General features: G+C 39.5%; 1 protein-coding gene across 3 annotated transcripts; it reads left to right on the top strand.

Annotated features, from left to right (window-relative positions):
- The first annotated feature begins 26,571 nt into the window (after positions 1-26,571).
- On the top strand, positions 26,572-88,171 carry TRIQK (triple QxxK/R motif containing). Of its 3 annotated transcripts, XM_030499542.1 has the most exons (6): positions 26,606-26,661; positions 28,312-28,361; positions 28,974-29,059; positions 44,674-44,754; positions 72,686-72,771; positions 82,675-88,171. In XM_030499542.1, the coding sequence occupies exons 4-6, from the start codon at positions 44,694-44,696 to the stop codon at positions 82,786-82,788; spliced, it is 261 nt and encodes an 86-aa protein (XP_030355402.1). In that variant the 5' UTR covers positions 26,606-26,661; positions 28,312-28,361; positions 28,974-29,059; positions 44,674-44,693; the 3' UTR covers positions 82,789-88,171. The 3 variants fall into 3 exon arrangements, with proteins under 3 accessions (XP_030355394.1, XP_030355402.1, XP_030355411.1); XM_030499534.1 differs by lacking the exon at positions 28,312-28,361 and having other exon boundaries at positions 26,572-26,661; XM_030499551.1 differs by lacking the exons at positions 26,606-26,661; positions 28,312-28,361; positions 28,974-29,059 and adding an exon at positions 44,066-44,162.
- The last annotated feature ends 56,008 nt before the right edge of the window (positions 88,172-144,179 follow it).

The following is a 144,179-nucleotide window of genomic DNA, read 5'->3' on the forward strand; positions in this document are numbered from 1 at the left end:
AAATCCACAGGGAAAGAACAAACAATCCACCTCACTGAAAAGATGTTTCCAGCACACTGCCTAGGAGAGAGAGAAGGTATGAGAAGCCCCACGATGCTGGTACGCAAACCTGCATCTTGTGGAAGGGCTTTCCTTAGAGCTGCAGTGGTGCTAATGAATGGAGCCACAGATTTGTCATTCTGAGCACTCAGGAGCTGTGTCAGCTCCACACAAACACAAGCACAGCACAAAGCCCACTGGATCCTCTGCTGAAGCCAGTGGAGTTGTACAAATATATAATTTATTAAAATCTTTACCTAGACACATGGTTTCTGTTGTAGTGAGGATGCCAGAAGCATTGTTAACTTCTCCCCTCTCTGATGAAGTAAAAGGACTGATCAAATTTATCACATGCAGGGGTTCACATCCTATACTGCATGGCTGCAAAAGAAAGAAAAGATAATGTTGTTGGAGAGTTTGCTCTTCCTCTGTGGACAGAAAATTATTCCTCATCAATTCTAAAATAATTGAACTGATAATTAACATTAGAGCTGCATGTGTAAAATAATCTTTGAACGCAATTTGATTGAGTAGCAGCAAATATTAATGCTAACATTTCTTGCTGCAAACGAAACAGAAAACCTTTGTACATGAACAAATATGTGGACATTGAGATTAATCAAGTGGAGAAATCTTTCTTTCCTATTTGCTGTTTTGGTTGGGAACAGGGAAAGCTGAGGAAGGTGTCTATGAAACCCAAACTGCAATTTAAAATCCACAGGCTTTTCAATTGCTGAATTTTGACTGAAAGAAAGCAAGCTGGTGATAGGGCAGCCTTTCAAAATCATGAGTATTTGCAAAGAACTGGAAAAGTGCAGGGTTACTAAGGCTCCTGTAAATTATAGTTTTCTGAATTAACTAGAATTTCATAAAATGGAAAAAAATAACAAAGTATTTGTAGTATAGTCAAAAAAGATAATTGATTTAGGCTAGATATTTTGGCAAAGACTTCACTCTATACAAAAATATGGCAAAATTTGAATAACATAGTGTACCTCTGTACCTATGGTGCTGTTGTTAAGGAAAATCCAGTTTGCTCAGCATCTTTCACTGATTACAGAATCCTTCAGTTTGACTGTAACTTCATGAAACTCTGGGAGTTATCCTACAGGGTGCTTAATACTTCCCCAATGCATTCCTGAGGTCTTCTCAAATGTAAAATATTTCATGAAGGGCCAGGCTATTCTAATCAGGCTGATTCTGCTTTCCAGTTTATCTAAAAGACACATTATTGAAAACCTTTTCCTTTCACAGGAATTTTGTCTATTGTTTATATAGGTATCACAGAGAGATATGTTTGATACAAACTGTTTCAGTTGGAAAGAGCTCTGCCAAAGAAAACAGACAGGCAGCTGTTTGTATTGCATATAAAAATTTTGTTAAATATGGCTGCACCTGTGTAAACACAAATTTATTTCCAAGAAGTACCCCTGCAGCTGCAAAAGCTTTCAGACATTGCCAGACAAGTTATTTTTATTAAACCATGTAACATACTAAATAGCTCTTTCGATGGTTATCATGCCTTAAGAACATGTAAGATAAAAAATCTTTTCTGTTTTTAGGGGAGATATTTTTTTGTTTTTGTTTTTCAAAAGCTAACAGAGTGATGGGCCAACTTTACAATTTAGCATTATTAGCATGAAAGTTTAAAGCAATGCATAGATGTATATACATTATGTGTGTGTGCGCACACATATGAGAGTTTTAGATATTGTTAGTGCCTCAGTATCTGCCTGATGCAGAATCTATCAGAGGTGATAGAGAGATTTTTACTGCCTGCATCAAACTATGAATCAGAGTTAACTTGAAATGGCTGGACCTGGTCTGGTATTATTGTATTTTCCCTGCTCCACCACCAGAAAGCATAAACAAACAAGACTGTGTTTAAAGACTCGGAGATGCTGGGAAAAATCTGGGGCAGTGCACTGCTTCTTCACTAAGCAGAAGCTCTTTGTTTCCTCCCGGCCCACATGGATACAGAGCAGACGCTGCATGTCCACCGCCATCCTCTTCCCCAGGCAGGCAGAGGGGGAAGGCACAAGGTCCCTCTTTCCTGGCATCTGCCAACATGCTTATGCTAACACTTCAGGGAGAAGGGAGCAGCGGGTAACAAGTCTTCTGGGTGCACTGGAAACCTGCTTGGACTGCTAAGAATCTGTAACCAAAATAAATGGCCAAGTAAAGCACATCCATGCAGCTGACAAGCAAGACAGATCCAAGCTGGTACTTTCTGTCTGTAAGGCAGAATTTCTTCCCTGCTCCAGTCACCCTCAAAGACATGAAAACACCTTGCCAAGGCAGGTGTAAACGGGTCTCCAGGGACTGCCTATGTGACCAAGGAATGCAGTCCACATTTATGAGTACACATTCTCCAACTTTTAGGGATCTCGGGCGTAGGATTAATTGACACGGTGCGCCTGGGCTCCAGGTTTCCCTATGCAGAAGAACATTATGTAATGTGTCCAGTATATTTGAGCTCACTCTGAGGTCCATTTTGCTGCTGTGCCAGACTTGGACTGAAAATACATGTATCATTATTCAAATCTACACATATACACATTCAGTCTATGTGCAACGCATCAAGAGGTCTACCTCTGCTTAATAACTTCACAGATCTCCCACTGACATTTGTTTTAGTTATTTATATTAAATCATTTTAAAGGAGAATAGAAGCTCTTTTATAAACTGTAGGCTGTATGAATGGCTTCTCTAAAGAGCTGAAATCAATAGTGCTTAGTGATTCAACCAGTGTTAGGTGCAGCTCTGATTCAAGGGTTAGGGAGCCCATATGAATGGGGTAAAATGGTGCCAACGAGCCTATCTGAGCTTCTGTCTCTCCATGAGGATGCAGAGGGAAAGGTGCTAGGCACACTGCTTGAATTACGAGTATAAGCTGAAGTAATAAATGTGGTTTAATTTGGAAAGTGATCTAGCCATACATAATTCTTTTCTAAGGTATATTTCTGGTGACTAATGTGCAAATGCAAGCACACACAGACACATATATAAACATATTTTTTGAAGACATTTCTCAGCCATGTATCCCCTGACCCGTGTCTCTGTGCTTCCAATTCAAGCACAGGGATCTTCAGTAAATGTCACAGTAACTTTTCTCAGCAGCCTCAATCCCCACTTCCCTATGAAGGTCTCTAAGGCAAAACTAATTGGTATGTAGGATATCATGGAGCTGCCACAGCAGCTTTCAATGAGAAATGTAAGCATCAGAGCAGATTCTTACTCACTTTAACATGACTGCAACGTGAATCAACAGCACTATTCTTCATCTTTGCAGGAGGAACAAGCCTGAAATACTGAGAATCAGTCTAGATATAGCTGGCATGTACCTGCTTGACATAAAGCAGCCAGATTTCACATGCTGCTTCAGGTTTGACCTGCAACTTTGAAATTGTGGGGATGAGAGCAAGCCTAGTTAGGAGAGGGGAAAAAGTAAAGCCTGCAGATGTAAGAAAGTGAAAAAGAGCAAAGCGAGTGTAATATAAAGGGATCACCAATGTTTGCTTGAATTCCAAAGGGATGCTGTTTCTGTTCTTCAGAAGCAAGTTGCCTTTGGCTCCCACAAACCTTTGGAGAATGTTTTCTTTGAATGTGTCAGCAGTGACAAACGTTTGGATCTGCCATGCTAGATCAGACAGCTGCTGGCACATAGCTTGCACCCGATACATGGGAAAAATGTACATGGAGCTTACAGGAGGCAAAGTTAGAAACAATTTGACCTTCAGAAGATCTCAGCCAAGTCAAAAAGTAGGGACTCTCATAATTCTGTAAGCTGAATTTTGGGGTCCCTGCAAGAATGAAGTATTGAAGTACTGCGATTCTGGAGAATCTTGCTAATAAAGTGAGTTGCACATATGCATAAGAACAAATGAAATTTCACTACTGAGGAATTTTTTATTACTGTTTCATAATTTCAACAAAGAGTTGGTCAAAGAGAAGAAATTGTCTGAAACAAGTTCTAAGAACAATTTTCAAGCAAATAAATGTTGAAATATGTTTATGAATTCAGTCACAATTGAAAAATTAATATATAAAAGTGGTGAATCATACACACACACACACATACAAATCAAAACACAAAAGCAGTAGGGGAGTGGGGAAGGGAGAAAAAAAACTTACCCAAAGAAACACCCTCACACATTCACATTTCTGCTGGTGGGGGAAGAATATGGACCTGTATGGATTGTATGTGCTACTTTCCTGCCTTGTAAAAGATGAGTTTATGCAGTAAGTGTCCATCCCAGAATCAGATTGTAAATAAACAAGCACAAGGCTGAATTATATTGTGTCCAGATCCTGTGACCACGATGAATGAAGAGTAACTGCTTTCTCTGCCATTCGTATATGAATGAAACTTTCCATGGTCTGGAAGTGGTTTACTCCACACCTGTGCTGATGGCTATAATTTGTTATAGAATCATAGAATAATAGAATAGTAAGGGTTGGAAAGGACCTTAAGATCATCTAGTTCCAACCCCCCTGCCATGGGCAGGGACACCTCGCACTAAACCATGTGGCCCAAGGCTCTGTCCAACCCGGCCTTGAACATGTGTGGATGTGGCTTTTCTTTGAAGCATATTCTTTATAAGTTTGCATGAGAACTCACTAGTTGGAGAAAAAAACCCAAAACCAAACAAATGAACAAACCCCAGAAAAATTAAAAGACAAGGTCAGTATGTCTCCAGTGTCCTTGGTAAGTAAGGCTTTCATATTCATAAAGAGGGAAGCTTGTCTCCACTCAGTGGCAAAACATTCTCCTTCGGCAATAAGGATGCAATCCCATGTTAGGAGGCAGCAGTAGGGTACAATGGGGGACGTACAGTTTCCACAGTGGGAGGCTTGTTGGCATCTGTGATCGAAAAAACATGGCCATCAGTCTTCCTGCTGAATGGCTAACGAAACTGATGACAGTGATCAATTCATGTTTTTTCCATCCAGACAAGCAGGATCATTTTCCTAACTGTCTGCTGTGTCCAGAATGTATGAGAGTAATTTTGGGTTCCTTATTCCTAGGAGAAAGTGCAGTATGACTACACAGCCAGCACTGTGCAGAACAATCATGAAATGCATTGTCCATGTTATAATTCATATTTTATTGAAGAAAGCCCTAAAATATAAAGTGTTGGTTGATTGTGGGTAACCAAATCATGTTAGATGTCCATAAGCAATTATAATAAAATATTAAAAGGGTTTTATAGTCTAGCAAAAAAAAGATAAAAATATAGAGCCACATACTTTTGATTTAGTTGCTTCAATTTCCCTTTTTGTACATTAAAAATGTATAGAGGAGCTGTCACCTCAGTTGCATAGGGTATCAAGCCACTTTATTTTTCAAGAAACACCAACCTCAGTACAGCTGATTTGCCAAGTCACAAAGATTCGCCCCCACTAAGCTGCATGTAACTGAGTCACACTCACTATCCCTCCTTAAATAATAAATTTAGAATCCTTATTAGAAAAAAGTGTTGCTGTCTAGCACTTGGAGATAAACTATATTGTAGAAGTCTCTCGAAAAAGATAGAAATAAGTCACTTAATAAAGTCTAAATCATTCCTTAGGTTAGCTAATAGAAGCACCCGTGGTTATAAAATTAATCAGTCTCTGCTATTACAGCAAATTGGTGAAGATTGTATTGACACATCTTCATCCGCATGTCTCATCAGAGGTGTCCGTGCCATTTAGCTACAAAACCCTGGAGGCTTTACTCTGCACAGAATCTTATAATACTTCAATTAAGGGACACCAAGCTGCCAGCCAGACAGCAAAGCATTTATTTCTTGATGACTCCTTAAGTTGTGCCACAGGCCTATCATTAAGAGAATATTTTTCACAGCATGTTGCAAAGATCCTCATGCCATTAAAAGGAATTGAAAAAGCATCAATTTGTTGTTTCCACCTAACACAGACATTTTTCATTGCTGGAACAGCCATTAAAAACAATCTGTTTTATTGCATTCTGAAAAGATCACAGGAAGTACACATTGTGATTTATTTTAAGTATGACATTAGTATTAAAAGCATGGTGAATCTGAAGTATTTGAAATAAATACTTCAGAAAACAAGTATGAAATATACTATCTTAAAAAACTTGCTGAAAAATCCTTTGCCATATTTTCGTTAGACCTTCAGAGATTCTTAAAAGCCCTTGAGGAGAACTTTCCTTTTTGAGAGAGAAAAAGGCCCTTTTTGGCCGCATGATATTCAGAATCAATAAACAACCCCATATAATGGATGCAAACTGAAAAGTGAATTTTTGTCTTCATATTACTCCTATGGCTGTGGCCTTTCCTCAAGGTGGGATAATATAACCTCTATGCCAGGGCATAGGAAGCTTTACATGGAATATAATATGTATAGTGAATAAATTATGCTCTCTCTAGCAATTTATGACTAATCTGCAAAGGGACTCATGCATTGCTTAGCTACTTAGCTACTTCAATAGTAGGAAAAAATAAGGTCCTCAAAGGCAGCAAAGTCTCCAAGTGCTTACATTTCCTTAGACACCAAGGAATTGCTAATATGTCTGCCAATATGACACTCTAAACTAATCTTACTGCCCTGTTGTGTGCCTAACCCCTGGGTAATGTGGAGATCAGCAAGCCCACACTGATCACTCCTGCAAACCCTCATCTAGGGCTTATTTCCAGACCTGCCTCCTCACTGGACATGACTCAAGATGTTAGGGTCTAGCTGAGTGATGTGTAGTGCATCCAGCTGTGGGGCCCCCAACATGAGAAGTGCGTGGACCTGTTGGAGTGAGTCCAGAGGAGAGTGATGAAGATGATCAGAGGGTTGGAGCACCTCTGCTGTGAAGACAGGCTGAGAGAGTTGGGGTTGTTCAGCCTGGAGAAGAGAAGGCTCTGCTGATGCCTTATAGCAGCCTTCCAGTACTCAAAGGGGGCCTACGAGAAATATGGAGAGGGATTTTTGACAAGGGTATGTAGGGATAAGACAAGGGGGAATGTAGAAAGAGGGTAGATTTAGATTAAATACTAGGAAGAAATTCTTTACTGTGATGTTGCCCAGAGAAGTTGTGGATGCCCCATCCCTGGAAGTGTTCAAGGCCAGGTTGGATGGGGCCTTGATCAACTTGGTCTAGTGGAAGGTGTCCCTGACCACGACAGGGGGGTTGGAACTAGATGATCTTTAAGGTCCCTTCCAATCCAAACATTCTATGATTCTATATGCTCAGTCTTACTGAATTGTTAAGTGAAAGGGGCTCTCTTTTCTCATCATGGACATCAGCAGGGCAAGTAGTAGAGGTTAAAGCAAACCTGGCCAAAAAAATAATTGGTTACTTTTCAGCCAGATCAGTCCTCTACATGATCAATGTAAGGCTCCACAACTGCGTGGGCTGACATAGACCAGGGCAGCCTGAGAAGGCAGGAACAAGCAACGTGGAGCAGAGCAGAACAGGAATCTTTTCACCAGGAATGGTGCCAAATTGAATTATTTTCTTATGGAATTTTACTGCTGGCATGTTGTTGAGTTAGAGATGGTTAAGTAAAAAATAGCATATCCTGACTCTTGCAAAAAGTTTGCTTCCTGAGCATCTCTAACGTACAGAAAGGAAAAGTAGCACTGAAAAGTGTTTGTCTCCCAAATGATTCCTCGAGTGAATATTTCAGTGTAAAATGGTTATTTAATGTAGACCAAAAGGCAATCAATTATATTAGCCACTGGTTTATCTGGCCTTAATCTTGATCCTGGAATCATGACTCATGTGAGTAATCCCACTGAATAAAATAAGATTCTTAACATGATTAAAATCTGCTTTGTTAAGCAAAAATTTCTAGTGTTAAGCCCCTTATTTGTAGTAAGTTGTTTTGGGATGAGCCATTAACAAGAGACATCATTTTAAACCAGCACTAAACTACCATGATAATTTATGAGGGAGAGAGAGAGATATTAAATTATTTGGCCTCCTACTCTTATTCATAAATGTGAATTTCCAAAAATACATTGAAAGGAGCAGCGTTTGCAATTTCATCTCCTCTACAATTAATTTATTTAAAACTAATATGTATGATGAGTGTCAATTTTGTGGAGAAAAAATACCTTATAGAACAAGAGCCTGATTCTATAGCCCTAATTCATGTGAATAGTCTTGCTTGTATGAATGGTCCCATCGTTTTCAATGGACTATTCACACCAGTTCATTGGGATTATTCACATACATAATACCCTATGGCATTTGCGATGAAAGGCACTATATAAATGTAAACTATTATAAAAATATTAATAATATGTATTTTTAGCTACAGCAAAATACGCATTTATCCTGGTAGTCATTAGAACCGATAAGGTAAATCATGCTTGAGAGAAGAAACTCCCATTATACATCCAAAACACTTATTTAACTGTGCCACTAATAAGTAGGTTTTTTGTAAAAATACAAATACACATTTACATGAACATAAATACAACATGTATTTATGAAAAAGTTTTTGAGATCTTTCAGGTAAATACTAGTTATGTTTTCTTATTCCATAAAGGCAATCTATTTTCTTTTTTCTTTTTACAATAAACAAAATACAAAGGTCCAAATTCATCTCTGCAGTAGACCTATTGACTTCAGTAGGGTTTTACCAAAACCAGGAAGGCAATTTCACACAAAGGGTATAACACAAAACTTTACTGCTAACCATTGAAAAGGCCAATTTGCAATGTGTTGTGTGCAAGCAATCCTTGCAAACCAGCATGCAACCCTTCAGCAGCTTCAGAGGTGCTCAATTGCGCACTAGGCAATATTCATGTTTCTAATGCCAAAACTCAGAAATCCATAGTTGCGGTAGATCCACAGAAATTCATGGATATCATTCATAGATTTCAGTAATAATAATAATTAGACAAAAATTGACAGACATGTTACATCTGAAGAACCTTTTCCCAGTAAAATAGCATGTTAAAAAAACTCTGTGGGGGTTCATCCACAGCTACTGTGACTCTGCAGTCTTCAATTCAAAGTCAGCCAACTCTTGAAGAATAAAAACGGGGAGAGAGCATGTGAGTGATGTACAGTTTTGTGCCTCCCAAACCAATAGCTGTGCAGTGAATTAACACATAGTCTAGGAAATCAGTCACTGTCAGGGAAACAGTCTGCTAATTTATTAGTTTGTTATTACTCTATTTTCTTATTTATTTATTTATTGTCAATTCTTCAAGATGCTGAGTAATGCAGTGAGTATAATGCAAATCCCAGTGGTGCCCCTTTGGGCTGAGAAGCAGGCCTTTTTAGGTAACCAGCATGACCACCTAGCATAATGAAATCCTGCGTTTGTGCTAGATGGGGCACCTTTTCAGCTCTTCTGCCTCTCCTCCCACTTCTTGTTCACACTGCACAGGAGACAAAACTGGTCATTGATGATGGGGGTGGTGGCTCAATCTTCAAACCTGTCTGTCATACAGACAGAGAGCTGTGCACTGTCACATCCATTGGTGATCTCTTGGGCTTAACATCTAAGTGTATTCTATCAGTGTATTTCTATCAGTGTATTTCACGGATGTGTTTTTAATGTCCCTCTGTGTTGTGTTTTGACCAATGCGGATTTGCAAAGACAAGAAAAGAAAGGATATGAAGGATAGGTCTACATTACCATACAAAGAAGGCAGGACAGAGGTTTGATTGTCCAAGGCCTTCTATGACTCCCACATGTAAGTCCACGATATGGCTTCAATGGTGAGGAGGTCTGGAAGAGGTACCAGTCCCAGGTATACACAATCTGTGCACAAAGGACAAACTGGTGGAGGAACCTGCAGCCACACTGTACGTGGACCACCTAGATTGGTGTCTGAGTGTGTATCTTCAACTTTGCTTCCAGTAAGAGGGAAACTTCAAGTACAATGGTGTGTCCAAATGCATGCTGCATTAGTCCATGTATAGGCATAAGGCAAATTTGCACCCAAAAGAAGCCCTCCTATTCACTGTATTGACATACTCAATGAAGACCTTAACCTTCTCCCTTCTTTGTTTCTACTCCCACTGCTGGTGCTGGTATGGTGATGGCACCAGATGATTTTCACATTGTGATGCTCTACTTCTTTCTTAAATACTCTATCCCATGTGTCAGACTTGAGAAGACAGAAGCAATGCACAAGGGTGAGAAGGGAAAAGCAAAAACTTATCCCTGACAGATGCCCTGCCATGTACCCCAGCTCCTGTCACATACCTCTCTGCATTTTTCAGTTACTGGGCTCTCCAAAGTGAATAATAAATGTTGACATGAATCAGAGCTACACTGGAATGACTTCAGTCAGAGCTGAACTTGTACCAGAAGCATGCTGATTCACATCCCTTGATTTGTCTCCTTTTCTTGGCTTGCCTTTGCTTTCTCCTTCCTCAGGTGAATTTCTTCATCTCATCTCTACACATTTTCTTTCACTTCTTCCTCTCAGAAGAAAACACCAAAGAAGTGCACTTTTCTAATAAGTATTCCACAATAAAATTTACTGGTCCCCAGGACTCTTTTTTCTTCCCCTTCTGCATTTTGCAGTGTGGCCTGAAAAGGACAAAATTAACAGGAGGGCCAAAAATGAATGGAGATGACAATAAATTGCTGCACAGCCTAGAGACGAGAAAGCAAATGTAATCTAGTGGTTTGGATCTCACACAGTTTCAGCTTGGGACATAGTAATCAGGAAAAGGCAGCTGGATGCCTGAGGCCCATCAGGCCATGGGAAGATATGAGAGGTAAAATAGAAACTGTACTTTTGTACTGTCAGACCCAACTTAAAGTCCAGGCAGGCTTCAGTCTCTCAGAAAGATCAGGCAGATCTATTTCAGTGGTTTCAAAAGGGCCCACAAAAGTCTGGTACTTTCATCAGCATCATATAAAGACTGGTATGGTCATCATCTTTAGCGTCTCTGCACAGGACTTAGTGTCTTATATCTGAAAGCGAAGTAATTAAGCAGGGGATAAGAAAATAAAATCCACCATTGTTTAGTGGCTTCTTGAGCCAAAGGTTTCTTTGGGTCAGTCACGTTTTAATAACCTATCTTATATAAAAGTCTAACTTCTTTAGGAAAAAAACCAACCAAAACCCAAACACTTTTTATCTCCATAGTCTTGTAGCACTGAACTCCACAGTTTAAATATGTATTATAAGCTTGCTGCCTGATCTCCTCTGAGCCCCCTCAAGACAGTGACTGGAGAGTTACTCTTTGCTTTTGTTTAATCTCATCTTGATCCTTCATCTCATTATAAAACCAAATATTTTTCCCATCTTAAAAAAGATTGCTCTTCAATTGCCTCCCTATTTCTTTCTTGTCTCTTTCATTTCAAAAATCTGGAGATTTTTCTGTTCAGAAATTATTTGGCATCCTGTTCAACGTGACTTCCACATCACTAGGGCTGGCAAATTGCACTGGAGTCTCCCACGAGGCCATTCTGACCACTGAGGCAGTGTATAAAACAGAAGCAGTGGCAGTAATTCCTCTTCCAGATGTGTTTTCTCTGGGAACAGCAAATTTTCACAAAGCTGCACCTTATTATTCTCTTCACAGCCAGCCTAGAATTCTCCTTTTCTGCAAAACCTACAGCAAACAATGCTGAGACTGCTGCTTGCTTTAATGTTCCCTTTAACGTCCTTACATCCATCTGCCATATCTTCTTTTATCCTTTGAAACTTACTGAAACATGTCTTTTTGTCCTGTGCTTGTGCCTCCCCTTGTACACAGAACTCTGCTGTGCAGCTGAGATTCCAGATGCTACCAAGCTGCAAGCAGTACTTATTCCACATCCTGCACCCATATTTTTGAATGTGGAACATGTACAGATTTCCTCTTCATATGCAATGTGAATAAAATTTTGTCTCAGGTAGAATGACACACTTCAAAAAACCCACAGGTACCTACTGGTAGGATGCCAGGTATAAATGTCAGCATTTTATGCCATTTAATTACTTGTTTTCACAGTATTTTGGCACTCTGTTCATGAAAGGGGCAAAGCTAAGATTTTTTTTCCCCCTCTAATAGTTTTGGTGAGATGTAAACCTATTTTTCATTCTCACTGCAAGTTAAGGGCATGGACATTGTGATTGCTTGACTAGAGTTACCACCAACAAAGAGACTGAGTTTGTGCATGTTGAGATGTTTGTCATTCAACTACTTGCTGCCCCTCCATCACAGAACTGTTGTCCCTTACCATGTGCCATTTCTACTCCAGTGTGACTGAAGAAAAATGAAGGTGCTTAATACAATAGTGGGTCTCCAGTCCTTCAGCAACTTTTTTCCACTGTTCTGTGAAAAATAAATGTCTTAGTCTCTAGAATGTCTCAGTTTCTTTTTTTTTTTCTGATGCCTAGTTTTGAGACAAAGGGATATCTGCCTATATATCCATGTCAGTTGTGATTATGACAAGCCTTTCTACTTTTTTTAGTTTTCTACGAATTTGGGAAAGATGATACAAACACAACAGCAATGATGACCTTTGCCCCCAATCATAGAAATACATTTTAAAAATTATTAAGTATTAGAACAACATTATTTACATACACAAAATGAAATACATATGTTACTCTCTGAAGCTCAAATTCTACCTAAGCACAGAACAAGAGTAATAAAATTATACGGTTAATACACTAGGGAAAAGTAAGATGTAAATACTGGTGAATGCGTGGGAATTTTTGACACCAAAAGGAAAAAAACTATAAAGACTGACCCTGGTCTTGCAGACATTAATTTGAGTAACTTAGGTCCTCTGTGCAGAGATTTGTTTCATCATCAGAGGTTCTGAAACCAGAAAAGTGAATTTTCAGCTGGTTCTTTCCCTTTAAGAAGCCACCATAACTGAGTTATGAAAACTTTCTAATGTCTGCAAAAATGTGCTTCCAAGTAGAGTAATACCATAAACATAGATGAATGCTCATTCATGCTGGACCTTCAGTAATAGACTTGCAAGTCACTGTCAGATGATTTGTTTCCATAAAATGCCTCATTTTTCTTACATAATTTAGGCAGCTCAAGGCATGAACATTATCTTGACCTAAAAGAAAAAAAAATCTCCATATACAGAGTTTTGTCTTACTCTGGCAAAACTCCCCCATGAAAGAACTGATGTTCTTGAAATACCCCACTAATAGTACAGTAAATTACATTTTCTCATTTGGAACATTGTAATAGATTTCTCTACAGCGTGATTTATCATGCAACAATTAGGAACCCTAGGGAATTAGATGACCATTTTAAATTTTATCAGCTTGTTTCAATAAACTGTTAATGTGACCCTAATGTTTGGGAAGCACTTTAATATAATCAGATTTCAGTTGTTCAATCTACTGACATTAATGGCTACCTCATTAATCATAGGATTCTCACTGAGACCTCAGAGGCTGTGCTAAGTTCAGTGGACCAGTTCTTACAATAATAAAAACAACAGGCAATTTTCAAAAGGGAAAAATTCTCACTTTAACTGCAAAACATTGGTTTTTGTTATCCTCCAGAAGACAAGGTCATTTAATAGTCCCCCAAAGATTGGAAAAACAACATCTTTTGTGTAGTTCAGCTTTATTCATAAAGTGGTCAATTAAAAATGATACAGTCATAAGGACTGAAATCTTGTGCTGTAAACAAAGAGTGGCAGCCTAAGATGTAAAATATCGGAGGAAGACTATGTAACAGCTCATGTCTGATTGGGTGTTATGGATCAGAATATCTACCCAATGTCCCTAGGGACAGTGATGTTTCCTCCCTGAAAGCACTAGTATTCCATGGTGATGGGTCTCACCTTGCTGAATGCACCACTAATTGCTAATAAAGCTTACCAATCTGTAAGGCATTACAAGGATACGGCAGTGGCTTTTCTGCTATCACCATCAAAATATCTTCTTGTCCTGAGGAGTTTAATAGAAGACCATATAAGTAATACCGAAAGCTTTGTAGCAGATAGGGTGTTAGAATTTGTGTCTCAAGGTCTAGGGAAACTTTTATGACTGTCCTTATGAAGGTCTTGACCTTAGGTGACCTTGAGGAATAAATTAGGAAATACATTGTCCTATTTCAGCGGAAATCTTGAAGAAGTTTAGGCATGGTTTGAAGGAAAGTTGAGTCCTTTGCATGAACAGTTAAACAACCAACCACTTGAATATTTCTTTTCTTTCATTCACAAAGTTAGTGAGAAGAGACTTGTGACAAGGGATGTGAGGAGATACTAAAACAATTTCTGAGAAATTAAAACAGCTGCAAAAATCACTAGTATCATAAAAAGCTGTAAACTGAATTCAGCAGAGAAAGGAGCTTCATGAACTGGTTCAGCAGCTGAGGACCTGCTTGTCAGCCTTTGATGGACACCATATGGTGGAAACTTCCATTACCTCCAAAAGAAAGCACTACTGCTAATAAAGTATTGCCTGGAATAGGAAAAGCCAATAATTTCTCATAGCTTAAACACAGTCTGAGAATGCCAAACGGCAGTAAGTACTGACACAGTTAATTTTAAAAAGTTGATTTTAATAGGTCTTGGTTTCTTTATTGATAATGCAATCTAACTGAGGAATATATAATTGATAAGTTATTCACCTGACAGTCAATACGGTTAATGTGTACTTAGTTTATTTGCTGAGTTAATCTATCTGAAACAGGAAAATGGTACCAAGCCAAAGAGGATATGTACAGTATTGACATATTTATCCAATTGGTTGTTGAGACTTCAACAAAATTAGGTTTACCAAGTTAGAGAGTGGGTTCCTTAAGACATTAGCAAGTATCATGCATTTTGGTTCCTATTTTGTTTAGTCATGAAGACAACAAAGATCATTAAATTAAGTTTATATTGCTAATAGATTTAAAATGGAAAAAAATGACTTTGATCTTATCAGATAGATGTGTTCAGAGGAGGAAACGGTAGCAGCATTTTGGAAAGACTGAAAGGCAGCAACATAAAGCCAAACAGCAGAGATGACTGTTTATGTAGTACCCAAGAAAGGGATATGGCATTCCCAGATATATTTTCAAGGTCAGTGAAAAAAACCAAGGAACATTAAAAACCTCTGCATCATTAAGTCTATATCCTGGCTATCACAAGCACCACACTAGGCACCCTTTTTAGTGTCTGTCTTAAAAAGGGTTGGATTTCTTGCTACAAATACTTCTACTGAAAGCTACTCCAGTCCTGCTCTCAAATGGTTAGAAATCTTAATAATCAAATACAAATCATCCATGGTGAGTTTTGTCATTGTATCACTCTTTTATAAAAGTATTACCATATTCTTTGTTATTTGACTAGCATTATTATCTCGCTTAAATATTTTCCTACCAGGCATCCCTATTCCCTTGGCATACATCCCACCGAACTCCAGGCTTCTAATTCACTGCCATATGAAATACTTTTTATTTACCTGAGAATTCAAAGCTTTTTACTATCTGTTCCAGATTCATCTAACTCTTCGGGAATATGGCTGATGAGTCTTGCAAAGGGATGTCTTCAGAAGAGAACCTAACATTGGGGTGCAGAGAGCTGTAACAAACACATAATAGAGTAGTGGATTTATAATTAGTATAGAAAAGAGGACTGTCATATTAAAAGATTGAGAGCTGGTGTTCTGAGCTAGCCAGATTCACGTATATGTAGCTATAGCAGAAATTGTAAGAGAAGGGCAATTAGAGAATATAAACTCACAAGGTAAACTATCATATGAAAAATTTTCAAAAGCTTATCTTCTAGTTCTGTATAGATTTTTTACTTACCAGAAAAAAATCCTATGGAAAAAAACCCCTCATATAATTTAAAAGGGCCAATGTGAGGGAGTCTGGATTAGCAAAACAGCAGAAGTACTGTAGTGACAGCTATCACTAGAAGTTAACTAAAAAGCTTGAAAGGTTCTGTAATACAGGACCTTTCTATAATATGCAAGTGCAGGAACAAAAGGGAGCGAAAGAGCTTCATGGAGAGGACTGAGGTGGGGAAAAAAGAACTAGCAGAGAACATAGCACAACTGGAGGCACAGGAGATCAGAAAAAAGATACAGGAAAATGAACAGCACTACAAGATTTGGAGAGAAAGTCATTTTCATTTTGACTAAAATCCTTAAGAAAAATTTCAAGCCATAATCTGTTAGTGATTATGTATGTGGCCTTGGCTGGCAGTCCAGTGCAGAAGTTACCTGATATATGGCTTCATTGTGAAATGTGACATTTTTAGTACATGTTATCAGCAGTGATCCATCACGGCATAATATGTAAGATTACCCACCAGAACCCAGTCTTTTTGCTTCAGGTGATTTTATTTATCATTTGTGCAGGCGCAGATGAGGCAGTGAATCTAGGCTAGCATGGGAAGAGTCAAAAAAATGAAGCATCTTCCTTCTGAATTGTACTTTGAGACAGAGGGGGAATTGTTAGTTGAGCATCTCATGCTGAAAACCTATGGCAGGCTTTAAGGGGACACTTAACTCCAGGACACAGGTCTGGCTGTTTGCTCTCAGGTTTTAGTGGGAGGGAGAATAGTAAGGGTTGGTGTTTCAAGGGAGGATGGTGTTGTTTGGATTTCATTTATTTTGTTCTTTCTGATTGCCGTTTAGGAAGGAATGGCTTTGAACTCCTAATTGTATATTTTGTTTTTATCAGAGCGCAGACCCATCCTGTCCTTTCTCACTCCCCTCCCTTTCTCCCACAGTCCTTACTTTACTGCTTTCTTCCTTCTCTCTTTCCTTTCATCTTCCACCCTGACAATAAACAGTCTGGAGCTGAATCCAGAGAGCAGAAACAGCTCTGATTCCCCCTCACCCCACCTAATAACGATCCCAATAAAACTTTAAAATGGCATCCAGATCTTAGCCGCATGGTATAGAGTCTGTCTCTAGTGAAGAAGAAAGCAACACAGCATGATTAGTCAAAGAGGAGAATTTTCCTCAAGCAATCTTCCACACTAAGGAAGGTGATCCCACATTAGCAGAAATGTTTTTGTACAAGGAAATGAGCACTAGGAATGGAAGCAGCAGCAGCCTGGGAAAAGGTGGAGCCTGTGCTGAAAGGATGATGAAGATGCTATGGATTAAGAGCCTGGTTGCCTCTTGATGCACCAGGTATTTATGTCAGTAATTCTCATTAGGTTTAATGTGAATAACAGTCACAAATCCCCTGGGGTCTGAAAGAAGAACAGATTCCTTAATGTTTCCATGAGGAATACTTAGAAACCTTCATGAAACATTCATATTTGATGGAAAGGAAAACCTACTTTAATAAAACATGTTTACCACTATAATATAATCATCGCTTAGTATTTTACCTACTTAAGTATCATGCATAACGTACTTGCATTGCCACTATATATTATAAGGCTAAGATCATTTTACCTCATATGGTTGGTTTATCTAAGATTAACAGTTCATTTTACTGTAACATCAAAATGGAGTATTTTAACTAAGTAAGGCAGAATGAACCCAAGTTTACAGATGAGGTTTTTTTTCTCTAAGACCCTATTTCTGAATGTGGCTTCAAAGGCAGACATCCGTACCATGAAACTGCTGAGTTTGAAGTGGTTGTTATTTAAGGTTTATTTTACTGCCTTAAAGAAGGTCATGGTTAGGTTGGGGTCTCTTGTTCTGGGCACTGCATAGATGCAGCAGACTTTCAGAGTCTATAGTTGACTACAAAGGGGTGTCATGAGACACCTAATGTGCTCTAAGGTATTTCAGCTGGCTGCTTCAGGAGGCCAAAATGTCCTGCAGGCTGTGTTACTTATATGCCAGTCCTTTGTGGAGGCTCTTTGCACACCACGGCACACAAAATGGCATTAGATGTCTATGTTGAGACAACTTCAGGCCATCTTTAAAATGTCTGCTGCTTCCAGAATACATCCAGGGACATTTTGCTTGTGACTGCACACCCTTAATATCCTTTGACTACAGAATGGCACAGGACATTCACAAAACAAAGCAGACAGCTACTGAAGATACTCAGGGTTGCATATACACCGGTACTGAAATAGATACAAACAACTCAGAAGAGAGCAAGACGAGCAATCTCTGCTCCATAAGCAATCTCTGCTCTTTCTCTGTCCTAGTGTAATTATCTTCATATAATAAGAATATTCCAAGGCAAACTAATGAGTATCTACTGTTGATGAAATTTTACTTATTGTAAGTTATTTTTCACACATGTGCTTACATTTTAGAAATCAAGGGCAAAATCTGTCCAAGTTCCAATGCAGCTGGATAAGTACAGGTGTGTGATCTCCAGTGTTTTATATACCTTTTAATGGTTGCTGGCATTTCAACCATTATGGAACTAAGTAGTACACACTTAAAGCTCACATATCATGAGTAAAAGCTGCCACACTTCTTGAGGAAATGTTAAAATGTTCAACATCCATGTTCTCAACAAGTAAATAACACATTATAGGGCTACATTATGACCAGATTATATCTATTAGTTACTGCTGTGCACCATGTAAATCTCCAGATTCCCCTGGGAAATGAGAAAATCATTTCAGACTTCAATAACTAACAATCAGTTATTGCTCTGGGCAATAATAAAGCTGAATGCAATTACCTAAAGTGAAGTTAGCAGTGTAACAAATGAAATACAGATTTCTTTCTCTCCTAAAATAAATGTACCATCTCCTCATCACACACTACTGCATGGTATAATAGGGTCTTCTAAACACTGTATTGTCTGAACAGCCTATTTGAGATTTGAAATATATGTGATTAAAACTTATAAAAGTTACTTTTTATGACATCACTTGCATGATTAGTGCTGGAAAAAAACTAACGGCTATGAAACTGCAAAAGTAAAACACTCATTCTAGGAAAACAGATTTCAAAACAAGATTCTCTGCGCCCAGTAGTACTCCTCTTCACACAGTAAAGACAATTTACCCCAAAAGGGAAATAGAAAATTTCTGATCATAAAATGCCTTTGATCAGATTTTTCTCAAAACACGTTAGAGTTGTAAATGCAGCATTTCAGTGTTCTTACTTATCTTACCTCCTGTCACATTAATTTATTATTTATTCTGCTAACATGAAAATGTGCAGGCTGTTAAGGAAGAAAAAAAGTGTTTTTATTTTAAGCTGATTTTTAAACGAAGTGTTTGAGAACTGAAGTCCCTAGAAGCTGGAACTTTTCTTAACTTAGCACTGGATTGTATAATACAAACCATATACATAAATGTTTGCAGGATGAGGATTTTTGCATATAACTCTAGAATGAATAATATTTTCAGTAAGAATGAAGAGATTAGATACTGGGTGAAAGAAAAATACGTGAAAAAATATTCATAACTAAGAATAATATAGTTTTTCAGCTATGCTACCTTTTGTGTTCATATGCAGGTTAAGTATTAATTGTACATGCTGAAATATTGCAGGCTTGAGAGATGGGCCCATGGGAACCTCATGAAGCTCAACAAGGCCAAGTGCAAGGTCCTGCACCTGGGTCAGGGCAATCCCAAGCACAAGGCCAGGCTGGATGGGGCTTTGAGCAACCTGGTCTAGTGGAAGGTGTTCCTGCTCATGTCACAGGGATTGGAACTAGGTGATCTTTAAGGTCCTTTCCAAACCAAACAATATATGTTGTTGAATATTTATATGATGCATAGTTCAACATATCACTAGTATTACCAGTTCTAGTAACAATATATTTACAAAATGTGTTGAAACAATTCCAGTCATACGTGGCTGCCCTTCTGTCCTAGTTTCAGCTGTATCAATTATTTTTCTTCTTAGTAGCTGGTGTAGTGCTGCGTCTTGGCTTCAGTCTGAGAATACCCCTTTGGCTAGTTTGGGTCAGGTGTCCTGTCTCTGCTTCCTCCTAGCTTCTTGTGCCCCTCCTCACTGGCAGAGCATGAGACTGAAAAGTCCTCAATCAGGGTAAGCATTACTTAGCAACAACTAAAACATTGGTGTGTTATCAATCAGCATTGTTCTCAGACTGAATCCATGCAGCCATTAAAGCAGGGCAGTATCAAGAAGAGCCATGATATGCAGCAGCTAGGATAAAACATTACAGAGCAAAGCGGCATCATTCCAGTTCAGTATTTTCTCAGTTAACTGGAGCAGTACTCGGCAATTATCTGTAAGGTTTGAGGAGTTCCAGCTTATTACTGCTCTACTCTTATTCTACCCCTGCAAAGCAGAGAGAACAGAGATGCTCACCATGAATACTGTCCATCATTATGAGCTTAATTGCCCAGACTCTGCAACTGACAACATTTAGATACCATTTTTATAGGAGAGAATGAAACTCACAGAGCTGTATTGCAGCCAAGGGGAATTAAGGAACTAATTATGTTACATCTTTGGACTCATGGCTAGCCAGGAAATATGGGTTATGTCTGTACTTAGGTGCTCTGAAGTGCTGACAGAGAAAGCACCCACGTTTTCCTTGAATTCAGGCTGTGTAAGAATCCCATCTGCTCTTCCTAGCAGGTGATGCCAGGATCTTTCTAGGAAGGATCCTGCTGCCTTGTGTCAATCACTACCAAAGGGAAAAGGTGTTTGGGGGGGCAGTCTTGTCAGGCGCAGCATGCCAGCCGGTTGGTGAGAGAGCTGGTGCCCGTGTGGCTGCAGAGCACTTGCCACCACTGCTGCCATCTTCCTGCCTGACAGCTAAAAAGGACCAGCAGCAAACATGGCACAGAGGACAGCCTTGAGTTTGGTCCTGCACTTCAGTGGCCTGTGTACACAGTGCATCCCATCAATTACGTAAAGTCTGTCAAACTACTGAGGTTTTGCAGGGAATGACAGCAGACCACACATGCTTTAAGATTTTTGCCAAAACTCCAGCTAAAAATACAAATTCATTTTGATAAAAAATGAGAACAAAAAGGTTGGCAGGTAGTAAGTAACACTGAGGATGGAATTAAAATAGTGATAAGAATCTGTTGCTAATCTGGAACATGAAACCATTTTTAAATTAAGCCAAAGAATTACAATTGATACCTACAAAGATGGGAGTCTCTATCCTAAAAACAATGATTTGAAACTACTATAGTTTCTGATTCCAAATGATTCAATGCAGTTTGTCAAAACAAAGCTTTCTCAAAGCACATACTCAGTTGTTGGACATAAAATCACGCAATAAAATAATGGTCAGGGTTAATTACATGCTTTAATTCTGAATTTGTCACTGATTAGACCATTTTTTTAATAACTTCTACACTTCTATCACCTGTATTTTTAAAAGCATTTTGAAAAATGCAATAGACAGCTGTAAAAATTATGTGAGAGCTGAAGGAAATACTTAACAGTAAGAAATCTTAGTAAGACTTCCCAAATGTCAGTAAGTACAGTCTATCAAAAGGAGGGTTAGACACTAGACTCGCAAAGAGTTGCTGCATCAAGTTGCACTGGCATGGTAACATTTGGTCTGGTGGCACTTCTCAGATCATAACTTACACAAGTTTTCCCAATATTAAATGCATCATTGTAATTACCTAATTAAATCAGTAAATATGAGAATCTGCTTCCACAACACAGATGACAGTTGTTCAGGTGTAAGGACTGTATGCATTACATAGACTGTCTTAGAAAAAACCATCGTATATTATATTGTTAATCTTCAGTCGGAATTGGGACATGAGCATATATATATACACAACATTTATTATTGAGGTGTGTGGGGATGTCAGAATGTCCAAATTCAGTTCATAAGAACAGATAGTCTTTATCATATAGGAAATCTGTTAATATTGTAGAACATAAATAAGGAAGTGTTTTTATTCTGTAAGGTTCCTACACAAATTGCAGCTTACCTCTGTCTTGTAATAGTGTCCGTTCTAAAAACCTTTGAAGTTTCCAATTGACTCAAAAGGCTTTGGATCTGGCCCTAAAGTAGTAAAACCTTTGTTGAAGGTTTACAGATAACCACTTAGTCAGTGCTGGCTTAAGAAAAGAAAAAGGAAATAAATTAAATGCATCTTCCAGTGACATAAGCCTCATGAAGAATTAACTAGGATAAGCACTTATTCTAGTTGGTGCACTGTCGATCTGAACAATGCAGACAAAAATAATAATTAAAACATAGCTTCATGCTGAGATGAAACTTTCAAGAGTGTCTACTGTGTTAAGCTTAAGACTTCTCTGGTTTTGTATCTGCAAGCATAATTATGTGCCAGAGGCAACAGGAGCTAGTGCTTGTCAGTCCCCATTTCCCCCTCCAATAGGCGATTAATTTCTTTACACAGAAATCCAAAAGTTGATGCCAGAGCAATAATAATAATGTAAACAAGTCTTCTATTCTTTTAATCTGGAATGCATAATTTAATGGCATATTTGTATAAATAATGAAAATACCACATCTACTTTAGACAATTAAGGCTAAACTGAAGGTAACATTTAATGTAGTATTGATTGACTATATCAACAAAATGACAGCAGACATCTATATGGATGATAGCAGCTAGGAAAATGCTACCAAATCTATCAATACAGATTAAGTAGCGGTGGGATGGAGCAGACTTGATGGCTCAGAGTCCTGGTAATGGAATATGGAGCCTTTCACCTCCAGCACACTGACTTGAGCCAGCCTAGGTCAGCCTGTGTCTGAAAGTCATTACCATCAGATGGTTCTTCAGTGAAATAAGCTTGTCCTAACGGCAGGCTGTCTGTGTCACAAAATGTACCATTTATCATGGCTGACACCGTGTTGAGATTTTCAGCGGGAAGGCTGGAAGCAAAAAAGACAGTCATCTGGGGCTGCTCTGCTATGAGCTGTGCTGAAGAAGTTTTAGGAACCTTAGTGCTTCTAAATACTAACCAAGCAAAGAGCAAGAGGAAGGTACCTGTGCTAAAGAAATTGCAACTGAAATGTAAGATAAGACATGAACTAACAGGCAGAAATAGTAAATATGGGAGAAGCATGATAGCAGTAGGCTCAGCACACCAGAAGCATCAAGTTACAGTGGCTATCCTGCAGTACTTGTCGTTTGGATGGATTTGAGAGTAACACTGTCACATGGGGAAACCAAAACAGGGTTTGTTAAAAGAAATCAAAACCAAACATGAAGGACAATGGAAACCAGTATCCTAGGTTAGTCAGAGGCAAGGAGTAACATATTAAAGCTAAGTGAAAACAAGACGGGATAGGAATAAAGGATTTCAAAATGAAGGCATAAGGCATACAGAACCGGTGTAAGAGATGGGAGATGCTGGAGTGATGCAAAGTGAGGAACGACATGGACAAAGGGATGAGCTAAGGGGGTTATTTGTTTCAGCAGCAGTTGTGGTTGGATATTATCAGAGCAAGACTGTATCTGTTAAAGCCACCAGAAATGACATTGTTAAGAAGTGACAGGAGCATAAGAGAGTTGTAGTTGGATGGGGAATACAGTACTTTTTACAACTTCGTGAGTAAGGTATTACCCAAAAGATTTAATGACTGCCTGAATAGTAGCCCAAATCAAATAACTGTCTTATTTGCAACATTCAGGCTACAGTTCTGGGTGAGAGATGGGGCAAAACTCTTATTCATAGTGATGGCAAAATGAATAGAACAAAAATAATTATGAACATTCTTTCACGTCTTTGAGCTTAACCTGGTGGTTAGACATACATGAGGAGACATCAGGTTAGACAGCAGACAAGTTGTTGCATTTTGGGGAGTTAGTCTTCTGTATGTTAATTTAATCTGTGTTGTCAACTTGGAACAAGGATGTTGAGCATCATTTTCCAACCTTTTATCTACTGAACTCTAAAAGCTCATAGATTACTTCTACGAGCTCTGCAAAAGATAAATAAAAAAAGGAAGCCTATTTTCAGCAGGCTTAATTTCTATTAAAAATTTTTTCACAAATTGTAAAGTTGAAAACCAGCGCATAGAAGGAGAACAAGAAGGAGAACAAAAAGGAGAACGAAAAGAACAAAAAGATTCTTGTCAAATTGTCAAGAATATGTTGAAGATCTTGTGAAGAAATGAAAAACAGGACAAAACCAGGAAAAAACAGTCACTGAAAACAAAGGCTGATATATTTTCTTGAAAATTATGTGAGATAAAACCATGTTAGTTTAAAAAACATTTTTGGATTTTTAAATTCATCTGCTCAAGGGATATTGCAACAAACTGATGGGTGTGACAAGATCAATAAAATATTCCTCTCTGATTGATATACATTTCAGTTGTAGTTACATACTTAGTAATCATATCCCTTGTGGATTCATACCTGTAACAGACAGATTATAAATATCTTATGACACATATACTCTACCCAGGCTGCTTCTTATCCTACAAAACACAGCAAGCTGGTCAGTAGTACTTTCTATCATATAAATGTCAACCACTCTTCTGACCGTTCCACCAGTATGCATGCCTTCTCTGCAGAAGAAACCTCACGATGGGAAACAAATATTTTTCCCATAAAATGAGAATGAGGAATGAAGAAATTAAAACCAGTGAAAATTTCCCAGTGGTTGTAGAGCTCCTTTTCGTGAAGCTGTAATTCCTTATGACTTCTTTATGGATTTGGTATGGAAGCTGCTGGGCATACACAAGCTTGTTACTTAAAGGAATAACTTGGTGATGAAATGAATAGTGTAATTAGGTGAAATTAGGTGAAACTGAACTAGAACTACGTGTATTTTGCTACAAGGACTCACAAGGACAAACTCCTCAGCAGTGGTTCAGATAACGCAAAATCGTGTAGCCATGTGATTCTGATATTCGTTCATGTTTATTTATTGTCATTGTGATTACACAGTCAAAAATCATGTGGACCAGCTATTTGAATGTGATTGCCGTTTTGCACATAACACTATATTCAAATATCTATGAGCATAATCATGACTTGGTTTTTACTGAATCATACTAAAACAATCAAGGAATCAAAATAAAGTATTAAAATATTTTACATGTATATGGTACTTGGCTTAACATTAGGAGTATGAATGAAATAAAATATAGTTGAAAATCTTGAACACGTAGAAGTCAGAAAAAAAACAGGGGAAGCCCACAGTGGCTATGACAGCCCCTGTCCCACATGGGATAAGATACCCTGGGAAGAAAACATGAGGTTGTGTCCAGTGAGCTGCCATGTTCAAAGCAGCTGCCATGTTCAAATAACCTTAGTGTGAGATTTCTTGGCAGAAAAGGTACAAAAAAACCTTTGTGTCTCATCAGTCAGGATCAGGACAGGCTGTATTCCTAAGCAAGCTGTTTCATTTCAGCCATCCATTAAGCTTGCTAGAGAAACAACTAGAGAAAACTGTGGTTTGGTATGCATGCCAGACAGACACTCTGATTAATCAACTCTTCTGTAGGCTCATTCTCCACTCTGTATGCGTGTCACCTAGAAAGATGGGAAAGTTCAGCTGGGTATGGCTTTCACTTCCAAAGTTGAAGAGGTAAACAAATGCAAATTTTTTTATCTTTCCTTATAAGGGAGTGTTACACTTGGCTATCGACTGCCATTTTGCAGGAAGTAAAGTGTGCACTTGCAATACTAATCAGTAAACTGCTCCAAGAGTCGGTGGCTTACTTATTGCACTGAAGTAAATGGATTATTTGTTGCAAAAGACCTAGCATCATCTCAAGGTGGTGAAAAATTACCTGACAGGCTTAATAATTTCCCAAATGTTATGTTTTTAGGACCTTAAATGTAAGTTTAACCATATCCTGGGCTGCAACAACAGGAGTGTGACCAGCTGGTTGAAGGAGGTGATCCTGCCCCTCTGCTCTGCTCTCAGGAAACCTCACTTGGAGTATTGTGTAACAGTTCTGGTGTCCTCAACATAAGAAAGACATGGAGCTGCTGGAGCAAGTCCAGAGAAGGGTCCTCCTATGGGATGATCAGAGGGCTTGAGCACCTCCTGCATGGAGACAGCCTGAGAAAACTGGGGCTGTTCAGCGTGGAGAAGAGAAGGCTGCGTGGAGACCTCATAACAGCCTTCCAGTACCTGAGAGGGGCCTACAAGGATGCTGGAGAGGAACTCTTCCTTAGAGACTGTAGCGATAGGGCAAGGGGCAATGGGTTTAAATTTAAACAGAGGGGACTCAGGTTAGATATAAGGAAGAAATTCTTTATTGTGAGGGTGGTGAGGCGCTGGAACAGGTTGCCCAAGGAATCTGTGGATGCCACATCCCTGGCAGTGTTTAAAGCCAGGTTGGATGGGGCCTTGGTCAACCTGGTCTAGCGTGAGGTGTCTCTGTCCACAGCAGGGGGGTTGGAACTGGATGATCTAAAGGTCCTTTCCAACCCAAACCATTCTATGATTCTATGAAGTTCTCACTGAATGGGACTTGTGATAGTGATGATGTGAAGGTGACCAGTTGCTTTTCATTCCACGTCTGGAACAACAATTCTAATACAAGTTGGCAATAGAGTGGTAAAAACTAAGCGGGTGTGAAGGGGGGATGCTGAAATACTCCACCGCTGAACTTCCAGCCTCTGCCAAAGCATCTCTCCCGGGACACCCAGCGAGACAGGTGGGTGCGAGGCCTCCTGCGGGCAGGCCCTGCGGGGCCGAGGCCGCCACTGCCCGACGACCTTCCCCGACCCACCTGCGGGCGCAGCTGCTGGGCCCAGCGCCCCTGCCCCTCGCAGCTGATGCCCGGCAGGGCGGGCGGGGCCGGGAGGCGGGGACGCTCGGGCGGGAGGCGGTGGCAGCCCCGCCAGCACAGGAAGTCGCCCCGCCGCGAGAGGAGGCAGGAGGCGGAGCTGTGCTGCTCGGCCTGAGGTACCGCGCGCTTCCCGGGGTGGGCGAGGGGCCGCGGGCGCCAGGGCCGGCCGCACCGCCAGGCCTGCGGTTGCCACGGCAACCGCTCCCCACCGTGGGTGGCGGGGGCGCGCTACCCGCCGCTGCTCCGGCGCCGCCATTGGTCTTGCGGGCAGGGAGCGTCCGGCGCGCGCGGCCGGCCCGCTGTCCGTGCCGGGCCGCCGCTGCCATTGGCCGGCAGAAAGCGCTCGCCTCCGCGATTGGCCGGAGAGCGCTGCCAATCGGGGCGGCGCTGCGGGCGCCCGGGTGCCGCCCTCGGAATGGGGGCTGAGGGGCCGGGAGAGGTCAGCGGCCGCGGCCGCCGCGGCCATGTTGGGTGCGGGCGGGCAGAGTCCCTTCCCCTCTACCCCGGCGGCGTGCGCCCTGCCCGGGAGGCGGGCACGGGCTGCTCCCCTCACGGCTGCGGCTGGTGCTGCGGCCTCACGCCGCTCCGGGCGCTCCTGGGCTGCCTGGCCCGCCTCCAGCGTGCGCGCGGGTGGTGCCAGGCTGGGTCCCTCCGCAGGGTGCGACTGGGCAATGCGGAGGGAAATAAACCCCTTAGCACGGGTCTCCTGGGTGAGGCCTGCGGTCGAGGCCTGCCGGGTTAGCTGAGCTGAGCTGACAGGAGCCTGCGATGCTTTGTGAGGCTAGTCCACGGCTTTCCCTCATGGGCTCTTCGTGTACTGCCTGCCAGTGCAGTGCGGTTTGGTGTCTATATACGTGTGTGTGGAACCCATTTGTGTGGCGTTTCTGTGTGTCTGGGAGCTCGACAAACAGGTGCTCACAGGCATGGGCTGGCCACCCCAGTGCAGGGAGGCCAGGGCGTGTTGGATGGAGCCGCCACACGTGCAGTGTGTGACGGGGCTGTATGTGGTCGGCGGGCTGTGGATATGCAGTAAATCTGATACAACCTGGGCGTGTTGAGTTGGCTGTGTTCGCCTCGCAGGTGTGATGTGTTCCCGGTACATTGCACTGCTTTGTGTTCTGTGCAGAGTGCACTGGTCATGCTTATGGTCAGAAAATCCTAGACAGAAGTGCGGGAGCCGCGGCTTCTGTAAATGTGAAGTGTTGGCAGAAATCCCTGCCAATGCATTTTCGTGTGGCTCTCAAACTGCTCTGCCTTACATCAGCCTACATAGTTATGAGGACAGAGCATAGTACCAAAAAGGCCCTTTAAGAGCTTATGGTATAACTGGGCTGTATGCACAGCACACACATTCGCACACAGTAACTCAATTACATGTCACATAGGGCTTGAGTTCTTTGCTTTTGGGGATCAGGCTTGTTCTTAAAGAGCTAATCAGAATGGAAGGGTACTGTTTCTAAAGGCATGTTGACTGTCTTCCAGGCTTTGCTACTGATATGTGATTTCCATAGTGGCAAACCGTAGAAAGTGATGTTTAAGGAATACACAAAAATCTGGAAGTATGGGGAAAATTGATCCGTTTCTTAAGTAGTGCTGCTTGGCATGTCTTCCTTGGCTGAATCACTTCACCTCTTGGTACAAAATGGGCTAGGGATAACCACTGTTGTTCAGAAAATAGCTTGTCTGCTCACTAAGGAAAAATTTAGCAGATGCTTTTGTTGGCATGGTTATCTTTGATCATGAATTAGTACAATTTACCCTTCTAGGACTTAATTTCTGTCTTCATGGAAGCTGTGAAGATGTAAGCCTACTTCAGGTCAGTACTGTAAGCGTGAGCATAGTGAAAACAGAGAAGTGCTGACTTTGAAATAAATTTATCACACCAATACAAATAGTTGCCACATTTTTTTGTTTATTTTTTCTTTTTTTTTTTTTTTTTTAAGGAAAGGGCAATTGCTCACATTTTCTGTTATTCTTGCTTCAATATGTAAATTTTTTTGTAATTTAGTTTATAACTTACAATTCTGTAACTTGTAGTCTTCTAGCTGAGCCTGTTTGAGCAGGAGTAGATGAGCCCAACAGATGACCTCAAGAGGTCTCTTCCAACACCATCCATTCTGTAATTCTGTGAATTTGATTTATTAATTTAACTGTGTAGAGATTACAATAATGTTTTACAACTGACTTTGTCTAAAATAGTATTTTGTATCTGCAAAAGCAATATAGAAGATACTCAGTTTCAGCACAGATGTGAGAGCTCTTCAAATAGCTAAGTTTTTATTTAAAATCAACTAACTGAAACGGATTCCTGTTAGCACTGGCAAAACTCCTCTTATAATTTACTTCGAATCTTGTATCAATATCCATAGAACATATATATGTGTTTCTATTAAGTTCTATAAAAACAAGACTACCCCTTCCATTTCAGATGCAAGCAGCTGAGTTCCTGAATTCAATTACTGCATCACATTGAATGAACAGGATTTTGTCCATAAAAACAGACTTCAGCAAAAGGTAATATGCACCAAGATATGTACTTATCACTATAAAAATCAGGAATAAAGGCAGTGCGTTTATTTCTGGTTTGTTGGGGTTTTTTTAATTACCATTATTTTATTTTCATGAATTTGAACTATACAGGGTAAGTTTGTATGCATTGGAAGATTTCATGTGACTTCTGCAAGTTCCCCTAAGTTCATAGCTCTTGCTGTTACTTTCTGCAGCCTCCTCAGGAAAGGAAGCCAGTTTGTGTGCCAGTTTTACAGCAGGTACTGGAAAATCTTGCAACTTGCTATAAGTCACAAATACAGAATGAAGACTAGTAATGTAAACTAATATATTAACCTGTGACACTGCCCAGTGCATATCTAGGATTTTATTCAAATACTTAAGCCAAACCTTGCAGCCCAGTCTTCAAGGATGACTTAAGTTCAGTGTACTTTATGGAAGTAGCAAGTATACTTTATGGTAATAGGAAACATAAAATTTTAGTAGAATCTACATAGAAAATGATTCGAGGGTTTTGGTTTGTGTGTTTTGTTTTTGTTTGGGGTTTTTTGTGTGTGTGTTTTTGTTTGTGGGTTTGTTTTTTTTTTTGTTGTTGTTTGGGGTGTTTTTTCAGTACAATGAAGACATTTTCTTTGGATTTTTTGTGAAATTTGTTTCTTGAGACCATTACTTAGTTTTTGTTTCTTACATAGTTTTAACAATCTTTCAAAAGAAGCTGAATACCATTGAGATTAGTTACAGTTTGTCGCAGTTGGAATTTTAAGAGTTTCTGTGGGATTTTTTCTCACAACTAGGAAGTTCTTGGTTTTGTTTTCCCTTGGGATATTTCCATATTAATCTAGATTTTTCATTAGGGAAGACAAGCTGTGAATTATAGACAAGAACAGGATAATTTGGAAAGTCCTTATGTGTTGCTAAAGGCTGATGTTATAAAATTGGGCTGTATGTTAAAAAAAGACCAAAAAAACCCCCGAAACCCCAAGTTTAATATCACCTTGGAGACTCAAGTTGCTCTAGTAAGAACTATGCTTCATAAGTAAATTATGTTTACGTGTTATGAGGTAGGTAAAGATTAGAATGGAACATAGATGGTTGTAAGGTGTAGACAAAGAAGCTAACGATTTCCGTTTATGGTAGAAGTCTCACTCAATGCTCCAAGTCTCTTATAGTACTGTTGTAATACAGTTACTCCTGGGAAACAGGAGTGCAAAAGTCCTTTGACACAAACTCTGCTTTAAGATTTCTGCTCCTGTAGACTTTTTCATTTGCTTGCAGGTTTACTTTTTATTGAGGAAAAAAATGTGAAGTGATTATGTACTAGCTGATCATTTTTTAAACTAAAAAATGAAGTGCTTTTCAGTGAATGGCTATCCTCATTTCAAATGAAGTCTGCAATGATTAAATATTAAAATGATCAATGGTTTAAATTAATATAAAAACTTTTCAGGAGATTATTACAAAGATTAACATTTTAAATGTTTTAATACTTCCATAGTTTATCAATCACAGGCGCAGTGAAACTGTTTTTAGTTACCAAGCTGATGATCTCATACATCATTGCAGCATTATGCACAACATAAACATCATGGTGGTGTTGGTAGAGATGAAAAACTCTGTGTGCTGTGGCTCTTTGATAATCAGGTTTTGTCTTGAAGTATTTTTTGACACACAGAATAAGAATAAGCAGGTAAGGTTTGGGTTTGTTGGTTGTTTTTTTTTTTCTTCTTTATGATGGGAAGGAAAAAGAGTTGCAGAAAAACTGTGGTGTTTGCCATTTAGGAAGGAACTCTGTTTCATGTAATGACAAACATAGATAGTCACTGGTACTTACACGGAAGAAGAAAAAGCACTTGCATTAATGCAGTTTTAACATCCCCAAACTGTCTGCAACAGCCTTATGATTCCTGATACATTTTTATTCATCAGAATTGTGTTTGAAGGTCATGGGAAAATGTCAGGGCATCCCAGGTGCATTTGTATCACTAGCTGTGCATAGATACCCCTCTAATTCAGTGGCCTGAGTAAACACACTCCAGGCATTCTTGACATGGACAGTGCTAATCCCTTTATTTCCCATTTCTTCTGCATTTTTTTTAGCAGGAAGGCTAAAAATTTTTAAGTTTGATTTTGCCTCTGTAACCACATACTGCAGTGATACAGTAGAGATTTATACAATGCAGTTTCTTGTGTTCCAGGACTTTTTGTAGTGTTAATATGATAATTGTTACGTCAGCAAAATACTGTTTATTCATGTGTTGTGATTGGTTTTGGCATAATCCTTCATCCAGTGTGTTTTATGATCAAAACCAAGACAGAATTGGAAAGACCTGGTATGATGAATTAGCCAATGTAAACCCAATAGCAAGTGTAAAGAAGGATGGGAGGGTGACACAGAAATCCAGGAATAGCTGTTGAGGTCGTGAAGTGAATAAATGGGCAAAGACTGTTCTGAAAGCATAAGCTTATGGTGGTGAAGTCACTTACACCAGAAGGGGCAAGTGTGAGAGAGGGAAAAAGAAAAGGTTAATAGTAGGTTAATGTTGAGAATGGTATTGGGAAGTTAAAATCCAGAGGGCAGAGGGAAACACGCCGTTTTGTACACAAGTTTGTTGTCACTTACTAATGCTGTTATTTCTGTTGTTAAGTAAGACAACAAAATAAAAGATGGGGTTACATTGCCTGTAGTTGGTTGCCTCTAGCCAGAAAGCCAAATTTATCCTCGTGAATTTCCATTGAAATAAAATAAAATAATGGAACAAAATAACCTTTTATGTTATGAACTGGTTTTTATAGTGGGAAAACAGATTGGGTTGGAAATGCAGTAGATTTCAAAGTTTCAATTGTTTTCTCTCCGGCTGTGCCGTGTGGTATAAATGAAGAAAAGGTTAAGTTTACCCATGATAATTCCCTCTCACATCTACATTATCAATCAGGCTTTGTAGCTTTTTGTGCTTTTATCTATTGTGTTTTCATTGTAATCTTTACATACGAAGTTCTCAATTCTACAAACTCTTATGCTCAAATTTATTCATGAATGGCTCTGACAGATGTGCTCTGGAAGCCTTAGATGCTGCGGTTTAAGATGCTGCCAGCTGGTCGCCTTCTCCCCACCCCTCAGATTGCAGTCTGTACAGAAGAGCCAGCAATACCTGCACCCTCAGTTCGCTTCCATCACCTTAACTGATGCCTCTTTTTGGGTGGCTTGTGCTAAGCATAGTCTGGGAATGGCGTCCTGGGGGCAGAATGTACGCCTTGTTACCCTTTCTTACAGACTGCTCACCCCTGGTAGAGAGGCAGTTAGTTGGGGTCAGCTACATCTTAAAGCTTCTCAGATACTAAAAGCTTATTTATAAGACTCTCCTGTGTTTTCAAGTTGAACATGTTTTTAAATTTCTATTTCAAATTACCTATGTGTTCAACTTGTACTGTACTAAGTCAGTATGGAGGACATTTCAGTACTTGGCTTTACCATATCACCATCTCAACTGAAAGTCTCTCATATTAAAAATCATAATCTTTCTTTTATGTAACGTGTAAGCTATAGAAATTGTCCAGTAGGTGGTTTTAGTGTTGCACTCGTGTGTGGAGGTAATTATGCTGCCTGCAATTAAGATTATGTCACTTATTTTACTGCTAGACCAGTTTTGTATTACTTACGTTCTTGCCAAAAGGAAACAGTTAACCTGAAGCAGTGTATTACTTGTTTTGTTTTTGTGTCTTGGCTGTCAAACAGAAAGTACACTCTGTATAGCTAACATTTAAATTTGATTAGGTCCTTGATTTACTGTTATTCGACTAAAATTAATTTAAAAATTAGGACTGTACAGTAACAATAAAATGCATAAAGAGCTGGTGAGCTGCCAGCACTTGGAAGTGATGGCTGGAGGCCACTGTCAATGGATGTGAGCTTGTGGACACTTTCCCCAGTGTTTGTGTCAGGTGTGATGCTTTTTGCTGTTTTAGTCAATTGTGTATGAATGTAAAAGCAATAGTGGCAAAGAATAGATGGGTCAGTGGAGTTTAAAGCGTAGCTGAGATCATGGTAATACGGCTCTGTTAAAATGCAGTTTGCCTGCATGTGTCGAGGAAGAAGGAATGCTGGATGTGCATGCAGAGTGGAATATCTTTTTCTTGTAAATCTGTGACTGTGGGAAGGCTTGGGGGTTGTGAGGAAGCTCCTGTAGCCAAAGGGAATTCAAGTGCAGGGCAGTTAAAGAAGGGCTGGTGCTGCCTAGTAGAGGTGGGGGGAGAGGTAAGAGGGTGGTTTAAATCACTTTAGTAAGACCAGTGCTGGAATGTTGCCTCTAGTTCTGTTTCTATGAAAAACACTTCCTGAAAAATTTGAAAGCGTGATGAAGTCCTGGAAGACACAGACGTACTTCTGTTAATGATACTGCCTTTCATGTTTGCTGTGATGTTTCTGACCGCACATCTGCCTTAACCTCAACCATGTTGAACCTCAACAAGTTCTATTAGCTACCTATCCCACCTGTCTGCTGCAAAGGCCCTCCTGCATACAGTGTGGCGTGCCCTAGGCAAGGCTGTGCTGCATCTGTGTGAATTTGTCATTTATTCCTGTTACAGAGGGTGCAGAAAGTGTTGTTTCTTTTGTTGTATGTGTGCATCATGGAAAGCTGTTATAAGTTCTTCTTTCATCTTTAGACTTTGGTGTGATTAAATTTAAGTATGATTTTTAATGGAAACACAAAGAATTGCAGCAGCTAATAATTTTGGGGTTTTTTGATTCGCAGTTGAAAAATGGTCCAAGCAAGGATGGATGTTGCTTCCTTTGAAACTTTCCGTAATTTGGAGTGAAAAAGTTAACAAAGCATTCCTAGATTGCTGTTTGCTGCATTGTTCTGAAAGATAGGATAATATGAAAGCCTGGATAATTTCGGTGCTTTCTGGGTATAGAGAAAGCAGCAGACCATCAAGCTAAATAGGAAGAGGCTACTCTGGAAAAATGATTATTATAGAGACAAACCTGTTCAAAAAGCTTCAAACAGTTTTCATTGTAAGTACACCAGTGGGGTTAAATAAGATTAGTAACTTCTGTTAGAGTAGTGGATCATCATAATTCAAAAGGTCCCAGCGCACTTGCTAATATCCTTTATGGCTTCAGTAAAATACATCTGAAATGATTTACAAAGCAAAGCTTCTGGATGAATTCTTCCAGTTCTACATGGGAAGAGAGTCTGTTTATCTTCATGCATGTTTATATAGATCCATGGAAATTATGATCTAAATGTGGGTACCATACTAAAACATAGCCATATATGCAGAGTAAAGAATTCAGAGTACTTGTATTCTGTCATTTATTGCACACAAGTAATGTATATTGTATAGGCTTCGTGTAGTTCTCTATCCTGACCATAGAAGGACTCTATAATCGTGTATTGTACCATGAGGAGACCTTCAAGGGGACAGAATGGTGTGTGTAGGAAAAAGCTCAGGGCTGTGGTTCTCTGACCAGACTTGTCCCTTGTCTGATTTTGAACCTTCAGACTTCTTAAGACTGTCCATGGTGGAAATAGTGAAGAGCTGGAAGGATGTTTCCGCTGTACTGTATTGGTATACATTTTCATTAACTCACCTTACTTAAAACAAAATGAAAAGTAAATGAGTATGGAAACAACTGGGATGGCTTGTAAAGGTGAGTGCATGGGATAGGGTATTTCGAAAGTTAAAAGCAGAAGCAGCTCCTTTTCAGAATTGGCCCAGCTCTCCTTAAACTTCTTTAGCTTGGTTACAGGGTTCAGCTTTTGGTACAGTTGTAGTCAGGCTGAGTAGTTGTAGCAGGAAGAGAGCAGACCTGCAGTTTCTTGTGATGTTGGTATTGAATCTGTTTGTTATTATGAAAACCGGCCTGAACTCGTTTCATTGTATGCTCCAGCAGGTTTTGGGTTTTGTTTTTGGTTGTATGCAGTCTACAAGGCTAGATTTCAGGCATATCCCCTCCTCCTTATAAAACTTTGTGGCAGTGCTGAAGCATGCATTCTCCTTTGACTCTAGCCAAGGGCATGTGCAAGCCCCTAGTGCTTAGAGAGACACACGCAGGAAATCAGAGCGAATGGAGTGGATTCTCTGCTGTTTTAGCTCAGACTAGGGTTTCTGAAGAAATGCTTGCAAGCTGATAGCTACTCATTTAATGATCTCTTTTAGGAGTCTCGTAACTATTCAGTTCCTGTCTAGCTTGATGTGTAGGAACCTCTCATCAGAGGTATCTTTTAGGCTGGAAAAGGCCAACCTTTCACATGTTAGAACCCAGGATCTTGAAAATGTGCCATCTCTAAAAGCAGAAACCCGTGAAAAAGTGCTCAATTTTGTATTTCAGTAGTATTTTTACATTAAATAGATTTTTGTGTGTACTGTGAGACTTGAAACAGAGTACTTTTTTCCAATGTGTTAGTCTCAGCTGGTGCCATCCTTTCCTTTGGCATTCACCTTGACAATGAACCTGCAGCAAAATTTCTTCCTTTTGAAACATACATGCTGTTCAGGGGCAGTGGGAATAGATGGGACACAGTCTTCTTCCATCCTGTGGTATGGGAAAAGCTGTGAAAAGAGCCCAAGCAGACCTTGCACAAATGGTTGCATACGGGACCCTCAGGCATCTACATGACTTTCTGATATTTCAACTGACACTTTTCTCTTGATTGATGGTTTTTATTTTTGCTACCTATTCTTTCCAGCTGCATTCCACACTTGCCTCCTCTGCCTTAAAATGAGGCAAATAAACACATTTTCTGATGGCTGTCAAAGCTTGTTTTAAAATTTGGCCATATAAAGATTTTAACCTGATTTCGATCCATTCCTTTAATTTAGTTTTTGTTCAAGATTCAGATTTTTTATAGATACTAATGATCTGGTATTCCATTTTTGCCCAAATAGAACATAAAGCTCCTCAAGAGATGGTATCATGTACACTATTACTTAATTCTTTATCTTAAAAATCATTGCCTTTAATGGAATTTCTAGGTAGGTTTCAGGAGAGCCAAGTCTTGAGCAATTTAGATATAATCTGCCGAGTGTGCTTGGCCTATTGTTTTGAACTACTTTAGAAACAACTGAGCTGGTGTTGTTTAAGCCATATTAAACTCTTCACCCAATTATGGCCTAATCCTTCAAAACCAATAGAGCAGGACTTGATTTTGAAAATGCTGCTGCTACCATCTATGTGTCTGTTCACTAAGCCTGTCTATTAAGCTCATTATTAAGTGCTGTAGGGCTGAACTTTGCATTTGATCTGTTAACGCTAAGTTATCTGCTGGTTTATCTACTGGGTTTTGTCTTGGACAATATTAAAGAAAAAAAAACCAGAAAAATGATGTGTTAAGGCTGAGGAAATGCATGTCAGCTTTATCTTCTCATTTTATGAGAAAGATTAACAGGTTATTCTTTTCATCAGTTATTGAAAAATAGAGGAAAACACAAATGCAAAACCCACCAAATTAAAACTCTTTACACTTAATGTTTCTTTTGCTTCATGTTTAGAATAGATTTTTATTTTTTTTTAGCTGAGTTGCTTTTCTGAATGCCTAATATAGCATTTGAGACAATAAAAGTTGCACAAAACTGTTTTTCTTCATTCATAGATTAGTCTGTTTAATACTTACCAAGCTACAGTACTTTCAGAGAAAGGAAAAAAAACCCACATTTGTTCTGAACCGTGGATGGAAAGATTACCTTTTAAGTTCTTTAGGTCACCAGGTTTAGTAATAGAACTAATAATTCAGTTTTGCTGAAGTGTCGAGGTTAGGTCTACATATACTGACATGTTATTTGTTGCTGTCATTTGTAGCCTGCTTTCAACTTTTGCATGCTTGCTCAAGGTAAGAAGTGAGCCAATCATTAGGGTACAAATGTGGTCACCAGTGTTAGCGATTCCTATGGCTTGGAGTCGTGTGAAGGGACATTGTATTATGCTACAGTGAAAGGTATAACAGAAGGGCACATTTGTCTGCCTTCCGGCTTTGTGCCTGTGTGGCTTATTTGTGGCTCTTTTCTCTGCTGGTTTTCAGTTATTATGTTGATGTCAAGCATGAACAGACTGTTTGCTGAATGTATTTGCTTTTCTCGAATGGTAGAGCAATTTCAGTGAAAATGGAGTCAAAATAGATATAGGGATATCACTATTAGAATTAATGGGGAAAAATTAAGCTGAAACTTAGCCTAGCATACTTTAAAAAGCATATTTTTTAAACAGGGTGAGAGAAAAGGAAAAATTCCAGCAGTTTCAAATTGTCTTGTTTTGATACACTGCTCCAAAGAAGCTATTTTAATTTTTAAATACATTTTTAAATAAAAATTTAAACTTTTAAATAATTCACTCAGAAATTTTGTATTTTTAATGGTCCAAGATAATGCAAGCACAAAAAAAAAAGCACAATAGAAGCAAACAAAAAAGAATCAATATGGAATTGTGTGAAAAATTGAGTGTGAAGTGTGAACAACTTCAAAAGTTACAAGCTTTATTCTCGCTGAAGGTCATTATCCCATTTTGCAATATTGAAAACGTGAAAGAGACTTTCTGTCCTTTGGATGGTTGTGAACTGTAGTTTAAGATGGATATGCTAAAGGGAAGTAGAATTACTCCCCAAATATTTCTTCTCACTTAAGGAAGAAATAGGAATCTCATTTCCATCAGAAATGAGTGTGAGCTTAAAATCTGAAAATGAGGAATGAACAAGTGTCTAAAGCAGCCAGGCTTACAGCAAGCTGTGACTTGTGGCAGTACCAGGAAAGGAGTAACATCTGGAAAAAATTGAATTTTCTTCACTTCTAAAATTGAAGAGATGGGCAAGTAAAGAGGTTATTTTCTGTTTTAAAGAAAGGAAAGAAGGTGCTCTTCCTCTGCTGTAACACCTAGCAGGGCAAAACAGTGTTTCTGAGCTTTTGGAATAAGACCTCAGTGAAATCACGTGATGCTCTGTTAAATTCAGGAATTGTAACTTCATAACATATTAGAAGTCAAGTGCTTAGGCAGACTTAGCTGATTCTGAAATTTAAGGTCTATGACCTCTAGCTTTATACCTGTTATTTAAATTATTCCCTACTTCATCAAAGGAAATGAGAGCTGAAGGTGTGTCTGTTGGGTATCAAAGAAGGAATAAAACTGCCTGGATTTATCTGAACTGCAAAATGTTCATTGCTGATGCTTCAGTTACTTAGAGCAAATAATTGTTTCTCGTCATTGCTCTTGACTTGCTGAACTTTTAACTCATGAGGCAGAGAGAACGTGGCTGTACAGCATGTGCGTTTGCTCCCATGGAGGCCATATCCATCCTTGGTGATGTGCCTCTGGGCATCAGGGTGCCCATTCTCTTCCTACCCTTTTTTGCTCTGACTTTTACCGTCGTTCCCGTTCCTCCCCCAAAAACAAAGTTTAAACGTATTCTGTTATTCTGAAATACTGCATATGGTGTCATTTGTCATGTAGTTTTCCCTGTAGCACAGATTACTCTTTCTCCGGGGAAATACTACTTTTTGAACTGTCTGGCAAGGCAGAATCAAACCACATATGTGCTTTTTTTCCTTCATGAACTTCTTTAAGGATATTTTCTTGATGCACCAGTGCAGTCATATTCATAAAAATGAAGAAAAAAAAAAAAGGTTCATCTTTGAACGTTTGCAATTTTAAATTTGTTCAGATGAAGATCTGTCTTCATATTAAAATGAATATGTTTCACAGATGGTATAACTCTACTCGGCTCTGACATGAGTAAGGGAATTCAGTTCTGAAGACAAGTAAGAAACTCTAATAATGAAAAGTAAATGTAAAGTGCATAGAATAGCTATAAATACAATATTCTTCTGCAAAATGTCATACTGCTGTTATAACAAATATAACACAAATTGCTAAATAGATATCTTCTGTGTCAGTAATGTTTTTATAAGTGAGTTTTGGCCTAGTACATTTTGATTCTTCTTGCCATACAAGTTGTGACAAACTGTACTCTACTGGGAATGGAAGGAACCTTTGACATTTTTAATATCCTCTTTTTGCTTAGAAAACCTAAATTATGTAAGTATGACGTCTTTTAAGAAAATCTTGGTCAGGTTTTGCAGTCCTTGAAATTTTCACTCTTTCCAGGCTATGATGAATATGTTTAATGATAATCTTTTCAACTCTTCAGATATTTAGACATTTAACATCTAACAAAAGTAAGTAGTCTTTTTGCTAGAGAAGCAAATGCAAATATTTGGGCCTAAATAGTCCTACCACATTTTAGGTACTTAGAGGAGGTTTAGGAACATAGCAAGCAGGATTGCCGGAGGCAATTTGGATTCCTTACCATTGCATCTCTTTCTTCATTTACTGCAAAGGGAGTGGAGGTGACCTCCTGCATAACTGGGGTGTCTCACTTACCTTCCTGAAATTATGTGGAACTAATCTGGGTTGTTGATAAAATTTACATTTCATAGTATATATTGCCTCAGGATTTTGAAACATACAGGAGAATATGTTGAGTATTCATATAGACTATTACCTGTGTACTACTTCTGTAAGTAAATTTAGAGCTGATTTCATGGGTTCTCTAGGCAGTGTAAAACTTAACAAACAACAGAGCAGCTCCTTTCCCTAGAGTGCAAAGGGCGCTTACTGGAAGTAACAATGTGCGTTTTGTTCCTAGTGCTTACATGAAGCTATGAAACAGCCTGATACACGTCAGAGTAAAAGTTGTAATTCCTAGATGGTTTGAATCTTGGGATATGGTACAGTGTTTGTTGTCCTTGTGCAGAAAGATAAGATTATTGCAGCAATACTTGTTCCAACTAGAGTTATGGATCCTGGGGTTTTTTTAATTTATTTCCCCAAATTTAACTGAATTTCAGTCACCTCTGCTACTTTCAAGGTTAAATTAAGTAAAGAAATGTTAAATTCCTTTCATTAAAAGAGAATGAAATACATCCTCAAAGAAAGTAAAGCTAGATTCTCAAGAAGCACAGTGGACTCTCCTTTGAAATAATAGTCTCATCCTTTGAGAGAGATTTTCCAGAGGAATAGTGAAGACTTACAAGTAGAACATGAACGTTTTTGGTTGGTTCTTTCAATTATTTTGTTTGTTTCTAAGTTTGTTGTGTTTGGGATTTTTTTAAGTAGTAGCAGTAAAGTTTTTTAAATTCTCTCTTTTGGTTAAAGTGTGGTTTAAAAATTCAGCTGCATTGTTCTTGCAATTCTGGCTGTGGGTTAATTCCACTGCATTTCTTCCACTGCTGTACAGACAGACCTTAGTTTCTGTACTTCAGCAGTGCACCAGAAAAGCTAATTAAAATAACCAACAGCAGTGATTTCCAAAATACCTACATGCAGACAGCTTCCCACTTTAAATGCAGTGCTAGCAGTTCTTTGGAATAACTTGGTGTTCACAGAGGATCTGATGTGCTCCTTGGATTTTACTCAAGGAGGATAGAAGGCTATTTTTGATCTCTTGTAACCTGTAGGTGTTTTAATATCCTTTATTAAACTATGAATTGTGGAATTGACTGGTAAAAGATCAATTCTTTCACTGACATCAATAGCTTTGAATCATATTAAAAAATGATTTGGGTTGTGAGTTCAGATTATCAACCGGCATTGTATCCAACAAAAAAAACCAAAAAAAAAACCAACAAAAAAAAGATTTTTAAGTTATTCATTTGCAATTAAGGATAAGATACTTCCGCATATATACACATGTTCAGTGTGCATTCACCTTCATGTTCAATTACAGCTGAAGACTTGGTCCAGTACCTTTACATTCTGTAGTGGTTCTTTTCTGTCTAATCTATCAACTGTATTTTCAGCTACAAAACTGATCATTTCATTATTTCTTTAACATACTCTCTATGAATATTTAGGCAGCTTATTGTTGAAGAATACAGACATACTGTCAAATATCACCCCTGAGAAAGTTTGCACACGTGCACGTACCTGGATCTTTCGGTTCATACTGTAAGCCTTATCACTGTTATTAATCATTTGTATTGCACCATAAATTCACAAAGTGCAATCTCTGTGCTATATAGTCCCTGTACTCGTTGGTATTTCTAAAGTCATTCATGGTACGTTTCTATTTCATTTAAGTAATAATTTTCCTTTTTTTTTTTTCTTTTTGGTTGATACAAGCTTTATATGCATCAGTAACAGTGAGTTGGGATTTAAACACTCCTGTGGTCAGATCTTGAATGGACAATCAGAACTGTTTTTTATCTCACAAAATGCTATTGACAGTTGAACGTGATAATAGGCAATTTATTGTGTTTTTTTAATTATCAGTCACTGCTTATGAATAAAAGAAGAGGAAGGAAGAATCGTGTTCTTCTGAGGCTATAAGCCTTCAAAGCTGAATTACTAGAGGCTGAAAGAAAGAGTGAAAAAACAGTGAAGGGTACCACAAAAGGATGTATTTTGACCTTGTAGTATCTCTGTAACGGCAGTAAACATAAAACCATTCCTTTGGGCCTTGCTTCATTTTCTTAAAACCATCTTATGGAAATGCTTGGAAGTTAAGGAGGGCTCATGTTGCCTTCAAATAATTACTCTTGAAGTATTTTTAGTAGCCTGTAAAGAAAAGCAGTGACAACTCCTTTACATGTTTTTTTATACAGTTACGTAGTCATTAGAATTCCAGGGACCTGAGTGCTCCTGGGGTGCACACAGCATGATGAACTCCCTATCCATTTGGTTTGGCAAAGAAATACAGCAAAAGCCAGATCTTCCACTTGCTGACATCGGAGGCAGCGGAGCTGCCAGTTAAGAAAGACTTGAGCGCTAATTTTGCTTACGCTAAAATTAGGATGACCAATTATTCTAGGGTGACCACGTTATTTTAAATGCAGAAAAGGTGCTTTTCAAATTGTTTCATGGTTCATTAAGGTTCCAGGATTTTCTTTTATGAAAATCTGATCAGAAGGTTACATTGGAGAGCACTCCTGCAGCAAGGTTCATAAATAATAAATATTATCTCTTATTAATCCATATTTTAGTTTAACTCTGGCTCATGGCAAGTTGCTTCCTTGGGGAATGCAGGATTCTTTACAAGAGAAGGTGATGAGCCACAGTCCCTGAGGGATTAAATTGTGAAAACAATCTCTTGTTTCGTACATGCTAATATAGATCTGTTATTCCCTTTCCACATCTCTCACAACACATTCTAAATTGTGGCTGATCTTTTATGCAAATAACTGTCTTATTAGACATTGCGGCTGTATGTGCTAATGTCTCCATGGGTTTCTTGGGCCTTTGCTATCTAACCATCAAAGTGCTGGAAATGAATGATGATTACTGCATCCCTTTGAAGAACAAAGAGGAGTCTGGGTTCTAGATGCAGCGGTTGGTGACACTGAGCCACGTGGGCAATTGTGAGCATCTCTGTGGCTCCTGTTAAATCGGGAAATAAGTTTTTGTCTGTGTTTCCTTCTTACGTCTTACTGGCACTGCTAAAATTGCAAACATCTTTCACAGCTGATGTTTTGTTACAAAACATTAGTAGGCTATTGAAATTGCAAAAGGCAAGTCAAAAGAGTCTCTAAAAGTGATATAAAAAAGCCAAGAAGTAGTTTTGCAGTGTGAAAATATATGTTATCTCCTCAACTAGCCAAAAGTTCAAATGGTACTTTTATTTTCCACTCTTGCTATTATGATGTGAATGTTACTGAGAAATAAAACTCAGTCGAGAGGATAGCTAGGAAGCATATTAGAGGGAAAAAACACCAGTGGATTACAGTTCACTGTTATGTGTTTTACATAAGATAGGGGTATGCTCTGAATTAAACAAAAGTAATGTATGGAAACATTAGAACTCTATGCCTGAGTTTTCAGTTTGGATTAAGAAATAATGGCAATCTTTTATACCTTGTTATTATTTCTGAATACCTTTTAAAAAAAGTTGTTGACTTCTGAGCACATAAGTTCATTTTAAGTCATGTCCCACACTTTAAATTAAGGAGCCTGGGTTCATCATTTGGCATTAAATGCCAATAATTCTTATAGGATAGATAAATGCAAAAGAAGAAACTTTGTGGATTGAAAACGCATAAATAACTGGTGGGATTATTCCTGTAGCTACCTTGTTTGAAAGTATGAAGGAGATAATGGTGCATGTTTAAGGCTGAGATGCTGATGGTAGCACATTTAGGAGTGCCTTGGCATGCTTTTTGGCCCATGATTTGGCATCACAGTGCCTTTAAGGGCTGCACTTCCCAGACAGTGTGCCTTGGCAGAGCCTGGGGAAGCTCGTCTTGCTGTAATGCAGCTGGTAATGCCTAACAGAAAAGTAAAACTTGCAGATACTCCAAATTCATATGTGCACAATCTGTAGACAGTCTGTGGCTACCCGGGACAGTTCAGCTAAAGCTTGCCTTTGGCACAACTCACTGAGGCCAGTTGGGAAAAGGCAAGTGTTGGATGTTGTGTGTCTTCTAAACTCGAACAGTAAATCTGACACTGGAAAATGTCAGCCCTCTTGTGAGTGCAGGGGTTGATGTTCGGAGGCTTGTGTCATAAGGGTGGTCAAATGCTGGGGCTTATCATCATTGTGGTGAGTGACATATTCAGCCCATCCAAAATGGTTGAAAAATAGTGTTTTGAGGAACAAGTGTGACTATAAAAGCCAGGTATTTTTTGACCGTTGAAAAAGAGGTGAAATGAGTATATTTGTAGAATCTTACTGTACCTTTTGAGTGGCAGCCCTGTGAAGGGGTGAGTAAGAGTTTTCCAGATTAAATGGACGTATTTGGAGTTTGCTGGAACACCAGTCAGATGATGCTTGTTCAGTTACACTGATGGTGTGAGAGTAACAAAGTACCAAAAGAGCATCTTTGGATGAATGATGGTGCAGTTCCCTGTGCAATCCTTGTGTCATCTCTTTGTGCTGTGCATTGCAAGAAGCCCATTCAAGAGTCAGGATGGTTGTTACTTAAATGCATTGAAGCTGATCTAAACTCTCAATACCTTGGCTGAGAGGTGTAAAAAGGGCACAGCCCCAGCTCTCACCTTTTATTCTCCACTTTCTTTTAATTCACAGGTCTCTAGAGCCCATGGCAGGAAGGTAGAGTGTGGAGTTGCTGCGTTTTAGGTGTCTGTTCCTCTCTTTAGCTCAAGGTGGCTGGAGGGCTCTGTCTATAGGTGGGTTTCCTGAGCAATTACACCAGTGTGTGCACACTTGCCTAGTCCTGCATCAGACTTCTGGGCATACTGTAAATGTGTTTGCCAACAATGGAAGCAGCTTAAAATACAACATTCATTCCCTGGTTTAAAAAAAAAAAAAAAAAAAAAAAAGAAAAGGAATGTAATTCAGTGGTACCAAATGCTGAATTACAGTGCAATCAGTTTAAATCCTTTTCTTTTTTCTTTTTTTATTCAAACTAACATTCATTCTGTAATGTTAATAACCCATGCAATGGGGAAAAAGTTATGTTAAATTTATTAAGAGTCTTCAGAATAGTGATGGTTTAACTCCAGTGTCTCATTGCACTTTGGGAAGGCTTATTTATGTCTGTGCATAATCATAACATAACATAAATGTTGCTTGTTAGTTTTTTCCGATGTTACATGTCATTGATTTCCTTAGTAACTTATTTAGGAATAATGCTTACTTTTTTCCTTTTTTTTTTTTTTTTTTTCCTGCTGCTGACAGTGATTTTTGGATTGAAAACGATGGGTAGAAAAGATGCCTCTACAGCAAGAACTCCTGTTGACCAGTACAGGAAACAAATAGGTAAGAGATCTGAGGAAAAGCTTGTGTGCTTAAAAAAGAAATCTTTTTTTTTTCCTTTTTTTTTTCTTTTTTTTTTTTTTTTTTTCCTGTATGGTGGTTTTTTTGTGGTGTGGTGGTTTTTTGTTTTTTTTTCTGGTTGGTTTTGTTTTTTCAGCCATACCTGTTAGTGTAACAAAATGTATTATTCCTCTTCAAAAACTTTGTTTGGCTTGTGAGTGGTGCAAAGCAAGGCACACTCCAGGGAAACGTTTGTTATATGCTGTTGACTAATTCATTCAGCAAAACCTTTTGTGAAGCCAGTGTTTCAAGAAGCTTGATAACATCCATGTTCTATGTTTGGAAATAGTAGTGAAACACTGCAGTGTTGAAGTGGTGAAGCCCAGTCACAGGCTGGGCTGCTGGAGGACCAGGGGGATGTAAAGCTGCGTCTAAGTATGAGACTTACAAGATTTCCTCTCACTGTTTCACAGCTTGGGCTACTTCTTGCAAGTCACTACTGCATGGCACTGTGGTTGCACATCTCACAGCTGTGAGATGCCAGGACTGATCAGCTGTGCCTTGAGCAGGGGAGAGGACACTGTGCTGTAGCAAGGGGGCGAGAGTATTTATATAGGGGCCCAGTATTCAGAGGGATCCTGTTATGTTGCTGACTTTCCAGTTTCAGGCTAGCGTGTTGTCTGAACAATTTGGCACCTTCCCTGTTATATGATGCAGCACCGTGATCCATTGGGTACTGCAAAATACAGTGTCTGAGGGGGCTTATAATAAGCTCATATTCCTCAGACGCGACACATTGCTCTTAACTTGGCAAAAGCAAGTGTTAAAAATTATCGTAGGGAAGAGTCTCACACCGGCAGGCAAATAAAATATATAACCTAGGAGGTGTTTCTATGATTGTACTATTCCTTAGAGGACAGAGAGCAAGAACTAAAATAGACTGTTCACTGCCTTTTGCTCTGATGATGGTTGTTTCAACTCCCACTCTTGTCATTCACTATAGCCATAGAGTTTGCCAATGGAAATTATTTTTCTGAACTTAATGAATTTGAGGGGGTTGAAAATTTATGGGTACGATTTTATACTTTCATGTGGGTGTGTTTGAGTTTTATGTACAAGCATTTTGGGTTAGCTTTAGGCCTAGTAGCTGAGCTTAGTGGAGCCATCTCTCTAATGTCATTATGCCTTTAGGTGTATTATTGGACAATAGGTGTATTATTGACAATTATTGTCCAATAAAGAACTTTTCTTGCCATAATGAACATGGAAATCTTTCTTTTTTTTTTTTTTTTTATTTTTTGCTATTACTTCTTGATTTTTTTTTTTCTTCTTACATGGTGTTGCGTAAGTGATGATAATTCATCCATTTATCACAGAACCACAGGATGGTTGAAGTTGGCAGACCTCTGGAGGTCATCTGGTCCAACCCGCCTGCTCAAGCAGGGTCACCTAGAGCCAGTTGGCCAGAAGAGTGTCCAGTTCGCTTTTGAGTATCTCCAAGGAGGGGAACTCCACAATGTCTCTGGACAACCTTGTTCCTGTGTTTGACCACCCTCAGAAATTATTATTGTGCTAGAAAGTATACAGAAAGAATTTAATTTTTTTCCTAAAGCCCATTCATCAAATAAACCCTAGATTTGGCAGCCCAGGTACTCTTGCAGGGATGCTTTAGTGTGAGGCTGTTCAGTAGAAGACTGCTCCGGCCACAGGATGCCATCATGCTCCAGGCTCATCTATTTTGCAACTGGTTGTTTGATCACCCTTTCCCAGATTGCTTATATCTAGAAAGACTTGGCAAAGGGAGGTTGCATGGGGCCTGTCTTTAAAACAGTTAATTTATCAAATGCATTTAAAGTTCTAAATACATGCTTGGAGTGATTGCTGTCCTTCCTTTCCAGGCATTTGGTATGTATGGATTCTTGAAAATATTATGATGGATGCTGGCTGAACAGCTATCTCTTGTTGACTAATGGTATGGTGTTATTTCTTAGCTCATGATTTAATGTTTTCTAGCCTGCTGGATAGAAGGTAACCAGATTGAAACATTTTTAATACCTTTTTTTGTTTGATGGAAAATGGCAGTTTTCAAGGAACAACATGTCACAAAGTCATGTCAACTTCAACACAATTTTCAGTTACATGTTTAGGGGAGTAATTTGAAATAAAAGCAGATTTTTAATTTCAGTTTGTTCCAAGCTTTCTGTTTTGTTCTGAGTTTCCATACGGCATGCCACATGTTTGCCCTGTGCCATGGTTCAAGTTCATGTTGATCAGTTCAGCCGTTTGCCTTTTTCTCTCCTTGATTGAGTGCAGGATCGCTCATGTCTTGTTTGCCACTGTGCCATTAGCAGTTGCTGTTTGCTTCAGTAGCATTTTCAGAGGATTCCCCTGGCATAGAGATTGATACTGCTCTTCTCTGTCAGCTGGCTTTCAGCCATCTCTCCTGCCACCAGCCAAAATTTGTCTGTAGTGCCTCTTGTTCAGCAAGTGCTCTGGTATCCAACAGAGCACTGCCTTTTCCGCTGGGAGCAGATGCAGCCTTTTCGTTATCAGACCAAACTGGCACTAGCTTCGTGAAGACTGTCCCCAAGTGGGACAGGGAACAACAGCAGCAGCAACCTTTTCAAGCTGGCTTAGACTGTGCCTGGAGGAGGGAGGATGGTGCTGAGAGAGTCTTTCCCCATTCAGTTTCCCATGAGCAGCTGAGGTTCTGGAGGGAGGCATGAGGAAAAGTAATTTTAACATTCATTATTCAGCTCTCTCGCACATACCCAAACATATACCTGTAGTGCAGCAACAAACGGGGCAGCTCTTCTGCATAGTGTTTCCTTCTCACTGCTGCTGTTTGTGCTGCTGTGCTTAATTTGCTGGGATCGGAGGAAAGGTGTGAGGCAGTATGCATTTTTCTGCATTTATGCAGCTTTGCTCCACAAATGCTGTGAAAATAGCAACAGGTTTTACACCATATTTGCTTTGTTTACTGTTATGTGTGCTTTAAGTTCCCAGAACAATTCCACATGTATATTTTCCATCCTTCTTCATCTGGTGTGTCACTTGCTCGGCATGGAAGCTGCAGGATTTGTGGGTAGTGTTCATGACTCGTGTGATTGTGGGATCCTAAGCAGGCATACTGAGAGGATTATAGCATAACTAAAACCTGGTCTACAAATCAGGAATAGACATACTTTTGGCTCGTATTACTATTGTGTTGCTGTAGCATAATTTTTCATGAGGAGAGGTTGTTTGCCAATCATTCAACCTCGAATTTGTAGACTCAAAGGTCTGCTTATTGTCTGCTCTGTATCTTCTGACTTGTTGGCTTGATCCTTTAGGGGCTGGAGCTTATATAGGCATAGCTCAGGGGGTCTCTAGCTCCTCACATCCCCCAGGAAGGAATGAAAGTTATGAATGAAAACAAATTCTCCTTTTGTTTTGGAAAGCACAAGGTGCTAGGCTGAGCATGATCGCTCAGTGGTGGAGGTGGTGTTCATTGGCATAGCACATGCAGAGCGATGGGGTGATGAAGGGGACTGAGCGGGAGTCCTGAGACCCTGGTTGTAGCAGCACAGGAGGGAAGAGAGAACTGCCCACCTGAACTAGCAGATAAAACTGGGTAAAGTCATCCCTTTTTTGAAACTCCTTGGTGTGGGGAGCTGGTGAAATGCCCAGAAGAAAGGCACCTCATCCTAGTGCCAAGGGTTGTGGTCCCAGTGTAGCCCTGTTGAGATGAAGAAGAGCTTGTGTCTCAGCATGATCATGGTGTGTAGAGCTGGGCTCTGTTGTCTCCCAGCCTCCTGCAGAGTAGCTGAGCTGTCAGCTGGGTGATTGTGAAGGAAAGTGGTTCCAGTCTCCCAAACGAGGAGTGATTTGTGGTAATATGGTTGCACTGACAGTATGAAGGAATAGACAGACTTTGGTGAGATGGATGGATGGGGACTAGTGGCACCAAGAGTGTCGCTGGAGTTCCCACCTCCAGCTCCCAGCTCAGTTGTGAGCATGAACCTGTTGCCTCCCTATCTCCAGAGGGAAGCCCTTCTTGTGGCAGATTGCCATCTCCACTTGCCCAGCTATTAGAGTGTCTTTACCCTCCACCACCTCACCTTTTTCTCTGTTTTCCATTGTTCAACTTTTCTATTTTTTATAGTTAAAGTACCCCCACCCTCCTTACCCTGAATAGTGCCATTACTCAAATCACACTGACTGCTAAGACTTCCTTGTCAGCTCAAAAGAAGGAAAAGTATTACATTTTGACACTTGCTTATGAAATACATTACACGCTTTGAAGTGAAATGTGTTTTGTTTTGGATCAGGAAATGTTTGTAATCAGCATGAAAATTTTAGATTTAATTTCTGAAACAACAGCAACAGCAGCAACAGCAAAAAATGTTTGGACTAAATTTGTGTTGAAAATTTCAAAATCACACCATTTGTAACAAAACAGGAATTCCTGTATCTTTTGTGTGTTAAGAAAAGGCACAGGACCAGAATGCAGGATTTGTTTCACTGAGATTGCTCTCCACTGTCACAAGCAAACATGTAGCACAACTGATGTCAATGGGATTAAAATTTTCCAACCTATTTTTTTAATTAGTCATCTCTTTTTTTCCCCCATATTTTATGTCAGTCACCTATTTATTGGGGGAAAGCTAGGGAGGTGAAAAGTACAGGAATAGCTACTTGCTATTATAAGTTAAGACAAAAATGGGAGAGACCTCTCCTACTATTTATTTAAAGTGTAAAAACAACTCAAGAAGTAGGCAGTTCCAGTGCATATGGAACATTACATTTACTTTCTTGAATTTTTCTAATAAAGATGTACTATTAAGCACATAATAAAGAGAAGCAGAAAAAAACCTAAATCTAACTCCTTTTGCTATTATGTGTGACTGTTGGCAAGTTTTGGAATCTTTTCCTCTGCTGAGTTTCATGCTTCACAGTGATACACCACGGATACCACATGCAGTCCCTTTTCTTTTGTTTGGGAGGAGATTTTATGAAGAATGACTTTCATTGTCACAAAAAATGAACTAGATCTTTTGATCAGTGATTGCTGTTTTGATTTCAGTTTTGTGCCAGTGGCTTCACTTCTTGGAAACTAAAGCAGGAGCAGCTGAGGAAAACGCTGCTGTGAAGTGAAGCCTAGTCTGGCTGTACTAATTTAATCCACATTTTGTGACTATTGGGATGTTTTTAAATATGTTCCGTGAAGGCTGATGATGGATTTTAAGCACATACAGTATGTGATCACTTATTTTTTAAAGTCCAAAGCAGTAAAGCTATGTTTTATTGCCTTGGCTTAGAGCATAAAAGGTGATGGTAAATCTGGATATGTACTTGTGTTTGTGTGGATATTATTTAGCTTTCATTTGCAGGGCAGACACAGCCCCAGCCTGAGCAGGGGAGGGAGGGGTGGCTGCAGAGCCAGGGGGCTGTGGGAGCGTGTGTACACGCTGTGTGTGTACACGCTCTGTGTGTACACACTCTGTGCAGAGATGCTAAGGAGAAGGGTGTATCTAAACCCTTATCTCCCATCCCCTCTCCACAGCAAAAGCCTAGAGTTTCTTTGAACTTGCTTGATCGTACAACTCTTACTGTACATTTATACTACTCTTGTTTAGCGCTTTTATACAGATGGAGGCTCACAGTCTGCTGTTCCTTTAATCTCATCAACAACATCATTGCACTCAGTGAAGTTGCTGTGAACTTTTTTATAGGTGTAAATGAGAGTGAAATTTGACATGCTGTTTCCAGTTGCTGAACTGCATTTCAGCGTGGTGTTACTTCAAGCACTTGCAATTCCCGTAAAGTATCTGGTGCTTAAAGGGCTTTTGCAGTAATACATATTTGTGCTTGTACTTGCTCTCAGCTTCTGATCCATTCTTCAGTGGATTAATTTCTGCAGTCAAAAAAATCAACCTAAAACAACCTTTTTGCATTCTCTCCAAAATACATGAAAGTTTCACTATAGATACATATGCATGTGTATATTATATTCAGAGGCAGAGCAGTTTAACATTTTTAGAAATTCTTTCACCAGGCTTTGAAAATCTTAGCTTGTATGTGTGAAGAGTGGACTTCAAAGTACTTGTATCTCAATGTGAATCTGTAAATCTATCTTTAGACACCCATTTCTAAAAATCTCTGACATCATTTTTCTATGTATACAGTGTTCATATTTATGCTTTCTCTGCGTATGGTACATGTGCTTATATTTGTAGGTGGTATTATGTCAGTATAAATGCAAGGAGAGTTGGGCAGTGAGATACATTTTCATCAGAAGGCAGCAGTGCAGAAGGTGTAAGAATGAAGTGACCATGCACATGCATCTATCAAGATCTGTTTGATAGATGTTTAAGGTGGACAGCATTTCTTCAGTTACAATGTTATGTGATATAGCACTATTTTCTTTTTTATGAAGTCTAAGAAGGAAGACATGGAGTCCCCTTGGCTCAATTCAAAAGGTATATCTGAAGACACTTTTGTATTTTACGCTTCAGGACATGGCCACTTGTATTAGGTAGTTCAGCGGGTATTGCACCTATTTATGGCCTTAAAAAAATGTGTTAGATATCTGTGTTCAGGGTAAGCATAACCACAGAACAGTCATCTGGATTTTGTAATGAATTTGTTTGCATTGGTGATCGCTATCATGCAGTCTGTTAATTGCACGTTGTCAGGGATTTCTGTAAGTAGTTTGTATTAAAAATATATTTTTTCAGTGGAAGCTTTTGCATCTACTCTGCCTTATTTTGGAAGAAAATTAGGAACTGGATACATTGTGGTTTTCAAGATCTTGAACTGTTTATGGGATTGTCTGCTAGGCGCTGCATAGTACTTGCAGTCTTAAAGTGTAGATGGGAAATGAAGTAACAGGGCAGCAGATCTTAGCTAAAACTGCTAGAATGAAAATATAAAAAGGCAGTTGCTTAATTTGAACTAGTTACAGAAATTGCAAGCCTCATGCAACTAGCTTTTGCTTTTACTCAATGGTAAAGGCTGATTAAAAATAAGCACTATTGAAAGTATTCACACATTCAAAGGTATTTTGAGATTTTTCATTTGTGTAGCAGTTAGATCAGTACAGCAAAACACCATGAAGTGAACAAAGAGCTTTACAATAAGAAGTGAATGTGGGAAATCAAATACACTGCCCTGATTGAGTGCTCTGGTTGCAGTTAATAAATTTACAGTTAATATAAGGCAAGTAACTAATCTGGTTTTTAATCTCCAAAATACTTTACTTGAAATCTGGTTCCATGTCATCATCCCAGCTTCATACATATCCTATTTACCATGGGACTGACTAAGTTGTGGCCTGCTAAGCTATTGGTACTGTTTTAAAGAACTCATATATTAAATAATAATATTTTGAAGAGTTTTGACTGTTAAATAGGAAAGGTGGGAAAAGTCTGCCTTTTCCTTAGTTTATTTTCTGTGAATATCTTAGCATTATCACTGTATCTGCATTGTTGCTGTAAAATTTGTAGCAATACCAATATCCTCAATAGCGATACTTGATTTTTCATTAACATTTTAGAATGTGTGGAGTTCTTTGTTAGAATTAATTTTCCTATGGTATTTTCACCAAATACCTGTGGACTTTTTTGTTCATAAGAACTGGGGTTTGAATGATCTAGGGTGTGATAGGTAAGAGGATGTGACACAGCTTGTCACTAAATCACTTGCTCAGGTTCAGCCTAGGTGATAGTCATGGGAAGATGGTAACTGCCTAGCAGATGTTGGGTGGCATTTATGATGCGATGTTTTTGCATTCAGTTCCTAGTGGAGAAGTGTTGAAAAACATCGTTATTTGTTGGCAGTCAAAACAGAGGAGCTGGATAATGAACTAGCATATGGAGTGAAACAGTGTCTTAGCATTAGACATGGTCCCTTCAGCTCAAGGTTACAGCATGCTGATGAGAGTGTGTCCCAGATTCCCTGAGGCTGTTGTGAGTAAGTCTGAACTTGGAGAGTGCATTAAACCCCTCAGCTTTGGACTCCTTGAGCGCAGTACTCGTGTTGACCTGCCTTTTAGCAGTGCTAATTAACTTGGCCACAATGTTGTGTATTATGGCAATACATCTCCTAGTTTGAAGTTGGCTTGCACCTAACCAGTTCATTTCACAGGCAAAGTAAGTGTGCAACTGTTTACGTAGACCTGGCCTGAAAGAACTTCAGTCGCTGTCACTGGAGAGCTGGAAGAAGTTTAAAGTTAAAGTAGGATGCAAGTGGGGCCACCTAGGAGTTTTGCAGGTGTTGAGTGGGGATGTGTAAGAATCATCTCTGTAGGCTTCTATTCTGACGAGTCAAAGGTTTGAATTTGGGCTGGTGATTCATGTCTGCACTTGTAGGTTAAACAAGCATGGTACTGCTTTCTGGCACAGAGGCCAACAGGCGTTGAATGACACTGACTATACTGTTAAACTCTTACCCCTAAAACAGAGTAGCTGCTTGCAAACCACGTATTGAAAATTGCTCTAGGCCCACATTAACTTCTGCACTGTCTGCAATGAACAATGATGCTGTCTTCCCTATATGTGGAAGGCATAACAAAACATGAATGCAGTTATTTTTTTGGCACAACCTCTTCCATAATGTTCAGCTATACTACTGTGCGTTTTGCCTACCAAACATTAGAAAGAAATGGAGTGAAGCAACTTGTGGGATTCTCTCTGAAGAAATACTTTTCCAGAAAAGATAAGCTGAAGTCCGCTGTGTCTTTTCTGGAATAGATGGGGACTGTGCAAACTAGAATGAACTGCACATGGAGAAACATTGAATAAATTGCAAATCAAATAGAACTGAAGGTACAATCCTTAACATACTTCATAGTGTGAAGTGTCTCAGAAAATCAGCCTGTTAAGTACAATACCAGATGGAAATGATTGGTAGAGTTACAAGAAAATCAGATTCATGTCTATAACACAGGAGGCTCTGTGTATCTTGATAGGCAGCTTGGAAAACCACAGACCCCATAGCGTATATTCCATGGAAGAGTTTCTGTCCAAATGGTTTAATGGAAAAAGCAAATATGACCTGTTGTGTTTGTGTAGAGAAAACTATCAAATTCTAATGAGTAATTGTCATGAAAAGGACAAAGAAGGAAGTGCTTTCATGTGCTCTTCAGAGAGGGAGAATAAAATATTTCGGCTGTGGCAAAAGCAGGAAAAATGTAGTCCACAGAGGATTGTCTTCCCCATTTTACTTCTGTCACTGATGCAAAAAGAGAAATTAAAAAGCCTAGTTCAGTGTTAACTTTGTTTGCTTTATCCAGCTACCTTTCAGGTAATTTTTAGTCTGGAAAGAAACACTTCCTACAGCCAAGACGCAATGAGTAGGAAGGTTGAATTTTATGGTGGTGGAGACTGGGGACAGGTATCACACTACTGAATTTAGCAAAGTTATTTCAGATGCTCCTCCTTGTAGCTGGGAGCAAAATTCAATCCATAACTGTGAAGATAAAATGAATAACATTTAGATACTGGAAAGGCTCATTATATTTCTTCAGAATTTGTTTGTTGGCTGTTGTCAAAATACTATCAAAGAACTGTGCATGTTGCTAACTAAGTAATAATTTTGGAAAAGTTTCATGATAAGGAGGCCAAAGCCCACTACAGGTTGCCAGGGAAGTTGTGGGATTTCCATCTCTGGAAATCCCAGGTTTTTTAAACTTATTTGTGCAAAGACCTGAGCCAGGTGACCTAACTTTAAAGTTAGCCTGGCCTAGCTTCTGTTAGAGTAGGTAACCTCTAGAGGTCCTCTCCGTCCTGAATTATGCTGACATCATGCCATTATTCTCATTTGTTTCTGAAAAGCCAGGAATATTTGATTAGAGTGATACTGGCATAGAGTCCTACCACAGGAAAGGTTCTCAGAGCTGCTCAGTACACTGCTATGCATGGGCAGATGAAGGAATAGAAAACTAATGATACAGTACTTGTCATGCATTGCTACATAGGAATGTCAGGGTGGGCTGCATCAGCATTTTAAAACATGGTTTGTATCTTTACTTTGATGACTGGCTAGTTCCTTACCAATGCTGCCAATTCATCAGCTGGAAGTCGTAAAGTCCCCTTGTTTCTGATGATCACCCATGTATGTGTTTAAAATAGAGATAGGAAATATTAAAGCCATTAAATATGACACTGGAGACAGTGTGTTTGAAGTACTGAGTACTGCTTTGGTCATCCATGTTTAAGAAAGATGAATTAAAAATGAAGGACATGCTGAAAGAACTACTAGGGTGACCAAAAAGAGCTGAGAAGGGCCTTGTTTAGCTCAGCTGAACACAAACTAAGAAAATATGGTTCCTCTCAGTGAACTTTTTGGGAGTAAACACTTGGGAAAGACATATATTTATAGTCTGTAACTGGGTGTAAATTGTCTGTAAAGAAACATAGCTGGAAACTAGAAAGCAGTTTCTTACCAGTAGGAGATAGAGCTTCTTGAGTAATGTCCTACAGGTAGGGTTAAAGACAAAAAACCTCAAAAAACTCTAACTTGTTTTCCAACTGGTCGTTTTGTATGATCAGTTTTGAACAAAACTGAATGATATGGGTGCCTTCACTAGCACAGTACTGGATTTCAGTAGTTCACCAAGTCCTTCCTAGTCATATGTTCCATATGGACAAAGTTTCACTGTGAAGCGGAGCAGCTTTCTGAGATATTTATAGCTAGAAAATGAATTTGGAAGGATTACCATAACTTTCTGACTGTAGTTTTACTTGTCAAAAAATTAATACTGAGTATTTTCACCAAAATCAAGATTTCAGTAGAACTGAAAACATAATCTTGAATTTCACAGGCTTTTTCCATTTTTGATGAGCAGAATATGAAATTCAAGCTGAAAGTCCACACTGAAAGAAGAGACGTGAGGGAAGAGGGGCACGTTTCAATCGTAACATTAACCTTTTTTCAATGCCTGTTCTCTCAACATAATGTGTTGAAACTATCAAAAGTTTCCACAGCATCATCTTTTCCTGTTTGTTTTGGTTTTGTTAGGGGTTTTTTTGTTTGTTTTGGTTTGATTTTGGGTTTTTTTAGTACACTGCTGGGTGTACATTTGGTGTTGCTGCTCTTCTTGTTCTTTCTATTATAGAAGTGCAGTACTTAACAGTCTACTAGTATGTATAGTATGCAATTTATTGGAGGATCCTCAGTTGTACATCTTTGACGGGACTTTCCTGTGTCACCCCTTGCCCTAGGTGTTGCAGCATGTCCCACTGGTAGGAATAGGAGGTGACTCGGGCATTCTTACCATCAAAACTTAGTTTAGCATGTTTTGAAGGAATTCATATGAGCTTGCAGCACTAAGCATTACTGAAATCTTTGGCATAAAATTACTCGGATCTTCAAAGTGCTCACCAGTATGAGGGACATTGAAAGAGAGCTTCATCCTCAGTAAATCTTGGAATAGGTTGATAAGTTGGCTAGAGTGGGTTATAGTTGGGTAAACACCTGGAATAGAAAGTGATCAAGGCACATGTGTTTATGAGGACTGTTGGCCATTAACGTATCACAGGGTCATATTGACTGAGGTCATATAATCGTAGCATGGGATGCTGGCCTGAGAGAAGAAGGAGGTAAGACTATTGCCTTGTTTTACCTCTTCAAATCTCTGCACTTTTCCTAAACCAAAAGAAGGAAGACTTACCTAAGACTGCTTGCACATTTGATGAATCAAAATGTGAATGTCTTGTCCAAGGTCATACGCAAAACTTGTGGCTGAGAGAGGAAAAGGTCCTTGTCTATTACCCTAACCATAAATGCATTTGTCATAGAATCATAGAATGGTTTGGGTTGGAGGGCACATTAAAGATCATCTGATTCCAACCCCCCTGCCATGGGCAGAGACTCCTCACACTAGAGCATGTCGCCCAGGGCTCTGTCCATCTTGGCCTTGAACACTTCCAGGGATGGGACATTCACAACTTGTCTGGGCAACCTGTTCCAGTGTCTCACCAGCCTCATAATGAAGAATTTCTTCCTGATATCTAATCATTCATTTAGTCATCCTATCTAATCATGAATAATGTCATCTTCCATTGGTCCCTTGCCTCATTTACTGTATATCACACAACTTGATCAGTGAGTCTTACTGTCCATATTTACTTAGCTACTGAAAGAGGAAGGGGCTTCTGAGCAACATGCATTAATACAAAATGATACAAATTCATAAAATTCTGTATTCTGGTATGTATGTTAGGAGCAGACAACTTTATTCCTTGACTTTTCAGTGCCTGCCTTTGAACTTGTTGGTATCCGTTTCTGTATTAAAAATACAGGTGGGTGCCTAAAGATTCTTTCTATGATATTTCTGTGGAGAAAAACAGTAAAAAATAAAGTACTAGCACATTATGGAGTGAATGGTCAGTGAGTCTTTTTGCCACGCTTTGTAGCCCTTTTATTGTAAGAAAAAAAAGACTAATTAGAACGTGAGCATTAAATTAGCGTTGTGCTTCTGTCACACCTTTGGATTTTACATCAAAAGAACTAAGAAATAACTTGATGGAATCTTCATTGCATGCATGTTTCACTCAAATGTTAGTTGCAGTAATTTTGTTTTAGTAGTTTAGTGTCCTCTATTCTGCATATGCAAAATCCCTTTGCTAAATTTTTAGAACTTGGCATAATTATATCCTCTGGCTTTTTCTTGGATCTGGGAAAAGTAAGTGTTATAAGGACTGCATTGTTACTGAAAGTGAAGTTGTGCCTCTTTTCTTCTGAAGAACTGAACTGTTGAAAAACAGGCCATACAGAGGGTGTGTGGCTTTGTTTTGTTCTGTGTTTCTCTGTCTAGCTATCTACAAAATGGGACGTTCAGAAAAGCAATTTACTCCAAATGTGAGGCAAACCTCTAGGTTGTGAGGAACTGAAAAAGAAATGCGCTGACTGGTTTTCACTCTGCACGCTATGTATAATAAATGCGTAATTTCTGTTATGTTTGAAGAATGGGATCAATTAGAGCAAGAAATGTCAATAGAGAACTGTTCAGGTAGTTTACAAATAACCTCTCTCATCTGTCCTGAGCCATGCCTGTCCTGTCTGCTGGGAGCCCACCACCATGGAAGGTGAGGGTTTCTCTCTGCTGATGCTGCGCATCAGGACTGTCACACAGGAGATGCACTTGAACTAGGACCAAGTCACTGGTCACCAAATGGTGCATGGCTGAAGTTCTGTGTCCTGTATGGCATGCTAGACTCCACTTGGTGACTTTAGCCAAAGGGACTTCTTCAGTGAGAGAAAAGAGAGGGGAGACTGTGGGGTTATGTAGGACCTTTGTGATCAGGGCTGTGTCCATATAACAGTTTGTGAGGAAACAAGCACAGCTAAAAGTTCCTTTTCTGTTTAGTTCTGTTTAATTCTATATGCTTTTAATTCTAGAAACTGAAATTGCTTTCTGCATAGGTTTATAAATATTTAACATGCATTTTTAATGAATAAGAAATTGACTTTAAGGGTCAGTAGCAGATTCAGTTACTTTTTCAGGTACTTTTTTTAAGTGTTTCTTATTATATTTGTAAGTATAATTTTAAAATACTTAAAAAGAAATAAATATAGGCCATCAGAGAATTATCTCTAATAGATAACACTTATGAGTGTTTTTCACTTCTATTACACCGTTAGACTAGGATCTTGGATTTTTTTTATCAGTACCAAAGTCTTGTAAGGAAAAGAGATTTCCCAAGGTCATACAGTAATTTTATGGAAGATTCAAGGACAGAGAACAGTTCCATGCTTTATCTGCTCTAATTGAATACTTTTCCAGATGGTAGACTATTTTCCTTAGCAGTCTCTCCAGCTTTTGTATGTTTCCTCCAAGAGCCAGCATACTTAAAAGATCATCCTGTGGAATAGTTTCGGAAAAAATTATGCTGAGAGCAGTCCTTGTTTCTTTGAATAAATTGCTCTAATACATACCTTTCACTATTGTTCATAATATAGTCATGTTCAAAATAAGACTATTACTGAAATCAACTTACTTCATTCATTAAAATATGAACAGAGCACTGATGCTGATGCAAATGATGAAATACAATCAAAAGGCCTCAGATAAACTCCTTGCCATCACTCTGATGGCAGAGTGATTAGAAAAATGCAGAATTAAGTTACTTGACAAATGTATATGCCTAAAGAGAAGGTGTAGAATAAAGCCTAGCTAATCTTCGTTATATATTGAAGGTTGCAGTATTTGCGAATGATACCAGATATTCGCCTGTAAGGCAGCAAGTCCAGTCCTGAAGTCAGGAGTAAGATGCCATTATTCTACATGTTTTAATACACTACATGCACACACACATAGTTCCTTTCCCACAAGCCTTTAGAAAGGGAAAAGCGTGGATTAGTATGGCTGGAAAAATAAAGATAAATTTTGAAGTTAGCCAGGCTCCTCTATCCTGTTATCTCAACACAAACACAGATCTCGTCACTGACTGTAGCCCAGTTTGTCTTTTGAAGGTAAAATTGTGTCTCCTGATATGCTTTCAAGACATTATCACACCTTTAGTTCTGAGGTCCATAAACCATTACTCTGGGTGCTCATAAATATGCATTTCCTTTACACTTTTAAGTAAGCTGCTATTGCTGTCATTCACTTTTAGTTAAGACCTGTCAGGTGGTGTTTCTGTTGAGGGAAAGAAGTTTAAATTATGGGAGAACTGAAGATATGTAGTTCTTAGGAGTGCTAAAATTATGAGTGAGTTGGAGAGATTATTCCTCACAAGTAATTTTAGGATCCTCAGGGATAATGGTGATGTGTACAAGAGATGTTCCCTTCTCCGCTAATTCCATTAAAAGCCTCTGATTTCTGCATTGCTGGAGTGAGACTCCAAAAACCTGCTTTTCCATCTTACATAATCACTTTCACAGTATCCTGTAGCATCCACCTCTGCGAAGACTGTCAGTGCATTGACTTCTGGAGTGACAGTGATATATAGGTCTGACAAAGCATCCTTTGCAATATGCTTCATTGAAGTGAGAACTGCAAATGCTGACAGTATTACTGGAAACCTTTTACTTTGGCAGAATTAATAAATTACAACTCGTATTTTGGGATGGTGTTGTAATATACAGCTGGTCCAGAATGATATGACTTACTAGTACGGAATTAGAGCATCTTGGCAGACAGCATCCAATTTATTTTCAATTCTGAGAAAAGAATTATCCACTGGATAAGACACTGGGTCAGTAGTTAAGGCATTTAGGATCATGGTTGTGCCATTCTTCTGGTGCCTGACTTCATGCAAGTCTCTTCACCCAGCTGTCTTTTCTTCCTTCCCCTACTCTTTCCCATTTTAAATGTGGCTGTAATCATTCGTAGGTTGTCCTCTCAGTTCTTGCAGCTTCTCTGCTCCTAGGTGAACACCATAAATCCCATACTTGGAGTAAATCCATAAATCTAGTTTGTTATCCAAAAATTTTAGTGCCAGTCCAGGCTTTGTTTGAGTCAGACTTAGGAAGCTTTACTTTAGCAAGTTGCGACCAGTGGTGAGTCAGTCTGAAGCAAAGAATGTTTTTAATCTTGGCAGCAAGGACACAGGCTAACGTTAAAAGGCATTAGAAGCGACCCTAGCTTCTCCTGAGCTCTACTGTCTCTGAGGCTCTGTCCCTGGTTCATCATGCAGCTTTGTCAATGTTCTTTGTTTGCTACAAGGCTTTTTTTTTTTGTTTTTGTTTTTCAGAAAATCAGATGTAGGATTTAATGCTGGGTGATGTACTAACACTGTTCAAATACTGCCATCCTGTTGTGTGTGAGAACAGAAAACTGTGGAACTGTTAGAAATGGATGCAATGTGGTATCTGTAGTGGAAGTCCTGTACTCTGTTTCTTATGGCCTCACCTGTTCCACAAGTTGCTCAGGTTTTTCCATACCACCTCCAAGACCTCTCTGTTCAGCTGGGGAAAAGGAAACTATGAATGACAGGTTGTGTCATCTCCTTCCTGGACTAACTGTTGCCATACCTCTTCTGAGCAAAGTCACATAGAATGGCTCGTCAGGTTTGGTTGGGGAGGTCTGTGGCTCCTGGGAAGGTGCTCATGGAGGAGCAGGGGCATGGGAGAAGGGATGACTTCAGATCGATGTGGTTCCACAGCCCCACTGTGACATCTCTCAGGGGCAGGCCCTGGTCACCTAATAAGATTGGACACATCAGGTACAGCAACTACAACAGAGGGAGAGAGACCCTCCTCTCCTGAAACACCACTGACTGTTTGTCCAGAATGTTTAATATTATTATTACAGTATTTGGTGACGTGGTGCTTATTCAGCAACCATTGTTGTGACTGACTCGATGATGTTGTCTGGTGGTAGCATGATATCCACTCAAGTAATTGGGAATAAATTTCAAATTACTGGTACTGAAATAATTTTCCAAGCAGTGGTTGGTTTGGTCCTATTCATATACTCAGGAGGTTAAACTTACTACCAGAAATGTGGTCTGGAAGGGTTTCTTGCAGGTTCAGATAGGCTAGGGCTATTGAAGAGGGTTTTTTCAGTGGGGAAAGAGGGAAGGGTGTATTGCTTTCATTTTGGTCATGGTCTTAGAATCATTTAAGTGTATGTTGTTTTTCTTCCTAAAAAATACCCCAGTAGGGAATCTTTGACTTCTGTGACCTCAGTTGCTCCTGTCAAGGTCAAAAGAAAGTAATTTATGTAAGACAATGGGAGAAATTTCTGGCTATGTAATTGCAGGAATAAGAAGAACAGAGAAGATGTTTTGGGGAACATCTGTTACGTGGATATGCTTTATTGTGGGCAATTGAATTGGATGACCTGGTCATCAGTCTCTATATTTTCCCTTATTGTCTTTAAGTGCTCTCAGTGGAGAACTATCAGTAGTATTTTCCTACCTTCCTGCTGAAGCACAGGCCAGCTTTTATTGGAGCTAACCTCTAGTAATTATAAAGCCAACATCACAATAACAAGCAAACAGATGGGACATATAATATTAATAAATTGTTGCATGCAGCTTCCTCATCCTTCACAGTAAGCTCTTTGGGACAGGGACAGGCAGTGTCTTGTAAGCACTCACAGTACAACAGGGAGGTAAGCAACAGCCAACATGATTTGTAAAATCAATTCAATTTTCTTCTCTGACAGAGCAGCAAACCTTATTGATGGGAAAGAGGAAGAGGTGCTACATGCCTTGACCTTGTCAAGGCTTTTTGACATTTTATTCTGGTAAGCAAAGTAGAGATGCGTGAATATGAAGCTACTGCAAGATGGGCACCAAACTGGTATGAAAGCCATTCTTGGTAGGTATTAATGGTAGGTATTAATGGTTTGGTGTCTGTTTGTAAAGGTGTAATGAGGAATCCATAGTGGTCTGTCCTGGACCCAATATTAATTGCAAGTGAGATGATGAATTTACAAATTATACCAGTATGGGAGGCAGTAAAGAACTAAGAGGTTAAGATTAAAATTCAAACTACATTTAAGACATCAATGAAATAGCTTGGAAAAATAGAATATAATCCAACAAGGAAAACTGCAAGATTCTTAACTTTGGTATAAATAATCAACCTACAGACTGAGTATGGGTAAGAAATGCTTAGGCGATAATTTTGGAGAAAGGGTTTGTAACAGTGAGCAGACAGTCTCAGGCAGACTGTGATTGAATGTGCAAGGAGAGTATATACAGAAAAGATGCCAGTAAGGCCTCAGGTGAAGTGCTGTGTTCAGTTCTGTACAAAGATCGGAAAAAAAGTCCAGAGGAGAGCAAGAGGAGCCTAGAAAACAAGGACTGAAGGACTGGGACTGAAGGGCTGGCTCAGTCTGGAGAACAGAAGATTTGAAAGATGTAGTGGCAGCCGTTAAATATATAAAAGCCTTATGCAGAGAAGGGAATAAATCAACTGTCCTCCAAGTCAGTTGTACATATGAAAAAAGTGATGTGCTAAGAGTTCAATACAGGAAATTTGAGTTAGATATTGGACACGAGGAAACTTTCCATGATAAACCTAGTGAAGCACCAGAAAAAAACTAGTGAGGCTGTGCCGTCTCCATTTTCAAGGACTTGTTTTTCTGAGACTCTGTACTCCCCATGTGGAACATGGTTGTAAATGTGTGCTCCATGTCAGCATCTGACATGGACATCTGTGTAATCATCTCTCTCTTGTCTTTGCTACTTAGCTTCTATCTGTCAGAGCCACTCCTGTTCAGCTTTTTCCCCTATTAAGTGAGCTATGAGTACACCTTCAAATGGGATATGTTAAAAAAATTCTGAGGCCTCTAGAGACAGAGATGGAAAAGACTAGAAGAGCACACTCAGGACTTGGGCAGTTCTGGAATGATGGTGCCACATGCTACCTCCGTCTTCCTAAAAAGCTCTGACTATAAGTCGGTTTCCAGTTATTTCGGGATATATCACATTTTCCTCTATTTGCAGCCAACAAAGTTAATAAAATCTGCATAAGCCAAATGGGAGCTGGGCGCAGCCTGTCTCAGAAAGGCAGAAAGACTCTTTGTGTGCTGCATGTCCCGCTTACCATGCCTTATGCTGCCTTTTCATACCTCTCATCATCGAAGAAATAGTACAATAGTTTCTGTTGTCCAAAAATCATCTAATCAAATGTTTGAAAAAATATGGCTTTTAATTTCATTAATGGTAGTTACTTCACTCCTAAGCAGTAGTATTTTCGTTTTGCTTTTCTCATTTTCAGAATGTATACTAAACCATGGTTGTTTACGTAGAAATGCAACTACTAGTAGCTGTTCCATAGCAAAGTAATAAAAATGTGCTCAAAACTGCATGTCGACATCAATGTGTGTATATATTATGTAGGTGGAAAAGAAAAGAACCAAAACAACCGCCCAGTAATCTGTTTCAAATTACTTGTGTTAATTTATTTTTAAGGAAGGTATGTGATGTTTTCATGCCTGTCTATTTGAGTAGGAAATGTTAAGGATATTGCTGGAAAAAAGAAGAACATCACCATCCCTGAAAGTGTTCAAAAACTGTAGATGAGGCCCTTAGGGCATGGTTTAGTGGTGGACTTGGCAGTCCAAGTAATGGTTAGACTTGATGTTTTTAAAAGGTCTTTTCAAACCTAGTTGATACTATGATCCTATGTATGTCGAAGATAGATACTCTAATCTGGAGCTATTACTTTTTAGTGGCTGTAGGTATGCATCTGTTGGGCTTGAACAAAAGATTGTAAAATGTCATTTAGCATTGAAAGGCATGAAAAAGGACTGCCCATCAAATAGTATCTAGGAAGCATCAATATTTTTAGTGCTGTTCTTCAGATCTTTTATTATGGTCTTGCAGTTAATTGAGTATATTCTACAGGTATTGAAAACAATGAGATTACCTGACTAATCAGCTGATTTAAAGTACTGATGTTCTTTTTTGGTTTGTACATTACTGATAACCAGCTTACTGAATTTCTTTTCTTAATTGCTTATCTAGATTTTTAAAATATTCCTTAAAAGAAGAATCAGAAAAGATGCTAAGTTAAATATATTCTTAATTACTCATTAAAATCAACATATGTCTAATACAAATTTTAAATGTAAAGCATTTATTTAATGAAATGATGCTTTTCATGGCAACTCATAGCAAATTCTGAGGGATTTTCTAAGGGCTTCTGTTTCCAATCAGAATATTATATTTAACAAATATTTCTAGACTTCTGGTTTGGAATCAGGGAAAGATAGCAATAATTAAATGGGTATATTGCGGTATACTTCAGAACGCTTTATACTTTGTGTTGTTGGTTTGTTGGTTTTGGGGGGGGTTTTTTGGTCTTGCATGCAGCATAAAAGGAACTTATTCATTTTAATGCATCCTTCTTGTTGGCTTAAAGCTGAAATATAGTTGCTTGAAAATTAATTTAGCCCTCATGAATGACTACTTGGATTATCTTTGTAGCATTAAATGTCAACCCTGAGCTCAGAGCACATTGTGTCTATGGTAAAAAGTTGTCCCTGAGCACTTAATGTTGTGTTAAATGATGATGTGTCCTTTGCAAATGCATTATTAGTGTCAAGCTGTTCCGTCTCTCAAGATTGAAAAATGGTCAGTGATTTGAGCTGCCATTAAACCTGTATTAAATAGAGAGGCTGTAGGGGGGTTTCATGCCTTTTCCGAGTACAGACATACTCGTAAGTAGGAATAAGACACATCAAAATGTTTCTGTTAACCTAAGACTCCAAAATCTCCCTTTGGAATCACAGCAGTTAAAAATAAGAAAATCTCACTTCTTCTCAGGACAATAGTGGTCACTGAGTATGTCTGCGTGACACTAAGAGCACAAAAGCCAGTAATAAACACTTGAGAGGTTGGTCTTGTTTCTGTAGACAGGAGTTAGAGTTCTGTGGCTGATTCTCAAACATAGATAATAACACTGTTACTGATATGTGATTTTAACTAAGTTTAGGCCTGAAATGTTGTCCAATCCCTGGAAGTGTTCAAGGTCAGGCTCAATAAGGCTTTGAGCAACCTGGTCTAGTGGAAGGTGTCCCTGCCCATGGCAAGGCAGTTGGAACTAGGTGACCTTTAAGGCCCCTTCCAGCCCAAACCATTCTATGATTCTGTGAAATTCCTGTGGAATTTTGTTTTTCTGAGGTTCCTCTTACATCCTGAATAAATATTTATTTCCAGGTTTAGAGCTGTAGTGTTATGGATGAGACATGCATGTTTAAGATTCGTCATGTGTGAGTAGAGTTACACAGAGTTTCACTGGATTGAAATTCTGTTGCTCAGTGAATATATAGTGAGTGGTTTAAAATCTCTCAAAGATATTTCATAGAATCATAGCATGGTTTGGGTTGGAAGGGACCTTAAAGATCATCTAGTTCCAACCCCCTGCCATGGGCAGGGACACCTTCCACTAGACCAGGCTATACTTCTGTACATGCACCTTAAAAGCTAGGTCCCTAGGTACCTTTATGGATATGGGTGATGCATTTGAGAAAACACTCCTTTCCCCATGCCAGACATGTAACTTGCTGACATTGTTAAAGGCACTTAAAGAAAAATTCTGCTACTGTGTATGAAATGATAGAGCTCAGTTTTGAGGAGCCACAGGGCATGTAGGAAAAAAAAAAATAGTTATGTTCCCTGCAATTAAAAAATTAACTACTGTCAAGTTATGGAATTGTTGAAAGTGCAAGCTGATATGAACTTTTTAGTCCGTTGACTTGCTGTTTATAGCTCCTACTGAATTCCTTTGGTTCATTTTAGTTATATTACTATAGTTACATTAAGGTATTTCAGACAATGTGATTTTATGGGCAAATTCTCCCTCAGTTGTCAGCCATTTAGCTGGTTCCAGGGAAGTGTTCCCCGATGTCTGGAAAAAGGCATATGCCATGCCTATCTTCAAGAAGACTAGGAGGTCATGGACATAATAGAGTGAGTCCAGTGAAGGGCCAGGATGACCATCCGGAGCACAGGATGTACAAGGAGAGGCTGAGAGCGCTGATTTGTTCAGCTCTAAAAGGCTCAGCCGAGTTGTTATTGCTGTCTACAATTTTAATAGAAAGCTACAGACAGGGTCAAGCCTAACTTTTCTCATAGGTGTGCAATGGTAGGACAAGAGGCAAATTAGAACATGGAAATTCCCATTGGGTAGGAGAAAAATGGTTTTAACAGAAGGATGGTCAAATGTTGGAAAAGGCTGGTCAGAGAGGTTGTGGAACCTCCACCTTTGGAAATACTCAAAACTCAGCTAGACTAGCTCCCTGAGCAACTAGAGCTTTACAGTCTCCTCATGGCTGTGATGTTTTCTCTATAATAATAAAGTACTAAATAATGTGGCCATGTCCTCAAATGTCCTGAGTCCAGATAAAATCATGTAGGAAACTGGTTCTCCTTCTCCAGTTGTCCTTTAGATCTTTAGTTTCTTTGGCTCCAATTTATTCTGCTTAACCTTAGAGGTGAAACCAACCCACCTAACTTGGGTGCTTAACCCAAGGCTCTCTCTATTGTTGATGGCAGTAAAATAGTCACTGCCAGGGAGCACCATAGGCTGTTGTCAGTCACTCTTTGGAGAAGTCTCTGTTTGGGAAGAGACCTAAACAAGCAATCACCTAAATCTGGAGTCAGGTGCAATGGCTGTGACTTTCTGTGTATTGCATATAAGGAGGTTGTGGAGGATAGCGTGACTGAACCTTCCTTCTTCATGGACCTTCACCCCTGCCAGTGAGATCTAACTTTTCCTTTCCCCCTGTTACAGCAGAGAAATGGAGGGGATGCTTGCAGTCTGACTGTGGAAATCCTGCAAAGACCAGAGTACCGTTTTCTGTTCTGTGTTTGTTCTGTGGGGTTTTGTAGAGTGTTCCTAGAACCTTCACTAATTCAGATCAATAATCGTAAAAGAACATTGATTTCAGCTTAACTAGGTACGGATTTCACGCTTCCAGTTTGACAGTAAAGCTTGCCACAGTCTGTCTCTAGTTTCTAACTAGCTATGTATACATTTTAGTATGGGTTTCAGCATCAGTTACATTAATGTACTTCAGTTAAACTACTACTGGTAACTGAAATTTAGCCAGTAGTTGTAGTTTTATTACACGTTAAACAATGCTTTAACATATGAAATGGATTGCTACTGTATGGAAAATGTCTTACTAATGTTTTGATTATGACTATACTACTAGCACAGGAAGATTCAGGGCAGCAGTGTGTTGCTTGTTACAAATTATAGTGAAAGTGTTGAAAGGAATTTTAAATCTGTAATGTTGATTAGCAAATTTTACTATCTGTCAGGTTTTTTGGCATGCTGTAAATAACTCATCTTCAAATAATTTGTCTCAGTAATTAAATTTAGATTGCACATTTCTCATTTCAAATATTTTGACTCTTATCTATTTGCTTTTTCATTGTGGCTTAATTGGTGTGGTCTATATAAACGGACAATAAATTTATATACCTTTGTTATAAAGATCAGTCAGTGAATAGAACTTGGTATTCATCCCACACAGAATTATGATTGAATGTATTTGCAAGATTAAAGCACTGAATTTACTTTTTTCTAATTAAAGGCAATTAAAGATTTGCAGACACAAATAAAAGACAATGAATTGAGGAATAAGTGTAGGAGCAAGTCCATTTGCAGGTGAAAAGAAGTGCCTTTGAAGCAGAACCAGCTGTATTTTCATTGAAAGAATAACAGTTTAGGAAGCTTTTCTGCATGTGCTTGCTTGATAGCATAATGTACTCATAAGCAGCTTACGCAGTACAGTATTCAGAAAATAGCAGTGCATTAATTCTTAAAGTAGCAAATGCAGGAGAAGAGCAATGCTGCCACATGATGATAATGAAGGTGGATATTGTAAAGTCTACTGAGAGAAAAGAAATCAGGGAGCTCCTGAAATGTGAACATTTATAAAACAATAACTAGATATTCATATGATAATAAGCTTGGACAGCAGCATCAACAAAGGCCAAAGATGCAGTCCTGTTTCTGCTTAAGCCTGATGAATTGAAAAGCAGAGAGGCAGTCTTTAGTCTGTTATTCAATTCCAGTAATGAGCTATTGTTAGAATGAAAAAGTAAATATCTAGAAGGGCTGGGAGTCTAATTATTTCCCCCCCCCCCCCCCCCATGAAGTTATTCTAGAGATTTGTTCAGGTTGTATCTTTATGGCAGCATCTTTAAACACAATCATGAATATAGTCAGTTTTCTTAAACATAGTGCTCAGCATGTTGCATTCCCAGTTACATGTATAACAGAGCTTGGTATGTATGCAGCAGTACAGTGTTATGCATACTACCTGGTAATGTCACAGTATTTCTGCAAACTAAAAAAAACAAATTGTCACCCAGAACTTTGTGAACTTTTCTAGCTCATATGTATTATTTAGGTTGATTTTTACGTTAATCATGGTGTCACTGAAGGTTTAAGTCAAGAAAAATACTGAATATAGAAGATCAGGTCATCTGTAGTATGTTAGGAAAATTACTAAATAGAAGATATATGGGATCTCAATTTCCCTTGTAAGTAGAGATAAATAACAAAAATTCTTTTAAAATCCATAGTTTTTAATTCCTAGTTACACGAGGAGGAACAATCTTAGGTTGCATATTGTATGAATCCCTAATATTTGCTCTGAGCGAGACACTTTGGCATTTTTCACAATACAGCTTTGTTTAGTAGCGAAAAAAGTCCCTATATTTCATCTTGTCTTCATCCTTTTCTAATTCTACACCTAGTAGAATAGTCTTCACTTCTACCTGTGGAAAGCTTTCCAAGCAGGATCTGTAAACAGGGCGCGACTCAGTTCAGCTACTACTGAGGTCACTTTGCCACCAAAGGAGTGGCAAAAAGTGGGCAAGAAGGATGGAAGGAAAGGGTGGGATGAAGGGTGAGCTCTGGAGAGCTTCTGAAGGGCAAAGGCAACTTCAAACACTGAAATGGAAAGTGCTAGTGCTCTCTTGGGAGAGACTAGCGGGAGGCAGGACAAGAAGAGAGATGATGGCTGTAGTCAGTAGGAAGAGTTGTCTTGTAACGGACTAGATCTTTGGCCTTAAAAATGGAAAGTGATGGACTTAGAAAAAGCTGTAAAGAAAGAAGTGACAAATTTGTAAGGAAAAAAAGGAAAAAAAAGGAGATTGGGGTCAGTTACAAGAAAAAAAGTCAACAAAAGCTGACACTGAACTTTGAGAGAAAAGTTGACAAATTAATAACACTAATGAGAACTAGAAGAAAGGATTTTGCTAAAGTAATACAAAAAGTAAGATTTGGTCTGGAAATTCTCCAGTTCTATCTTTTTGGCTGCTTCTTGCTTCCTTTGTACGTTCCCTCAGGAAAACTCAGTGTCTTGAATAGACATTGGGTAAAGCAGACAAATGGGGCTTTGGCTGATGAGTCCGTCTTAACTGGCTTTGATGGTCACTTCCTGGGAAGAAGAAACAGCTTAAGCTTGATGACTCTGACAGATAAATGTACAAGAAAGCTTGCAGGATAAGTGAGATAAAACTAGAAAATATTGGGAGTGTGAATATACGTATTGCAACTGGCTGAATTTGCAGGCCCAAAAGAACATAGGGAGCCTGTATTATCTAGTTCTGCTTGTTTTCCAGGTGGTAATGATCAGTATTCACATGGTAGGGGCTTTGCATTTCATAGTTCGTTATAGTTCTGTAGTGCAGATGTCTTTCTCAAGGCCTCAGAAAGTTCAGATGTTTTAAAAGTCTTTCAGTACAATTGCTGAATCTGGTTTTCATTACAAGAACTCCACAGATGCCCTTTTTAAACTTTTGCACTTGGTGGACTCAGACTGTTTCCCTACCTTTGTTTTTTTTTTTTTTCTTTTTAGCTATCACATTTAGCAAGGAGAGTGGTAAATTAATGGCAGGTGCATAGATTTGGAGAACTACCAGCTCTAGAGTCATTATTGAAATAGCCTATTTGTTATGTAGAGCGGTTAGTTGTTCATATCAGATTTAATATAAATCTGGAAGTATTCTCTAGATAAGTAGAATCCAGTCTTAGCCATAGCCATGATACTGGAATAAACAGTAGCGTAGTGCCTGAAACCAAGGGAAGGAACAGCAATAAGCTTCCCATTTTCTAAGAATAGTTTTGGTTCTGCCAATAGACACACGCTGGGTCTCATGTGCAATGTTTACTCCTGCTTGTGTCACCTTCACAGTTGACCCTTGGAGAGAAAGAAAGAGGGAGAATGGGCCATGGGAGGAAGGGGAGGTGGGTTTCGGTAGCTGACTTGTTTCCCGTTCCTAATGGTCCTTACAAAGCTTCATTATCTAATGCCGTTGCATCACTGGAAGAGAAACCTCTGACTATCCTGCTTTATTTACCGCAGATGCGAGAGCAGTAAAACTGAATTATGAGAACTGAAATTGAACTTAGTCCTTGTCAGTTATATACTTCTGAGCAAAGGTATTTTTTGTGCTTAAAACATCTCAGGAGGATAGATTTCTATAGTTTGTTCACAAGTAAGTAAGAACAGCTGCACCACTTTATTGAAAGCTGGCTCCCAACAAACAAACAAAAAAATTCGAGGCTGGGGTATATCTATGCCAAATTTCAGCCTGGAGTGAATTTTTATGAGTTATAAACTCCTGCCATTTATAATGGAAATTCTGACAGCTCTTTAACTATTTCATAGCAAAAATATGACTGCAGTACTTTAGGGAGAAGAAACACGTTCACTTTCTGGCTGGCTTCATCTCATGACTTAGCCATTTTGGTGGTTCCTGTAATTCTTTCCCTAACTGTTCAAAAAACTTACTGTACTCTTGATGCATCCTATTACCAGATGTCATTGACTTCTGAAGAATAATGCTGCAGTGGTCCTGTCCTGCAATTGTGGTAAATTGACTGGATGAATGTATTGGAGCATGAGACATAAATAGTCATCTTTTCTTCACTCCGTCCTCTAAAAAGGTTCCTTGGATATATGCTTCCCCCCCCAATAGACGTGGTTTCAGTTATTTTTCTAAGTTGTTTCAGGTCTTTCATGAATAATATCTGACCAAAGGATAATACAGAGACCTTCACAATATATAATCCCTAGGGTTGAGGAGAGATTATGCAATGAAAACAAATTCATAATGCGAGTTCGGCATCCAGAGTATGCTACAGAGTTGCTCTGTATAGATATGAGCAGAGTGATAGAAAAAGTAGACAGAGGTGCATTTCCATGAATCCAGTGTGTTACTGGAAAAGACTTTCTTTTCCAACTCATATCTTGGAATTTCACCACTGCAGAATAATATTCCAGTTTTAAAGGTGACCATAAAATAGAAAATTGCGCTAGTGATTATGAATGTAAGATCACATCTGGTTGAGCAAATGGGAGTGTTGCATAGATAAAACTACTGGGTTTTAGAGGAAAGGTTAAATTATTTGAATGTAACAATAATGAAAGCTAATGTACAACTAGATAAAATTAGTGGTTTAAAAACAGCCAAACACTTCTGCTTTAAGCATTGTAGCTTGGCTTTGGAAATAGGCAAAAAGGACAGCAGGGCATGTATGCATTAAGGGGAGCAGGGGGAATGGAAAGGACATCTTTGAAAAGCCAAAGCAGTTACACTGAAGCTCTACCCCTCTGAGGAGTTTCTTCACTGATTACTCTTTTCTTTCTCCTCCTTTTGTGACTGTATCTGTACCTTGACTCATGTTAACTTAAATAGTACATAATACAGCAGTAACAGGCCCTTCAGGCAGCAAAAATATCCTTGAGAGATATCAAGCATTTTATTCTGTATTATTGAGATAAATGATTTTTGCCATTTCTGAGTACTTGCATGTCCTCCCCTGAACTCAGTTCATATGGACGCACAGTAATCAAGCACTTGGCTGCACTCTTTGTGCCTGCAAGAGAGAGTCCCTGTAACTTTTTAAAAGTTCATCTGAGACACTTCTAGAAGATCCTGTGTAATATGTTTCTACAAGCAAGTGGTGTGAAGCAATGGTTTTATAAGCACTTACGTGGACTGACACACGTCTCTGAGTTCTGATACTTTGCAAATAATGTTCCGGTTCAGAATGATGAAACATTTACACTCACCATAATGTCCTGTATTATACATTTATATATGCATTAGGATGAATAACCAACAAAAATTATAATGAAAATTTTGTTTCGATTGAAACGAGAGGGAAAACCATCATCCACCTTTAATCTGCTTATTTGTTGTCTGATGCTTACTGAACAATTTAATAAACATTGTACTAGTGGATGGCTAACCATCCACTAGTGGCTAACCATAGTGTTTTGATGTTCGTCTAGAGTAATAGGTTCTGTGCTGGTTTGTTGGCTCGCTCTTGTTGCTGTCATTCTCTGTGCTACCTTTTCTCCACAGACCAAGCCCCTGTCTCACAGAGTAGCTCCTGTTTAAAGTGCTGGACTGGGGGATGTTTTCAAAATGTTAGATCTGACTTTTCAACTGAAACAATTGCTGACATTCTTTACATTCTTTTTTGTGTCATTTTTCTTAAATGTGCTTTTCTATTCTAGGAAAACAAGATTATAAGAAAACCAGGCCTATGTTAAGAGCTACAAGATTAAAAGCAGAGGCCAAGAAAACTGCACTAGGCATAAAGGTAGAGATCTGTTTGATAGCTTATACCACCTTTGTGTATATGTTTTTTCTTTTCCCCATAGATGTACTGTGTGAATATTGATTTTTGAGAGATATTGTTTATGACACTTCAAAATCTAAGTGGAATGCCAGAATCTAAAATATTTATGATGGATTCTTTTACTTAACCCTAAAATAACTAGAACAGTTGAAATGCTAAAAGATTTTAAGTAGTCCATGTCCTTGTTATGATGCATACTCACTTTAGAGTCAATAAAGTACTGTATGCATGGAAAATTGATCTTTTCAGGGAGCCTCTCTACACTCAGAACAAATGCTTTAATGATTTCATATAGTTAAAAAAATTACAGTAAACATCTTCCTTCTTCCTCTTCCTATCCTATACCCTGGAGTGATTTGAAGACTTGTCAAGTGTTATAAATTCTTAGCATTATTATCTCAGTCTACATCCTTGTATACTGCTTCTGACTTGGAAAAAGAAGGATAACAGCAAAACACATGGAAAGATACTGAACTTTATTTTGGAAATGTCCCTTATTCAGGGAGGTATGCAGTATAATAATGACTATTTGATCACAGCTGTGAATATGAGCAAGGAAGACAATTAGGAATATATTGTTCTGTCTCCTACCCAATGTGTCATCAAAACGGGATTTATCTGAATGCACATTGTTCATTTAAGTTGCAGCCACTATTTTTCCCTCAAACTTATTTTTGAATCAAATTAATACACTATTAGTTTAACAACAAGTGTAAAAACTGAGCAAAATAAAAAAGTGGATCAAATACCTGGATATTCTAGTGGAAGAAACTTCAGAAATGTTAAAAGGAGAACATTTTCTTGTTCCTGGCAGATGAGAAATCAATTTTTTCAAGTTATAGCTTATAGCAAATGCCAAGGTATTACCAAGCTGTAACAGCTGTTGAGCTGCCAGATGATGTATTTGGTTGTCTTCCAGAATTTGCTATTATAATCACGAAACAGTGCTTTCTTTTTGCTCCTGATTGCTGATCTCGATCAAGCATTACCATGCAATGCAGCATGTTTTCACAACATAATCTCCTCAGTTAGTGCTGTGTGTCAGGTTTTAATGAGAAAAAGTAGATTGCCTTTTTTGTTTAAGGGATAGATTATTAACCTTTTGAGTTCAGTGTTTTTCCCTTCCTTTCTTATTAGATTTTGCTTTTTCTTTTCATTTTACTTTCAATGACATGACTTTTTAAAAGTGATGTTCTACTTGGAGTACTGTTTTACTGTACAGTCCAGCTCTAAAACATGCAAGATTTTTGCATGTCTTTCACAAGTGAGAAAAATGTGAACCTTGGTTCTTCAAAAGCTGATTCCTTATTTTCTTCAGTAATTCTTATTTTAAAATGAGGGAGAATAGGAAAGCATATGTGTAATCCTATATATAATGAAGAATAAAGTATTAGTGAGAAAATAAATTGAGAACAGTGTGTTTTGTGCAAATATGTTCCTGCATGTTCTAGCAGACCACCAGCTGACATCTAGGTAAGAATGAGTTTTGCCATCAAGGCATACCCATGTTCTCCATGTCATGGGATGTTGTGTTTCAGGGGTTCTGCTATTAGCAGTGTGCAGTGTCTCAGGTTTGCAGTTCTGCCTCTGCCTTTAAAAAAAATCCCAAAGTCTTTAAAATACTGTCTTCCAGCTATAGTATTTTTTGCACACCTGGACCTTAAAATATGACTCTGGATCATCCCCAAACAGATCACAGTCATTTGCTTTGCTTCCTAATTGCTAAGAAAAGCTGACAGAGCTGAAGCAAAAGGGAAGGTAAGTTGGGCACCTTTCCCTCGGGATATGCTTGTGGGGGGAAGGAAAGCAGGGCCTTTGTGTGCATCCTTCTCACTGAGCCTGCTTAATGCCAACAACCTCAGGCTTACTAAATGTTACAATACTTCTACCAGAATATGGTCAATCCCTGTAGAATAAAACTGCGCTGCTTCTGACAGACTGTGCAGCGCTCAGCACAGAAGTGAGGCATATTTAATGTCTCAGGGTAAACTTGCACCTCTTCCTACCTTGCCGTGACAGCTCTTCACCACTGCTCTATCCCCCCAGTTCAGCAGAGCTTTGCAATGGGCAGTGGATGCACCTGGAATGTCTGCAGGGAAATTGCCCTCCCGACCCCAGGAGAGGCTGTTTAGTTGTAAAGCCTTGTAACCTCTCCTCCTCGCTCAGGCAGGGCTTGTATTGCTTAGGCCATTGTAAGTTCCTACAGCTGAAAGCAATCTTCTTGCGTTCATTCTCCACACCTATCCCAGATACTTCTCTGTTGTCTTCTGGATAAATCTTGAAATTAGAATTTCTTGAAGTCTGCTTAGAGTTACAGCAGTGTTAAACCACTCCTTGTATCAGTGCTTGTCCAAAGAGTCAGTGAAGTTGAGGTCCCTTCAGGTTATGTACATTCATGAAACTATTTTGAGGCTTGAGTGTGCATTCCTTTAATTGTTTCCTAATATTCAGGGCTTTCGAGTGTGCCTGAGCTCTTGCTTTGAGAAGGTATCATCACAGTTGTCACCTCATATTAACAAAGTTTTCTCATAGTGATAAACGATATGATTCGCCTTCCAAAGGCTGGGATTTTAGTCTTTTTATGTGGTGCAGGCCATGATTCTATGCAGTGGCAGTTGATTAACTTCAGTCTGTGTTGAAAAAAAAAAAAAGTAGTATATCCACAGTGCAATGTAGTAAGTAGGCAGCACTTCAAATAGAATGTCCAAAGTTCTTACAAATCTTTGTGTATTTACTGTATATTTTATTTGTTTATCCAGGTTTCAGTACATGATGCAGTATGCAGCATTTCAAAATATGTTAACATTTTTTTATACAAAGCTAAGGTGCAGTTAATAAAATATTGTAGAGGAAGGACATTCTTTTCATACATGTAAAAGTACAAGTTACTTGGGAAAGAGGAATATTTTTGTAATTCTGTGAAATATCTAAAACAGTAAGTATCATACTGCCACTTGAAACTATAGGATTTTTAGTGCACATTGATACTTCTAGAATTGTTTTGCACTAGTGTCCTGAAGAGCTTATATTCCTGGCTGTAAACTAAGACTTGGTGTAGTATTTAGGGGAAAAAAAATAAGAAGACTGGAAAATAATGGAGGTATTTTAGTCCTTAATTTGTATGAAGATAATGAAATTCAAATGTTGTGTATTTCACCATGAGAGCTGACAACATTCACTTTAAAAAAAAAGGCCCTGTAAATGACATAAAACTTTTCAGAACCAATCCCCTGGAGATCCTTCACATTTCATTGCTGGCATACTAATTAGCTTGTCTTGTCAAACTTTGATTGCCTTGTCATTTTAATGCAAGGTTTAAAGTAACAAAGTTTCTTTCAGTCACTGGCATTTAGTACTTTTTAATTTCCCCAATGAGAGATTTTATCCGTGTTGATAATGTCAGAGAAGCAGCTGAGCACTAATAACTATCAAAAGTTAGTTCAAGCAGGGTGACCATGCTAGTATTTGGTGTGTAATATTTGCTCTTCAAACATGTTTAAAGATTAAATATTGTAGCAGATCTATTATGCTGGCTCTGCTTGTATATGTGACACTAATGCAGACAGTGCCAAAATATATGGTGTCTATTGGAAAAGCAGGACTCCTGTCTTGAGAAACTACTTGTAGAGAAAGCAGTATGCTGCATGTCTCCTGGTGTTTGGGTATGAAAGAATTCTTTGTAGCAGTACCAAAAAGGGAGCCTCTGAATCTTCTCTGTGTGGTTGTTTTGTTATACCCCCACGGAGGGTGTGTGCAGGTGGGAGCCCACCTGCTTGTCCTTACCAGGTCAAGCAGCAAGGGGTCTGCACCATCAGCGCTAACTAGGCTCTCAGCGGGTGAGGAAGAGGTGCCAGCAGGAGGGTGGCAAGCAGAAAATGGTTTGAGGAATGTAGAAGCTCAGCCCCAGATAACTGGGGTTTGGTATGCAGAGGCTAAAAGTAATGGAAGTTCTTGGGGAGAGACTTTTTTCAGAGACTGCAGGAATGAATCAGTGGTCTGTGGGATAGATGATGAAGTTTTCTCTCTTGTTGAAAGCTAGACACAAATTGAACAGTAGCATTTTACACCAAATTTCAAAAACATAATTGACTGCAGAATACCACTCTATAGAGAATTATTAGCAACATAGTACATCGATTGAGCTAAGGAAAAAATGTTTCCTAAAAAACTGAGAGCTTACTGTCTGTCATCCTTTTGCCTATCTACTTAATCTATTGTGTATCTAGCTAGCTCACTATTAACAGTTTATCTCATCTGGAACAAGTTATGTATGAATAGATAACAAGACGTTCCTGGTGTATTTTGGCAAGTAGTAGTCTCTGATTTCGTGCTGCTCATGATCTGCTAAGTTAGTGAACTACGTTTGCCAAGATAAGTTGGGAATATAGTTTCATAGCTTTGCAGAAAATAAGCCCACAAGGGACTATTAGATCATTTGATCTAGCCTTCTATATGTTATAGATCATAAAATTTCATCCAAATACTTTCTAGGAAGTCCAAGCACTTTATAACAGCCAAAATACTGGGTCTTCAAACCAGCTTACGTGCCTCACATGAAGAGCAGGGCAGCTTCATGTGCCACTGGTGAACAAACTGTGATATTCCCAATGATCTCAGTAGTCAAGACTTTGATCCCTGACCTTGAAATGGAAGGGCGTGGAAAAACCCATAGAGAGGAAAACAAAGTCAGATTGCTTCCTTGTGACCCTCGCCTGACCTGTACACATAAGTACAGTAATCATGGTAGTTTGAGCATGGGAACAAGATGCCCAAGCACCAAGCAGGAGCTTAGGAGGTTTTTCTGTACCATCTGAGAGCACTAGTCCATCTTATTCAGCTTTGGTGTCTACTTGTGACCAATCTCTAACACTTCAAAGAATAGTTGACTACAACAAAACCTCAAATCCCAGAAATTAAATCAATACAATTGGAGGAAAGGTTCCTGGAAATTAAGGAAACTTCTTTTGGTACTGTACAGAAAAGTCTGAAGCACTGAAGCATGAGGTGCCATTGCTTTTAACAATATGGTACTTCAGGGGTTCAGAATATAACACTGACCGTGTAAGTAATCCCAGTCTTCCCCAGGCCCTGAAGGAGGGGAGCAGTCTAGAGGGCTGAGTTTACCAACTCCAAGGCTGGTAGCCAGAACCTCCTTTTTGCACAAACCCAAGTTGAAGCTAAACCAAAATGTACTTTTTTGGGAGATCTGACCATAAAAGACTTACAGCCATGGAAGTCCATATTTTCCCCAAGAGGTAACTGGAATGTTCAATCATTCTTGCTGCTAGGAAATGGCGTCTTACTTCAAGACAGAGCTTATCTAACTACAGCTGGACCTAGAGAGGTTCTTGTAAACCAGATAGGAGGACTCCACACTGTGAAGCACCTTACAGTTATATGCTGTAAGCAAACTAGCTCTCATTCTTCTCTATAATAAAATAAATACCAGTCATCTCCCTACTGGAAGCACTTCTGCCTTTGCACATCCGGAGTGCTGAGGGAGTGGTTACCCCAAAAATCCAAAGAACTTTTTAGAGTCACAGTTTCTCAAAGCAGAGTCCTCCACTTTGTAAGTACTGTCTACATCTTTGATACTGCATATATTATCTTGCATTTAGCTATATTAAAATGAATCCTGTTGCTTTGTGAACATACAGCCAGGCGTGTTAGGTGACTCTCTAATAGTACCTTGTTCTCATTATTTGAGACAATAATGGTCTTTGTTCCATCTGAAATTTTTACAGTAAAAAAACCCCAAACATAAAAATGACTGGTAAAAGTTAATAAATTACTTCTGTTACCTTTTATTAGCTGTAGAATGTTCTGCATTAAAGCAGTAAACATCCATTTTTAAACATAATTTTCTTGAAACTCTAAAAAATGGTGAATGTCCAGGTAAAGTCTTCTGGTTAGAAATTATATGGGATAAAAAGGTTCATGATTGTCAAGTCCATGTATGTTTCTTTAATTTCTACAGGTATCCTTGGTCAGCATGATTTTCTTTTCATCTCTTCTCAGAAATCATTAGGGACAGTTTAGCATTTCAAAGACAGCAATTTGTGGTACTCTTTCACGTAGTTTTAAGCTGGTTGCAGATACAAAAAGTATGATTCTCTTTGTAGGACAATAAAAAAATATATATATATGTAAAAAATCTGAAATTTCCTGAAAGTGTAAAATTTCTCTATATGTGTAGGATGTGATGCCACCATACACAGTGTCCGGATTTAGAAGTTCTGGATGAACTATCCCTGGAAGTGTTTAAGGCCAGGTTGGACAGGGTTTTGAGCAACCTGGTCTAGTGGAAAGTGTCCCTGCCTGTGGTGGGGGAGGTTGGAACTAAATAGTCTTTAAGGTACCTTCCAAATCTAACCGTTCTCTGATTCTATAATTTGTGGTTTATAGCCAACTTTTTTTCCTTACTGCTATTTTTTCAACTTCTGATTAATCTTGTTTAGATCCCAGCTCTGCACCTTGCTCCATCAGGGTGAATCTGAGGACATTACCCAAGTATTTTGGCATGAGAGACATAGAACTGTCAAAAAATGAAAGAACACCTAAAACTACATTATGCTGTTATGGCATATGTTTCCTTTATGGAAAAGTTTCTGAAAAACTTAACCAAGCTGAAATTTGTAGGGTTCTACAGACATTATTCTAAATGTAAGAGAATATAATAGAAAATTCTGTTCCTTTTGAAAGCTTCTTTGACTGTACTTTGGGATTTGAGAGCAGGGATGTTATTTCCTAGTGTTCTGTACCATGTTATAAAAGAAAAAAAGGAGAAAAAGACTTGTGATCATTTTAAGTTTATTTCTATAAGACTTTTTCTATATTGGTTAGTTATTCATGGTGAAATCCTCTGAGTAAATGGATTTTGCAGAGGGATGATGGGGATGATCCATAAAATGCAAGAGAAAGGGAGCTATATATGCGGAGCGGGGAGTATTTTAACATTTCATTTGTATGCATGGCTTAAAATACAAATAGCAAAGCCTGATAAGTATAAAACAAATTAAAATGACAATATATACTGTTGTTGCAAAGACAGTATAGTGGTGTCGCATCTCACTTGCTGTTTACATTGCAAAATTTATGTTTATAAAAGTTCATAAACTGGATGCAATTCTGAAGAGACTGCATATCGCTAGCTGAGAGCCAGGTATCCTGTATTAGGCCATTTATTTTAGATTTTTGGTACTCTTTCAGTAACTCAAAATTAAGGTTCTTGCATAATTCTCAAACCTAGAATTTCAATAAGCCTTTTCATTCCAAGGGTTAATAAATACTGATCCAGCCACCCAGTTCCTAATGCCTGAGCAAGGAAAGTAGCATCATTATCTCAGTGTTATTCACTGTAAAACTTAGGCAGAGGAATTAAAGAACTACTCCTGTCAAAGCAGTTACTGGGCAGCCTGAGAAAAAAAGTAGGATTTTCCCAGTTCCGCTTCCTAGAAAACAGATCTTTGATGCAAACATTCCCCAAAGTTTTGCTGCTGCAATCACAGCGTTTCAGAAGGGTGGCTGGGGAGAAGGGAGAGAACAGGTGAACCTATTGTAAAGCAAAGTATGGCAAGTATGGCATCCAAACAAGGGAAAAAACTTTTTAATATTGGAATGAATTTGCTCTCTGTGTCAAGTATGAACGGTGCCTGCATTGTACGGTTTTGTGTCCACTCTCCTGAGCAGATGGAGCTTGCAGTTGTATGTCACTTGTTTATTACATCCTCTTAAGATTAGTAGCTGTGTGGCCAGATGGGTCTGGGAGCACAGCTGTGGATACAAGGAAATAAATGAAACCTGTCTGATGCTGCCGTGCCCTTTTGTGAGATACTGACGTGTTGCAACTGCAACAAAGCAAAAATCATTTTCCTTTAATATATTAGTGAATTAGATGTACTTTTTTTTTAATCAAATCATGAAATCAAGAGGATGAGGTTCAAAGGATGATAATTCTAAGAGGAAAATGTATTTGAATTCTGTAGCAAACAGCCTCAGCAAATTTACAGGAGCAATTTTAATGTGGTAAAATAAATTTAAAGTACATCTCAATTAATCATCTGTAGAAAATGTAAAGCAAAGGTTTCTATAGAAGAAAGATTCCTATAGAGCGTACGCCAACTAGGCAGTAGTATTTCAAAGTTTATTAGATGGCATATGTTGAATTATTGATCCAACATTCTGATGAACTAGTTAATGCATTCATGTAAATGCAAATGAAATGCTGTTCTATAGAAGAATGCCAGATTACGGGCTAGACTTAAAAAAAAAATGAAGCTAACATCGTTTTAACTCCTTCATGGCAGTGAACACACAAAATTGATCACAAAGCCACCATCAATCTAGAGATCCAGGATAGAATTCATCCTACAGTGCAGGTCTACATACCAGAGGTATCATCTCTACTCCCCTTCTAGTCTAACGGGAGAAACAGACATTATCAGGAAGATTTCTCTTGACCTCTTTTAGAGGACACAATGAATTCTACACCAAAGAGGGTCAGATTCTATCCTTAGATGGTAAAGGGTATACAATTATCTAGGTATGCTGTAGGCATCTTGTTTCAGTCCCACTGGTAGAGTGGGTTTGATGTGGCATCTTCTGTACTGATTCAGGTTAGTTGTTGTGAAGTCACTGAACTGTTTTTCTTCTTTCGTTTTAAGTTTACAGCTGGATTGTTCTGATATAGATGGTTTGTAGGCCAACATGAAGCTGAGATTTGGAGTGGAGGTTGTTGCTTCTCTTTGTAGAGGGAGAACAGTTTTGGGTGGAACAAACTAACCTGTTCCTTTTGAGCACCTCAGATTTTAAAAATACATCATGATGATAAAGGATGAAGCAGTGCATGTTGTTAGCTGTGGAAGTCACACTTTCTGTGAGCTCCAGGAACATAAAGATTTTTGTCAAATTTGTATTTCTTCTTTCATTGTCTAGCAAAATGAAAGTCAACACTATAGGAAGTGTGCTATGCTTTCCAGGAGAATAAAAACTTTAAAATGTGAAATAGTGTCGCTTTGAAAGAAGTAATGTTATAAAGAGTATGATAATACTGTGATTTATTATGTTTGAGATCTAAAGTTGAAGCTTAACAGAGTCCAGCCTTAAGATAGAATATGATGATAGGCAGTCACATAATGAGCATGACATGTAGTGCAAAAACATTTTTCTGCTTCTGAAAGCTGCTATAAATCATGTATACTTTGGAAGACTCTTTTATGTTAATTAAGGAAGATGCAGCAAGTTGCAATATTTTATGGGAAGAGAGGCAAGCGCAAGTGCATATTGTTGTGCTTTTTGCCTTATTGCAAAGGGGAAGGAAGAAAAGTTTCATCCAATTCTGAAAGATTTTGTAGCTCCATATTGTAATGCATGCCAGGAGGTTGGGAGGTAGAGGTAGCAATTTTCATTGACTTCCACCATACTGTGTTTGCTTCATTAAAAAATTACAAATTTGTTGGCAAAAAGCAGTAACATATTGCTAGAAAACATCAAAATTCACAGTGTAAATTCATAACCTAAATTTGTGTTCAAAACTGTGGTTTATGGATTCTGTCTTGTCTTTTAAAAAAGAAGGAATAGCATAATAAAAGGATATAAAGCACCTATTTTTAGGTCTTTAAGCCATCCATTCTATTTTTGGCAGTATATCAGACTCACCAAAATCTTTATTAAGTGAATGGATTTTATAACATTCTGAAATGGTAATCACAAAGACGAAATCATTAAAGTATCAATGCCTTGTGCAATTATATATGTCTTTATTTTCATATGCGTTATAGAAGGGAAATAATATTCCTGATTTATCTGAAAATATGGTACTATTTCTAACACGTTTTGTTTTGCTTTTTTCTCTTATTCCTACAGGAAGTTGCACTTGTCCTTGCAGCTATACTGATATTTTTGTTGGCTTTCTATGCTTTCTTTTATCTTAACATTTCCAATGAAGTTGACCTTGATCTGGATCCAGATGAAAACTAGCAGATGCGATGAATCTATCATCAAGATTTCTTCAGCTTCAACAAGACTACGTAGGAACACACAGTCTCTTCACTGTGAGACAGTAAATGATGCCATTTCTTGCAGTCCAAATTCATAAGAAAGTTTTGCAATACATCAGTCACTTTTACATTCCAGATCTCCAAAATAAGAGAAGAACACTTATGCCCGGCAAGTGTATTCAGTTAACAGGAAAGCTAGGAGCATCCATACAATACATGAAGTTTGTTGTTTACATTATTTGTTTTCTCAGGCAGAGAACTTTGATGTCAAAAGACAGGTGCTATTATTATCCTGGATATTGATGCTGACTTCACAGGAGAGTCTGCCTTGACTAAATTTAGTAATCAAAGCTTCCTAATAGCCAAATTAGTTTCCTTTTCCTTTCCCAAAAGAAAGCAGAAATGCCAAATAAAAAGTCTTTTCTTGATTTGTATTTAAAAATATATCAAAAATCCCCCTCATACTTTTTCTCCCTTTTAATCTTTTTTCGTGCATGTGTGCACACACGCGCGTATGAGATGGAAGAAATTGTAGGGAAAAATATCTTTTTAGAAGCAGTCTGTCACCTCCTATATGGACTTAATTTTATGTCATCCCAGATTCTGTGTGCCCATATATCTGCAGTAATCTTTTTCATTCTTTTGCCAACTGTTCAGCACACATGTGTTCTGTCAGAAATGGCACCTGGATGACAGAAGCTCTAACATTCGCATATGCCTCTGAAACACAGTTCTTTGCCTCCTGTGCTGTCTGAACTAGTGTAAATAGAAAGTTCAGTCGATGTTGGTTTTAATTAGTGTATTGCTCTACTATTAAGTCAAAATCATATTTTAATTATACTCTTCCTGCTGGTTGTGGTATAAGCTTGCTCTACCTGTTAGGGGGATTTTGTAAAAAAGATTGCTTTTCAGTTATACAATCATTTTAATCATCAAACTAATGTGAGAAGTTGTAAGTATTAAGAAACCTTTTTTGGTTTTGTTTTTGGTTTTTTTTTTTCCATGCGTGCTAATAATTGGGAAAGTCTTGGCTACATGACATCCTTCAGTTCTTGCGAAGTACCTTGCAGAATATGCACATTTCTGATCCCTTTGATAACCACAAGCCACTTGAAGAAGTTGGTATGTCAAAGCTGCTGCAGGGAGATGTAAAATTCTGTCTATATCCTGTTCTGCTTTGAGTTTGCCATATAACTGAGCTTGTTGTTGTAAAGGTTCAGTTTTAAAAAGGTGGTCAGTCCTTCTCTAGTTCACATTCACTTTGATACCAAGAAAAGCATCGCACCATTTTCACTGAATATGGCAATGAAGTTAGGTAGATTGACTTCCAGAAAAGTAATTATAATTGTGAAATTCTGTTAGCAAACTAGGTTGGCGTCATCTTTGACACCAATTTCAGGGCTGAATGTTAGGTGTAGTTGCAACTGAGATGTTTACTGACTTGTTCTAGAAATGCCTGACTAAGATTTCTTATAGTGATTTTGAAGACAAAGGGATACAAATCATAGCAGATATTATAATGGAAAATATATTTATTTTAAATTGACACAGCTCCATTATCACCACTTAAGGAACTTAGATCAATACAGTTAATTTTTAAACCATACGGTAACTATGACCATATACATGATGAGTCTCTAAGGATCCACTTCTTATCTGTCATTCTCCTCATTCACTTTATGCAATGCAAAACAACTCCTCTAGAAATTCAGAGTACATCAGTCTTCCAAGAAGAATATGAAAGACAAACGTAAACGTATATGTGCAAATATTCATCATTTTCTAATTATGACTGTTACAGACGCGAAATCCTAACATTTATGCATGCATATGACTTACTGTCCACTAATACATGCACACATGACCAAATGCTTAGTAACATGTTGCATTCATGGTGAAGCATTATCTGACACATGGCCTGGCTTTCAGTGGAGGGAAAAGCATATCTCAAACTGTCTCCTTGAATGTGACATGCTTCTCACTTCACCAGTGCCACAGCACATGTCACAGAAGCTGCAGACCTCTCCTGTTACATTGCTTGAGCAATTATGTTGTTCCACAAAATGCTGGAAAGATTGCTTTCTTAATGTCTGCGTGTAGCTCTCTGGGTGATGTGTGGCCTGAGAAAGATGTGTAGTTACCCCTTCATGCAGGTTGTCTCATAACCTGCTTTCTGAATCAATTAGATTAAAAAGCAAGCTATTCTTACAGTCAAATTTATGAACATGAAGTTACTAGAACAGGAAGATTGCATTTCCCATAATTATGACTCATAGACAAAATCTGAAGCGTGTGTATGTGTGATTGAAGCAGCTTCCCTGGTCTGTGGCTTACGAGTCCGTATTGCCCACAAGTGCCATAGTTTACAGTTTGGTGGCTTCATTTAGGTCAGGCCTTTTCATCTACATGAAAGATATTCTCATGTAACAAGAAAGTTTCCTTTTGCTTTGATAAACTGGATAGGCTTCTGTTCCGTGTACATAGAAATGCATGGTTAATATTGCAGCAAATATATCTTTTGTCGTATTAGTAAAATAATTTCTAATGGGTCTATGTCAATAGTCTTTTCAAGCTAAAAGCCACCACTTTACATGAAATGAAATGAACCACCCTTGGTTTTTTAAAAGGCACAAGCACAACAATGTTAGCAATGAGGTCTGATTCTCGTGAGACTCCACCTGGAGTACTCTGTACAGCTCTGGTGTCCTCAACATAAGAAGGACATGGAGCTGTTGGAGCAAGTCCAGGGGAGAGCCACGAGGATGATAAGGGGGCTGGAGCACCTCCCGTATGAAGACAGGCTGAGAGAGTTGGGGCTGTTCAGCCTGGAGAATAGAAGGCTGCGTGGAGACCTCATAGCAGCCTTCCAGTATCTGAAGGGGGCCTACAAGGATGACAAGAGGGACTCTTCATCAGGGACTATAGTGATAGGACAAGGGGTAATGGGTTCGAACTTAAACAGGGGAAGTTCATGTTAGGTATAGGGAAGAAATTTTTACTGTGAGAGTGGTGAAAAACTGGAACGGGTTGCCCAAGGAATCTGTGGATGCCCCATCTCTGGCAGTGTTCAAGGACAGGCTGGATGGGGCGTTGAGCAACTTGGTCTAGTGGAAGGTATCCCTGCCCATGGCAGGGGGGTTGGAACTAGATGATCTTAAGGCCCTTTCCAACCCAAATCATTCTGTGATTCTATGATTCTATGATTCTGAGTTTACTGATGCATGATTCCCCTGAGTTCACTGAAATCGCAACTGATTTACTCCAAGGGGAAATCAGAATCTGACCTCAAGTTATTTCTGCTTTCTGGAGTGCTACATTGTCCATGCCTGATATTTTAGAGACTGATTTTAATCTTGCAAACATGTGGCTTATTTTGTCCTTAATTATATCTGAGATTGAAATATACCTCTTGGGTTTTGGACCACCTATCTTTGTATTAGTTGTTCAGTGTCTATTTTATTAATAAATGTATTTTTACTATTTTGGTGCTCTTACTAATGTTGGACACAATTATATATACATTTGAAAGAACTTTAAAGCAATATAAACAGCACAATGTTCAAATATGAGCAGTGATGCTCACTAGTTTTAGAATATCTGGATGATTCTAGGCAGTTCTAGCCCCTAAGCTCATATTAAAATAAAGTGTAGCCTATGAATACTTAAAAGACAATAAAGAGGACTTCCCTTGAAGTCCTTCCCTTGAATACCAGTAGACCAAATCTCTTTCTGCAGACAAGTTGTTCTGTGTAGCTCCATCAACTTCAGATATTGATTTTATTACAAAAATAATACTTTTATATGCTTGTTTCAAAGAAATATTGCTGAACAAACCATTTATACAGCAAACCTGGCTTAACAGGGCAAGTTTTTTCAAGGAGATTCACCTGTGGGGAAAGGGTAGATATTATTGTTGTTACCCTCTGCTTGTGGAGTAAACTGAATTTCTTTCCTGCAGAGGTTGTGGAGAAGATGTCTGTACTGGGTCCTCATGCTACGGGTCTGAGCACATGTCCCATCTGCAAGAGTCTCTGGCATGATAGTCTTCCAGCACTGATTTTGCTCAGTAGTTTTCCTTTTCTCTTTGATCCTACAACAGCTGAACCAGCATGTAGGCCATCTCAGGGCAGAAGCCTCAGTATAGTAGTACTTCTGATGAACATTGCCAAGGAAAGTCTTTAACTCTACTTCCTAGAGTCCATAAATATATTTCACTGGAAGCTTAGGAGGCATGTTAAGCATTTCCCTCATAGACCCTAGAGATATATTTAAACTTTTCTTGAAGAACGCTTTATTTAAAGTTCGCTGTTGCATATCATACAGACATCATGTGATTCAGGATCTGTCATGGCTCTTTACATGCGTCAGACCAGCTGTAGTGAGGACAACACGTAGACGGCGAGATTATGCTGCAACACATAATTGTGAACATCCGCAACTTGGGAAAACTCATCTGTTTGCTTAGGTGTCATCTTAGAGCAGTTGACCTAAAAGTTGTGTTTGGAAACAGTTTTTAAACAACTCTCCTAAATGAAGGCTCAGTGAAAGCACTACAAAACTCCTCATCCCATTTCCATGAAAATTACCACCATGGAAGAGGCATATCTGCTGACCTGGGGCCAAGTTTTGAATTTTGCCCATTCAGAGAGGAAAATGTTGCTAGCAGCTCCTGGTAGAATGATGATTCATTTTACTCTGAGATGGGATTGTGCCTATAAGGCACAACTGAGCCAACTGGTGAAGGTCAAATGCATTTAGGACAATTCTCGGTAAAGGACTGTACTTGAAATGCAGACTAGGTAAGTTAAGAATACAAGTGAATACAAGCAGAATACTACAGATCTTGATCGCATTTCAAGTTTTACTTACAGTAGCATAATAATTAGTGTTGCTTATGACTAAGAAAATAGCAATATGGCACATCAATAAGACAGCAGAAATGTGATGTTGGAACTGCTTCTTAAAAGATTTTGTAGGGGATTATGCCTGCACTTTGGGAAATGAAGCTATGAGATGAATAAACTGGCAAAGATTGTCTGTGATCTTATGCTTACAGTTTTTTTCCCTGAGAGAGCCGACGGAGATATTTTGCAACACTTTTCCCCATCATCCTCTTATTTTGCTATAATGCATTCTTTTGTAAATGTATTTCTACACTTTTCCAAAGTGGAATATTTTTTTTGTTGTTGTTGTTCATCAATGCATTCAGTTGACAAAATCCTCTACTCTTCCTTTTATTCCCCCTTAATCACAACCAAATTGGTGGGGAGACAGCCAAAATGTTAGGTACCAGTGTCTCTCAAGCAGATGTCACACCACTATTTCTTAGCTCGTTTAAATGAATAAACATGTTAAACTGTGAAGTATTACATTTTAGATTTTTTCATTACAAAAATGGGACAATCTGTTTACTGTCCTTAATTGAGACAACAATCCTGGTGGTTGCCAGTTTTGGCAGTTGTAATGATGAACTATAAATATTGGGACAAATCAACTAACTGGTGATTGTGGAGGATAGTTCAAGTAGAAGCCTCATTCTGCATCAATACTTTTCAGTGATCACACATCTAATATCCTGAAGCCGAACCTCAACTCTACTCTGTTGCTGCGAATTCCCATTGGCAAAACACTACAGAAAAGAGAGAAGCCAATGAGGAGTGTGCGGCAGGGCCTGCCTGTCAGAAAGCTGCAGCCAGCCCCACAGAGACTCACCAGGCAAAAGTGACGGGTGCAGATCCCTTTGTTCTTCAGCTTGGGTCCACAGATGTCTGGGTCTGCATATGCCCGGCGACACAGCACGCATGCTGGAGGGGAGAGAGCAAATGCCACTGGCAATGAGCACCTCTGCAGGGCCAGGGGCATGTCCAAGGGCTGCTCTGTCCATGCCTAGCTGGCTGCTGCACAGGACTGGAGGCCTTGGAGAGCAAGGGGCATTGCAGGCACGAGTGTCCCAGCGGGTGCCCGTTGCCCAGCCTGGGCCTCGCTTGCCGAGGAGAAGAGGCGCCCTGCCCCAGCGTAGGTGGGGAGCTCCTGCCTCCCCTTGCCAACACTCCCAGCCCCACGCTGACCGCCCTGAGAGCCCCGCAGCCAGGCTGATTTCTTGGCTTGTAGTGGCAGAAGGAAGCCTTTGGTTGGTACAGCAGCAATCATGGTAGGGAACAGGCCCCAGAACTGGGGAACAGGCAATGCTCTTTGGCTACCATAGAAACACGGCCGACAGAAACTCTCGTGTCACAAACACAGACATGACACTGAACTGAACTCTTAAGAACAGCAGCTTTACCACTTTGCCACCATTCTCCTTAAGCTAGGCAATGAGGATAGGAAATTGGTTATAGCCTTGTCCAGAGGGGAACAGAGCTGAAGCGTGTCAGAAGTGGCTGGGGCCGGGGTGTGTGAGTTTGTGGGGCGAGCCGCGAGGGCCAGGCTGGCTGGGTGGGTGCAGGAGGAAGGTCTGGGGAAGGGGCTGCCGACCCCCAGGGAGAGGACAACGCTCTGGGCCCAGCCCCTGACGCTGCCCCTTGAGAAAGGGAGAGGAGGAGGAGGAAGCCAACAAACGAGCCTGGGATCTCTCAGTCCAGAGATGAAGGGACACCTTTATTGTGCCGGTGGGCAGGCATCAGAGCTGTCACTCGGGGATGGAGCACGGCTGGTCCTGCAGGTGTCCAGGCCGTGTGTTGGGAGTCTGGCCCTGGTGTTGCAAGCAGGAGCTCCACTCAGTGCTTGGTGCTCTTGGTCCTCTCACACTCTCTTCTAGGCTGCATATAGGGAGTTTGGGTTTGACAGCTCAACTGGGTTTGGTTTTGCCGTTGGTGGGGTCCTGGGGGGCTGTGAGAGACTGATAAGAGAAATTATTGTAATAAAGAGGCTAGCGATAGGACAAATTGGAAAAAAGGTAGAAAATGAAGCAATAATTCAGGTTGCGAGAGAGAGAGTCACCACCGTGGATCCAGCGGCATCCTGGGAATCCATCGTCAGAGGTGGTGGGAGTCCTTCAGGTTTCATAGTCGGTATCGGAGCAGAGTGTCCCCCAAGAGTCCATAGTAGTCGTCAGAGGTGGGTGTCCTCGTGGAGGTGTCCTTCTGGAGTTGCCCCTTTTAAGGTACCCTTGGAGGTGTCCTGATGGGAGTTGCCCTCATGGCGATGTCTCATGGAGGGTGTCCCTCAGGGTCCGTAGTAGTCATCGATGGAGAGTGTCCTCACGGAGGTGACCCTCTGGAGTCATCCTCATGGCAATGGCTCCTTTTCATGATTACCTTTTCACCCTTTTATAATGAGTTGGGGGAGCACCTCTGCTCTTCATGTCATGTATTACATGTTCCTGGTAGACCAGTTTCCGTGGTCTTGCAGCCAGCTCTTCAACTGCATGCGTCTGCAGCAATTCTTGGCATAATGGGCAGCAATTCCTCGCACCAATCCTCGAGGTAATGGACGGAAGAGTCTTATCTCAGCCCCTTTCCCACTCATCCCTCAGGCAATGGACGGTGGAGTCCCAGTTCAGCTCCTCACACCCTTCTCCCAGGCAATGGATATTGGAGTCTTAACTCCTCCCACCCATCTCTGAGACAGTGGATTGGTGGAATTCCATCTCAGCTTCTCATACCAATCTTTGAGACAATGGACAGTGGAGTCTGGTTTCAGATCAGTCTCTCACAGCCTGTCAAGTACTTAAGTGTGAAGATCTAAAAGAGCAAAGAAAGTTAAGCAGTTACATTAAATCCTTATGCCCAGAGTATTATCTCCAACCATTGGGGACCGCCTTGTCCTGGATGGAGTGATGTTTGTTTTACAACTGTCTTTAATGGGTTTAATGGGTGGATTTCACCCAGTGCTCAGGGAAAATCTTGAAAAACTAACATGACGTGTTTAAAGGTCACGTAAAATCTGACTGTGGGGATTTAGAGTGTGGTCCTGTAGCACTTGCCATTGCAAGTGCTGGTGTGGTAGTAAGCCAAGTTCATGGCCTGGGGGCAGATGTGACAGGAGGGGATCTAATTGCTAGGTTTAGAATGGTGGTTTGGGAGCCAAAGAGGAATGAATGTGGCCAGCCTGTGGACGCCACCGTTCCTCCATTGGTAGGGACGTGGACTCCACCAAATAATCCTAAGGTAGTAAAGGTAATTGAAATTAAAGATTTAAAGTAGATGTTTGAAATAGAAACAGGATATGGAAATACAAAGGCCTGGGTAGAATGGGTCAAATATACAGTGAAAAGTTTAAATAGAAGCAATTGTTATGCATGTGCTTCAGGATGACCTACAGCACAGGTAGTCCCTTTTCCATTAGGATGGACTTGGGACCAACAGGGAATGATGTGCATAATCAGACTGTACCAGGAGAAGGCTGCCTGGGGAAACAAAACCTGTAAGTTCCTCTCACTCTTATTCCCTGCTCTGCTGGACAAGGACATCGGGGTGCCTCCTACTTTCTCGGAGCATCTGGTAACCATGGAGCTTGTCTCTCATGCCAGGGCGTGAATGCTACCAGGGATCTAGAATTAGAGACGTGGAGATCTGCTAAATGTGACTGAGGATGATGCAGGAAACTACTCAGCTATAAAAATTCCCAGAGCAAACTTATGGTGGTACTATGGGGGAAAAATCCCAAGGTCTACACTTGCTCCAAACTGGAAGGACACCTGTGCAATTGTTCAATTGGCAATTAAACTAGATGTGTTGGGGGAGGGGAGCATTGATCCATCCCAACATTCCTGGTCAGTTGCCAGCACCTGTAATAAGTGCTTGGAGCGATGTAGAGATGTTCCAGCTGCCCCAGCCATTGAGTCGGCTTCATTTGGAGCTCGGCTAAGGTGCCTCTATACAAACGCCCGTAGTATGGGGAACAAGCAAGAGGAATTAGAGATGTGTGCAAGGTTACGGGAATATGATGTCATTGGTATCACAGAAACATGGTGGGATGGCTCCTATGACTGGAATGTCGGAATGGAAGGTTACAGGCTGTTTAGAAAAGACAGGCCAGGCAGACGGGGAGGGGGCGTTGCTATCTATGTCAGTGATAGGCTAGAGAGTATGGAACTCTGTCTGGGGACGGGTGATGAGGTAACAGAGTGTTTGTGGGTCAGGATCAAAGGGAAAACAGCAACGGGGGACATTACGGTGGGGATCTGTTACAGGCCACCTGATCAAGAGGACTCTGTGGATGAAGCGCTCTACAGACAGATAGGAGCAGCCTCACGCTCGCAGGCCCTGGTCCTCATGGGGGACTTCAACCATCCTGACATCTGTTGGAGGGACGGTACGGCCCGGCACAAGCAATCCAGGAGGTTCCTTAATTGTGTGGAAGACAACTTCCTCTTTCAAGCAGTAGAGGAGCCGACGAGGAGAGGTGCCATATGCTGGACCTTGTGCTCACCAACAGGGAGGGACTGGTTGGAAATGTAACGCTCCAGGGCAGCCTTGGCTCTAGTGATCACGAGATGGTTGAGTTCGAGATCCTCAGGACGGTGAGAAGAGCGTGCAGCAAGCTCACTGCCCTGGACTTCAAGAAAGCAGACTTTGGCCTCTTCAGGAACCTCCTTAGTAAGGTTTCATGGGATACAGTCCTAGAGGGCAGGGAGGCCCAAGACTGCTGGCTGATATTCAAGGATCACCTGCTACGTGCTCAAGAGTGTTGCATCCCGACTAGAAGAAAGTGCAGCAGGAGGGCCAGGAGACCTCCATGGATGGACAAGGAGCTGCTGAGGAAACTTAGAGGGAAAAAAGAAGCTTATAGAAGGTGGAAGCAAGGACAGGCGGCCTGTGAAGAATACAGGAGCATTGCCCGAGAAGCTAGGGACCAGGTTAGGAAAGCTAAGGCCCAGCTAGAATTAAGTTTGGCAAGGGATGTAAAAGATAACAGGAAAGGATTCTATAGATACGTAGCAAATAAAAGACAGGCTAGGGACAATGTAGGCCCTCTCCAGAAGCTATCAGGAGAACTGGCTACCATGGATTTGGAGAAGGCTGAGGTTCTTAATGACTTCTTTGCCTCAGTCTTCACCAGCAAATGCTCTGACCACACAACCCAAGTCTTGGAAAGCAAATGCAGGGACTGTGAGAACGAAGACCTTAGGCCCACTGTAGGAGAGGATCAGGTTCGAGACCATCTTAAGAACCTGAACGTGCACAAGTCCATGGGACCTGATGAAATCCATCCACGGGTCCTGAAGGAGCTGGCGAATGAAGTTGCTAAGCCACTGTCCATCATATTCGAAAAATCCTGGCAGTCAGGTGAAGTTCCCGATGACTGGAAGAAGGGTAATATAACCCCCATTTTCAAGAAGGGGAAGGTGGAAGACCCGGGGAACTACAGACCAGTCAGTCTCACCTCTGTGCCTGGCAAAATCTTGGAACAGTTTCTCCTGGAAAACATGCTAAGGCACATGAAAAACAATGAGGTGGTTGGTGACAGCCAACATGGCTTCACTAAGGGGAAATCCTGCCTGACCAATTTGGTGGCCTTCTATGATGGAGCCACGGAACTGATGGACAGCGGCAGAGCAGTTGACGTCATCTACCTGGACTTGTGCAAAGCATTCGACACTGTCCCACATGACATCCTTGTCTCTAAATTGGAGAGACATCAATTTGATAGATGGACCACTCGGTGGATAAAAAACTGGCTCGATGGCCGCACGCAAAGAGTTGTGGTAAATGGCTCGATGTCCAGTTGGAAACCTGTAACGAGTGGTGTCCCTCAGGGATCGGTGTTGGGACCGATCCTGTTCAACATCTTTGTCGGTGACATGGACAGTGGGATTGAGTGCGCCCTCAGCAAGTTTGCCGATGACACCAAGCTGTGTGGTTCGGTTGATATGCTGGAGGGAAGGGATGCCATCCAGAGGGACCTTGACACACTTGTGAGGTGGGCCGATGCCAACCTTATGAAGTTTAACCAAGCCAAGTGCAAGGTCCTACACCTGGGTCGGGGCAACCCCAGGCACTGCTACAGGCTGGGCAGAGAAGAGATTCAGAGCAGCCCTGCAGAAAAGGACTTGGGGGTGTTGGTTGACGAGAAGCTTAACATGAGCCGGCAGTGTGCGCTTGCAGCCCAGAAAGGCAACCGTATCCTGGGCTGCATCAAAAGAAGCGTGACCAGCAGGTCGAAGGAGGTGATCCTGCCCCTCTACTCTGCTCTTGTGAGACCCCACTTGGAGTACTGCGTACAGTTCTGGTGTCCTCAACATAAAAAGGACATGGAGCTGTTGGAGCGAGTCCAGAGGAGGGCCACGAGGATGATAAGAGGGCTGGAGTGCCTCCCATATGAAGACAGGCTGAGAAAGTTGGGGCTGTTCAGCCTGGAGAAGAGAAGGCTGCGTGGTGACCTCATAGCAGCCTTCCAGTATCTGAAGGGGGTCTACAAGGATGCTGGGGAGGGACTCTTCCTTAGGGACTGTAGTGGTAGGACAAGGGGTAATGGGTTCAAACTTAAACAGAGGAAGTTTAGATTAGATATAAGGAAGAAGTTCTTTACAGTGAGGGTGGTGAAGCACTGGAATGGGTTGCCCAGGGAGGTTGTGGATGCTCCATCCCTGGCGGTGTTCAAGGCCAGGTTGGACAGAGCCTTGAGCCACATGGTTTAGGGCAAGGTGTCCCTGCCCATGGCAGGGGGGTTGGAACTAGATGATCTTAAGGTCCTTTCCAACCCTTACGATTCTATGATTCTATGATTCTAATTCTATTTACCCTTGCATTTGAGAGGGAAACAAACTCCTCAGGGCATAGAGTAAAGAGAAGTATTTTAGGAACAGCCTTTGACAAAAGAATCTATATTGATTCAGTTGGAGTCCCTCGAGGAGTTCCTGATGAACGCAAAGCTAGGAATCAAATAGCAACAAGGTTTGAATCTTTGTTGTGTGTGTTTTGGTAGTTTACAATCAATAAAAATGTAGATTGGATAAATTATTATAATCAGCAAAGGTTTATAAATCATACCAGAGATGCAATAAAAGGAATTACAAAACATTTTTTCTAACTTCTATAATTGTCATACTGGTTTTGCATGTTAAGACCACAAATAAATACATGACTAGTCAAACAATAGGCTTGATTCTTTTGTCTTATTCTGAATCACTAAAAAAGCAGCTAAAAGCTGACAGCCCTGCAGTGCAGTTCATGCCTTGCCCAAATTCTCCCTAAAAGGTGTTTGCTCAGATCAGTTATAAATGTGAGCTACGAAGAGCTTCATTTTGCTGAACCTTGTAAAAACTGAGCAGCATATAGATCTTTGGGAGTTTGCCATTTCACAAAGAGATTGTAGGAATTTTAAAGAGTGAAGCCACAGGAGGTGAGTATGGAGCTTGGTGACAAACTGATGTCATTCTTGTATCACAGTCCCTCTGGGAATGAGAGTGGAAGAAAATCGAAGTAAAATGGCCAGTTCTTCCAGCAGACAACCGCCTCACATCTCACCATCCTGTTCAAGAAGAAGAGGGTGAAAAAAAAGTTAATTCTGATGAAAAATCAGAGCTACCTCAACTTCTTATTTTCCACAGGGAGAAAAAAAAAAGGGCCAGGAGGAGATAAAGATGTCTGAAACGAAGCAGCTTCTCATTGGATCAATGGTTCATTTATCTAAGTAAGGAATGAACAGGGTTTGGGAGCTTTACACAAAGCGTAAGTCAAGCTAATTGCTGTTGCCTTCATGTATAAAAAAAAGTCACATTATGCCAAGCTAAAGTAGTTTTGTGTGTCAATGAGTTAAATGTAAATGTACTGATACTAGCAATGTTCCCATTTCTCTAGAGACAGCTTCTTCTCTTGTGATACTGTTAGCAGAGTGGAGGGACAGGGAGGGAAATGGCAGGGGAGCCTTTTTGCTGATTCTGCACTCCTAGAGGATCACCACTCCTCAGTGGGGAGCTGCTGGTGTTTAGAATAGGATTGCAGTCTTGGATTGCTTTGGACGGGCTACAAAAATGAACAGAGCATAACTTAACCTACAGGGAGAGTCTCCTACCACCACTGGTGCCTCGTTTGTTACCACAAATAAATAGAAGCTGAGATGTTCAGGCTTTTTACTTTTATTTATTAGGTTCTTAGGGAGGTGCCAGGAAAAATGTCTTCTGTTGTGCTTTTGAAACTTGTTTCTGCATAGTTGTTTCCCATAGTGTCTGTGGGAGTGCTTTCCAGTCAAAGAATGCCATGCTCATGCCCACTGCTTTTGGTAGGAAAGCTTTAGACATTATCCTTTTGCATGGAGGGGCTTGGAGAGTGACTTGCCATCTCCCCTGCTCTTGCCTGGCTGAAGCTGAAGAGGCCTCAAGAAGCTATTTCTGTGTAATACAGTAAGGCTTGATCTGGTTTGGGAAAGACATCACATTCTGAATTCAGGTCAGCTTTATTTAGCCTTTCCTGCCTGAGGAGCCTTCAGAGCAGCCTGCACGGTGAAAGTCAGGTTTTTGCTTGCGTCCCTTTTGATGGCTTCCTTCAGCTTCTCATTTAAAAGATGAGCTAAGGTGCTATGGTTGTTTACTTAAAGCAGGGCTGTTTTAACAACGGTATTGTGGGTTCTCACTGCTCTAATGAGCTCATGACTGTTCCTTCCTAAAAGGCAGACCATCATATTTGTGTTTATCTGTTCATTAATCGTAGCCATTCTTGAGCTGTTCTGCCTGGGCAGTACTTTACTTTGTGCCGCTGTGTCTCTACTGCTCCAGTAATAACAGGATGCGCTGAGCAGAGAAAAGAGTAAAGTGTCTTCTTCAGATCATTACCAAAACCACACATTCATTTAGAGTTAGGCAATGTATGCAGGGAAAATTTTCCCAGTGTGCTACATAGATTTTTGTTTTGAAGAGCAGCCCTTTAAAACCTGCTGTATTCTTGTAAATGCTATTTGATAGTCCTTGCCCTTATACCTGAAAGCTTAAAATAAGGTTAAAATAAGAAAAGTTATAAACAAGATTGTGTTGTCCATGAGAATATGTCTGATTTTTTTTTTTTTTCTTATAAGCCAGTCATCAGTTGTTTTGAATTAATAGAAAAGTGACTTTGTGGCAAGTGACATTAATGAATTAATGGAAAGTGACTTTTAGTCACTTTCCTAAGTGACTAAAATTCTAAGTGAATTAGTGAATTAATAGAAAAGTGACACAGTTTGGTCAAACATGACTTCTTATCTTTTGCAGAATGATCATTACCTCCATTTGCTTAAGGGTTGCCTCGAAATAGGAATTACTTGTAATATAAATGACTTTTTCTGATGACTGTGATGTTGAAATTTGGTAAATTCTCCACAGAAATTATCAAACCTATGACTCTAAAAACAGCAATGCTTGTGAAATTTTTCCTTGTCAGTGAGTTTTGCCCTCTGTATTAGGAAATTTTCAAGTTGATACCATGATGGAGTGGGTAATACCTAAAGGACAACTGAAAAGAACACCATAAATGCTTAAGAGGCTCTTCACATACATTATTCAACCTCTTGCATACACGCTGCTGTGACTGGACTATGTCAGTGTTCTCGGGTGATGGAGAGGCCACCCGAGACAATCTATTTTGCTTGTGATTGTTGTACCCTCAGACCCACGGGTACAAGTGATTCTGCTACACTATGTTATGCTTTTATACATAGCAGAGATGTCTCTTACTAAATGAATTCCTACATACAGAAGATAACTTCTTTTTGCACATCTTTGTGTAAAATATACAGATGGAAGAAAGAAAAAATAGTCCTTGTGAGCACAAGGACATTTGGGAACAAGAATCATTGCTGCAACACAGGAGTAGGAGTTGTGCCTAGGCATAAAATGTTAAATTTAAACAATAATACAAATACAGGAAGGAAGTTTTCATTACACTGCATATTTATAAAGGATAAAAGTAGACCTCACTCCTCTATCATATATTTATCATTCCTTACAGTACAGATCTCTAGAGTAGTTTTCACAAAGCTATTATTCCCCCTATTCCACCACTAGTGTGGGGATCATTGCCAACTCAGAATGAAAAATTATCTTGTATTTCCGAGAACTTAAGAGAGTTGAAGTGCCCCTTTTAAGAATTGAGTTCTTCAGTTGCTTTAAAAGGGTCTACCAAAGGGTATGTACAGTAATGCATAAAGCAAAGTGATGTAGAATAACAGGAAAAAATCATAACTGACTTTCAACTGATCAGCTAACTATAGAGCTGGCCCTGAGGCCTTCAGTACTTCCTTGCTGCTTCCTTGCAAAGCCTTGAGGAACAGAGCTATCACATCCACTCATTAACATTTATCTCAGTTACCATCTTAGTTTTTGTGTCCTTTGTAAAGAATTAAAACCTCAGGGTCATTGGTCTGGAGGAGGCCGGTTTTGATCTTTGCACCTAGATCAGACCTTCCAGCTTGCTCAGATCAAGGCTCTTTGGCAGATTCCTTCCAGAGAGCCATAAGCAGTTTGAAAAGAGACTGCATACTCTTCCATCAGGTTAGCAATGAGATAACAGAAGATGAAGACACTGATAAGTGACTCAGCCTCCCTTGGAGAGAGAAGTGTTTGCTGAGGTTGTCTGGCAGTGGGGTACCAGATATGTCAAGCTCTGTACAAAAGGAGGAGTGCGCCCAGGCAGGTGGATCTCAGGATGTCAGCAGGGACTGGATGCAGATGTACTGCCAGATGCTTCTTATGCACTCCCTCCTCCCTCTTCCTCCTCCTTTCTTGGGCACAAACCCAAGAAAACTTATGAGAGGACCCCAGTGCAATCTTGCTTTTCAGAAGAGTCGAGATCATGAGTATCTCTCATGCTAGGGATGATGAAAAGTTGGTCAATTCATTGACAACTCAGGATTATAGGAATAGCAAGTGCCAAAGTAAACCTTCCTTAACATAACAGCAGGAAAGTCTTTGCGGAAGTCTAGGCGCATTGTGGATAACCAAACAGTTTAATACTTTCAACAGGGAAATCTATGCAGCTGAATATAAGGAAAAAAAAAAAACCCAATTCAACAACATTTTGGTGAGAAATATGTTAATTCTATTTCAGAGGAACTACAGAGGCCCTAGCTCTGATGGAGTCTAAGGAAGGAGTCGTGTACACTAATGATGTCTGCCTCTTTTCATCATGTGCTAGTACCAGGGTAACACATTTTCCACCCAGCCAACAGGAATACTTTAATTAAGTAAAACGGGATTACAAAACACCAGGCTACCTAACTGCCCCAGTTTAGAGAGCTGCAGAGATGAAGCTCTCAGTTCATTAATTTTTAGCTTATATAGATACCCCACTATTACGTTCCTCACAGCCAAATATCAAAAACAGATCCGTGAGCAACATATTCACGCACTGTCAAATTTTCTTGTGCCTCAGAAGTCTTGAGGAATAGAGACTGTCACATGTGTGAGAGATTTTGTCTTATGTTGCTCCTCTCAGAAGGTGTTCCTTGACCTTAGCATAGGCTGAGAGCTGAAGCTGGCAGGCTAATGAGGAGGAAAAAGAGGATGTGCTGTAAAACCTCTAGTGTATGCTAGTCTTAATCATTTAGAGACAGACATCACAACTGTCCTCAGAGGTGGAACTGGGATAAAGTACTCCAGGGAAAACACTGTTGATCCTCTTTGGAAAGCACGGTGGGAAAATCTTTGGGCCCTCTCTGTCACAGTGGAGGAATAATCAGTGGTTCGGAAGGCTGAATTTGGAAGGTCCTGAAATGAGGGCAGAAACTAGCAAGTGAAGCAGCTCCTTCTTCCAGAGACTCAAATCCACAGCAGTGCCATGGCCCAAAGGAGCAGCACTGCCTCTCCACCTGAAGCCCAAGCCTTTGGCTAGCTCACTCTTCCTGGGAGCTTGGGAAAAATTAGCCTTTTGTGACCCTTCAACAGCAATTACACAGGATGTCTCTCCAAGCATGAAAATTTGCTCACACAGGAAAAAAGAGCTTGAAAACCTCTACTCAGTACCACCACCCACCACCACCCACTGTTTGTGAATTGTATCACTGGCTTGCATCCCTCTGAAAAACAAAGTTGATTTGTCTAATACTGTAATGTTCCTAATGACTTGGGGTTTTTGGATATATGACAACTGCATTAAAAAAAAAACAAACCCACCCAGATAGTGGCTTGATTTACTGCGGCTGGTGCAGATCTCCCTTGCTCACAGAGATGGGTGCAGCACCTCTGACAGGGCGGCTTGCTTTGGAGAAGACCGGAGTCTGTTTATGGTTATGTCCTTGCAACTCACTTCTCCCAGTGGTACTGACTGCTCTGGGAGCCCCAAGTCCTTGCAGGGCCAGGGCAGCTGATGGTGGTCCCTGCTGCTGCATCAGCCTTCCAAGCAGTTTAAGTATTGACAGGGCTTATCCCTGCAGTAGACCTGGGCAAACAATACCCTGGAGGCAAAACCAAGGCAGGAATGCATGTGGGAGGATGAGCAGAAGCCCCAGGAAATACAGAGCCTGTATGCTGTCAGGAGGACCATGTCCACATCCAACTTCAGTTAGAAATGAAGGGGATTTAGAGGTTGGTTTGGTTTAGGGTTGATTTCATTTTAGTGAGTGGATGCCCACACCAGAAGTTTGGTGAACAGAAGGCACCCTGGAGTTGCAAATGTGTGAACATGCTTCCAAAGAGCTGCTGCCCTCCAGGCTGTCTGCTCCCTGTCCACCATGGGACCAGAGGTGACTTTTACAACAACCTGACTGGAAACACACTGACCAACTTCACACCATTTCCTTCTGGGTGTGCTCAGGTTTATGGGCCCATGATCTCTGAAGGGCTGTCCTCTGCTGCTCCCAGGACAGCCCATGTTTGTTGCCTGTATGAAGGGCGAACAGGCACGAATACTGCATGCAGATTTGGCCACATTCATATCTGTGGGCACAAAGTAATTAAGGTTTTAGTGTAAAGGTTCTAAATTTGCTCTGGCATTAACTACATCCTTTTTGTTTATGACTTGTGACTTGTTTTTTCCTGATGTTTTCCACACAGCTGTATCTCTAACCACCACTGATATTTTAGCAGAACTTTAGGAGACCGTATCACTTTCTGTCTCCCACACACATGTGTGTTTGCTTGGGCTGCATTAAAGAAGATGTTTTGCACTCGCTATATTTTGCAGGAAGCCAGTGTGGCAAAGTTGCAACTTCTGAATAGTTCTGAATTGAGAATGCAGGGAAAAGAATAGTCCTAGACCTTTATTTCAAAAAATTAATTGAATAGTTGTATACATTATTCAGTCAGTGATTAAAATACTTATTTCTAATTATTAAATAATAATTTAAATACTATAAATATTTTAATTAAATCCACCATGCTGAATAATACCAAATTCATTAAGATAAAAGCGATAGGTTGGGATGAAATCAGGCATCTTAAAAAGCAGTTTGCTTAGCTCACTGCCTGCTGCTGGCAGGCTTCATCTCAATGGTTGCTCAGAACATGTTCCACAGCCATCAGGAAGCTGCCATACTGGTCCATCACAGCCAGAGTTTTCCTTCTTCCAGTCTGGTGATAGGTTAGATGTTCAGATTACGTTTGCCATTAGGATGAGGCAAATCTCAAAACCCTAAGAATTACTAAACACTCCATATAACTTTTTCCAAAGCTAAGGGTTTTTAGCTGTGGTTTTCCTACAAGCCTCGGCTCAAATAATTTCCCTTTCATTGTTACTTAGTTATAATACTTCTCCCAATCCTAACCTATCGCATTGACATTATCCATGTTTAAGCGGATGTGATTCACTCCAGAGGTGACTGCTTTTCAGTAGCTGGATAAAGTGGTCCCACCACATCATTTTGCAAAGTTTGTAGAATTATTTGAGAGGAAACATTCTAGTTAAATGTAAAATATTATTATTATTATTGTTGTTATCATCATTGTCAACTACTAGGAGTAAATAATAAGAATGTATTTATCTACATTTGGAGTAGAAAGAAGCACACAGAGGAGTGCAGTAAAGGTATTTGTCTCCTTATTACTTGATGTGAATGGACTCATAGTTAATTATAAGCCTTGACTCAGCTTTTTGCCTTGACTCAGCTAGCACTAAATGTAATGAAAACAGTTTGGATGTATTTGTCTGAATTCAGTAAACAAATTGTTTTGAACAGTTTTGAATATGGATTTCACATTATGGTTTCATTTTCCTGGCAAGCTTTATTGTTCCATTGTAGGACATCATTAGACTGACTGTGTGAGGCACTCAGAGAAATGGTTTACAGGTGCATCTCACCTGTTGCTCATTCTGACAAGATTCATACCATTAAAAGAATGACTGTAAAATATTTTACATGGAAAACTGCTACCTGATTATCTAAACATGGTGCTTACAGTTAATTCCTAATAAAATCTGGATCAGTCTTAGTTAACATAGCCTGTTCTCCAACAGTGGGGAAAAATCTGTCCTTTGTACCTCTGAAGCATGCTGGCTGATGGCAGAAAAATATTTGGAGGTTCCCAAATACAAACCCCAGGATTTAAGTGGATTCAAGGCCAATGAAGATTTACTCATCACAACAGTCTACCACTGCAGTATGCAACTTCTCAGTCCCTGATCCTTAGTTGCATGCCCAGGGTCCATGAGCAGCACGTGGAGATGCCCAAGGGTGGAGCATGCTGCCTTGCCTTGATCATCAGACAAGGAGATGTGGAAGTCAGGATCCTGTCTGAAATCCCATGCTCTTCCCCACTTTTGAATAGCTTTTTTGATAGGCTTTTGGATTTCTGTGCCATCATGAAGACTTGTCCCTTTCCCCGACATCTGACTGCTCTCTTGATGGTAGGTGCCTAAACTATCTCTGTCAAAGGTGGAGTGCTGTCACAACTCTAAATCACAGTCCTGATGGAAATTATCACTCCTTTTCTGTGAGAAGGGTTGAGAAAACCTTGCACTGACTTCCATGGAGACGAAGCCTCCTGACTAGAGTGTTTCACAGGAGGAATGAGCTCTGACCAGGCACAGTGAGGCATTGAACTGTATCTCTCAAATCCAATTCAATCACTGCAGTAGCTTAGAAAAGGGGAGGACTCCAGCAGCCGTGTTTCAAAAGAAACTGATAGCTGCCACTGTGTTTTATGAAAAATCCAATTTCAGAGCTGTTTGGTAGGAATTTTCAGAGTGCTCAAACCAGCCCTGGGGAAAGATAAATAGAGGAACATATTTCTGGAGTCCCAACTAAGCTGGTGACAACTGTGTGTTCGGCAACTTGACCTTTTAAGACTGAAGAGCTCTTGGGTATGATTAGAATTCAAGCTGTCTGGGGAACTTTAGTACTGGTAGCTGAAGTCAGAGTTTGGAAACCTCCCAAAGTAGACAGCAGAATCTCTGCTGTCTCTCTTTTGGATGTAAGCACATAAATTCCACCTCTGCCAGATTTTAAGTGCCTAAGTCCTTTTCCGAGTACAAAGATGTGACAGATACATGGCCACCCTTCAATTTGTACTCCAAGTGGCTTTTTCATTCTTATTGCACAGCTCAGGAAACTTTTATACCTTAATTTATGCTCAAAGTATATTAAACAGCACTTTTACCCCGAGTTTTCCTTCCACCATTTCTTGCTAAACTAGCATGCAGTGGGCATTAAAATGCATGAGGGGTTTCTTTAACAACACGGCGAAATAATAAATACCACAAAGCAACTCTGCAATCTGCAAATAATGTAAATGTTTTTTTCTTTTAATTACTATCCACATTTCTGTCCAGCTTCAGAATAATACATCTGCAAAAGTAATTAATTAATATAGGAATGCAGTTTAATAACACCACAAGGATTCTGTGTTCACCCATTGGTTTCGGGCACTAGCTAGCATGCTGATAACAGGTTATTGCCATTGTTGTCACCTCATTAGAAAATTAGCATTTCATTAACTTAGGAAGATATGGAACAATTTTGATATGGGAAATATTTGTACACATTGTCTGTTGGAATTAAAAGCTCCCATCCAGCAAAAAGCACAGCAGCTTCTACAGCTGGTGGCTGTTGGCCCACAGAAACTAAATAGACTAGCCAGTCTGTGCAGCTGCAGTCGCTGCCTTTGATTTGGAGGGGAAAGGGAAGCTGTGAGACTCACTCTTATCTGAGGCATCAGATGAAAAGAGTGATACAGTAGTGGCATCAGTGCTCCCCTTATAGGCACTGTAGCAAGTCCCCAGAAGACTTAATGCACAGCCAGGGCCAGGTTATGAACCATCAAGTAAGAGTTTGGAAGGAAAGATGGCTCTGCTTCAACCTGGGCCTGGTGCAGGCCTCCCCTGAAGTCAGTAGGAGTCTTTCCATTGACGTCAGAGGGCTTTGGATGGCCCCGCTGGGGTTTCCTGGCCTCAGAGCCCCAATGCTGCCCTGAGCTAGATGCAGAGAGAGGCAGGTCAAGCTGTGCAAAAGGCTGGTTGAGGAGGAGAGGGGGGCAGAGTGTGGGGAGGAGAAGGGGCACCAAGAGAAAGAGCTGCTGAAAAGCAGCTGGTTTTTCTTGCTGTTGCTTTCTTGCTGTTGACACTGACTGAATGGTCTGAGGTTTGATTTAGATGCTCTTGCAGATGAAAAGATCTTTGAACTGCAATGTTGAAAAACAGCCTTAAATCTGCTAGCAAACACAAAACAGAAAAGAATCCCTGTTTCCTAGGGTGATTTGTTATTTTGACTGGATACTTTTATTTAGGTTGATGCAAAACCAGAAGAATAGTCAGGTGACATTGAGCCTCTCTCCTGCAGAATGAGGAATTCACACCTACATGTGCCAGCACCTCCATGCACATCCATGGGGATTCCTCCAAGCACGGGTAAATGGTTGTACCACCTCTGTCATCCCTCGGGCTCAGGAGCAGATACTGCAAAACTTCTGCACATGTTTAATGTTGCACATGCAAAGCTATGGAGTTATGCCAGCATTCTGCTAGTTTCTCCCACTGATGTTCCTACAGCTGCAGCTGCGGCAGCAGTATCTGTCCTAACCCTGGGCTGAACCAGCCCTCTGCAGCAGCCAGCACTGCTCCCACGTCTCCAGGTACTTCTGAGAGAGATGTCACTGCCCTTGCCAGCAAAAACAGAGCTCCCAGCTCTTCGCTTGCCCTTCCCTAGCCCTGCCAAGCAGGTTACCACCTGCCAGGAGCACTGCAGGAGGGCATTAGGGTCTTACGGAACGGGATGGGTGGGCTGTATTGTGTAAGGCTGTCTCCTCTGGGGTGAATCTCACTCCTGTCAGTGCAATGGGCTGACAGGTAGGGACCGACAGCGTGCATCAATCACACCTTTAACAGCCTGAAATGCTGCCATTTCTCTTGTGGAGAGCAGCAGCCAAGCCGACAGGCTGTGCGGGGCTGTCAATGAGGCAAACATCCTCGGTGACAGAGCTGCTCCTGAGGGGATCTCCCACAGTCGTTTGTGTTTATCCTGAGCAACTGCCCCCTATTCTTCCTCCTGGTGTGAGGTGAACAAATATCAGAGCTGGAGGGATTAAGAATAATGGTGGTGTGATCAGCGCAGATGCTTTTTAAGGCGGACACTGAAGTGCATGACACTGCTGTACGCTGTGTGTCAGGGCATGAGGCAGGCAGATAAAATGCAGTGGTATTCCTTCAGTAAAGGACAGCCCTGTCCTGCTGGGGTGAGGGGTGTATGCCTGCGTTACATGCCTTTAACTGGCAGCAGCAATTAAAGGCTGTTTATTCATGCGAAGCAAGTGATGTAGATGAACATAAGCACCAAGTTTCTTGAGAGGAAGATGATCCTGGCGTTGAGAACTGCAGCAGCGTTTTGTTACCCAAAAATCATCCAGTGCGTTAAGAAAAAGGTCAGCACTGAAGGTCGAAGGTGGAAATAATGTAGCTCCAAGTCCTTTCACTGCCATCATCAACGGTTGAATACCTGAAGGGAGAGACATATACATGAGGAAGCAAAGCAAAAAGCAGCAAAAAAGCAAAATATTTAATAAGAATTTCACTCTGTGTCAGTCTTATGTTTTCCTGCAACTGGTTCAGAACTGGCTGCTTCTAGCTCCAAAATAATCCCACAAGCCTGTTGTAAGGAGCACAGTTGGGCCCTCATTGTCAAGTGACTCTGTTGTTGCGTGTGTGGCACCATAGGAAGAAATAAGGACAGCTCTCTGCCTGGTGGGGTCTGATGAACTGTTGTATAACACAGACTGACTTAGGCCAGGGCCTTCCTAAGAAAATGCCACACAGTCATACAGTTTTACATTTGCCTTTCCATTTACATTTTCCCATGTTTATGCATTGGTCTCACTGCCAATAATTTATCTTTGTTAAGATTTGGACCACCTACTTTGGTGCTAAAATCCAAGAATATTATTTTAAAACGGGCTATTGCAGCTTAACCCTAGAGACACTTACGTCCGTTTTAGACGCCAGAGCTCCCAGGACCAAACACATGCTGTTCTCAGAAATGTTTGGACATTTAAAGGAGCAAGAATCGGAGCACAAAGCCATCATCTTGTGCTTGCATGCAGCAGCCAAGAGGCAACCAGAGCGTGGTTGGGCTCTCTGGCCCATGAGCCTGTGGCAGTCGGCTTAGAGCCCAGTGTCATTGGCAGGGTTGTTGTATCCCTGCTCCATACACTTTGCTCCCCGCAGGTTGTCCCATGCTCTGGAGGAGGCTTGTGGGACACATCTGTACTAGCAAATCATGCCAGGACAGAACACAGTTGCATCTCCTGCAGTTGTCTGAACTGTTTCCTTGGCAGGTTTCTCCCCAGCAAGATTCGGGCCTGAGCCCACCTGCTATGGCCAGTCAAGGTCTGGTCAAGATCTGAGACACTATGTTCATGTCTGCTCACCCTTTACGCAACAGCCGCTTCTGTCACCTCTGGACACAGATGTGCAGTAGTTGAATCCTTACAGCCCATCCAGTCTGAACCCAGCCCTTGCAGCCCTGCTCTCAGGAAATGTAAGGAGAGTTACACTGTTGAATGCTGATGAAATTTCAGGTAGTGCTTAGCTCTCCCCCCTCCACGCTACCTACATTCTGGCATTTCTCTAATTTGAATTGCTGATCTATTTAAAATGTAAATTGCTGATCTATTTAAAAGGCTACAGGAGGAGCACAGTTTACATGGAGATCCAGCTGGGATGGAGGGTCAACATTCAAGTTCAGTGTTTTCTTTCTAAATAACTTGGCTACTAGAACAACACCTCAAGGATTTGAATTTAGTAGATCAAATTTTCTTCTCAGTACATCCCCACTGACATCACTTAGGTCAATGGACCAGCTTGTGATCTCAGTTAAATCAGCATGTATTGGGAGTAGCATTACAGAGACTAGTGGAACTATTCCAGATTTATATTGGTGCTAATGAGACTAAAATCTGGTCCAGAGTACTTGCGAAAATAGGACTGAGAGAAAAGCATTCATTTCAACCTTCAAGTAAAATACACTGGCCTGCAGACTTTTTAAAATCTTTGAACACAAGTCTGTGTGTAACAGTAAGAATAAACAGAGTGAACACTAAAAGAATAACAGATTAAAATTTATCCACTAACCTATAGCAAAAGTAATAAAACCCAGGAGTGATCCTGGGTAGATGCAAAAAAATATTAATCATATCAGATAAGTTACATGAATACTCAAGGAATGAGTTAGCAATTATCTTTAAAATATTCTAGTTCAACACAGTATTTTGAGATAAGATTCAAGATACCAGCTTTGCAAAGACTGCTGTTGGTGGCACCAATTTCCTGTATACTTTATTCATGTTTTATTAATCACTCATATGATTCTTTGTACTTCTATTCCCAAATACCTGTCAATTCCTTTCTTTTTATTCTTTCCACCTCAGCTTCTTTGTGATTTGTCAACTTTTTCAGAGAATATTTTTCTAAAGCAAACTTTTTTTTCATTGCAAGCATGGAGTACATTATGAAAATTTTATAGTTGATACGAGAAAGATTACCAAAATCAGAAAAGATTGGTTCAAGTTCTTCTTGAGTGCTTATTGTGATGAAAGAGTTCTTCTGCATTTTAGCTCATTTGAAACATCTGAATTCTTCCCATTTGGATAATGAAAAGTGATAACCAGAACTCTGATAGCCAAGCTCCCAGCATTAATACATGTGCAATACAATTGTAGAAACCAGTATGCTATCAAAAATAAAAGCATGGAGTGGAGAACAACCAGAACAGCTCCAGGTCCTCCAACGTTAGCAAAGCTTGAAAGGCCTTGCCCGTTTGGGCAGCGAGGTAGAAACCTCTACAAATTCCCTTCCACCAAATTGGCTCCTTTTTCCACATGTGCAAAATGATAGTCTGGAAGTGTGAGACAAAAAATGGCAGCAAAGATTTTTTGTAAATTGGAAAACAAAGGAAGAGAGATATATAGCAAACATATATATCTAAGCTGTCCTGTCCCGTTCCTTTCAAATTAGATGAGAACAGGGAAAAGGGGAGGCAGGCAGGGGAGGTGGGAGAGATTAGGGCATGTAACTAGGGGAAAGATAAAGAAAGGGTTTAACGCCTCAGGGATCCCTCTGAAGGAGGTTGTTCCATGTCTCCCGGATCTGGGAGTCCCATTCTTTGGTTTTGCTGTTTTTACTTCTTCCCTTTTTTTTTTTTTTTCCTTTTACAGTTATAGCTACATGGATTGGGATTCAGTATATAAGAATGTATACACACATGCTGGAGGCTCAGCTGTGTAAACCACTGCAGTTTTTATGGGAATCAGTGGAGCTGTACTGATTTACATGACAAAAGGATCACACCTTTCTACCTGGTATTTAAACTGAAATAGCAAACTGGCATAATTTGTACAAGGTTTGAATTTCTGTTTCTGATATGGACTAGGGAAAAAAAGCAGACAGAGATCTTTATTATCATCTCTAATAGGAATATGGGCTCCAAACTTGATAGTATGTGACTGTGCATAAAATTAACTAGATGTGTCTGTTAGCAGATCTGGCTGAAGTTGTGCGTGATTATATTCTGCGTGCATATTTGTTTTCAGTCATATTTACAGGGGTGCCTCTATCCTGATGCTTCAGTTAACTGTTACTTTGAGGAAATAAACAGAGGTGAGGGTCCAGTCACCTTCAGCTGTTGGAAGTTAATAAGGTGTTAATGAAACATTGGCAAATAGCAGCAGTTTAGCACTTGGTTGACACTTGATTTTTAAAAGAGACAGAGTGTAAATAAGCTGTGTTTGCAGTGAAAATTAAAAAGTGGGAGGTGGGGGAACAAATAACACTCTCACAGCTTATTGGTTTTAAGCAGGAAACACTTGATAGACCACATCAGGGAGAGTAACTCACATGCTGCAGTCACTGGCAGCAAATAGTACATGATGGCAAAGAGGTCTGTTTTCATACAGACCTTTTTAAGACACTCTTCTAATACAAGGTGAGCCGATGCACATAACCAGTGTAAAAGGACACTTTGCACCTCTGCCTCCAATCCCTGGAAGTGCTCTGTAGGAACATTTGGCCCATTTCAGACCACAAATGCTATGAATCCTTGTGGTTGTTTATGAGGGATGGGCAATCCCTTTCTGCAGGGCACCTAAAGCTGTCAAGAAGCGTGAGCTCTGATGGTCCGACTGCATTAAAGATGACAATCTACACCTTAAGAAATGGTAGCACTTCGAAGATTTATTAACTTCTGTGTCCTGTAGCAGGGCTGTGGAAGTGATCTCTAGGATGCAGAAGCAGTAATTGAGGCTTGATATGTGTCTGGCAGCTCTGCATAAGGTAATACAGCATCATCCTGAGTGAATTTTTCCTTTTTTTCACCACTCACAGTATAGAAGTGAGTCCTGGAGCTCGTATAGCCAAGCTATACCCGGTATCCTGCTTCTAGCTCTAAAGGAAGAGGAGGAGGATGGTGGTGGAGCAGGAGCTTTCTTGGCATGGAAGTGGAGTTAAAGGTAGCTTAGCAAGCTAGCACTTCAGAGACATCTAGTAAGAGCACCAGCAGCTTTGTTTCAGACTAGCTTCTTGGAATAGGGGTCACTGACATTGACATCTACAATAGATCTGGGCTCGATAGGAAGATGTACATTTGTAACTGATGCACTGAGGAGTTTCTGTTTATGCACTATATCCAGAAAGATTCCCTGATAAAATGTTCTGCAGCAGAAAAGCTAATGCCAAAGCAATTAAAAAAGGGAGATACCCTGGGGACATCACTTTTTCTGCAGAGTTACAAAGACATTGTTTATTTTGCAGGTGAGTGCTGCGTGAGTGATGTTTCCTTGCCAGGCTGGAGAGATTGGTGGGTTCTAGCAGATTATCAGCCACGTCTGAAATTACTTTAGCAGTGTAGAGTTGTTGTAGTAACTTGAGTTACTCAATTTATTTTTTCCCCCGTTCTCATGTGTCACATTCATTCACAGCAGCCCTTACTATAGTGTACCTTACCAGCATAAGGCAGCTCCTTTGGCACACATACTGTATAATAATCTCTTACAGTACATTACAATTGCAAATTAGAGTTAGCTTTAATTTTAAATATAAAAATTTCATTTTCCTGAGGTAAGGATTATCAGAGGAATAAACCTGTGGGTGTAATATACCCATGGGTATTAGCAATTCTGAAGTGTTGAACAAATGAAAGACGCAAAGCCTGTATTTTTGTGTAGGGTAAATAATGCCACATGTAAATATTGAAGTATTGAACATAAAACACTCTATGCAAAAATATAGACTTTGTTTGCTTGATTCTCCCTGATGTGTTACAAAAGCTTTAACCCAAGGGGAACTGTAAGTGCAGTCCTTAAAATGAATTCGAGTGTTGTATGTTGTCTATAAATTTCACTATTGAATTACTGTCTCATTTTCAGTTTGAGGCAGTGTATTATTTTTTTTTATGAAGACTACAGCGTAGGGGGTATCTTTTTGGTATTAACACACTGAGATAAACATCTTGCAATATGTTTGAAAGAATCTGCACATTCACACTTCCCAGAGACAGAATCCCACATTCTTGAACGTACTTCCCAGTAGCACTGGAGTTTGGCCACATTCAGAATATTGGGCAGGACATAGGGGGTGTTCCAAGTCGACTGTGAAGCAGCTTGGGCCTAGCCACTCACACACTGGGGACTTGGGGTCAGGATTTCCCCTGGTCAGGCTGGCAAAGAACATTGAGAGCTCTTTTTCTGCCTTTGTAGTATATGGTCCATTTCCTAGGATAATCCATTTTTCACCAGCTGCTATTACGAGGACATAAGACACCAGGAGGTGCACTTTGACCTCTCCTGTTCTCTTCTGTCATACACAGAGTATTTGAAGCTTTTGGCCTTTTGTACTAAAGGTCCAGTTTTGTTGTAGGATGTCAAGGCTCCCTTTGTAAGGGGCACAGAGCATAATTCCTATGATGCTTTTGTCACAACAGTGTATTTGTTTTAATGACAACTAAGCCACCTTTAGCAAAAGCAATTGACCCTTGGTGATGGACTGACTTTCTTGCCATCAGAGCATGGAACATTTGTTTTGACATTAATGCAATAATACCAGTACTGCCATTTTCTTTAAGTATAGTGTTCTGACTATGTATCCAAAATTTGTGAATGCAAAAAATGCATGTTCTGTAGTTAGAATATAGAAATCTGAGAGAATAATCTTTTACAAATAGAATTTTCATCCTTTTTCTTCTTGTTTAGCATCTAAAATAAAGAATACAAGGTCTGTTTTCTTCAGATCTAGGTCAGTGCAGCAGAAGACTGTGTAACCACTTATAAAAGGAGTCATCTAAGGTTATGAAACAAGAAGTGAGAAAAGATAAAGCAAAACCGCTATCATTTATGGTGTAGTAGAAAGTAACGAGGGGGCTGAAATGAATACAAAGAATGAAGTGAAGAGCACTAATATTTCTGGAAAGAAATTGTTTCCTTTTGGGTATTTTAAAGGAACCAAAAAGTAATAGGAGTTTAACACCTGAGGAAGCTCTATGATTGTGCTGTGAGTTGCTCTTTGCTCATAAAGGTTGAAACTCTGAAAATCACCAATTTGTATTAGTCAGGAGCTGAAAAATTACTTCACAGACTTCTGTTTCATAGCAGATCTTGGGTAAGATTATTCCAAGTGTAGCTTCTCCTTAACCCATGAAGAAAATATTTTCCTAGGCTGGTTTAGAAGTTCAGGGCAGGATTCAGTCTGAGATTAAGACATGCATATTAGGATACCTACATGTAAATGCCTTAATCTAAACCAAGCCTATACTCCATGGCTACTCCAGACTAATGTTTCATTTCCATTTATGCTCACTGAACAGCAATAGTCCTCTGCAGAGGAACTGACATCCCAGGCTGTAGTCAGAACTGCAAGCTATGTGGCACAAACATCCTGGATATGGTCAGGTGGCTAATTTGGATTAGACACCTAAGTAAATCAATTAAGGTGACTTCTACTTCTAGCCTTTAACATTCGCTTTCAGTTATTCCAGATTGCTGTCAGTCCTTGGGGGAGCATCTCTGAAAAAAAGGTTGTCCTCTGTTGGCATACATGTTTTTCATACCACAAGGGCACTGATGTTTTATAGAAGCATGTGATGGGCAGGATGGCACACTGTCCTGGGGACAGATTTCAGCCTGTGAGCAATAGCGTGCTGGACATGCCAGAATTTCAGCTTCTAGTCTGGGTAGCTTTGGAGGAACTTATGGCCTCACCTTCCTGAACTGCCACTAGCTGGTTTGCAGTGTGCAATGGAGAGGTAGTTTTTCATGCTCTGATCAGTATCTAGAGTGTACTGTTTATTTTGCTGCACTTCTGCACTCCACGGAATTAGTTTTTGAGCACTCTTGGGGTGGGGTGTTTGTACATCAGGATCCTGTTAGCTGTGGTACATGGATTGCAAACACAGCTCCCATTCGGGTTGCAGTGCCAATGACTGATTATAGGCTACTAGCCTCTTTGGGTAGCTTGGTTTAGGCTTATAAATGTCTTATACAGGCCCAGCACGCCCATGCATAAATCATCATCGCAAATGAGGAGAAGAAGGAAGGCAGATCTGGATAAATGGGCCAAGTTCCTGAACTGACAGTGAAGCAAAGGATGTTGAGACCTTTCTCTCATATGTAATAACACCTTGAGATTTCTCCCACTGTGGCTGGTTTGAAGTTTACACAGGTGATTTTCCAATGGATAACTGTTATGGTGCTCTGATCCCAAGCAGCTAGACCACTCAAGTTGGAAGCTCTGTTTAACTGCCTTCTCCATGTCCAGATCAATAGTCATTCTGTTATGAAGCAACAAGCATGACTGTGCACAAAGGGTCAAATCCTTTCTACTTAGATGCTACCATGATGATTATTTTCCTGGCATACAAAAAAGAAAAATTAACCTATGTGTAGTTTGCCCCAAGCACTCTTCAACAGTTTCATTTAATTTGTCAATGATATAGAAAAAGGAGTAATTTCTTAGTAGATATTTATCTGGAGGAAAGAAAGTGGTAAATAGTTACCCAGGCCTATGAAGTGCAGGTGTTCATGAAGTGTACCCTGACATAAAGCTCTTCCTTTTTCTTTTCGTCTCTTCTGTTTGTTTGCTCTCTCTTGTTTTATCTAGGAGCAACCAAGTGTTACCCAGCAAGGATATCCACCTGTGGTCACTGGGGTAGGTATGTTGTAAGTGTTCCTGGAAGCTCATTAAAATAAATCCAGCTCCCAAGCAACTTTCGTTTGCTTTTGAGTATTCTCTTAAGAAACTCTGAAGCCAACATTTTATTACATCAAGAGATTACTTTTTTTTCATAGACTTGTCTTTTATATCACTTTAAAAAGAACTGGTTGAGGTCTTTTAAAAGTGACAGAATTTCATGTGTAATTACAGCAAGACCATAGTTCCTTAACAGGTTGCAACTAAAGCCTTTAAAACAAAAACAAAAAACAAACCAAACCAAAACCTGTCAAAACTTCAGAAAGCTTGAAACTCTGTTCTGCAGTTTGCATTACTAACTTATTGGGTAGTTTAAAACACCGGTCGTATAAAACACCTCTTTTACTCTTTCACTTTTTTCTCAGTGTGACTGTCTGGTTGTGTTTATCTATCTGGGAAAAATTTTTTACACTTATACCTCTTAAATCACTGACAAACATTACAGCAAAAGCATGTTTTAAATTTGAATACAGAGACATATTCCAAAATACTTGCTCTTTACATTTTTCTGCCCTGTTTCCAGGAGTTGGTTTCACAGCTTCCTCCTCTTCCCCTCAAATATTTGACTTCCAAATTTCAAACCCCTTCATTATGGTCACAGGCATTTACAGTATATCTTAGCACATAGAAGTGCAGCTACCTTGGTGGTTTCTGAATTGAGAGCAGTTATTAATATGACAATGACTTTACCTGTTGTCTTCTTTGAAAGTTAGAGCCAAGACACTGCCCTCATGCAGTTAGATTGGGAATTAGGTATGAGTGGAGCACGCAGAAACTCCAGCCTTTTATTGCCTTTCTCTTGGTTAAAACTATAATTCCTGTATTTCCGTGCAATCCAAAGTATATTTAAGGATTCCTGATATATGTATGAATATTTACCAAAAAGAATCTGATATTTTAAAAATCAAAGATATTATGTAATTTAAAAAAAAAATAATTTTCCTGTTTTATGAAGAGTTTTGTCATGTGAAATGCAATCATAAATTCCAAACAGTTCAAACTGAAAGTTCAAAGTGCGTCTTTGCCATGTTCAAGTTTGCAGAAAGGTGTAATTCAGGGATTGAATGCCCTTAATTTTAAAGCTTTTTGTCATTTAGAAAGAAGACAATAATGATGATTTTATTTAAATATAAATGGTTATGTCCATATTTCAAAGGAAAATATTATTAGGAAGCAGTAGGCATTAATACTGAGTTGTGACCAACTGAGAGAAATTGTTCAAGGTGGCTCTCAAAGGGAAGCAAAGAAGACCACAGAGATGGAGAGGGTGACAGCAGTTAAGGTCTGGGCATGATGGACCTTATCAAACACAACTTGGAGACAGGAGTCCGCAAAGCCTAGAGACCCAGTGAGATCTAGCAGTGGACATTGCCCTTCCAGCTGAAGAACCCTAGGCAATGATGTCAATTGGAAATCAGCTGCTGATGCAGATGTAGTCCCTGAAGGGTTTCTCTACTCAAGCAGTGACATAGTCCAGATCTGACAGTATGACCAGTCCATACCATAAATTAGCCTTTGTCTGTATTATGGTATTGCTCTTTTCTTCCTATAATAGGCAACTTCCCAGTGCTTACTTTGTAAGGGAAAATTTGGTCAGCAAACAGATACTGGAAAAGAATATTTGACATTCAGATATTCAAATAATTAATTTTCAGCATATGTTATATTCCAGTGGGGAGTAACAGGCTGGTGTGTTTGGAGATGAATGCATAAACCATTCAGAAACTGTTTGAAAATAATTAAGGAAATAAGATGCCTAGTGTATATAAAGTGGGCTTTTAATTATAATAGAAAATAAATTCTTCAGAAATCATTTGTAAGATAACTTATTTCTCTAGTGGGTTTTGGCAGGGTTTCAAATAATGTATCAAATAGTGATCGCATATAGTGTGACAGTATTACAGCTAACCCAACACATTGCACAGGCCCAGCTATCACAGCTCAGTTTCCATCCAAAATTAATGGTGTTCTGAGAAGGAATTGGAAGAGTTCAATCTGCATTTGGGTACTCTTGTGTGCAAGATGTTCTGATAATGTATCAGAAGTGGAGAAGCATACTGTTACACTGAACCCAGAAATCCTGTCCAAAGCGGGTTGATAGGATGGCTTCCACTGGAAAGGTGAGAAGCATTTCCTTCCCTTTGCAGGAAGGTGGTGGCTACACAGAATAGGATCTGATTTGTTAAGACCAGATTTGATCTGAATCAAAAATGAGTAGGTGAACTTTCCTGTTGAATTAGCCAAAGCATGCATTACAGAACTTAGACTTAATGGTTTTATGCTGGCTTTACTCCTTCTCTGGTAAAACAAAGAATATGGAATTAAGGTTGTCAACATCTTTTGGATTAATTTGGACTTGGAAAGTGAAGTAATCAAATTGCATTAGCTCTTTGTATTGTATGGCTACTTCAGGTTTTGCCCTGCCAGGATTTACAGGAAGAGGTTTGTCCATGTTCTGTTTAGTGAGCTCTGATCTGTTGGAAAAGCTTATACTGTCAGTAATGCTCATGCTGGTGGGGAGAGCTGGCGCTGCTGTTTTCTTTACTCAAGGTGTCAGTAACTGGAGTATAAGCCTAAGGGAAAAAGGTCTTGTGTTTAGCTTCTTCCTTGTTCTTTTGCTGAGATATGACACTCTACCAGCAAATTCCCAGGAGACAGCAGTAAATTCTGGCCCTTATGGGATCTGCAGGTGAGAAGTTGGCAGTTACTGGGGTGAAAGAACGAGCAGGCTCAATGATACCAGCATCATCCAGGGAAGAAAAACTGAATTCCCAAGTTCCAAAACATGTTGCACTGCATATTTTGGTGTTTCATATGACATCATAATCATAGCAAAGTCCAATGTTTCTGTGTCTGGGCTGTCTACTGAGGACAGGAGGCCCACACTCTGTATGTCTGTTTTCTTACCATGAATATTGCATTAATGCTTACAAAGAAGACAGGAGGAATTCAGAAGATGTCACCTTAGATTACAAGCTGCTGATTAAGGTGTTTTCACAGGAAGATGAAGGTGAAAAGGAAGCTACTTTGGATTTGGTATGTGAGCTACCACTCGTGTGACTGTGAGAAGGCACAAGGCTGTGCACTATAGATGGCTGTATATCATAATTGGGTGCCCATCACCTGGAAGGCTAACCCTACGTATTAGAGAATCACAGAACAGCTGAGGTTGGAAGGTGCCTCTGGAGATATATAGTCTACCCTGCCCCCAACTCAAATTTTGGGAATATTTTTACAGAGCAGGGAGTGAAACCCACCTAACAAAGACTTTACGCTTTTGAAACCTCTAAACCTGTGATACTCTTGACAGTATGATCTTTGCATATAATACTTTGAAAGTAATTATGCTAAAATTTCCCTCTTGAAATACATGTGATACTTTTTAATTTTCTGTCTGGCTTAGAAACTAGTATAATATTTGCAGTTTCTGTAAACTGCTTCTGTAAACTTTGCAAAAAGCTTCTTTTCTTCGACTGTGAATCCCAAGCTGTATACAAAGCCAGGGGTATAGCCCACAGTTTGTATTAAGTAGCATTTGATTAGGTGGTAATAACACTAATTGACACCCAGAATTAGTCGGCTGTAGATGATCTGAAGCGATAATGCACTAGAGCTTCTAACATTCTGTTTTAAGTCAAAATGCTCCCTCAGCCTGGGGAAAGATGCAGGTGTTTGGGATAAAAGAGTGTTTTGTAAATGAAGGACTCGAACACTGTGATTCCACTTCATTACTCTTCTGCTGTTGCTTAATTTAAAATGATTACTCTATTACCACTTTTCTTCTGTGTTTTAAAAGTATTAGAAAATTAAACAGCAAACTTTAAAGACAAAAATCTGACCCATATATTTTTTTGGGGGGGGAAAAACCAAAACAAAGATGAAAAAGGATGTTGAATAACTATGAAATAATTTAGAAGCATTCCTGATTCAAACCAGTGCATCTATTACTAAAAGCTCTCATTATAAATAACTAGTTCTTGATGATCTTGCTTGCCTTTATAATGATGAACCCCTCAAAACATTGGCCTTCCCTGAAAGATTGTTTCAGCTTTGTGGATTAAGGTCTTCATGTGATATATATGCACCTGGCAAAGCAAGTGTCTTAGTGAATGGTAATTTTTCCCCAATTCCCACAAATCCTTTCATAAACTATAGCCTCATGCTTTTTTTAGGGATCTTTCTTACATTTCATTAACAACTGAGCCATTGCTAAATTATACTTGATATACTCAGGAATTAGACTAGCGAAGATTGTACTCAGCAATTCTGACTGGGGGAGTCCTAGTGGTCCAGTAATTTTGCACCCTTAGGAAAAGGAAAAAACATGAGCAAAAAGCTATGAAAGCCTCTAAAATTAGTGTACACTATATGACTGCTATATATGACTATGTAGAATATAGGCATAAAATACAATTTGACTTTGTTGTGAAATTACAGGTGTGCATTTCATGTCATTTCATGCCTTCATGTCAAGACATTTCATGAAAACTTCTTTGTCTTGTATTTTTCAAGGCCCAGGACTATGAAGCTCTGAGAGTTGCTTCCATGTCAGTGTGTGTGCAATTACAGAGCCAGAGCAATCCTGGCAATACTAGGGAGGTCTTCTGCAACTACAGACCACAGCATGTAGTCTGTGCCCCAAAAGCCTGTATCTGGCTTCAGGCAGTGTGGCATGGGATGGTCAGGAAGTAAAGCAGAGAATATGACTGTAGTGCCTCTAACTGTGTGGGAGTGTAGTTTGCAGCTGGTGGTGTACCAATGGACAATGCTCCCAGTATGAGGTGGAGGCAAGTTGTATGATCTGTGGGAATAAATACATTTTTCCTCTTTTAAACATATGCACTTTATTTATCTATGGTCAAAATTATTCTGGTGGATAATTCTGAGCAAGCCTTTGGTGTCCTCAGTTTTACCCAAGAATAAAATTGGTTTTCTTTATTTTTAAGTAACAGGGAAGAACAAACATAATTAAGGAAGATACATACAGTGGGTAAGGCTATGCACAGAATAAAGCAGCATTTAGACATGTAGATCGGTAATTCTTAAATTATGCTATTAGAACATCTATGCAGTTTCTATGGGCAAATCGTTTCTATAAAACATGGAAGAGAAATGTGTAGCATAAACACAACAAAGATCTGATTCTTTTCTGTAAGACTATTATGCAGTTTACATAGCTTGTGATTCCCAAACAAAGAGGGGTTTTGTCAGACAGGGAACAATGTGCATTGCTGCAGGCATGAGAAAGGAGAGCTGCATTTGGAAAGTATTACAATTATAATAGGAGTAGATTACGAAGCAGATAATGAATGGTAGTGATACAAGATCTTCCCTTCCCACTGGGATTCATTCGCACTCTGTTGGTGTAACTTATAGCCCTGAGGAACACTCTTTTTAGTTTCAAGGCTCTTTTCTAATCTCTAGGTCTTTTAGTGTTTTATTGCATTGGTCACAAAAGTTCAAGGAGGTCACTCCAGAAGATATTCTCTCCAAGGGATTAAACTGACTCAGAGGAACAAAGTAATTTGGAAGAGTTTTTGCAGAAGCCGTCTTCCACCTTTAAACTACAAAAAGGCTCATCTTCTACTCCTGCAAGACCATTTCCAAAGTGCTTTGCTCTTCTCATTTGTATCAGTCTTCCTTCAGGAAGATCAGAAAAGAGTATGTAAATCTAAATTGACTTCATAGTTATATCTAAACAATGTAAATGGTGTATTAAACACATATATATATGTGCTTGGAAGATTATTCTGAATGTTGAAACCAATTATATTATTAATTATTAATATAGCATTGCTTTTTCTTTTCAAGTATGTTAAATAATATAATTTTCTCTCCTGAAGCATCTTTTGTTATAAATAATAAGATTTTGGATGAAGAAAACTAATCTATAGAGGATGATGTTTCCATTTTTTTTTTTTTAAGTCATTCCAGTAGAATAGGGTAAATCAGAGGGTTGGTGTTGAGATTTATTCCTAAAACTCTTTGAAAAGTGGTTTTGCATAATTATTCACAAAGACTTAAGAAAGCAACACAAACTTTGGCAGCAGAGAAGTCATTCTTAAATTTTGAAACATTAAGCTGGCTGGTCAATTATATAAAAAATGAACAAGAAGGACAGGTTAGTATATTCTTTAGATTATCGAATACAGATTGTTCTTCGCTTAGTGTTTGACCTGTGAATAGAAATCTTCCCATTTGTATGCTAAGCACGGATATACGAACAAGAGAGGACTTGCAAGTGGAACTCAGCATCACCTTGAATTGCTTCAAAGTTATATGTCATCAAAACAGTAAGCCAAAGTACCATCAAAGCACTAAGCATCATAGCCTTCATATAGCAATATGTAAATAATTAGAGGAAAGCCATCTGTAATGCATTATGAACAAGTGTGTTCTGGATATTGATCTAATAATGTACACATATATTAATCTATTTAATATGTTGAGATATGCCATGCTGTACATACTGCTGAAGTAAAGGAAAACTATTTTTAAAACATTTTTAATTTGTCCTTTTTTCTGTGTGAACTCAAGCATTTCTGCATTTTTGTTTAAAAAAAAAAAAAATTTGGCCTTTATTGATTATATTTATGTGAAGAGAAGTAAGTCTTAAAGTAGGCCAATTGATATAGGTAAAAAAGGCTTTTATCTAGACACTCAATGCCTTTTGGTTTAACATGCATGGATGCTGTCCATTTAATTAATGTACTTCAGTGTAGAGTTAAAAAAAAATTGGAAAAGTTTTATAATTGCTGAGGTTGCTGGAAGAAAAGATATATATATTCATGAAGTGGGCACTCTAGTTTGATGTTTTGCATAATATAAGCCCTAGAACACCACCAAAAGACAGCTCTGCTTAGAGAAAAATGCTGACTATATTCTTTAATAGGAAAATAGAAAATATTTATTTTATAGTAAAATTATATATGCAGGCTTATTTAAGATTGAATCATGTTTAATTCATATCTGTTTCTATTTATTTTGCAGAAAGTTATGTGCAGTTAAATATTACTGAAAAAAGTAGTTTTAGAGAGTCAAGCTTACGACTTGTGATATGGTAGGGTTAGATAGTGTTGAAATATATAGGTAGTACCTTAATGTGCATACCACTTGTAGTTTATGATTAGCAGATAGATATAGTTTTGCTGAGTCCTCAGACAGTATTTAGCAATGCTAATAGATTCTTTTTTTAAACAAGATAATTATAAAATTTTGAATTTCAGATTTCTTTGACATACACCTTGTGTTTGTTTGTGTGGTTTTTTTTTTAATGAAAAAGAAACAAGGCTTTATTTTGGTAATCATAGACAGAAAATCCCTAGTAGTAGAGCAGCTCCTGTTCCAGTGCTTCCATGGACAAAGGTGAGTAAAGATGGGAAGGAGATGGGAAGAGAAACAGGTGTAAGCATCATGTCATATATGGGAAAATGACATAGAAGATAAATTGGTCAGTTAAAAGTTATTGAGGGAAAGTTCAATATAGCCAAGAATTAAATCACGTCTGGTGCCAAGTCCTATTACAGGTTCTCAACCACAAGACTAGTCTTCCTTCTTCAATTGCAAATTAATAATAGCATTCTGAAATTATAATTTCACTCAGCTTTGTTTCCTGTTGTGCTGGCTGGTGGTTTTCCATGTATCTGGTATCTTACCTCTGATTTTTCATTAATTGGTTGGCATTTGATTAGCCACTAGCCACCTGAACAACAGGGAATTTTGCATTTGAGCAAGCTGAGGTGAGAATTGAGTCCAACATAAGTCATTTAAGTGCAGCTGAGCTGGAGATTCAAGGTGTTAAGTACTTACTGAAGACTGTTCTTATAAATCAGGTCAGTATGTCTATATACAACTATTTAATCTGAATTAATACACTTGTGCATGTTACGTATTTTAATAGAGCTGAACAATGGAGGTACAGTAAAGAACTAAGTGACTCAGTGAAAGCCTAATGCCCTAATGCCAATGGGATAAAAATATCTGTGTATTTACCTACAGTGTAGGTAGACTGCTGTTTTTTCTCTTTGCACATTTGCCTACCCTGAATAAGAAAATGGAGAAGTGAGGTAATGTGGGACATTTGGTTTGTTGCTGTGCTTCCACTTCTGTTCAGCAACTATCATCTTGGTGCTCTCCCTCAGCCAAAATAGAGTTGTGGATGCCTTACAACAAAATAAGTTTGATAAATTCTATCCTGTTCCCTAAGGAAATATATATATAATTTTTTTATTTTTTTTTTTTGTCTTTATATATAGTTGAGCAATTGCTCCAGCTCACTTCTGGCTAGCGTTGAAAAGGGTTTATTACAGTCTGTATATTCTTATGTTTTGCACCCTCTGCAGTGCCCTTTTACCACCTGAAATTTATTGCATGGCAGAGGAACACAGATCCTGTAAATGTGAAACACAGAGTTTGCAACATTTTGGAATCAAAATACTTTACCACAAAAGCTTCCTGTTTTTCTAGCATTATAGGAATGAGAAGGGTCCATAAATTTGTAAAGCAAGTCATTAGCTTAAATGTCATATGTGCTGTACTTGTCATGCAAATTTAAAACTTGATTTACAGGCTTAAAATGTTATCAATTGAGCTAGAGTATTATATAATACCTGAAGTAACTGCTCACCCTGCATTATTCAGAAGCACCTATTTATTAAAGAAAGAAAAACAAATTGAGCTCAAATTTTTTTTGTGCGTTAAATTTAAAAAGGGGGCCAAACTGACAACTAACCAGCCATAGATTGTAAAAATGATTTGTTACTATAACAGGGAAGAGAGAGGAAAAAAAAAGAAAAGAGGAGGGGTGAGAGGTAAACATTGTACTGTGCAGACTGGTTGTGCTTTATTCTGGAGCAAACTTGTCCAAATGAATTATAAATATGGTAGCTCAATAATAAATGGGGAGCAGGAGGGTACAAGCAATAAAATTAGGTGAATGCCTAGAGTGCTCTGTATTTCGGTTAAGTGGGTGGTGTAATGTGGTAATAGAAATCCGTTACCTACATACCCTGTTCTAATGAACATTGCTTCATTATACTGCTGTAGTGAATGTTTGTCATTTCCAAGAAGATAAGAGGGTATGTCACTATGTGAAAAAGATACAGTCGTTAAACTGCAAAGTTGCCAGCATGACATTCTTGATATATACATAAACACACACATATATATGTATGTAAAGCATAAATGATTAAAATGTTTCTGAACCCATGCATACAACTCCATTTTTGCAATATTTGTTTCATCTGTTACAGAGAAATGATGTTTAATTTGAATGAGACTGTGAATTTTGCAAAATGAGGAAGTAATAGCATTTTACTTAAACTTATGGCATCTCTTTCTGTATTGTGCAGTTCAGGAATAGCTTCTTCATAATTAAAGTGTCAAAAAGCCACATTTGAATCAAGAATGATGAAATTCATTCAGGATGATTTGCTAAAGAATAATAACTTTAAACTTTCTCCCTTTAAACAGAATTGTTTAGGGTTCTCGCATCAGTTGTCCAAGGTCTTCTTATTTGTTTTTTAATTACCTGTAGAAATGAACTTTTCTCTTACGATATTTCCTTTATTTCCCTGTGCTCTTCAAGTTGTATACACTTCATGGATCAATTATTGGACACTGTCGTAGCAGTGTTCTATATTAATATCGGTAAATATTTTTTAAAACTTCACTGAGTCAGTAAGAAGATGTGACATGTTACACCTCTGGTACAAAGGGTATAATCAGTGGAAATCCAAATTTTTACAGTAACGTGGAGACTTCCAGGAATCCAAGTTGAGAAATGTGAATGTGCCAGCATGTCAAACTTGACTCCACAGTATTTGGCTTATTAGTTTACTGCTGAGCACAGGATGGTACCTCTGGCCTTGATTCAGCAGTTTTTAAATAAATGGATAAGTGCTCTGCTGAATCGGGGCCAGATGAGTGCAGTGTCTGTACAGGGCATGTTGGGTGAACAAAAATGTTGACCACAGGGGTTTGACTTCTTTTTCCTTATAGGGGAATAAATCTGAAATAAATTGGGAGAATTATGTGCATCCAAAAACAGCAACAAGAGAGATGACCCAAAAAGTCTTACCTAAAAGTAACTTTGTGTGTTTAGAACAATAGTGCTTGTTCTGTGAGATGGAAAAGGTTTGCTTGATCTTCATTATTTTTCTAGCTTTTCTTTTCTTCTTAATTACTCACTAGGGTCATATATAATAAGGGTGGGATTTGCTGCACCTGAATGGCTATGTGAAAACTGTCTAGTCCAAGCTTCTTTATGTGGAAAGAGACAGGCTCTCTCTAGGAGCTGATTTATTGCATCCTAGGGTACGTGTAGTGAATTGACCCCAGAGATGCCACCGTATGGAGGAAGCCTAGTGAACTCTCTCTAACCAGACAGAAGTTAGGTGAGATGAAGATGATGCTACCTGACTAAATACATATATATATATGTAAAGGCTTATTACCCAGGTGTCTGTTTTTTCTCCTGCCCAGCAGAATCAAGACATGAAATGAAGGGAAGAAATTAAGTTTACAATTTACCCCTGTGCCTGCGTGAAGCAGGTGTCTGAATGCAAGCCAAATCTAGCCAGCCCTTAGATCCAACTTAATTTCTGAAGAATGACTGCTGTAGAAAAAGCTCCCAGTGTTCCTCACATTGACCTAGTTTTCTGTGTTATCTAGTGACTCTGTGCTAATGTGACCCAGTATTTCTTTGCTGTTCATTGCCTCGTGCTTTTAGATGTTTTCTTTTTTGTTTACCACTGGTGTCTATATTCGCCAGGTACCTAATCCTGCAAAGTGTTGAGTCCCACCTGGGAGGTATGGGCTATTCTCTTTACTCATCTAGCAGGAATCAGGCTGCCACTTTTCTCCAAAGATTAGACTGGATAAGAGACAGGTAACCGTAAACAGCATTGTAGCTGATTTTAGGATTGAATCCCAGCAAAGGTCAAGCATAATGGTGCAGTGAAAATAAAGCATTTTGAGTCATTTATTCCTTTAAAAAGGTTTGTATCATCCATGCAGCTGCAAAGCCATAATGCTTTCATTAAAAGTCACATCTGTGCTGAATTAAAACAGGAGCCTTTTCCAGCCAAGGAGTATTTGTCAGGTTGAAAGTTTTTCTCTTAGCTCCTGCAGCTTTTTTCCAAAATCCAAGAGCTAAGACAGAGAGCAGACCTTGTCACGAGCGGGTACTGAGGTTTAAGTACATTCCAGCTATGTTATTCACCGTCTGGCTCCAATTTGGAGGTACATCTCCCTTGTGTTCACTTTATTGACCTACATATGACTGGCTCTTTTGTTTAATGTGGAAATGAAAAAATAGATGCTGGACCCAAGAAAAGTAGTCTGAAAACATCTTTTTCCAGATTTTCTGTTCCTTGTGGCACATTAACCACTTGCATGGAAAATTTGGTGGATAAAATACCTTTCAAAAGATGTTTTTTGAGAGTACGCATTTCTAGCTTTATGTGAAAAGATTTAAGTAATCATGAAACCTTAGTCCTCTCTTCTCCCCTATCTTTTGAGCCCATTTACCAATTTCTACCAAACTTGACCCATGAAAATCACCAAGCAGATAGAATAAGATAACCAAAATTGATACCTCCACTGACAGTGCACCTGGAGCATGAGAACAGCACACAGGTGCTGTGCAAAATAACAGATGTATATTTCTCAACAAATTGCTGGATGCCTATTTCACAAAAAAGCCACCACATAAGCTACTTCTGGTTCATCCGTCTGGTAGGTATGGGACCTAGAAATAAGTGGGAAGATTTGAACAAGGAACTGGAGTTATTATAGGAAGATCTGTGGTGGATATGAGCACGACTGTGGCTTGTTGGGCATGTATGTTTGGGACAAAAAGCTTTGCTACTTCTACTGCTCACAGGCCACCTGACTTAGAGAAATGCTTTCTTGAAAAGGGTGGAAAGCTTCAACATATGTCCTTGTTGTCTCTTCAGTGTGACCACTTCAGTTAGAAAAAGACAAGCAGCTGTCTGTATGACAACCGTAAGTGGAGAGCCCAATGGAGTTGGGTTTCTAAAGCACTAAAGATTATCTTCATTAGTTTAATGAAATTTCTTATTTGAATGCAAAACCAGCAAAGCTTTAAGAAGCGACTAGGAAGAAAAGGATGGGTATGCCTTTACAAACACAAGTGATAGGAAAAATTGCAGTGGGACCAGAAGGGTAAGCTACTGTTCATACCACTGTGCTGCCCAGGAATCTCTGGTATTATCCAGGACTCCTTGTGCTAAACTTTGTATGACTGAGAAGAAAAGTCCCTGCCCTTAAAGACCTTAGTCTACTTTTTCTGGGTAAAAGAAACAATCTTCCACAATTATTTAGGCTTTTAACACCTAACATACACAATATATTTGTATAAATCATCTATCTATCTATCTATGTGTATATATAAAAAATCTGAGTGCTTCCTCAATTCTTTAAAAAAGAGCAAAGACCAAAGAGACCAGTTTTTATTTTAGAAGCAATATCATTTCAACTTATTTTTTCCCTTCCACACTGACATCCCACATTGCTGATGTCAAGGTCTTCCCCAGTTAAAGAGTCATAATCTCTTATTTTTCCCAGTAAGGACTATCATCTCAGAGGGAAAGTTCTACCAAAGTTTCCTCCAGGTTTTTGGCTGAGAGCTTCATGAGGGAAATATTTTGTTTGAAGAAGGTATTTGGATGTATTATAAACAGTGCAAAGAGCTTCCCTCCACTGCAGAGCAGAAGGGGAAAGCACCTCCAACTCTTTTTTGCATGAGAAGTGGCAGATTTTCAGGATGCGTTTAACAGCTCTTTGCTGGATCTCATATCCTGGGGAGAAGTTCTGGCTCTGCAGGAGCTCACGTCAATGTTCCTGCCAGCTCCTGCAAAGCAGAGCAGAGGCAGGACTCGTGGGAGCTGGGAGAGGCTCATTTCTTCCTTGGTGCTCTGGAGTGGGGTTTTGGGGGGGTTCCCTCTGCAGCCTGCATCATGCCAGGTCTCTGAGCTCATACAGCCGCAGCTCTCCCTTCCTCTGCGTTATGGAATAAATATCTTGTTTCCATTACATATTTTTATAGAAATAAATTTGAGGAAAATACTCCCGAACATAACCTTTGATTTAGGTGTTCCCTCAGGGTTGATTGCTTAACCTTCTCCTTCCTGCAATTATTTAAAAGGAAAAGAGGATGGAGATAAATGTGAGGGAAAGAAGCATTTTTCTAGGGAAAAGCGAGGGAATTGAAAAACATGTTAAAAGAGACTTTCTGACACAGTCCAAGCTGTCTGCAATCCTGAACTTTCCCTTACCCTATAAGGTTTCACTGCCTCATATAGCTCAGGAGCAGGAGAGGAGAGAGGCAGACTTTGCCTGTGTTTTCTCCAATAGATATTCTTGGAGCGATGGTAGCAATCGATATTGAAGCACACTTTGATATTTCCAGGTTCCAGCAATTGAGAGTTTCTGAATTTCACTGTCAGGTGCAAACACTGAAGAGGATGAAGGGATTTCATTATTGCCAGGCTGCAATATTGTTCAGAACCCTCTGTCTCTGGAGGATGACTGGGCTTTTGTTCCTGGTTCCTCGCAAATTAAAGGAAAGAGGGCTTTGGTGCTCTTCCCTGCTACTTGAATTTTGCCAGCTGAGAATAGTCACATAGAAAATTAACGTAACATGAGTTAAACAGTCTGACATCTATAAACTCATAGCAGTGGAAATCTGTATGCTGAAAAGCTATTAACTCAGTGTCTGTCAATGTTTATTGGTTTATTTTCATTTTCAATGTCTTGTGCATTTTGTGCCTCTTGACCAAGGAAGAAGTCATTATTTACTTAACAAGAAAAGTGTTTTGTTTATGGCCATCTTTCTCCTTGTGCTTCTTATTACACAAGAGGGGTGGTGGGGCAGGGGTGTCACTGTAACCGTTACTTCTCTGAAGAGAAAATGCAGATGATCTGCTGGAACTATTCATCATTACTCATTGCCTTGACTGATTAGCCACTGAAAATAGATGCAGGGTGGATGCTACTGACTAGTGCAACATTAGAAGATGGAATAAAGCATATTGGTCAAGACTTGTGTGAAATGTCTTCCTCTCTGGACAGTTTAACATGAAGAAAGCGCTGGGTTAAAAGCTCCATGCAGCTCTCCTTGTGGGTGTTCAAACAATAAGGCATTTCCCTATTTACACCCCTGGAAGGGACATGTCTGAGAAATTCAAGTGCGTGCACGTGGGGTTAGATATAAAAATATTTTTATGTGCTTTCAGGACCACAAGTTCCGTGCCTAAAGGGTCTGGAAGGTAGAGACAGGGGATGTTGGCAGCCCCAGCCCTGGGGGCAGGGACATGCTGAGGCTAGGCCAGGACATGGGCATGCAGGTGGGCCTGGCTCAGCAGGACCCATGGCTGGGCAGGGCAGCACTGTGGGGAGCTGAAGACCAGCCCTGCTGCAATGTCACTGAGGCAAGGACTGATGGTTCTGGGGGACTGAAATGGCGTCCTGGGCTGTGAGTAGGATGAGGGGAACCCCAGGGGTGGCTGGACAGGGACAGGAAAGTTCATTAGTGCCCAGGACACTGGCAGTGTTCTGGTTAGCTAGCCAGGTGGTCAAGCAGAAAGTTCTAAGAGCTTGAACCCTGACATTCCTGTATGTGAGGATGTTGGTTCAGGTCTCTTTCCTCCATCAAGTCACCAGCTTCTAGGTGGAACTTCATATATATTTGAGACCATTGATTGTCAGTTAAAACTAATTGAATAAGTTGAAACTTCCTCGGCAACAGAGGTGGACAGGTGCTTCTGGGATGGAGGTTAGTTGCCTTTAGGTGCTGATAGTGCTTGGGCAGGATTTATGAGATTGCTGTTTTGAACTAAGGCATCTAGGCTTATTCAGCTAATAGCTTTGAGGTTTGAATCAGACTACAAAAGCACTTGGTTTTCAAAATAGTACATATTTTTCCTGCATCTCCAAGTACAGGCACAGATTCCTCTCCTCACAAAGAAATGCAATGATGCATCCACTTGCTTTACAGTTATCCTTAGCTGTCACCTTCTAAAAATGTCCCTTGCTGTTTGCACGTATGTCAGACAGCTGTATTGTGTGATCAGGGTTTACATTTCTAGACAATACTCAGGACACAGACAGGTGATGTTCTCTGTACCTTTCCATATTTGTAGGCTGTACTTTCTCACTATTTTTCTCATATGAATGTTTTTGACCCACATTCATTTTTCCTTGTGATGAATTCTTGTCTGAAATTAATGCATAACTAACAGTTTCCAGTAGCCTGCTTTAAAATAAAACCCCCCAACCTAACAACAAAGTAACTGCAACAATAATAAAAAACACTGTTCTTACTAGGTTGCAATCTCAAACCAATCCACTTTGACTGCAGCCGTGGCAAATTGCTGTCTGAAAATGACTGCCCTATTCATCTGTTAATACTGTTAGAAAGAAAGCTACAACTGTACCTATCAGTGTAACTAAATTAGAGCAGGTTCACATAAGGCAGGCACACATAAAAATGTATTTATGAAACAGATGTATCCTTCAACAGGAAAATGACAGCAATTCTGATAAAATGCTTTTATTATTTACTTTCAACAAGTACCTATAGCTGCAGCTTGACTATTGTTGAATCATTTCAATAATCTTGTTATAGGGCTGGCAATAAAAGGAAAAGCACTTCTGCACAGTGAAATGTCCTAGCTTCTGACATGTTCAGTGGCATGTCAGTGATATGGTGACATTATTTTAAGCTGTTGGAACAAACAGCAGCATTGTTTATCCAGGCAGTGAACTGCTTCCGTGCCCATCCCTTGCATGGAAGGCAGCCCTGCTGCTAGGAGTGGATGGCCTTTGTGCAAGGGAAGCCTTGGTTCTGATGGGTGCAGGGCTTGCACTCACGACTCTCACAGATAAACACAGCAGTATGAAGGGTTACACTTGGAATTTAAAAAATAATTTTGGCCTTAAACTGAGTAAGTGCAATTATTTCCAGATTTCTGTTTATTATATACCATAAAGTTATGGTCTTATGCTTACAAGTTCCTCCAAAACTAGTGCCCAGAGCATCTCTCATTTCAAACATAAAGATCTTGGACATGGATTGTGGACATTTCGAAAATTGGTGCAAAAGGAAATGGGTAGTTAACATTTTTGTATTCACTGTCTTTCCAGGTTTTCATAGATTTCAAAAGAGCTATGAGATAATAACTAACTATATGCACAAAACATTGCAGTTGGCAAGTGTAGAAGTATCTTTTGCTATCTATAGGAACACAGAAAAATAGACTTGGTGACTTGAATATAGCTGTATAAATGTTTGTGGCAAAGTAAGGAATATCTTTAGAGTATTTAATTTTAATCTGCTACAAAATAACATTGATTCTACTTCACAAATGTGGAACAACTTATTTTTATTTGTTCTCAAACTTCCAGAAATATTCACATCTGAGCAGAGAATGAAGCTCAGAGCATTTCAGAACAGGAGCTGAAAATGTCAAAAACCGTTAAATAGTGGACAGTGTCTATGAGAAGTGATATGAAATGCAAGATCTAATGTCTCAAAACTGTACTGATGCTCTTGGTAATTGTTCCAGGTGAGTAGAAAAACTTATTCTTTAGCAGAATATGTTAAATTACAAGCTCTGGCTAGTAAGAGTTAAGGTTTCTGTAGCAGCATTGCTTTACTCTTGTATATATTGCTCTATATAGTAAAAACTTTATTGTAAATTTTCTGAATGTTCGGTGTAAGAACATACTGTGACTGAAGTCTTAAACTTTTTAATTGCTAATATATTTTGGGGATCTTGCAGTGAAGTTAGCTGCATGACTCTTGCTTTTTATAATAGTTTAAATTTATATTTTCTCTGTTATGTTCATATCTATTTTAATAACAAATTCTTTTTTAAGTTTTAGTATCTATTGATTGAGAGACAAATAACTATATGTGAAAATTTCTGTTTAGAATTGATAACTTTCTGAAACTTTCTTCCCTTGCTCTGAAACACACTGTGATTAGATTCTGCGCAAGGGAGAATAATTATTCTGAAAATTAGAAATAAAACCTATGCTCCTTTTCTTTTTGTTTTCTTTTCATTACAGATAGTGGAAAGCGAAAAAGTGCCCCATATGTTAGAAATGGAAAATTTTAATCTCTGCTATTTCAAGAAACAAGATAAATTGTGAATTTGAGCTGTTACCCTTCAGTGAGGACCACATACTTAGATAGTTTTGAACAGAAATTAACAATCACAAACATCTTAGGTAGTTAACTAAGCTCTTCCCATGCATGCTCAATGAGTTTCTGCCAAAATATTTCAGGTAGCAAATGAAATTGCTTCTCTTTTGAGGGCTCCCATTGCCTGGTTGCCCTGCTCAGCCTGAGAGCCCCAAAGGGCTGGTTTGAATGGGGAGATTATCTCAGCAGAACAGACATAACATAGTGAAAAGACATTAGTGGAAGGAAGGAGGGAAGCAGGAAATTGGGGATTTTATGGGGAAAGTTTGTTTTTTTTTCCCCACAGGGAATTTCCTTTTAGCAGGTGCCCAAGTGGTTCTAACTCAGCTTAGCTAAGGTTTCCATTTAGATCTCTTTTCCTAAAACAGATGTAAACTTCATCTTCAATTCCACCTGACTGATAGTTCGAAATATGTTGAGTGCTACAAAGAATGTTTCTTTTAGTGACATGAAATTGATTTCTGGTCAACCAGATATTCTGAAATGCCTGTCCAAAGCCCATAAATGGAGAAGCCAATATTGTATCAAGTGAAGGCTGCAAGCGTGGGGAAAAAAAGGTTTATTCATTCTGCCTACAAGAGCTATGTAAACAAAAACAAAACATTCTTTCAGGAGAGAACATGAAGAACTGGCAAGAAAACAAAAGTGTAATGGAGAAGATTTCTAGGCCACCCAGCTGCCTAATTACTGGCAGCATATCTGGATTTTTACAGCATGCTTCTCTAACACAGTCCTTTGGAAAACAAAATGCCATTTTATTGCAAAATAGTTACAAATCTAAAGCATTTTGCATGTTGTAACTTCAGCTTTTACCTGCGCAGTGTGGGATTTTTAAGAGATCTGTACTGTACATTGAAGTAAATAGAGCAATCTACTGTTATCTGTTCATAACATTAAAATTAATTTACGAAAGATGAGCAAACTAAAAGTCTAATTTAATTTTCCATCTTGATCTGGAGGACAGGGTGGGCATTATTCACAATTTGCTAGGGACAATAATGAAAACCTGGTGTTTTGTACAGTCTTGTGCTTATAGTGTCCATACTGTACTGTTGTGGAATGACTTAGCCATTCCCATGAGTATTCTCAGCAATACTTTATATCTGATTCTTTAACAGTAGTATTAAGACTTGATGGGATGGAACCAGGCTCCTTTTGAACTCTGCTAGCAAACTGTGTTGAGATGAAATATGAGTATTAAACAAACAAACAAACAAACCAACCAACAAACAAAACCAACCAACCAAACCAAACAAAAACAAAAAAAAAAACCAACCAACCAAACAAACAAAAAACCCCACAGAACAAACAAACAAACAAACAAAAAAAAAACCCACAGAAAAACCCAAACCCAAAACCAAAACCTGCAGAGACAATAAATAGGTTTTATTCAGTTTCCTGAAACTGTGGCCCTGCTTGCTTCTAGATAGAACAGATCTTCTTTGCTTGTTCTAATAATGCATTCCTAATCATAAACATCTGTATCAAATAGTGCAGATGTATGTAATTATGGAAGTATTTCAGGCTTATTTAGGATTTCTTGGTTTGAATCTTTGCAGTCTTTCTGGGTTTAGAAAACAATGTTGAAAATTCATTTCTTTATTAGGAAAATCTTTTCTTTCCAGATCTGAATGAAAACCCATTACTTTATTTTTCCTCTAGTTACTGCTCTCCCATGATGCATCGCTCATGCTGTTAATACTTTTTCTGTGTATTAAACTTTGTTATCACAGTATTACTGGGGGAGTAATTGCAATCCATTTAGCACAAGCAAAAAAAAAAAAAAGGTGAGTGAGTTACTGCTCTCTCCAGTGACTAGTGTTAATTAACTCTGGCTTCATCTGCACTATAAAAATGAGCACTTTTTAAATGGTTGTGAAATAATCATGTGGCTCAACTATGTTTATCAAATGTATTTCCATTTTTAATCCAAGAAACTCTCCAGCAGTTTGGATTTCTCGCAAATCTCACCAGTTAAATAAAAAAAAATCATATTTGTCAGGTATGTTACATATTTACAAGGAAATAGCAATAGACTGTGCCACAAACATAAAAGGATCAAATGTCTCTAGATTATTTGAGGGGTTTAGTTTGCCATCTCCTACTTGTATATTTAAGCCTGTCCCAGACAGCACTCTCTGCTCTAGATGGGTTTTTCTTCAGAGCCTCCCTGCAGTCCTCATTTTGGCTTTAACCAAAGCTGCCTGCTCTGCCTCCAAGCATGTTCTTTCTCTCTCTCTCATTGTCATCCACTACTACACACAGGAGTCAGCAAAAAAGCTTTGGCATCCATCTAAGTTAGATTCCTGAGGGGGATTTGCGTATTTCTGTATTTTGGGTTAGGAAGCTGTTTCAGTCATTACCTGTTTGCCCAAGCATGCTTCTTGCCTTCTCTCAAACATCTGAACATTAGGTCAGTAGTTACATATGTCAGTCTCAACAATACTTAATACAAAACTGGTATTTTTTTCCTCTGTTTATTGACACGGAAGACTGCTTTTATTACTGCTTATAAAACCGTATTTAGATCTTTTTAGATATCTAGTTTCTCTGCATAGCAACTATATATTGCAAAATGGTTCTCATCTGGTCCCCATCCAGTGCAACTAAGTTAGTTCAGCACAGGAAAAGATCACTTGTAAAGAAGAGGGGGAAAAAAAAAAGTGGTCAAGTTAGTGCAAAATGTCCTACCACGGAATGTATTCTGCTAGTGTGAACTGCCTTGTCGATATCGTATTTAGATACAAGGCACAAAGCGAAACCACTAGCAGTGTGCACTCTGTGGTGAACATCCCAGCATATTGACAAGCTCAACTCTGTCAGGTTGCATTATCCGCAGAGCATCTGAGAGATTACAGAGCACAAGCTAAGTCCAGCAGGAGGAAAGTTTGGTACTTTGACTGATCATGCCTTTTTTTCTTCCTGTGCCTGATTGCCTAAATACATTATTGCACCAAGGTCATGGCATGGCAATCACTGCATATTTCAGAAAAGGCATTCTGAGCTCATTGTCTCAGGTAACTAAAAATATCATTTTACTCTGCATGCAAATATTGATTAGATTCTCACCATCTCCAGTTACACATAGTACTGCCATGGTGGATGCCAGATAAACACATCCTAAGGTGATCCTCAGCCTTTAGCCTATTAACCCTAGACTTGACCCAGTCCAGATGTGATAGATACACCACTATTGCCCAAACATCTCATACATATGTACAGTTAGATCAAATGTGATTAAGTGCATAGTGACATATGCAAAACCTGTGAACTACACAGCTATGGATACTGCTCATACTTTTCAATGTGGTAATTGTACCCTTTAATTATTTTAAACCTTTTTGAATGTTATGGAGAAAAATGCTTGCTTGCAATAAGTAATCTTAGTTTGTTAATTACAACTCACTGTGTTAAATCTTTGATATTTGTGGGCTGCTTATCTTAATCAAAAACAATAGCCAGAAAATATTACATTGTTGCCCTATAGTACTTGTATTATCTTGGGTTGCTATGACATTGCCACACATAATACAACATAATGGCAAAAGACAAGCAAAAAGCATTCTGGCCTGAGAGTGTTGATGTAAATAGATAATGAAGCTTTCTATTGTATGCCATGATAATAGCATAGGAACAGAAACAGATCTTTATACGATAGCAGGTTTGATTTATATGATTACTGGGATTTATATAAGGCATTCATCATGATTCTGTCCTCCTGCACAAATAATTATGTATAAATTCCTCATGCCAAGATATCAGAGCGCTATTTACAGCAAGATCTTTTTCACTTCTCCAAAACCATTTAGCCACTGAATAGGATAAAACATTTTTTAACTGCAAAGCTCCTCATGATCCCAGACCTTTTGGGATGCTGACTTCTGGACTCTTTTTTGCTTGGTAGAGGGGACAATTTCATTCAGCCTCTTGCACCAGAAGTACTCTCTCTTTTCATGTGAAAACTACTAGTGAGCATCCTAGAAGCTGTGTGCTTTGCAGTGGTCTTGCATCAGCAGTATGACACCAGGAAAGAGATACTTTCCTTTGGGACTCAAGTCTGGGTCAATTTGAGAATAATTGTAGTCCACCAGCTAACCCAGCCAACCAGCAACACAGTCACCCAGTCAGCATGAGCTCTGGTTGCCAGCATCAATCACGTACTGAAGGCTCGATGGATGATATGGACGTGCTGGGAAACAGATGCACTTTTTTTCTGTAGGATGTTGAGGACTGACCTGATCCTCTGGGCTCAGACATGCAGAAGGGATACCACAAGTCCTTATTCCTGACTTCTGGCAGCTCTGCATCTGTCACTTCTCTCTGCTCTCCATAAGTCAGTGACATGCAGACTGATTCCTATAAGATTCCTATGGAATGAAAGAACCTGAGTTATGCTTCAAGGTTACCATTGAGAGTTCAGAATTGCAATGTGGCAACTTTGCTGAAAGCTGTAGTGCATGGTTTAGATGGAGCTGTGTGTTAAGGGAGCTGTAAGGTTAAACCTATATATTGGAATAGAAACCATCTAAGTCTGCCGCCAGCTGAAGTCGGAGGGGCTTGACAGCGTGTTAAGTCTCCACAGGGAGTAAAAAGTTTGAAGTAATTTGAATTGGGAGCCCTCCCCCTTCCTAACCAGGAAGCACAATCTTGAGTTTAAGGCTCAATAGAGCAACAGGAATGCTTTGCATTGGCCTCCAAAACAAACTGTAAGCTGGTGCAACCTGAAAAGCTCTGCTGCGAGTATATTCCCTGGCTGTTGCAGTAAATGTACGCATTCGTGCTCTGCTCCCAGAATAGCAGTTTCAAATGCAGTAAAAGTTCTTCCCATCCCCACACCACCAAAAATTTGTGAACAATATAGTCAATGAGACAGGGAGAAAAAGTGTACAACCCCCTCTCACCACCATTCTAAAATTATCTTTTCCCTGTACATCCCCTTCTTCTACACTCACTTTGATCTATAGACTGAAAATCCACTATTTGATAAATTCACGTTAGCAGCGAAGACACAGGTGTCATATCAGCTACCTTGTGCATGGGACTTCAGGGGTGCCATGATACTGGGAAATGGCTTATTTGGGTCTGTTGCAGCTGGAGTACATCTTTCCAGAGACATTTTATGTGTTAGACCAAGAAAAGAAACTGATGCTTTAAGATATCTTCTTGATTCATTTGACATAGGTCATCCGAAAGTATAAGCTAACTCAGGAGCATGGTACAAAAAAGGAGGGGGTGGTGGTGATAGCTGTTGATAAAGATACTCAGGAGCCAAAGCTCGTGGTAACATCCAGCCAGACCTTGACAGTGCCCTGGGACTCTCTCAGAAGCAATGAACCTCATAGGCACCTCTGATCTCTTGTACCACAAAGGAAAAAACCGCATGGGCTCACTGGGGTCTGTAAGGACAGTTTTGCTACATCACTCTTCGACAGTCTGTAATTATACAGCCTAATAAAAAATGCAGACAGTAAAAGAAATCAGAAAAAATTATCCCTTATAAGCTTAAAAATTTAGTGTATATTTTTTCAGCCCTCATAAGTAGTCCATATATTATGCATGTTAATATATATCTTTGAGTGATATTAAAAATAGCATTCTGATCATATGACAAACCAGTTGCTATAGTAACCACATTTTTGCTGTAGAACAGCAAAGTAATAACGTGTAAAATGTGTAAATTATCAGTGTGTAAGAGCAACTGGTGCATCTTCACTCTGCTATTCTGCTTTAAAATGAATCTTTCTATGAATATACATATCTCATTCATGTATTCTCATGACACTCCTGTTGCTGGCTTCATCTCTTCCATTGGCCACCCTTGTAGTGCTTAAGTGAGACGTGACATTTCAGCCAAAAGAAAAAGGAGCGGGAGGAGCAGAGATAATGGACTCCTTCCAAAATAAAAAGGCTTATACTGATTTCAGTGGACTTTGCCTCAGGCCTTATGCAAACAAAGGTGATTTATGAGGGATAGCACAAAAAGGCAGAGTTCACTCATTTTTGCATGCCTGTTACCACATTCTCCTGCTGAAATCTGAAGAGATGTTGCACTTGACACTGGAGAGAGGTAGGATCAAGTACTAGCATGTTGGAGATTCCCATAGCAGGCTGAGATATCTCGGTGAATGTGGAACCAATTTTCGAGAGCTCATTTCCCTTCGCCCCAAATTCCAAGCTTCTAGATTTACATGCATGTCAATTTTTTTTTTTTTTTTTTTGCCATTGAAATTTCTTAGGATAGATAAGATAAGTGTTACTAAAATTTAAGAGTGGGTGAAATACATGGAACGAAGTTCTGGCTTAGCTGAAATCAATAGCAAAACTCTCATTGACAGTATTTCACCTTTTCTGTTTGCTGTCACTCTGAAGAGGGCAGTGACCTACTGGCCTGCAGGAGATGATTGTAACCACCCAAAAAGCAACAGAGATATTTATTTTCAACTCCAGAGAGAGGAACGGTGTTTGTAGCAGTGCTGGCTACAGATCAGATGTATTCCCATCGAGGAGAAATTATACAGTTAACCAGTAAATCATTTGGCTTGGTCGCTTTAATTATACTAGGTGACTGTGATATTTTATTTTATTGGACTTTTTAGTGTAGTCTACATTTTAAAACAAGTTAGTTGAACATGAAGTCATTCCTAATTTTGAGGTTTCAAGGAACTGTGTTTTTTCTTGTTCCAACCACAGCGTAGATATAATTATAATCTGCCTTGTAACAGCACCTGCTTAAGTGGAACAGTTAGTTATTTACTAACACTCCAGGAGGGACTCCAGATTGAGGAGATCAGCTGTGTCTCTGAGCTCATGGGTAGCCCAGTACTAAAACATGAGTCCAGATTTACTAACGTCTGAACTTCATGATACAGCCCACCCTCTGTTCTGTCTAACAAGGCAAAAGCTTTTTCTTCAAACAAGACAAAATCCAGTTTTGAAGCAAACACGTTCCAAAATAGAAAGTGATGGTTTAAAACCAGAATTTATTTATTATCTGAAGTCCTTATCAAGAGCTTCTACCTTTCTCTTAGAACATTCGACAAACAGAACTACTGCTGTCTTAAATTCAGCTGTAAAATTATATTATGGGACTCTGATGCTGGTCCAACCAAGAATGCTCCTCGTATTGTAGCCTTTTGGAACAAAGCTTTTTATAAAGCTGTGCTCTGAAATCTACATATGGAAACCAACAGACTTTGTATCAGATTTGGTGTGTGTAAAATATTATTGTTAATTGTTTCATATGACACCAAACTAACATTTTTCCTGTTTCCTGTGTCATTGCTGGAGTATCAGCTCGATCATTCAAGGTCAGATTTTTGTATCTACCACCAAACTGTGAAACAAGAGCTTTGCTGGAGGTTCGTTATCTTTTTAGTGGAAAATTCAACTTTCGACATATATCGGAAATTGTTTAGTTGGAAGTGATGTTTTGGTGCATCCATCTCTATTCTTGCTCTATGGACTTGGTTCTCACATGGACTCTCATGATGCACTGTAGAGGTAGCAAGAAGTATCTACCTGAGGTGGCCCAGGCTTCAGAAAAAGAGTGGAACTCCCTCTGGATAATTTGCTGTAAAGATTCATTTACTCCTACATTAATCTTGCTCAGGTATTTCTATGCTGTCCTGCAATATATGCCTGCTTTCTTAACAGTAGCATGGTGGAAGCCAATGTGGAAACAGTGATTCTGGCCCAAACAAAAAAATGGCAGCATGAGGTGTCTGACTACAGTTCTGTAGCAGTGTGCTGCAGTGGCATTTCCAAAGAAAAACCATTGGCTCATTTCTTTTTTAAAGCCTTGGGGCAGATGGTTTGCGTTCACCTGGAAAGCTTTTCTTTTGAAACTTGAGATGTCTGGGTGGAGAGGTGGAGACCCATGGTTTTCTAAGCAGAGGAAAATACTTCTTCCTTTCTTTTTTTTTTTTTTTCCCAAGCAAAAACTGCAAAAGACAACAGCCTAAAGGAATTATTTTATGAGAAATAATGCAAGCAAAATATACATCAATATTCAACAAAATAAATATTTTATAATTTGTGGTACGAAGTAGTTAAGAAATGTAAATACCTTAAAATGGTGACTGAGTGCATTATTATTCACAATCTCTCGTTACTGTCATCTCCTCAAAGACTTCTTTTTCCCTGACAATAAAGGATTAAGTAGTGTATTTCTTTGCCTTTTTTAAGCAGAGTGGTAAAGCGTATTGGTATTGAAGTTGTGCCCTTGGTTAGTGAGTTACCTTTAACTTGATGAGTCATCTTGTAGAATCAGAATTCAGTCATTTGAACCCCTTATCCTTCCAGGCAGTGTGATCATTACTGGTGGTTATGAATAAGATTCAGTATTAGGAGGTGGTCAAGAATTCACTGACAAAATAATTTTGCCAGGAAACAATTAACTAACCTTGAAGTTATGAAGGTATGAGCTGGTTTTTCAGGAAAGATTTCTTGGGCTCAATCTGGGATTCCTGAACAAAAGAAAGGCATAGTTGTCTGCTTTTAAGTGACCTCCTTCCCTCCTGCCGTTGTCTCCATTTTGTACGAGGGATCACAACTTTGCGCGGTGGTTAGGGTATTCCTTGTCAATCCCTGGTCTATTGTAAGTACACCAGGATTTTTCTTTTCTTACCCTTTAAGGTTTCTTCCTCAAAGCTACACACACTGATTTTGAGCTATCATGGATTCATGACAGAAAGGAAGGGATCTTTCTTGATAGGGAGAATCTTTCTGAGGTTGGAAGAACAAGTCCAAACCTTTTCCCTTCGATCCCAAGCTTTGACCATCTGCATCAGCTTTGCAAGTATGGAATGCTTATTTTTCAAATGCAGAGCAGGTAGCTCCTGGATGAACCTATTTCATTATAAATCCTTGCCTTTACATGTAGTTTACATACGGTAGCTTAATTTATGCAAAGCTGTAGAAATCTGTAGGAATATTCAGGGAATAGTTCACAACTTGATAGGGGTAAAGACAGCAGAATCTAGCATTCAATTTATCAAATATTCTGGACAGAAGCCAGAAGTCCATTTACATATAAATATATAATTTAATAATGCCTTGCATGCAAATGCTTTGGATTTTTATGAGAAAAAAAAAAAAAGTTTCTTTTCATCCTCTTGTCTTTTGTTTCAATTAAATCATATTCCATTCTTGCATGCATTACAATAAATTAAGAGGGCAAACCTTTTCTCTCTTTGCATACAACTGGCATATAAATGACACTTCCTGCATGACATAAAACCTCAGATAATTGTTTTATAATTAATTTACCTAAATTAATTTAATAGAGAAAAATGCATGATTTTATTATAAATGTGTCCAATTCATTTAGAGAAAATAAACAAAATATAGTTTCTAACTCCAGTTCTCTTTCTTCAAAACACTATTCCTCCTGAACAAAATAGATGGTCGGGTTTTTAGCTATTGAATACTTTTTTTTTGTAATTACTGTTTTTGAGTGTCAGTGCATTCTGGATGTTGGCTAGATCAAAGAGATAAATATAAAAATATTGGATCTGAGAAAATTCTTCTGAAATATTTTCAATATTTTTAATTTTTTAACTAAAACTTTTGTTTCTTCTTTATGTTCAGCTGCTGTTCTAGTGTATTTAGTTTACTGGCAATACTAATGACAAATAACTAACACATCTGAGGAAAACAAATTCTGGCTTCGAAGCAAGAACTTGTGATCACTGGAATTTGTTTTTCAGACTATGAACTGAATATCAAATGTGGAGACATTTTACAATAAATCGTGTTGAAGTCATTTACTCAAACCAAAAGTAAGTCGGGAAATACTTTGATGAATGGCTACATGAGAAAACTGTTTTGCTGATGGATCAACCCAAACTAGTTAAAAAAAGCCCAACAGCTTTCCTGCCATTTCTTACAAATCAAAAAATAAAAGCGGTTCTCATGTGCATATAGGTCTCTTGAACAACGATAAAGAAATGACAGATTTTTAGAATAAGGGGGAACTAAGAAGAAAAAGAGCATTTATGCAGATGAAGCAGCTCAGGGGCAATATAGTGTTGTCTATTTATTTGGCTAGGAAAACATGTTCCTTTTATGAGAAATAGGTATTTGATCATAAACTGCAGGTACCTGGGCAGGGAACCTTGAGAAATACATTTTCCTGGCACAGATTGTGAAAGCAGACAAACAAGAGATAAAGGAAACCTGGTCAAAGAGAACCTGGACTTGGAATGTGGGTAATTCCATGGGAGTGGTTGGAAAATTTGCTCAAGGAAAATTAAAAAAAGAAAATAAAAGTAAAGGTAGGCAAGACTTTGAATACTAACTGTGTTAAAACTGTTAGGAAAGAATAGAGAGCATGAAATAACACATTTGGAATCAATAGTTTTGAGAAGGCTAATAAAACACCTGAGTTTTCCATGTGGCAGTAATAGTGAAGGTGGTAATCAACACACTTAGACTCAGAATGGGCAAAACAGCTTATTGAATAGAGAAAGTGTTGCCAGGAACCATAGCACTGTTCCTTTAAAGGAGACTTCAGCCGCATCTGAAGGAGCAGTTTGGCCTGGTGCTGTTCTTTCTGGATGTGGTATGCATGCCTGATATTGCCACGTAATCACTGGACCAACAAGAAGTTATGACGAATGTGGCAAAAAAGAACGGTCTCAGAGAATAATATTCTATCCTGATCAGCAATGTTTTCTTTTTAAATTAAATGCAAGCTAAATAAAAAACCAGTTGCTTAAGTAAGGTTTCTTTACTGTTTAAGACATTAGGGAACCCAGTTAGGGAAGTCAGTTGGATTGAAAAGTTCAGTATCTTGAATATGGATGAGCTCTGGAATTTTTTAAAGTCAAACATGCAGAATTTCTCTAAAAAATTTGAAGAAGTGTAACAAGGATATCAGGTCCAAATACATTGGAAGTAAAAAAGACTTCAAAAAGGACATAATGAATGAACCGCTAACCCACAGGGAATTAAAAAGGATATGATCAAGAAAGCAAGCAGCTTGAAAGGTGAAACAACTTGTAGGGAAAGCAGAACTACCTTAAATCAAACTGAATTAGGCAGTGTAGAGAAAATGAAAACAAATAAATGAGGAGTATTCTGATAAAATTTCCCGATGATACCAAACTGAATGGGGAAGGGGAAACTTTGGAAGGGAGAGCCATCCTGCAGGAATACTTGAATAAGCTGTAAGAGTGGCTAATAAAACCTTATGAAGTTCAACAAATCTTGCACATGGGGAAACATAATCCAGGAGTGCAGCACAGGCTGGGATCTACCTGGCTGTGGAGCAGCTCTGTGGTAAGGGACTTACGGGTCCTGGTGGAGAACAAGCTCAATATGAGTGAACAGTCTGCTGCTGCGGCTAAGAAAGCCAACAGGATGCTGGGTTACATCAACAAGAGCATCACCAGCAGAGATAAAGAAGTCATCATCCCACTCAGCACTTGCCAGGCCGCACCTGGAACACTGTGTTCAGTTTTGGTTCCCACTGTGCAAAAAACGTGGACAAGCTGGAGAGGGTCCAGAGAAGGGCCACAAAAATGGTGAAAGGACTGGGAAGCCTGTGTATGAGGAAAGGCTGAGAGGACTGGGTTTGCTCAGCCTAGAGAAAAGAAGACTTAGGGGAGACCTTATCACCATAATCCAGTAGTAAAGGGTGGCTACAAAGAAGATGGAGGCTGTTTTTGCAAGGAGTCACATGGAAAAGATGAGGGAGATTCCAATTGGACGCAAAAGAAAATTTTTCACAATGAGAACAATCAGCCATTGTAATAATCTCCCCAAGGGAAGATTATTATATATTAACATTAATTATATTGGATACCTCAATATTTGACACTTTTAAGATTCACTGGACAGGGTGCTGAGCCATCTTGTCTAGACTGTGCTTTTGCCAAGAAGTTTAGACCAGATGATCCTTGAGGTCCCTTCCAACCTGGCATTCTATGATTCTGTGGAATAGCAGAAGTTTATTAAACAGCAGTAAAACTAGCAAAGGAACAATGAAGAAAGCCATACTTCTTTGCAGGGGGGTTAAGGTATTGCTATGGCTCAAAAACAAACTGAATTATTTTTTCCCAGTTTTTGCCAAGAGTGAAGATGTTAAAAACTTATTTGTCTTGCTAAACTAATCAAAATATGCAAGGGAAAAGAAGAGAATCTGAAATCCTCACATTTGAGAGAGAATCAAACCCCAGAAAGTTTGCTATCATCAAGCATATGAGAAAATGTTCACATAATCATCAATGCCATATGAAATAATTGGAGTTCGGTAGCTATTATTTTTAGATTTTTTTTTAAAAGTGGAGAATCTGAGTGGTAAACAGGAAATATAAGCCTATAATTACAAAGGACAAAAAGTGATTTAGATGATTACAGGTTCATGAGCTTTACCTCAACAGTGCATATAGTTTGGAATAAATTTGGAAAGAAAGTATAAACAAAGATACAGAGTGAGCTAAAACGCAACTTATATTTACCAGAACAAACTTGGTATCATTGTTCAGTAAAATAGCTGAGTTGTTACTTAACTAGGAAGCAAGGTAGGTCAAATCTGCTTGGACTTCAGTAAGGCATCTAATGTAGTGCTCCACTGGAATTTACTAATTGCACTAGAGAGGATGAAGATTAGCAGGGAACTTACAAAAAAGGTAAAGAGCTGACTGAAGGCAAGATAATCATGCAATGGCTTGTGCTTAAAGGGGATCATCAGGCTGGAAGGAGGTACCCTGAAGTCTTGAGGGATCATTAGGGACATAATAAGGACACCTAATCAATTGTCATGACTGTCATGGGCTAGAGTGTGAGTTTAAAGCTTAAGCGCAGTAACTATTTCTCTGAACACGCTGCTCACTAGCCTGTGATAAATAGGAGACAGCTCCTCTCTTTCACTAAATGTGGGAGGGTGTATGTGGGCAGTTGCTGCAGAGTAAATGATGTGTTCCTTTCCCTCTGGTAACCAGTTCCTCTGCCCATACCTTTCCTTAATAGCTCCAGTAATGACAAAGACATAAAAAGTGGCAGTGTGGTAATGAGACAAAATTGGAAGTTGTGTCAATATGGAGAGGATCGAAACATAATGCAGGAAGATCTATGTTACTTAGAGGACTGAAATAGTAGAAAAGAATTGTAATTTAATTGCAAAATGTGCAAGGTCTGTTACTTAGAAGGGCAACCAGAAAGAATTCTGATATGTTCAATGGCAGGAAATGACAGAAGAGGAGAGGAACAAAGTTACCCTCATCAGCTTCAGGATGCATCTGAGCCGTCCAAGATGCATCTGCTTCCGAGAAAGTAGCAAGCCCAGTCCTGAGATATATCAGCTGACCCTCATTTCTCAGCCTAAAAATATTAATATGAGCATATATGGAGGTTTTTGCAGTTCTGATCATCTATTTAATGAAAAGTGAATTCAAACTGGAATAATGGTTGTTGATGGAAAGGATGGATTGTTTTTTTAAGAAGAGACTAGAAATCTTGGTATGTTTACCTCATGGGTAGAAAGGATTGGAAGGGAACATGTTACTGTCTAGCAGGGAAATGAAAAAACAGGAAGTGAAAGGTCTTTTTGGGAATTCGACAAAACTGTTTAAAGGCTAATAGGAGCAGACCAGGCTATACATGAAGACAAAACTGGGAATGAAAAGTTGT

The sequence above is a fragment of the Strigops habroptila genome, chromosome 1, assembly GCF_004027225.2.
Source record: "Strigops habroptila isolate Jane chromosome 1, bStrHab1.2.pri, whole genome shotgun sequence".
NCBI lineage: Eukaryota > Metazoa > Chordata > Aves > Psittaciformes > Psittacidae > Strigops > Strigops habroptila.

Bases quoted from the DNA above. Each gene is read 5' to 3' on its own strand.
- TRIQK (XM_030499534.1), top strand. From the start codon at position 44,694: ATGGGTAGAAAAGATGCCTCTACAGCAAGAACTCCTGTTGACCAGTAC. The intron at 44,755-72,685 runs GTAAGAGATCTG...TTTCTATTCTAG, and splicing joins CCAGTACAGGAAACAAATAG to GAAAACAAGATTATAAGAAA. The intron at 72,772-82,674 runs GTAGAGATCTGT...TTATTCCTACAG, and splicing joins AAACTGCACTAGGCATAAAG to GAAGTTGCACTTGTCCTTGC.